Raw genomic sequence first — 144,179 nt, 5'->3', positions numbered from 1 at the left:
CTGCTTCTTAACCCAGATCCCAACCGCACCAATGTGTCAGAGGAAACACTGTACACCTGGCGACCGTGTCAACATGCATGCACCCGGCCCGCCACAGGAGTCGCTAAAGCACGTTGGGACAAGGAAATCTAAGCCTACCAAACCCTCTCCTAACCCGATCGATGCTGGGCCAATTGTGCGCCTCCTCATGGGTCTCCCAATCATGGCCAGCTGTGACACAGCCTGGGATCGAACCCGGGTCTCTAGTGATGCCTCAAGCACTGTGATGCAGTGCCTTAGACCGGAGGCCCCCTCAAATTGATTTGAACAAAAAATTGGTCCCCCCAAAAATGCAGCCGTTGAGTTTCAAAATCCCAGTGTGGCCCTCAAGCCAAAACGTTTGCCCACCACTGAACTATATCTTTGCGCATCAAAAATATGACGTTGCCTGCTTACGCACCGTAGGCATGCATTACACAGTGGATTGGCTGCTATGGCACCTTGGCAGTCTTGTAGCCAATGAGAAAAGGTTTCCAGGGATATGCAGTTGACCTGGGTGGGCCTAGAACCTTTCAAGGGTAATGCAAACTATTGCTACCTAGCTCAGAGAATGCAGCTATGAATAAGTATACCGACATAGAAGCTTTTAATAAAATACTGGTCGGACTCGGATCAGAAGAGCAATTTGGACAACGAGTATTTCGACTCAGTTGATGAAGATTTCTTTCTGGAAGGATTGGATCCACTTTTAGATCTGTATGTAAATTATTTTCAGGACTTTATATAGCTAATTTAGTATATATATTTCATTTTTTATAAGTTGTCTGCTTTTTGTGCTTTGGATTTAGTTTACATAGGCCTATGTGTCATGCCCTGACCTTAGAGAGCCAATTTAAATCAGGGTGTGATTTGGGGTGGGCATTCTATGTTGTCTATTTCTTTGTTTTTGGCCGAGTATGGTTCCCAATCAGAGGCAGCTATCATTGTCTCTGATTGGGGATCATACGTAGGCAGCCCTTTTTCCCACTTTCTGTTGTGGGATATTGTTTTTGTTAGTTGCTGGTTTAGTGCTACAATACTTTATGTGTCATTTATTCTTTCTTGTTGTTTTGGTGTTCATTTAATAAATTCAAAATGTAAGCCTACCTCGCTGCACCTTGGTCTCATTCCGACGTCAGCCGTAACACTATGTAACAAGTGGTTTGAACGTTATAGTAGTTATTGTCTCTGTTTGGTATTAGTCCACTGTTTGCTGTTCTAAGTTTCATCCTTTGGAGAGGCCACTGAACTCTCATGGCCTTTGGAGAGATCACTAAACACTCATGGCCTTTGGAGAGATCACTAAACACTCATGGCCTTTGTTAATTTGTGGTCCTCACCTCTGCCTCTGACTCCAAAGTGTAACTGTTTGCATTGTGTGTGTGCTTCACACCTTCTATGTGAGTCACTGTTCAGATAAAGTTTAGGCTTGGTGTTTTTACTTTACAGCAGTGTTGTTTTGTAAATTTAGCCAACTGTAATTCTGTGTGTGTTACAACAATATATCCCTTTATTTTATTCACCACGGAGTGGAGGATGCAAAGAATTTGGATGATGGCATTTGGGAGCCACTCGCTTGCTGGGGAGTCGTGGCTGAAATGGCTACTACCAGGTCCTCGACAAGACCGGGAAGTGGTATAAGACTTTTGTTTACCTCTTTGTGGACATTGCTACAGTACTGTAAATGTTTTCATTCCCCACAAGCAGGTGGCCAAAGCAAAAGGTCAAACCCTTCTCTCCCAGTTGGCCTTCTGAGAGCAGCTGGTGATGGAAATGGCTGGATTGGGGGCCCAAAGCAACCATCACAAGATCCCCCACTCAAGGTGAGTGCACATGCCAAAAGACAAAAGGAAGAACTGCAAGCATTGCACAAAACAAAGGGGGGTGGGGGATGCCAGATCTTCTGTCCAAAATGCCAGTTCGCCTTTTGATTCCTGGCAGAGAGGGACTGCTTCAAAGACTGTCATGACATGCACAAGCTACGGTGAAAGTGTAATCTAATCATCTACACCTGGGATGAATAGCAAAAACGAATGCCATTTGTAAAGATTTCAGGTTATTTCTATTTTTGCACCGTTTTTAGTGAAGAACACATGTGTAACCAAGTTTGTGTTTGATAAGACATTTGATGTATATCTGTTGCTTTTATATTGTTTTTGTAAACAGTTAATTTGTATGTGGGACCAATACATTGGATATGCCTAGGCTAAACGTTTGGGCACTTTGGAGAGGTTGAGCAGTGTTTGAGAGAGGTTGGTGTTGTAAAAATGTTGTTGTTTTTATAGTGGACAATAACTGTAAGGCACATCCAGTGTGCAAAAACAGTGCAATTACCACATTCTGACACATTGGAGAGGACACTTGAATGTACCCTGGATACCCCACAACATCACCACAATGTTTGAGTGAGGTTGATATGGTAGAAATTGTGTTTTTATACTGAACAAATAGCATTTAGGGATTGCAAATATGTAATAGCACTGCAATTATCTAATTTACAGACATATGCCACTTTAGCGACACTTGGAATCATCCCGTGACCACACCTGACACAACTTACTTAAACATCTGCCCATTTCTAGTTTTTAGGTCTATCAATCCCATTGTTTTCCTAATATTGTTCACATGTTGTGGAAGCCATCTGATGTGTTTCCCGCTCTGGGAATCAATAATTCACTTATAGCTTGTCAATGAAATATGTTATTTTGTTTGTGCTTGATCTTGTGTATTCTGAACTATGTAGTGCCTATCTATCTTCTGATCATTTCCTCATAATCTCCCAGGTGTCTTCTTTCCAAATATACCAGGTTTTGGCATGTCTGAATCATGTAATTACACACGAATAGCAGTTACTTTTGGGTATGTCTATTTAGGCGGAAATCTACATTTTGCCAATACTTTTAAGAGGCTAGGGTGTCAGGAAAGGTGGAGGTGATATGATCCTTAAACTAGCCTCTCAAAGCACTTCATGATTTATTGGGTCTGTGACATTCCGCCCAATCTCACCATACTCAGCGAAAAGCTGTTGAAGAGGGAGTGACAAGTGGAATACAATATACAAACAGCTTCTACCAAGTAATGATACCTTTTTTCCCCCGAGTGTTATCAGTACTACCAGGCCTTGATTACAGAAACAACAACACCCTAGCGAAGTCAAAAATAAGGAACTTCAACTCCCTTGAATTTGAGCGTGACTACATTCTTCCAGCCCTTGCCTTCAGCTTCCCTCATCTTCATTGTTTTTACAATGATTAGAAAAAGCTATCAATCCAATATTGTGATCTTTTGAAGACTTTGCACGTAAAGCCCTACCTTTCAATCGTTGTCACGTATCAGTATTGAAGATCCAGCAGTGGCAGCATCAACAGGTCTGGCTGGTAATGTGTTTGGCAGGTACAGCCCTTCCTTATTACATAGTTATTACATACACTTGTCCTGGACTCCTGGGTGAAACTTGCCAAGTATCCAACCAGACACGCCTGTTAGAGTTTCTGTCTATGTGGTTGTAACCCCCCGAAAATCTCTGTCTGCAAACTGCTATTACACTATACTACACTATAGTGTAAAACTATTAGCTAAAATGTAAACCCCTTGCCTGTTCACAGTGGCAATTACTATGATTTAAAAGGAACAACAGTAGAAAGGATCAGTGCTTGATTTGAAATCTATTTTGATCTATTTAAAACATGATTGAACATGTATCTTGCAATCATGAGTAATCTGTTATGACATAGTCATACACATAGGCGTATCTGATAAGTGAGCCTAAATAAAAAACATACATGGTCATATTACTATAGGGTTCATCCCTACACCAGAATATGAATGTACTGTACATTTTCCAATTGACAATAAGGGTCCGGTTTGGAAACGTGATGTTCATTATTTTCATGTGAATACGCTATCAATGCTGTAAAAATGTGTAAAAAAAAGTTATCCTTCTTCAACACTATTCATTTAGCTTTGGGAGCTTTCTGTATCCTCTGACGTGTATATCAATACAGCAAAGAAGGCAGTACCAAGAATAATGTATCTGTACACACTATCCTTCAGAAAGGACGGTGTCCCTATCGGATTTAAACGTTGCACTTTCCACAGTTATGCTTGAGTGGGATGATGAGAGATGATGGGAGGAGTATTACTTTACATGTATTTTTTTATGTGATATCAAATCGAAATAATGGAAATTGTTATAGGCTAGTCATTGTTGCTTACCAGCAGCAACATGCATATGAAATAATTATATAATCCATAAAACCTCTTTCTTTTCTTTACATTGTTAAGGCTTTTCTATCCTAGCATATTTTCTCTTGTGATGTTTTGGTATGTTACGATACGAATAATTATTTTGGATTATTTACTTTCCCTCTCTTTCCCCCTCCAGTGGACATGTTTTGAACTACAGCAGAGTTTTGTGACTTACTGAGCCTGGAGAGCTGGAGGCTGGCACACTGCTCTCCAGGCTCTTTCCTACCCCCGTTAATTTATTCATACTTGTCACTGATTGGCCAATACACTCTTTGGTGTACCCAGGTCTAAATCAAGAATGAAAATTAGCAGTACATCTCCGATTAAAAGTCAAACACAGTGCACATGTCAACAGTGGGCTTTAGATTGAATCCCAGTCAAAATTAGGGTTGGATTCAACCCATATCGCAGAAGTATTGCAGAAGATCCGTGTTAAATCTAAAGGTAATTTCCGATTGAGCTGACACATGCAGTGTTTACCATGAATACAGTCTCCGCAAACACGGGGACATTGCCTTTAAATTTCAATCGAGCTATAACGTGGTTCTTCTGCGATAATTCAGCGATACAGCTGGAATCCAGCCCTTAGTCTCAGAAATCCCAGACCTAGGGCAACAGCACTAGGGACTCGATTCAAACAGATCCGCTTTAGCCGATACCCGCATAGAGGATGATATGGCGGTTTCAGAGGTGTATCTGCATTAGAGCTGTCAAATCCACATGTTGCTCTTGGCATTAGCATATAGCCTACCGAAAGAGGATATTGATCTGATTTAATTGAATCTAGGCCTAGGTCTGGGTAACATGGTGGATTTTCTGGGTCACTTCGAAAGGGTAGAAACAAAATTTCAGGGGAGGGAGGGTGCTCTTCAGAAGGACAACTCTTCCAACAAATTAGGTAGGTTGGACTAAAAATGTGGGCAGGAATTGTGAAACATGACAGAGACGGGCACAATGCAGATGCAGATAGCTAGGCTAATTATAGCCACAGCCAGTCAGTGGTTGAAAGCTTGTAATGCTAACATTCTCTGCCACGGCTAATGACGTGAAATACTCTCATTGAAAATATCCTCAGGGAGTGCCATTTAGCTAGCTACCGATTTTGTGTCCATTGAGGATGTTTATGTCAGGGCACAAACGGGTAAGGGTCTGGACAGATTTCCTGCAAGTCCATTTCCGCCTTGACCAACCAACGCTTGTACAGTACCTGTGCAGATGTGCATGTCGGAACATTTTTAACATTGTGAGCAGTAACCCGTCTGCCTAGGGGGACTAAGATCCACGTTTAAGAGCAATATAATAAAAAATAATGACAGGTACTATATTACCATAAGGACCCATTCATTTGGAAAAAATATGCCTGAAAAACCTTGGAAACACTCCATTCAATCTCTTACAATGGTATCCCATGGTCTGCATTATATTTTTGAAAAGTCACTTTATGTAAAGGATAATCAAGAGGGGTTATTTGTTCTATGCATTATTTTCCAAAGAAGCATTGACCCATGAGTTGAGTAGCCCGCTTATACCATGGCTATAATTGAACAAATTTACAGCTAGAAACGTGTTCATTTGCTGCTAGAAATGTGTTCAACATCTACTGAAGTAGCTAGTAAGTTTACCTAGCTACAGTAGTTGCCTTGGTAACCAAACAAACATACTTGATACAGATGTCGGATCTGAATTTGATCACATCTTGGCCATGTATTGTTATAATCTCAACCGCAGAGCCTGGTTCCTCTCTAGGTTTCTTCCTAGGTTCCTGCCTTTCTAGGAAGTTTTTCCTAGCCACCGTGCTTCTACATCTGCATTGCTTGCTGTTTGGGGTTTTAGACTGAGTTTCTATATATCCCTTTGTGACATCGGCTGATGTAAAAAGGGTTTTATAAATACATTTGATTGATTGATTGATCACTCTTATACCCAAAAGGTTTGGTGAATCTATTACAGCCAAGGTAAGTGAAAAATCCTGCATTTTCAGTGGTCTGTCCCTTTAAAATGTAATGGCTGTCACAGACACTTGAACAGCTTTTGCTTCCACATGAACTTTGCTTGCTGACCAACCAAGTAGCAAGCTGTCTGGAGGAATTCTTTGTTGTGTCCCAAAGACACAGCTAGAGGGAGGAGTAAGGAGAGGACTGTCTGCAATGTTTTAGCACACAATTTCACCATAGTTTGAGAGAAGAGGGCCAGCCAGGCAGTTCAAGTGGAGAAGCATTGAGAAGGCAGTATTGTTGAGAGGAGCAGGTAAGATAATGACCAGGAGGACAAGATGACATCAGGCGTCCTCAGGAGGATCTGATATAGAGGGTTGACTGATCACCTGTAAAGAGAGAATCATTAGCACCAGACAGGACAAAAACCACAAACAAGAGAGTCCTTAGCCTCACAAGTACTAAGGGACATAATATCATTGCCATGGCAGCAGGGGCATGTTCGGTGAGTTGAAATTCTCAGAAAGTAACAGTCAGCGATGTCAAATCCTGAATGAACTTCTTCAACGTAGAATCTCGAGTTCTGTTTTCATAATGATGAAAATGATAATATGTAGTTGGTGATATACAAATGGATCTAAAAGCACTGTCTATCCAACCTCAGAATAAGCTATACTAGTGTGAATAACTCAAAATTCATTTTATATCCAGTTTGTAGACCGTTAATTATTTGTTTATGGATATAAATGTGTGATAAAACTATAATATACTGTAACCCATGTTGGAATATTTTATTTTGTATTTTGGTGCTTGATAAATGAGATTGCAATGCATCATGCCATATTGGGGTCCACCTTGTAAGGGTATTATAACAGTGCAGCCGTATACGCTCATATCTTGACAAGCGTCAAAATGGCATTTTCCATCTATGGAGAAAGTGTAAACATTAGTCTCATTTATAAGGAAAAACACAAAACATCCCTTACAAACTGTCATTAACAAATTGTAATGAAAAATATGATAATGCATGATGATGGTCCTGGGTAATTATATTGTTGGACCTTTGACCCCTTGGGATAATGCTATGTGGCTAAACAGATAAAAGGTACATGGAAGCCTAATGTGGAACAAATAACATACAATTTTAAAAAACACGTCTCATTGGTAGTCAGCTCCTGTTTACCACTCCATTGTTGAGTTCTGAAACAATTTAAACGTTTTCTTCATCTCTACATAATGCCTGGTATTGAAAGTGCTTTGAAGCGCTCGATTAGACCAAGCGTCTCTCGCCTGTTATGTGAAAGCAAAATTGAGTTCCTGACTTTGAGTGAATGTAACATGAATGGCAGGAAACACTTGTTACGGATAACATCTATTTGCCAACATTCCAGGAGAGACACCATTCTCCATTAAGTTCTTTTTTTTTTACATGATTGTGAGACCAAAATTGACCATTTAAGTCAGGTATATTTAGTGTCTGCTATGTCAATGACATTCACCACCCTTAAACTCCCTAAAAGAAAGTTAACTTCTTGAATTGTTCAAGAACCAACATAGTCATCATTTCCCTATTATTTCATAGAAGTGTGTAGTATCCCTGCATATCACTCTGTTGCTGCCAGTTACCTACATCACATAGGTTTCTGTAGGGGACAAACAGTGAATAGAAGACGGATGTTTGACTCTAGATTTACGGAAACACTTTTACAACCATAGCATGACTGAGTCTACCAGCTTCGTTGGCAGCACAAATGTTGCACATGAGAAGATAAGATTTCATTTGATAAAATGTGAAGACAAAAGAAAAATGAAATACCAATGCTAGATAGGGCTAAAAACATGCCGTAAGTATATATTTTTTTGTGCATCAGATTATCTATATTAAAGGGAAAGTTTGGAATTTTGGCAACAAAGCCATTTATCTACTCTCCAGAGTCAGATGAACTTGTGGATACCATTTTTATGTTTCTAGTCCAGTATGAAGGAAGTTACAGGTACTTTTGCGGGCAAATGCTAACAAGCGTTAGCACAATGATTGGAAGTCTACAGGAACTCCTAGCATGCTAGCTTGTCCTGTAGACTTCCAGTCATTGCACTAATGCGAGATAGCATTTGCTTCCAAAGCAACCTCTAACTTCCTTCATACTGGATGCAGATATGTACATACAAATGGTATCCACGAGGTCATCTGACTCTTGGGAGTAAAGGGCTTCATTGCCAAAATCCTGAACGATCCCTTTAAATATAGGCTACAAGAAAGTAGAACCTCAGTGCACAGGTAGGCCTATTTTACCATCATTAACTTTATTATTGGCCTATATAGGTTTTAAAGGCAGGTCAATCAGGACAATAAATTAGGTCTACCAAACTAAAACATCTAAAAATGTCATTATTCGAATAGATCGTTAGCTCACTGACTCTTATATCGTTTGACAAAAAGGTTGACTACCTGGCAGCCTACTGAGTTACTTATCGGAAATACAACATGAAAAGAAAATATCAAGACAATAACACATGGTTGATCAAGTGCATCCTCTCTTCAAAGAGAATGGACATTTTGTAACATTGAGTTTAATCAATAAGGACAATCACAGACAAAGGAATTAGATAAATTAGAAGATTGGCTGCAGGGACATTTGACCGGGGTGACACTGTTTATGCAAAAGTGGCACACTTTTCGGTATACCGCTAAGTAGACAATCAACATCAGTCTATCCCTACTCAAATTATGTTTATTTCAATGAATTAAGATTGTATCTTCATTTTCATGATGAAAATGTATTATTCAGTGGATGCTACAACCACGAAAACAAAACCAGACACATACTTCTACAAAGCGTGGTTTTCAGTGTTGGTGGGACACTTTAGTAAATGAACGACACTATGCGACACTATTTTATCATTAGAAATACATTTGTGTCATCATTGTAAATAAGAATTTTTCTTAACTGACTTGCCTAGTTGAAGGTTAAATAAAAAATAAAAAATAAAAATGTGTCCCACATCACCTCACACTTGTTATGAACTCATCAATAAGACATTGAAAATGCTTGTAGATAACACGCTCTCTGTTTTTACAATTTTGGGACAATAACCTTCTACTAGACTCTCTATGCCCTTGGAAAATGTATGTGGGGACATTCCAAGGTGAATATCTAACTAAAGGAGTCTGCACAGCGTTTACTGGAACACCTCTGCTGTCCCCCCCATATTCTGTCCTCTTTCATAAATTGAGCCTTGTTTCTAGCCTGCGTTTCTAACATGTCATTGTGGTTCCTTTCTTCCTTTCATACCCTTGTTATTTCCCTCTAATGCCTTCCATCATCATCCTATGCTGTTTATTTGCTATATAGCATCAAATAAAACATATTTCAATGTACCCTGAACAAAAATATAAACGCAACATGCAACAATTTCTAAGATATTACTGAGTTACAGATCATATAAGGAAATCAGTCAATAAAAATAAATAAATTAGGCTCTAATCTAATCACATGACTGGAAATATGGATATGCATCTGTTGGTCACAGATACCTTAAAAGAAAAGGTATGGGCGTGGATCAGAAAACCAGTCAGTATCTGGTGTGACCACCATTTGCCTCATGCAGCACGACACATCTCCTTCTCATAGAGTTGATCAGGCTGTTGATTGTAGCCTGTAGAATGTTGTCCCACTCCTCTTCAATGGCTTTGCGAAGTTGCTGGATGTTGGCGGTGTCAGGACCCGGTTACGAACCCGGGTCTCCGGAGTGAGAAACAGTCACTTAACCAACTGAGCCACGAATAGTCGGCAGAACCCAGAAGATGAGGCAGACACAGCAGTACTTGAGACGGTGTATTTAATGAAGTAAAAAGTGAAGTCCTTCAGGAAAACATGAAACTCCACAACCTCAAAAGGAATTCCACAAGAACAAAGGTAATCCTCCAAGACAAAAAGGTAAATCCACAAGGTGGTAGGTATAGCATAAAAAGCCTCAAAAGATACTCAAAAATAAATAAACAAGAACAAAAAACAGAATTCCACAAGAGAGTCCACCGGGATCAACAAGAGTTCACAGAATACTAGGGCTGGGTGCTAACATACAAACACAGAGCAAAGAACTGAGGAAAACCAAGGGTTTAAATACAACCAGGGGAAACGAGGCACAGGTGCAAATAATAATGGGGATCAAGGGAAAACAAAAGGTCAAAAAGCACAATGGGGGCATCTCGTGACCAAAAACCGGAACAACCCTGGCCAAATCCTGACAGAATCCCCCCCCCCCCTAGGAACGGCTCCTGACGTTCCTACCAGCTCTCTCGGGGTGGAGGGCCCTGAACTGACGAATGAGGTTAGGGTCCAGTATGTCTTTGGCAGGAACCCAGGAGCACTCCTCGGGACCGTAGCCTTCCCAGTCCACCAGATACTGCCAGGACCGCTGCACCCGGCGGGAATCCAGTATCCGATGGACGGTATAAGCCGGCTGGCCTCCAATGACACGAGGCGGAGGGGGAGGTCTGTCTGCCGGGACAAGGGGAGAAAAAACAACAGGTTTTAATAAGGAAATGTGAAACGTGGGATTAATCTTAAGGGATCTGGGTAAATGTAGGTGATAAGAAACTGGGTTAACTCTCCTGGCAACCTTAAAGGGACCGATGTATTTTTGGGACAGCTTGCGAGACTCCACCCGTAGTGGTAAGTCTCTTGTGGAGAGTCAGACTCTCTGGCCGGGGCGCAGGTTAGGCCCGGGACGGCGACGTCTGTTGGCTTGTTGTTGGTACCTATGTGAGGAACGCATAAGATTAAGACGGGTCTTCCTCCACATAAGCCGACAGCGTCTGACGAACATCAAGGCTGAAGGCACTCTGACTTCTGCCTCCTGGTCCGGGAACAATGGAGTGGCATAGCCAAACTGACACTCGTGCGGGGACATACCAGTGGAGGAGGAGCGCAAGGTGTTGTGCGCGTATTCGGCCCAAACAATGAAGGACGACCATGTGGACGGGTTGTTACGAGTCATACATCGGAGGGTGGTTTCCAGCTCTTGATTCATCCTCTCTGTTTGGCCGTTGGACTCCGGATGGTACCCTGAAGATAGACTGGCAGAAGCCCCCATGAGTTGGCAGAAGGCCTTCCAAAACCTTGAGGCGAACTGGGGACCTCTGTCAGAAACCATATCTTGAGGAATGCCGAAGACTCGGAACACATGATTAATTACCAACTCAGCCGTTTCCTTGGCAGAAGGTAACTTAGTCAGAGGGACGAACCTGGCCGCCTTTGAAAACCTGTCGATTATGACTAGGATAGTAGTATTGCCATGGGATGGAGGAAGGCCAGTAATAAAGTCCAACGAGATATGGGACCAGGGTCTGTGGGGAACAGGTAAAGGGTGAAGGAGTCCTTGAGGGCGGAGGTGAGAAGATTTGCCCTGGCAGCACACGGGGCAGGCATTGACGAAAGTGGCAACGTCTTCTCTTATGGTAGGCCACCAGAACTTACGCTGGATGAACTCCAAGGTGCCCCCACAGAAGGACCTGAGTCATGCCTTGGGGACAAACAATCGATTGGCAGGACCTCCTTTCGGGTCCAGTTCGATAGCTTGAGCTCGTCTCACGGTATCCTCAACTTGCCACGAGATCAGAGCCACGATCTTAGCAGCAGGAAGGACAGGCATGTCCGTGTCATCTCGAATGGCATGAGCGTAGACTCGGGACTGGGCATCCGGTTTGAGATTCTTCGACCCGGGCCGATAGGTGAGGATAAACTGGAATCGATTGAAGAAAAGAGACCATCTAGCTTGTCTAGAGTTCAACCGCTTCGCCTGCTGGATATACTCCAGATTTTTGTGGTCCGTAAGCACTTGAAACGGGTGAGAAGCCCCCTCGAGCCAGTGTCTCCATTCCTTCAATGCCATCTTAACCGCTAGAAGTTCACGATCCCCCACATCGTAGTTCCTCTCAGCCGGGGTAAGGCGGTGTGAGAAGAAAGCGCACGGATGAAGCTTCTTGTCTTCACCCCTCTGAGACAGGACAGCTCCAACACCAACCTCCGAGGCGTCTACCTCCACCACAAACGGTTCATCCGTAGTCGGTAGTATCAGGATGGGAGCAGAGAGGACGCGCTGCTTGAGTCCTTGGAAGGCCGTCTCTGCTTCTCTTCCCCACAAAAACCTTGCATTGCCACCCTTGGTTAAAGCTGAGAGAGGGGCTGCCACCAAGCTGAAGTTCTTGATGAACTTGCGGTAAAAGTTTGTGAAGCCCAGGAAACGCTGAACTTCCTTAACGGATTTGGGGGTGGGCCAATCCGCTACCGCCCCTACCTTCCTGGGGTCCATTTGGACTCGACCGGGTTCCACTACAAATCCCAGGAATTGTACTCGGGATGAATGGAATTCACATTTTTCCGGCTTAACGTACAGATGGCTGTCTAGGAGGCGTTTGAGTACTTGTCTGACATGCTTTGTGTGTTCTTGAAGAGAGCTCGAAAAGATGAGGATGTCATCCAAGTAAACAAACACAAATATGTTAAGCATATCCCTAAGCACATCGTTTATGAGCGCTTGGAACACCGCTGGGGCGTTGGTCAGGCCGAAGGGCATCACCAAGTATTCATAGTGACCAGTAGGCGTGTTGAAAGCGGTCTTCCACTCGTCACCAGGTCTGATCCGCACAAGATGGTATGCGTTCCGCAGGTCAAGCTTAGTGAAAAACAACTGCTTGGGCCTTGAAACACTCGTTTGAATTCCTCAGCAAAGGCAGAGTAGCTGGCACAGCAAGAACTATGGGCATCCCACACAGCAGTAGCCCAGGCCAGGGCTTTTTCCGACAGCAGGGTGATGATATATGCGATCTTAGACCGGTCGGTGGGGAACGATGATGGTTGCAGCTCGAAGGAGAGGGAACATTGGGTGAGAAACCCTTCACAAGCACTTGGATCACCTGAGAACCATTGGGGAGGTGGAAGACAAGGTTCAGCCAGGGGGTTAACTGCCATGGGTACGTGAATCTGAGGTACTGGGACAGGAAGTGTTGCCGGGGTAAGTCGATCAGATATCTGCTTTATGGAAGTCAGCATCTCCGACAGAAGATGAGAATGTCTAGCCATTAAGGCCTCTTGCTGAACCAGGGCGGCTTCGTGGCGTTGGACCTTCTCCTGGTGGTGGGACAGCATGGCAACAAGGTCCTGGGAACTGGCTGCCTCTGGGTTCATTTTTGGCTCTGTGTTTCTGTCAGGACCCGGTTACGAACCCGGGTCTCCAGAGTGAGAAACAGTCACTTAACCAACTGAGCCACGAATAGTCGGCAGAACCCAGAAGATGAGGCAGACACAGCAGTACTTGAGACGGTGTGTTTAATGAAGTAAAAAGTGAAGTCCTTCAGGAAAACATGAAACTCCACAACCTCAAAAGGAATTCCACAAGAAAAAAGGTAATCCTCCAAGACAAAAAGGTAAATCCACAAGGTGGTAGGTATAGCATAAAAAGCCTCAAAAGATAATCAAAAATAAATAAACAAGAACAAAAAACAGAATTCCACAAGAGAGTCCACCGGGATCAACAAGAGTTCACAGAATACTAGGGCTGGGTGCTAACATACAAACACAGAGCAAAGAACTGAGGAAAACTAAGGGTTTAAATACAATCAGGGGAAACGAGGCACAGGTGCAAATAATAATGGGGATCAAGGGGGAAAAAAAGGTCAAAAAGCACAATGGGGGCATCTAGTGACCAAAAACCGGAACAACCCTGGCCAAATCCTGACAGGCGGGAACTGGAACACCCTGTCGTACACGTCAATCCAGAGCATCCCAAACTTGCTCAATGGATGACAGGTCAGGTCAGTATGCAATCTATAGAAGAACTGGGACATTTTCAGCTTCCCGCAATTGTATACAGATCCTTGCGACATGGGACAATGCATTATCATGCGGTGATGGTCGCGGATGAATAGCATGACAATGGGCCTCAGGATCTCATCACGATATCTCTGTGTATTCAAATTGTCGACAAAATGCAATTGTGTTCGTTGTCCGTAGCTTATGCTTGTCCATACCATAACCCCACCGCCACCATGGGGCACCCTGTTCACATGGACATCAGCAAACTGTTCACCATCTGTCCCGATACAGTTGACACCGGGATTGACCTGTTAAGAGCACACTTCTCCAGCATGCCAATGGCCATCAAAGGTGAGCATTTTCCCACTGAAGTCGGTTGCAAATCCGAACTACAGTAAGGTCAATACCCTGTTGAGAACCACGAGCACCAGATGAGCATCCCTGAGATGTTTTCTGACAGTTTCCGCCCAAAATTCTTCGGTTGTGCAAACCCACAGTTTCATCAGCTGTCTGGTCTCAGACAATCCCGCAGGTGAAAAGGCCAGATGTGCAGGTCCTGGGCTGGCATGGTTCCACGTGGTGCGGTTGTGAGGCTAGTTGGACATACTGCCAAATTCTCTAAAACGACGTTTGTAGGTGGCTTATGGTACTGAAATTAACATTAAATTCTCTGGCAACAGCTCTGGTGGACATTCCTGCAGTCAAAATGCCAATTGCATGCTGCCTGAACTTGAGACATCTGTGGCATTGTGCTGTGTGACAGCACATTCTATTGTCCCCAGCACAAGGTGCACCTTTGTAATGATCATGATGTTTAATCAGCTTCTTGATGTGCCACACCTGTCACGTGGATGGATTATTTTGGCAGTGGAGAAATGCTCACTAACAGGGATATAAAAAAATTTGTTCAGTGTATTTTAGAATATCTAATCAATGAAAATACAATGACATTGATTAAAGACCCAGTGCAGTCAAAAACGTGATTTCCTCTGTTTTATATGTATTTCCACACTATGAGGTTGGAATAATACTGTACAATTGTGAAAATAATGATAATGCCCTTTTAGTGTAAAAGAAAATGCTGAAATTGCTGTCTGTTTTGGTCAGATGGAGTTTTGGCCTGCCTGGTCACATCACCAGGCAGTAGATTAGTTCCAAATCACTCTGCCAATAATAGCTAGTTTCACTTTTCCCTTCCCCACTCAGACCACTTCCAGACAGTCCTAGCAAAATTATTGCATGAGAAATTGCACAGCGAAGTACTAAACTGTTACCCAGAAAATTATTTGATATTGAGATTTAAAAAAAACAGCAGCAGTTTATTTTGTGCCTGTTGACATGAATGGTTTCTATATTATATATACTATATTTCAAAACCCTATTAATAACTATTCATTTTAACACCAAAAGCTAGATTGTTGAATTATATTTGACAGAATGACAGCCTTATTATTCAAGCTCATGGATTCATATGTATGGCGGCGTTTCAACCGTATACCCCATCTAAGAAACCTGACCACACTACAATGATGTGACACTAACCCCAAAAAATGTTCATGCAGAGAACACATTCAGCAACAACCCAATCACAATTGTTGTGATTGGGTTGCAAAATGACCCTAGTACAGCACTCTCAAACACAAATGTCCCACTACACTTGTCCCACTAATGCTGACATTCCACCTATGTGAATAACCCAAGGTCTAAATAATGAACTGTGGTTGAGTCACAGACTCTCTCCAACAGCTTTGTTTATGTGCCCTCACTGTTGGGAAAATGAATGTTGCTCAGAGGTGTGCCAGAGATTTACCACCGACTACAACGACCTAACCAGACAAATGACCTCTCTTTGTTCTCTCAATTGTGTTCATATGCTTTCCTTTGCTTTGTTTCTGTAAAGAATAATAATTGCGTAAAAATATCCATAATCAAACCAATAAAGAGCAGTGGACAGCAACACTTTCATTTGACGGGAGGGCTGTAGGTCCACATATGTGTTTCTTATCCTTAAACGACCTAATGTGACCAACGCATCTGATTCCATAAGCAACGATATTGTAAAATAGCGACACCTGTTTAAAAAAGTTAGTAAAAAGCATGTGGGAACCCTTTTTAATATCTGACATTGTTTTTTTTGTTTTTTTAATTCAAAGACTCGATGAAAACAAAATTCTATCTGACATTTTTGTCAGAAATGAGCTAGTCACATATAATTCATCTTTAGATGGTTCTTCGTATGACTGGAAAGTTGGATTTTCTTTTAAGTACATTTTTTGTGAAAAAAATATGAAAAACTAGAAAGTTCTGTGTGCATAAACTCATTTGAATTTAGCGCTAAGGTTCTATCTTCAATCCAATCACAAAGCCAGATAAAATACAGATGGACCAATCAGAACACGTCTTTGCCATCTCCTTCTAAGTATGGTCTAGCCAGCAGGAATGGCACTCAAGCAACAACAAAAAAGAACACTGTCAGAAATCTTAAAGCAGATTAAGTTGTCACATCGTTGTTCAGTAATGTAAGTAATTCGTCTGATTATCATAATACATTTCTTAATGTATTTGATGATGATGTTCTGACTTTATCTTGGTAAAATAGTGTAATTCTATAATGTATTAATTCAAATGTCTAATTCAGAAGCGTCACATAGAACCTTTCAGAGCCGTCAGGCTCTATCTGCAATTGCACCTCTATCTACAATTGCACCCCCTTAATAAAGCGAGTTTACAAATGTGTCAGGATTTTGATACTCTGCACTTCAGGTGGGCTACCTTTAAGGTGAGGATGACCTTAATGGGTTATGAAGGACGAATTCACTACAAAACCGTTCTGAGGTCTGGGAAAACTTTAATGCTCGATTTGTAAGAACTATGCATTGCACAGATAAAACCTTAAAGTCCAAAGGTCACAAAAAGGTCACCAAAAAAAACTACATTGTATGAATATTTATGATTATTTAGATCCAACAATAAGTGAGACAAATAGAGAAATGAAATTAACAAACCACAATTAATGTATTAAAGTAGTAGGCCTAGCCTAATAAATATTGAAATGTACTCTCCTATAAAGTCAACTATAGTCGATAGTGATAGTCATGTTCAAAAAAGTGATTTCAAATATTTTGAGTGAATCTTCAAACCTGTACTTAAGGTACTGACAAAGACACATTGAACTGGAAATCTCTGAAAGCAATTGATATTAGATATACAATTGTTTCAGACCATGACCAAACTGTGTGAATACGGGCTTACATATTAATCAATGTACTGTACTCACATAGATGAACCATACGGGCCAGCAAAAATTCCGGAATGTTTCAGGCTTGCTCAATTCACAATCCTTCATGCAGAAAGTCGACGTGATCCTTCACAAAAGTTGGACAAATATTAAGAACATTGCTTTAAAACTCATCTGTAATAGGTGTGCGAATATCCTAAGATATTCCCATATTTAAAATAAAGTACCATAATACTGTTTGCAATTATCTTCATGCGTAATACTTTGTTTAATGCCTCCTATGTTTTTTGCAACCTATTAGCATCATTTCGTCCATCAAGCGACATTAATTGTGGTTGAATGAAAACTCGTAAAGAAGAAAAAGGTCTTCAAGAGGCCTGTCAGATACTTGCTCCACTTGGGAGGACCTTTAACCTACTTAGCGGTAGGCCTGCACTGTTTCAAGTACTGCAACTGAAAGATATGCACCTGCTTTTACACACAAAATGGTGGCCAGTGTAAAAGGAGAGAGTTTGGCTGGATTGAGATATCCATCTAGTTCTCATCTTGTAACAATCAGAACAATTGGGAATTTGGTTGCAGTGCCTTGCAGTGATATGTGGTAATCATAGTTAAAACATTTGTTTATCAATCTGCAAGAGGAGGTTGGAAAATGTGTGTAAACCCAATGTCACACATAGTATATATTGTTCGAATTATATTCATGATATTGTGGTTGTAATCTAGAAGTAGTCTATAGACCTAGTCCTTATCGTAGCTATTATATAATAGGAGACATGTTTTTAATGCTGCGTTTCCGAATAACCTGTCAAGATTTTCACATTAAAATACCCACATGCATATTTAGCTAATATGTTCAGTAACAAATTGTATTAACAAAAGTTGGTGAAATATGAATCAGTCCGAGGACAAAGGGGAGATGTAATGTAATGTAATGGTAAGAACTATTTCCCATAGTAGGCCAATGCAGTTGCCCAAACGATTATTCGGACTATACTACAAACATAGGCATCCTTATTAGGCCTTTACAAATGTCTTCTTGGACATTTGGGGAGGGGGGCACTTTGTTTAGAAATATCTTAATAGTTATGGTTTTTGAGGACATTCCCGTAAGGAAAAGCTTTTCAGGAACATGCGCTTGGTTACCACAAAGAGGACTTATGCTCGCTCGACATGTTAATATGCTTCCTAATCAGCTTTTATAAAGTTACATCACTTGCATTTCTATTTCCTTCGCAAGTGATATTCCTATGCATAGTAATGTGCTTGTGAGATACCGATCTGTCAATTCGGTTTTACAACTGTCCATATGCGTTTATCTATTTAGATCCTTCTTCAAGTGTGACGTTATGAGGCAAGCAGGCAACTCCAGTCATCAACAATTACTTATTTGGTCATTGAGATAGGCCTAAAAAGAATACTGTAAATGTGTTGACTAAACAACTAAGATCGCAAGTATGGTGGACTTCTTCAGGTGATTTGGCCTAACAGATATGTGGCATGAATTCCATTTGGAATATTTGGCACCTTTGATATGTTTGTACAATTTGTACAATGTGCGCCATTACGCTCTAGTTGGAATGCAGTTTTGGCTGGCTGTTTAAAGAAAACATAGAATATACAGTTAAATGTTTATAATGAAGCAGAAAACATGAGCAAAAACATGAGCATAATAGCCGTGGGTAACCGTGCGTCCTAGACGCATGTACACGTAAACTGATCCTCGGATATTTTCCATTTTAGATATTTTCAGACCCTGAGTTCATGAGATTTTAAACATCATACATGGTAAAAGTGTAACGACATTTGACATCAGTCTACCAACATAGCACATTCACCAGTAGTGCCGTGTCTCGTCTATTGATTCCCAGCAGCGGTCACTTCGTTCCGCCGGTGTATCTTTGAGGTGGCGGGTCAGGACCCTGGCTCTTACACCGAGCGCTCTAGCCCTTCACGGATCTCTCCAAATCTCTCTCAGGTTATTGAACCAGCACGCAGTGATGGAGAAAGCACTTCAGTGACCACGCGCTCTGGTCCATCTGCTGTGCTGTTGTACCACAGACAGCGTCAGTTGGGGAGGGGCTGTTTTGAAATATAAAAGCATCGCCCATTTATGATTAAATAGTCGATTAAGGCTTTAGTGTTTATGTTTGACAAGATAACAATTCATTAATTAAACAAAATATCAATAAAATTGACATCAGTGCACCCAGCAGTGTGGAGAGAAATAGCTTGCAGCTAAATGTTAGCCTAGCCATCAGGCCCAACCGCATGTTTCTGAAGTCTGAGTTGAGGGGGCCATCCAGGTTATTATGATGACAATTCAATTCCAGATATTTAACACAGAAGCAAGATATGTGTTCATGAAATAACCGTTATGCGTTGTTTTATTAAATTCTTGTTTGTCATTAGACCCTTGTAATACAATAATTATAGCCTTGGGCCATAGTGTACGTCTACACAGCCACAATGATATCACATTACAGGCCCTAGTGGACATGCATCTGCATAAGGAGGAGGTGATCTATTGATTCAGCTATAGTTGGTTAATCCGGACACAATCTAATTACAAATAATACGAGATTGTTTGGTCATAAGACTACAGGCCGCCAACAACACTATTCCATATTCTATTTTGATGAGCCTATGGCTTAAAGAAACAATAAAATCCAGAATTGTCTAAATCATAATTGCCTGATATTGAATTAAACAATGACAATACAAAATTAAAGTTTTATTTAGTGCATATTTTTTTCAATATACAAAGCTTATTAATTGTGCTTTCTCTGAAGAAGTAGTTTTAACAATGTATAGGTTTAAGCAGAAAACAAAACAAAGCAATGTCATGGAATGAGCGCGCTGGGAATACGCAAAGAAAAACGCTTATAATCTTCGAGGCACAATACACAACTTCAAAATACTTTGACAACATTAAAATAGAGTTTGGTGCATAAGTAACTGATATATATATATAAGATTTGATATTTTAGTACTTTTTATTTCCTCCTTTTAAATTGGTGAATCACAGTCTATGGACAATTGCCTACATATAAAAATCAGAGGGCAAGCCTTTACTCGTAGGCTATCTGAAACATCAATAGGCTACATTTTTACTTATTTGAAGTTAGCAATCTTGGAGTTATTTATCATGGATTTAATATTTCAGTTTTAAATATGCCATAGTTCAACGCTAAATAGCAAATATGCTACAGACAATCACAGCAGACAAGCACAATAGGTCACATTTGCATAACTAGATTTGCACATAACCAGTACAAAAATACTGTCTGCATTTAAAAAAATAAAACATCTGTATCTACTTAATTGAATATATTGTAACAATAAACCCATTCAAATATAAATCTTACAAACCTTATGGAGGCCTATCATTTCCTTCACCGGATGATATGTCCAAATATCTTGTTCACTAGCTCTTCAAGTTGAAATGTACAAGATAAGTGTATAGCCTATGGATCGAGACTATTACTGTAAACTGTGGAGCCAACCGGCGCCAGATTTCAGTGCTTTTCCAATGTGGAGGGTCTCTGGACTCCGGTCGTGCTCTCTGGCTCAATAATCCAGAAGGTTGAGAGGTTTGTCTCATTTACATAACGTTAGAAGTGCTGTGACTGTGGCCTACCTTTCCCATATTCCCAAAAAGCCACCACGAGCCCCGGCGTAGCCAAAAGCATGGAGGTGACTCACAAAGCGTCTGTTTTTATGATGGCCTTTGCAGGTAAGACCACATACTGTGTGCCTTGCATACTTATGTGAATCATGTTGATTTGAATATTTACAAAATAAGGTGAATTTAATGTTATTTGAGGTTTAACAGAAATAGAAAGTAAACATGTGTAGCAGTGTGTTTTGAAGTTGAATTGCAAGAAACTTTTAAAACAATGGAATTGACCATATGCTGTCGGTATGATATTTACGTCGACGTGAGGGTAACTTCATGCATAATGCTACTGACTTTTGAGTGCCGTGAATTAGTTTGTCCCCTGTACTATGCCTCCTAATTGAACAAAATAATCCACCCACCCCGTTGCAATAAATGCGATGAGAAGAGTTTGTGAGAAATTGAAGGATGCATGAGCACGTAAATATTTACTGAATAAAAATGCATATAACAGTGATTTATTACAATTCATAATGAACATCTTAAAGAGAGATTGGTGTTGCGTCGCCAGTAATTGATGGCTGACCATGTCGCATCTTCATTTGCTCGATTATGGTACTTACTGACGTAATAGTAATACTAAATCAAAAGATGGTGTGAGTTTATACTTTTATTTTGCCACAATCCACACGATGATAACATTGGTGCTTTGGCTTACATGGGGATCATTGGTTTTAGTCACTTTTGGTCACCCTAAATGACACTTCGATCAGAATGTGAGAAAGTGAGACCCACCTGAGAGTTAACCCGCAATAATACATGAAGAATGACAAGAATTTATCACCAATAAAGAAAGCCTCATTAGTAAATAATGTAGACATCAATAGTGACTATGTTTAAGTATTTCAGCGTTGCTTGGAAACGGATAGGCCTAGCTTTATGAGCTCAATAACTATACAGGTAGATGTAGCTCCAGTTGTAACAAAAGACATATGCCAATATGTCAAAATCACCACAACAATCGTCACCAGCATCTTTAGCTTCTTCATCATAGCAATAATTTCCCATTGTCTCTTGAATCACTGATTTCAAAGTTTTAGTCATGATCAAACATTTTCTAAAAACTCCAACAAAGATCAAGCCACTGCAGTTGATGAAGTGTGAAATAAATATAGGAAACATGATTAACTATATCCTGTGTAGTAATAATAATAGGCTGATAATAATAATAATAATGATTATAATACAAATCTAAGGTGCTGCTTTGCCTTTAGCAAGCACACCAAATAATAATAATAATAACAATAATAATAGCCTACTAATACTACAGTTACATATGAGTAATTGTTTTTGTCGATTCAAAAGCCCTTTCTTGTTCGTCTTGTCTAATGTTCCTGCCTCTGGCGCCTATGAGTTTACACAAATATTAAGATGCCAGGTTAAGCAGTGGGCTTATGCTCCCATCGACAAAACATACCCAAGTGTCCACAATGCCCCAGCAGGTTGATTAAAGTTTAGGTAGGTGGTTGAGTGCCAGGAATAAGGATGTTGTTGCATTTCATCAGTTATCATCATGTGAATTCCCATGAAACATTACACAATTATTATAATATTTCATAAGAAAAGCATAAGCAGAAATACTTGTGATTTCAGAATGTAAGTCCAGTAATATATTTTTTATCAATACTTTATTTGATATCTGTCAACTTGAAATGCACAAAAACTGTATGATTAGTGTTTACTTTTTGGACTCTCCCGAGACATATTTTCATATGTTCATTCGGGTAAAGTAAAACAACTTTGTCAAACCTATTGTCTGAAAACAGATGGAAACAATATGTAGCCTATTCACGGCTAGATCTTCAATTATTTCTAATATTACATGTACATAATGTCAATATGCTGTTTGTAAATAACTGACAGCAGTATACTCACAAGTTAGGATCCCTATCCTAATTTTTCCCCCTCAGGATTGTGTTACTTTGAGATAATTTGAAAGTGCCCCTCTCTGGTGGAACAAAATGGTGCTTAAGACGCATAACTTAGCTGGTCATACAATTGAGGAGAACCATTGTACCTCTTTGGCGATGCTCGGTGGCGCTTATGTCTGGCCAAAGTGCTCTTGAAGTTTCCAGAAAGTATGGAGTTCCCTATTGATGCAGAAAATTACACGTCCCCTTTTATCATGCTCTCGGCTGTTGTGCAGAACTTTATTATGGTAAGACATGTGGACAAACAACAATGTCTCATCAAATACATATGTAGATATATTAGAACAATAAATAAACAGTTAACTTAGCATAATGTTCACCTTAATACGAAACTAACCACATTTCCTCAATTATCTTTCTAAAATGTCAATGACTATTGTTTGCTCGTTTAGGACGTTGCTCCGCCCCCTGTGTTTGTCGTAAACCTGGCTCCTGGCTACAATAAACCCGAGCTAAGAGCGCCCTGGGCTCGCCTCCTTCTCCAAGGCGATCAATCGGATCTCAGGCGTTCTACAAGCACTCTCTTACGTAGCCATCCAGAAGGAGAGAGCTTCAACAACACGGTTGATTTGCTCAACAAAATCTACCTGCTTTCTGAACCATGTCGTTGAGCCCAAAGCATACAACGCCTTTCTCAGTGACTGATATTTTGAGTCCTATCGAGGAGACCTACAAGAAGTTTAGTGGCATGGACGGCGCAGGGAACCTAACCTCTCCACTGGGAGCTTACCGACAGCCTCAGGTTTCCCAGACTGGCATGCAACAGCACTCCATGGGACACAACGCTACCGTGGCGACCACCTACCACATGCCACACACTGTCTCCCAGTTCTCGCACAGTGCCATGGGGGGATACTGCAATGGGAGCATTGGCAACATGGGAGACCTTCCGTCGTACCAGGAAACCATGAGAAATAGCGCAGCAGCAACAGGGTGGTATGGCGCGAACACGGATCCAAGATATTCAACGAGTAAGTCGTTTTTGTTTTATTTTGATTCGTTGTTGTTGTTTTGTGAATTGTTGTATGTCACTGTCAGAACTTCTCAAACAAACTTTTAACGAAATGCGGACAGGTTTGAATCAAGAACACTCACCATCATTGAGTAGTCTGACATTACATCATTTTTTTATATGGAAAAAAGTATGTTTTCATTTTATTAAAAAAAAGTGTATTATTATTATTATTATTATTATTATTATTATTATTATTATTATTGCATTTAAATTAACTTGATTGATAAAGCTGCATTGTAACCTACATTTGGACAATTACTCACCGGATACAGTCCATTGCCAAACTACTTCAGGCAAACAAAACGATACATTTTACATGGCTGAATATTGAATATGCGTATATGTATGTATATTTTTAAGTTTCTAGATTCATGGGACCTTCCACAGGTATGAACATGACTGGAATGGGGACCCTGACAGGCATGGGGGACGCCTCCAGGTCCATGCCACCCCTGCACGCAGCGCCCAGGAGGAAACGACGGGTACTATTCTCCCAGGCTCAGGTGTATGAGCTGGAGAGGAGATTCAAACAACAGAAATACCTCTCGGCACCAGAGCGGGAACACCTGGCCAGTATGATCCACCTGACGCCGACCCAGGTCAAGATCTGGTTCCAGAACCACAGGTACAAGATGAAGCGGCAGGCCAAGGACAAAGCCGCGCAGCAGCTGCAGCAGGAAAGCAACATGTGTCAGCAACAACAGTCTCCGAGGCGCGTGGCCGTGCCTGTTCTGGTGAAGGACGGTAAACCGTGTCAGAACGGCTCCAACACGCCAACTCCGAACCAGCAGCAGGTACAGCAGCAGCAGCAACAGCAACATAACGGCTCTGGGGTGCTCCCTGCTTCCAGTAATGCCATCAATCAACATCAAAACCAGCAGGTCCACTCCTTAGTTCAGGCCCAAGACCTGGAGGAGATATCACCTAGCCCCCCTTCACTCCACAGCCAGATCAACATGGCGCAGATAGACACTTCTGCTATAGACTACACCAATAACATGGTCAGCTCCAACCTCCTCTACGGCAGAACGTGGTAGGACCTGCTGTCCTTTTACATTTTTATATTTTAACCTGCGGATGAGCTTAAGAGAAAACGAGACATGTATCATGTTGATATACACATCTGTGCGAAAATTGAGCCCTTGGGTGGCTGAGATGACAACACGCTCAGTCGCATCAGCTGGTCAGGGCACATTTTCTTGACATTTCTAAGAGGGAGACTATTTTTGAACATTACACGAAATGGCTGCCCTTGAAACAGATTGTGTCGTTTCGGGACCTTTTATAATCAATGTGATGGAGTTCCTCATGATGTTAACGTAGATGGGGACTGGAGGGAAAAGGGAGAGATATAGGTGGGATCAGGTATGAACTCTCAAGGTACTAAACCACCCCTCATTTGCGGTGATAACCTTGGTATAATATGCTATTGATATTGTGAACTAATGTATTCATTTAGACTTAAAGAAAGTAGAAACTGTAGGCCTATATGAAGTTTCATTCCAAAACGCTATATATCAATTTTCAGAAATGTTGGTCAATTTTATTGTTTAAATAATTAAATTATGAAAGAGATTGTTGTGTTTTTTTCACTATCTAATCATTCAATGGGTTGTTCAATGAGAGACATGTATTTGATTAAAACCTAGAATTTGATGGTTTCATTTCAGAAAGACAAATAATGATGTTTTTTTTGCTAAATGCTATATATCCTCCTCAATCTCAGAGAAATACGTAGTACTGCTAGGCTTTACACATTCAAATGTGACAATTAACACATTTTTAAAATATAGAAATGTATAAATGATACATTTGTACCATCAATAGCCTATTTAATTAAAACAAATATAATTATTAAATACAGGAATATGAGATCTGTAAAACACTTTACATTTGAGTAATTTCGCAGATGCTCCTGAGTGACTTACAGTAAGTGCATCCATCTTAATTAAGATAGCGAGACAACAACATATCAGTCAAATATAGGCTATATGATACGAACATTCCATTCCAACTAAACAACGGATATATAGCGTTTTTCAATAATAATAATAATTCATACACATCTGAAATCAATGAATAAAAACATCGGAGAAAAGTTGTACACACACATAAATGTGCCCATAAGCAATCTGATAAGAAAACTAAAACACATGTGAAACATTTGTGGATTTAGCGTTTTGGAAATAAACTCTTCGTATTTGGCTAACACACGAGAACGCTTTTACCTGTATAATAATTGTTTTGAAGTCGACTTTTTTGTTTTCTTTATTATTTTGTAAGTTAAAACGAACAAATGCGTGATGGCTGCTGTATGTGTTTCAAACCAATTGAACATTAACAATAAATCACTTGAAGTGCGAGCTATTTCTGGCGAATTAATTTTTATAAGGATCTGGTGGAGTGCGTTTTCATTATTGTGTGATTGAGACCAAATTGAGTTGGAAAGCAAGGTCGATGGGGTAGCCAACATTGTTCACAGGAGATTTTGCAGAGGCATCGCAAATGTAGGCTGACCAATACACAAAAAATATTATAACCTATTGAAAATATTATCCATAAACAATAGTTTTAGGTAAACATAAAGCTACAGCAAGTTTGGCACAGTCTTATTATCGTTAGAATAAAAACCTGAAACATGTTCTATATGTTTTCAATACAGAACTTGTGTGATTCCAAAGCCATAAGAAGGTTAGTCAACACAGACTTGTTTTACAACTTCTTAGCCAATTTATGTCTAATAAAGCCATTTCTGCTCTACATGATTAATACAATCAAATGTAATGATATTATCATTATTATTATCATTCTTTTTTAAAGTATTACTGTTGTTGGTGTTGTGGCACGTGATTGAATGAAATGTAGATCAATTTGTGATAACCTTTCTACTTAATAATGCACATTTTGAAGTACGTGTTTCTCATCAAGCTTGCAGGCCTATTGCAGCAGCAGCATTTAGAGCGTATGCGCTGACATTCAATACATTTACGTAGCCATTTACGTAGCCAATTACGTAGCCCAATGTCGCCTAATAACGGATTCATGACAGTAAAGTAGGTGTAATGCAACACCAAAAACACTAGTGACATGATATGTCTCCAATCAAAGTAATCTATTTTATCCATGTGCGTCGCTACACTATTAAAACAGTATACCAAACTTACTGTGCACACCACATGTTGATGCTGCGATGCACTTTTCTTTGTTATGATAAGGCCTTCTATAGATTCCCAGTCGGTTTTAATGGTACAATGTTTTCTATTCTAAAGGTTAAAAAAAATGTAGCACACTGAGTTATCCAGCACTTCACTGCAATTCATTTTTTATTCAGTTTGACTCTTTAGTCTCCCTCCATAGGCTATATCCTAACTGTGTACTTTGTATTGCATAATGATACTGCAATATACTGTTCTGTACTCAGTTGATCCTGCACTGCATCCAAAATACTGCTGTTATTCTCCAACATCACTACTTATACAAACCTAACCTAATATTGTAACTATACAAAATAGCTCTGTTTCTAGCTACTTCTATAAAGTATGAGTTACCACTCTCGAATTTCACGTTTAATTCAAAAATATATACAGTAAACCATCACGTACTATTACCACAATACGAACCGTTCTATTTCTACAGTAGTTTTTTTCCCCCACTTTTAAACGGGATCTAAAACAATCTGAATATAAATAAAATAAATATACATTATACAAGTTATTGTAATATTATAATAATTTTGAGGGGCCCTTCTAAAACTAGCAGAGAAATCCAAACCCTCTTTGATAAGTCAATCTTTCATAAGGATGGCAGGAAGTTACTACCTCTTAAATATTTGTACTACACTCCCCAAAACATTTAAATCCCAAGTTGTTATCCGTCTCTCTCTGTAGTCTGTCTGGTCTACATCATGATTTGTACTGGACACCTGATAATAGGCCACTGCCGTCCATATCCATTGCCCATTTAAACACGTTTCAAAATTGCATCTCAATAACAGTCATGATGATACCCTTGGAGGAGGATGATGATGATGATGATGGCCTATTGCTGTCTCTGCATCCTCTCCCTGAAAAGCGCCAATATTATTACAGCTGCTCCCCATACAGCTGTATGGACACCCACTCCCTCAGATTACACACTCCTGTGTGGGGAATTATATAGGAAGAACTGAGACAATGTTCACTAAAGCCGTACAATTTGAATTCCATTCTTCAAACATGTTTTATAATATGTCATTTGCGAATGTTTGACATGAGGTTCAAAATTAAGACATATATTATCATGGTGCAATAAATGTTTTCCTGCACTCTATATTTTCTGTGTTGTGGGTTTGGTTGACTTATTCTCAGCAAAACTTTTCATGGGGGAACTAATGAACTGAAGCCATTATTTTCCTTGTGTTTTAGTTAGTTATGGTCATTAATAGTCTATGGTCGTCATTTCTGACATTGCTACGATTGTGTCTCACAAGTTATGGGGATGTGCACTGTCTTCTCTTTAGTTGAGAGTTGTATGCAATAACTGCTTGGATTGTGAACACTGACTCTGCGCCTCTGTCTCTATCTGTTGGTAAACCTTTTGGGTGACTTCAGTCTCTCCATCTATTCTAGGCCTGGTTGATCAGCCATCTATCCAGTTGGCAGGCTATTCATGTCCACAATTGTCAAAGGTTACATTAGGAACAGAAAAATAATAGCATTTAGTAGAATACATCACATACATACATACAAGGGTAAACACATCAAAATACATTCTGAGATATGGCAGTTGTGCTATGGAACTGGAAGGATTCTTTCATTTATTCAATGCCAAACATATAACCATAAAAGATGGAGAGTTTATTTTCAGTTCATGCACAGAATATTTCTGGTTCCATTCTTTCCAGTGAATTGCAGGTTACAAATGAATTCTTACCGTAGAGTAATTTGAATCTAGCAAGGGGCCTTGTCTGTGGTTTCTACCCCATTATTCTACTTAATATGTCAGAAGGTCTGATCGTGGAGAAACCTTTTCAAGTTCTATTGATGTGTTCTTCAATTGACCATGGTGACCTAGCAACCTAGTGGGCACTAATTGGCAGGGGATTATCGTAATTGGCCAGTACAGTTTACTTAGAAACAAAAATACAACCTTCATAATACATTTGTTTTGACAAAATGGTGGTCTGAGAAATGCACCTTGTACAGGCTACATATTTCACTATACATACACATACACAAATGCTTTTTCATCTGCAGCAGTTCCCAGGTTCTAGGTTTTTCTATGTCATAGAATATCTTGTATAGGACCTTCAATAAAAAATACAGGACAAATGTTAACCCGTCCCCCTTTGATTATGAGTCAGTACACATGATAAAGAACAAACTAAATAGACCACCATACAAGTTATTAACCTGTTACCTCACTCAGAGTTAACACTATCTTTAGAGGATCGTAGGTTCATAAACTGTCTGCAGGAATTCATACTTTGACAGCAATGGGTAAAAAACTATCCAATTGGACTGGGGGAAAAGCAAGGGTTGATAAAGATATGCTCATTCTCAATTGGCAAGTACCCAAGGATTCTAAAAGGTGATACAAGCATACCCCCCCCGCCATCCACCCTCCCACTCCAGGTCTCCTTTTTTGCCAAAGATAGTCCCCAAATCTTGCACCATGTGAAATGAGTAGGGGACGAACACCGCTTTTCAGTGCAGCGCCGAAAGGATGCTTTGAATTGGCAAGTTCTCAGGGAGATTTTAATTAGTGTAATGCCCTCCCATTCTGGCAAGGAGATACAATCTTTCTCTTTACTATGACAAACCTATCCCTGCCTCACTCAGAGTTGTTTGGTGTCCACAGAATGAGTCAATGCAATTCTATATTTATGCAGCTTGAGGAGAACCATCAGATGTCAGGATCAAAGGAGATTGTGCCCCAGGAAGCAGATACTTTTCCAATTCAAGTAATTTTCAACTGGACAAATATTTAGACAGAACAAAAACTATTTCAAGGAGGTCATAGGACTCAGAAAGCGATTCTCACTTTAACAGATTTCCATGAAATTAAATAAATGAAACCACATTTTAACATTGACTTTAGTTTGAAGATAACATGGACTGACTCTCTCTCTCTCTCTCTCTCTCTTCTCTCTCTCTCTCTCTCTCTCTCTCTCTCTCTCTCTCTCTCTCTCTCACACACACACAAACACACACACAAACGCAATAATATACTATTCCAGGGCTTAAACTGTCTAATTCCGTGGCTTGCTATGAATAACATTTTAGCAATATGTGACATTGCGAAGCCCAAGCAACCTTTTGAAGACCACTCTACTGCACTGCTAGAGGGAGAGATAGGAGAGAAAGAGCCCGGGGGAAGCACAGCATCCCTTATTAGAGAACCATGTCACATTCTCTCCAGTGCCTGCTTGCCTCGCCTTGCTGCCAGTAATCCTCCCTTCAAATTCTCTACGCATTTTATTCAGTTCGCTCATAAGTAGTTAAAGAAACTGTTTTCAGTCGCCACTAATAACTACTGACCTGGAGTGACACAGGCCCACAATGGGTTTGTCAGGCCTGAAACGCTGAACCAAAGAAGCTGATTAGTACCTCAAGTGGTTTGAAGCAAGAATCAATGGCAGGTCTGTCCCGACGCAGAGCTTCCAGCATGGCGCTGATAATGGTGGAACACCCTTAGTTATGCCTCATTAAGTCCCGCATTAAGTCCCCTTAATGGAAATGTGTTCAGCCTGTTCAAAATCTTTTACACATTTCAACAACCACTGTGGTGCTGTATGGTTGGCGATGCCCAAAAACATCAGTAAACTATAGGTAAGGCCAAGAAATGTAAGTCATATATGTAGAAATCATTGGCACTGAAAGACTTCAGTCCCCACTGTGACCCATACACTTGATATAACATATTATAAGGTATGGTATCGAGTTACACAAGTTACAAAATTGGTATTGCAACACAGTTCAACTTCTGAGATCCAATCTCAAGCTAATTGAGAATGAAACCATAAAACAATGAGAGCCATGTCAACGTGTAATTATGATTTAGGCACCAGACACACATGTTCAAGATATGAGAATTGTGTAGGAGCCGTGTGGCTTTATGGCAGGCATGAGAAGGAATACATATGTTGGATAGAAACCCAGAGAGCTACACATTGCCAAGGCTGAACTAAAACTCAGACTACAGAACACACACTCCGACCACTTGAAATCAGAATAGGGACCAGGGTATATGGAAAGTCTCCACTGACTGACTATAAAATGGCTTTACATGTATTCATCAACTCAATAAGTTCTTTCCGCACATCACCATCTTCACTACTTTGTATATCTGAATTCTTGTAAGACGTATGGCATACTTCAGTAGACTGTCCAGCCATTCTGAGGGTTGTCTTTATGTTAGTTATTATAATACATTTTCACATCATCCCTGAGACATCTCAAAGATTGGAATAAAGAAAATGATCATGAAACATGAAGAATGTGCTCGAAATATCAGAATAATAAAGAACATTGTAGAATAATAGTGAAGACATCACAACTATGAAATAACATATATGGAATCATGTAGTAACCAAAAAAGTGTTAACTTCTTGACGCAACCCATCCCGTTAGCGGAGCGGGATAATTTTCATCAACAACCGCTGAATTGCAGAGCGCGACATTCAAATAATATTACTAAAAATATTTATATTCATGAAATCACAAGTGCAATATAGCAAAACACAGCTTAGCTTTTTGTTAATCCATCTGTCATGTCAGATTTTGAAAATATGCTTTACAGCCAAAGCAATCCAAGTGTTTGTGTAAGTTTATCGATCACTAGACAAAACATTATGAACACCTAGCATCAAAGTAGCTTGGTCACGAAAATCAGACAATCAATTAAATTAATCGCTTACCTTTGATGATCTTCAGATGTTTTCACTCACGAGACACCCAGTTACACAATAAATGTTCCTTTTGATTCATAAAGATTATTTTTATATCCAAAATACCTCCGTTTGTTTGGCGCGTTATGTTCAGAAATCCACAGGCTCGAACGGTCACGACAACACAGACAAAAATTCCAAATAGTATCCGTAATGTCCACAATCCTCAGGTTGTTTTTAAAATATATAATCGATAATATATCAACCGCGACTGTCTCTTTTTCAGTAGGAGAGGGAGAGACAATGGCTGCCCCACTCTGTTGCGTAAGCAAAACTAATGCGAACACCCAGCTATCCACTGACGCAATGTTATCTTTCTCGCTCATTTTTCAAAATAAAATCCTGAAACTATGTCTAAAGACTGTTGACACATCGAGGAAGAGATAGGAATAGGAATCTGGTTGATATCCCTTTAAATGGAGTGAAGGCAGGCTACGGAACATGGAGCTTTCAAAATAGAAGCCACTTCCTGGTTTGATTTTCCTCACGTTTTTGCCTGCAGTATCCGTTCTGTTATTCTCACAGACAATATTTTGACAGTTTTGTAAACTTTAGAGAGTTTTCTATCCTAATCTGTCAATGATATGTATATTCTAGCATCTGGGCCTGAGAAATAGGCCATTTACTTTGGGAATGTTATTTTTCCAAACATAAAAATAGTGCCCCCTAGCTGAAAGAGGCTAAACAAATCTAAATACATTTTAGATTTTAGATTCTTCAAAGTAGCCACCCTTTGCCTTGATGACAGCTTTTCACACTCTTGGCATTCTCCCAACCAGCTTCATGAGAAGTGCTTTTTCAACCGTCTTGAAGGTGTTCCCACATATGCTGAGCACTTGTTGGCAGCTTTTCTTCACTCTGCGGTCCAACTCATCCCAAACCATCTCAATTGGGTTGAGGTTGGGTGATTGTGGAGGCCGGGTCATCTGATGCAGCACTCCATCACTCTCCTTCTTGGTCAAATTGCCCTTACACAGCCTGGAGGTGTGTTGGGTCATTGTCCTGTTGAAAAAAAAAATGATAGTCCCCCAGAGCGCAAACCAGACTGGATGGCATATCGCTGCAGAATGCTGTGGTAGCCATGCTGGTTAAGTGTGCCTTGAATATTTTATAAATCACAGACAGTGTCACCAGCAAAGCACCCCCACACCATCACATCTCCTCTTCCCTACTTAACGGTGGGAACCACACATGCGGAGATCATCCATTCACCTACTCTACAAATACACAGCGTTTGGAACCAAAAATCTCAAATTTGGACTTATCAGAACAAAGGACAGATTTCCACTGGTCGAATGTTCATTGCTTGTGTTTCTGGGGACAAGCAAGTCTCTTCTTATTATTGGTGTCTTTTAGTAGTGGCTTCTTTGCAGCAATTGAATGCCTGATTCACACAGTTTCCTCTGAACAGTTGATGTTGAGATGTGTCTGTTACTTGAACTCTGTGAAGCATTTATTTGGGCTGCAATCTGGGGTGCAGTAAACTCAAATGAACTTATCCTCTGCAGCAGAGATAACTCTGTGTCTTCTTTTCTTGTGGTGGTCCTCATCAGAGCCAGTTTCATCAGAGCACTTGATGGTTTTTGCAACTGCGCTTGAAAAAATTTAAAATGTTCTTGAATTGTTCCATATTAACTGACCTTCATGTCTTAAAGTAATGATGAACTGTCATTTGTCTTAGCTTATTTGAGCTGTTCTTGCCATAATAGGGACTTGGTCTTTTACCAAATAGGGCTATCTTCTGTATACCACCCCTACCTTGTCACAACACAACTGATTGGCTCAAATGCATTAAGAAGGAAGGAAATGACACAAATAAACTTTTAACAAGACACACCTGTTAATTGAAATGCCTTCCAGATGACTACCTCGTGAAACTGGTTGAGAGGATGCCAAGAGAGTGCAAAGCTGTCAAGGCAAAAGGTGACTACTTTGAAGAATCTGAAATATAAAATATAATTGTATTTGTTTAACACTTTTTTGGTTACTACATGATTCCATATGTGTTATTTCATCATTTTGGTGTATTCACTATTATTCTACATTGTAGAAAATAGTAAATATAAAGAAAAACCTTTGAATGAGTAGGTGTGTACAAACTTTGACTGGTACTGTATTTTTAAAGACCTTTTTGGAATTATAAGGAACATAAATAAATAAAAAATGGTCGACAGAATGCCTTTGAATGTTCAAGAGATGAGTACTGGATTTGATTATGTCCCCAAAAAATGTTTAAGCATAGAATGGGTAGCATTGTGAACTGGTGAAGTGCTCCAGGTCCCTCCATGGCCTCCACGAAGCTACACTTTTTTAACAAACAAACAGCTTCTTCCCAATCCACCGTTGCCACGGTAATGGCCAGCTGCGTGTCTGTGGCTTGTTTGTTTATAGGGGCAGGGTTGGAGAGCAGTTCAATGAAGGCTGGCAATGGGATGTAGGGAATGAGTTCATCCCTTAAAGTGTGTGTGTGTGTGTGTGTGTGTGTGTGTGTGTGTGTGTGTGTGTGTGTGTGTGTGTGTGTGTGTGTGTGTGTGTGTGTGTGTGTGTGTGTGTGTGTGTGTGTGTGTGTGTGTGTGTGTGTGTGTGTGTGCGCATGCTTTGGAGGGGATTTCAATCATTTGCATAGGTTATGTTTTGTATGACTGATGAACAGTCACCTCATAAATTATTGGCACCTTTCAGAACGATCTTCCTTACCGTGCGTGGGGACAAAATACACATACTTTCCCTCTGTAAACTTCTTAATTATTGCCTTAATATTGGTAAGTGGCATATTTCAGATTTTTAGCTATTGTTTTGTGCCCATTGCCTGATTTGTGAAGTTTAACAACCATTTGTCGCTTTTTGTTTGTGAGTTTTTTGCCTTTCTCCATGGGGATGGATGACAAATGGATTTGAAATGCGTGTTACCTCATTTTTATACCCCAGTGACAGGAAGCCATGGAAGGCCACAATACAGTTCCTTAACGTGATATGAACTTAATAAAAGTTCAATGTTCATGCAAATGTAATTTTGCTAGATTTTATTTATAAGAAACACATTTTGACACCTATCTTTTTGATAAAAATTAAATATATTACTTGTTAAACAAAATCTCTTTCTATGGAAGCTGTATTGCTATAAATAAATAAATAATCCCCCCCCCCAAATTGCATACAGTGTAGCTCACTCAGTACAATGTAGCTCAGTACAGTGTAGCTCAGTACAGTGTAGCTCAGTACTTGTGTATTATTGATTTTAATGTCGTTTCTGCACATTTTTTAACAAGGGTTCCAATAATTGTGGAGATGACTGTATTTATGGTTATAAAAACAACAACAACTATACATCTTAGTCTCACACACACACACACACACACACACACACACACACACACACACACACACACACACACACACACACACACACACACACACACACACACACACACACACACACACACACACACACACACACACACACACACACACAGTAGATGAGAAGACGAGAGCCAACACTCAATATAGAGGTCCGGTAAATTAAGTGAAGAAGCTAAGCGTTTCTGCAAATTTGACATTTGATAATCTCCTCTGCCAATAGCACATTAAAGTCTTAATACAGCATTCACAGGAGGCCAAGGAGCCAAAGAGGACCACCCACTTTCTTTTCAATTATCATTTTGCAGCAACCTGTCTCCTCTCCAGTATTCACCAGAAGACACTGCTCTCCAGAGGGAATGACAATTAGACACCCGTTGTCCCCCTAATAAACTTTCAGACTGTAGCTTACAATCCACTGTCTGAAGACCATGTGACCCCACAGACAAACAGGATTACACCCAAAATCCCCACGTTCCTTTTAAGGCCAACAAGGAAGATAGAAAGGACTATGTTTCATGGGCTGCCAATTAGGCTAGGATCCAGTGACCACATGGGACAAAAGGTATGTTTCAGACGGCATGCAAACATATTGATGCGTGAATGCTGCTGTTTATTTAGCCTGCTTTAACTAACTGGCCATACGAGAGGCAGAAAGGATACATTGACTTCACCCGGCGGGGGGTAGTAACATACCGAAAAGGAAACCGAACTCTGTTTTAACTCCCTTTCCACAATGCACCACATCCAATCAAATAATTCCCCAAGCCCCTTTTGTCCTGTTGTGGGTGGGTGGACAGGGACAGGGAGGGGGAGAGGCTGAGGCGCACCAGTACCCCTCTACCCCTGAAAATGTCCTGTCCGGCCGGCCAGGCGGCCACACTTCACAGTTAATTACCAGACAGATTCACTTGCCAGTCGTAATCAGCAAGACAGACAGTTAAAACTGCCCTAATCAGACGTAATACCCGCTTTGTGTCACTACACCCCCCTTCCCTCCCCTACCCTGCCCTCCTCCCATAGACTGCTTACCCTCTCTGTCTGTATTGATTAAGGAAGAGGGAGGGGGCATCATTTGGGTGTTTGTCCATCAATATTTGGAAATCTATGGCCAGTCTATAGAGGTGGTTCAGTAAAACTTCTGTGACAGACATGCTTGTTAAACTCTTTCTCTCATCTCTTAAAGTAGTTTCTACATTAACTGTGTCTATGATTTTCATCAATGACAATAAAAACTATAATGTAATGAAATGTAATAAATGTCATGTAATAATGTAATGTAATAATGTAATAAAATTGATTTATGGATCATAACCACTGTATGAGGCAACTGAAATGAGTATATTCCATGTTAATAGACCCCTCTCTCATGGGAACTGAAAGTAAACTTATCCAAGTCAAACCCTTTATCTCAATCGTTCAGTCATTTGGCATTTTCACAGTACTTGAGATAGGGGGAAGGATGTGGGATCTGTGGAAGTTGCATAGTCTCAAAAGCACCAATTTGTCAATTGAAAGCAATGTCTGTTTTATTTACCCAAAGCTTTTAGTTAAGTCTGCTTTATGGCTGTCAATGTGTCTTTTTAATTAAAGCCAGCCTAGTGTTAATTGCTCATGTACAAACACTCGGAAATGGTTGGGAATAAAAAGATCCAGCTTTGTGATGCACCAATTTGTCTGAAGTGATCATTCAGAGAAGAATATGTACTTTGTAACAAAAGCCCATTTTATGAGCCATCATGACAATCTGGAATGGATGAAAAAAAGATGCCAGAAATCTATTAAGGAATATTCAACATCGCTGAAATTCTACAGTGCCATTTTCGTCAATTTACTAAGTACTTACTAAAAGGTGAGAAAGCCTTGGGAGAATATTAGAAGTAGATCCACCATGTAGTAATAGAATCAGGACAAAAATACAGATATTTGCTGAACCATCTAATCCCATAAACCAGTAGCCTACTCTACATTCTGACCAACAATACGCTACCAAGGCTAATTCTCTCCCTCTGTGCCTAAACGAAGCGTCTGACATTTGCTTTCCGCAGTGGGAGAGACATTACGTAGGCAATTAGGTTGTCAGAATGTACAATGTGATTGAATTTTAATCCGAGTGCTGAACTGTAGAAATGGATGAGGTAATTACCATACTTTTCAGGACTGTAAGGCCATAAATTAAAATCTCCAACAACTTCTCAAGTGACAACTCATCTAATCAGAAGGACAACCATGGAGAGGCCTTGCTGTTTACTGATTGCTCTAATCAAAAATGCCTTCTTCAAACACAGCTAATTGATGAGTTTACCCACGGAAAGGGAAAGCAGACATGGAGGGGATACTGTCGTGATTTGAGGAACCCAAATATCCTTATTTGCATTGAGTGCCACCAGAATGCACTTGACTCCCACAAGTTATCAGCAAACCAGACAATTATTCATCAGCCACAAATTGGCACATCAAAGTCAAATCAGGGAATTAGCGGCAGGAACACCCTAACGCACCGGCTGAGAGAGGAAAGGTAGCCTTTGATTGACCGTATTGCCCTTCCTGAATCTTTGGTCCACACACAGCACAGCACTCAGCGCTCGGCCTGCTTCACAAGTGCTAAACTCACATAACGGACATTTCAATGGCGAATGGATGTTTTTCCAAGAACAATAAACCCTGGTCTTTCTATGAACTACAACATATAGGCATTATAGAGCATTAATTCAATCTTCATAAGACTTGTATAGATGCTTCACAAATCATCTATAAGTCACGCAATGTTAAGGGCAAAATAACAGCTCCCTTGGTAGGGTGCATTGTCAAATGTGACATATCGCATATACGCTTTGGATAAAAGCGTCTGCTAAATGGCATATATTATTATTATTATTACATTAAAGAAAGGAACATTATTTGAGGGTGAATACTATGGCACCCCTGATGGTAGTACAGAGCAGTAGATGACAGGTGCGTCGTCAAGAGGTCCCGCTCCAATGTTATTCTGGTAATAGCCTTCCACCCTGTTTTCCCAAAAATGTTTCATTTGTCCTCCAGTATAGAACCTTGAATACAACGTGTCCAAGCAGAAACAAAACCGCCTCACAGACCTACAAAACAAAAAGTCTTGCCCAAAGAACAGTAATGGAAAAATTAAGTTTATCATCAGGACTTGGGTCTTGAAATAACTGATTTCATAAAAAATGAATCCACACAGGCAGCACACTTTTACCCAGTAAAAGAGATTTGTTTGAACGGCATCAACCGCATTCATAGAGAAATAAACAGATGACTGTCAAAGCAGGGATTTAATGAATGCTGCTTGGCCTTCCGTCAGTCAATTGAAGAATGGGGCTTTTCAAAAGTTAACTGAAAAGCACACACATTGTTGCACTCATGTCTGTGGTTGACATTGATAAAAAGCGGAGATGTTTGCATATAGAGAGAGCTTATCAAACAATCTCATGGAAAACAATTAAGAATAATGCATTGTTTAGCTGACTGAACAAACTTTTTCTTTTATTTTTTACTTTTTACTTTATATTTCTGGTGAAGTTTTCATGTAAGTTCTTTTGGGCTTCCAACCTCAGCTGCTCACCGTCTTGACCCGTTTTTCTATCTGTACTGTTTTGTCTTTCAATTATTTTCTTTGGTGTGAATAAATAACACTTAAAGAACCTATGTTTTTTTCTCCCATTTTCTTTATCAAACAAGACCACAAAATAATGCATTGATCCAGATGGAGCGGACACTTATTAAAGAGCAAGGTATATGGCCATTTTAAAGTGTCTCCAAGCCTTCACTATAGACAGAGACAAACAGTTGAAGTCGGAAGTTGACATACACTTAGGTTGGAGTCATTAAAACTAATTTTTCAACCACTCCACAGATTTCTTGATAACAAACTATAGTTTTGGCAAGTCGGTTAGGACATCTACTTTGTGCATGACACAAGGATTTAAAAAAAAAAAAATTATAGACAGATTTTTAAACTTATAATTCACTGTATCACAATTCCAGTGGGTCAGAAGTTTACATACACTAAGTTGACTGTGCCTTTAAACAGCTTGGAAAATTCCAGAAAATAATGTCATGGCTTTAGAAGCTTCTGATAGGCTAATTGACATAATTTGAGGCAATTGGAAAGTGTACCTGTGGATGTATTTCAAGGCCTACCTTCAAACTCAGTGCCTCTTTGCTTGACATCATGGGAAAATCAAAATAAATCAGCCAAGACCTCAGAAAGATTATTGTAGACCTTCACAAGTCTGGTTCATCCATGGGAGCAATTTCAAAACGCCTGAAGGTACCATGTTCATCTGTACAAACAATAGTACGCAAGTATAAACACCATGGGACCACGCAGCCGTCATAACGCTCAGAAAGGAAACACGTTCTGTCTCCTAGAAATGAACGTACTTTGGTGCGAAAAGTGCAAATCAATCCCAGATCAACAGCAAAGGACCCTGTGAAGATGCTGGATGAAACAGGAACAAAATTATCTATATCCACAGTAAAACAAGTCCTATATCGACATAACCTGAAAGGCCGCTCAGCCAGGAAGAAGCCACTGCTCCAAAACCGCCATAAAAAAAGCAAGACTACGGTTTGCATCTGCACATGAGGACAAAGATCGTACCTTTTGGAGAAATGTCCTCTGGTCTGATGAAACAAAAATATAATTGTTTGGCCATAATGACCATTGTTATGTTTGGAGGAAAAAGGGGGAGGCTTACAAGCTGAAGAACATCATCCCAACCGTGAAGTACAGGGGTGGTAGCATCGTGTTGTGGGGGTGCTTTGCTGTAGGAGAGACTGGTGCACTTCACAAAATAGATGGCATCATGAGGTAGGAAAAGTATGTGGATATATTGAAGCAACATCTCAAGACATCAGTCAAGAAGTTAAAGCTTGTTCGCAAATGGGTCTCCCAAATGGACAATGACCCCACCCACGCATTCTTCCAAAGTTGTGGAAAAATGGCTTAAGGACAACATAGTCAAGGTATTGGAGTGGCCATCACAAAGCCCTGACCTCAAACCTATAGAACATTTGTGGGCAGAACTGAAAAGGCGTGTGCGAGCAAGGAGGCCTACAAACCTGACTCAGTTACACCAGCTCTGTCAGGAGGAATGGGCCAAAAGTCACCCAACTTATTGTGGGAAGCTTGTGGAAGGCTACCCGAAACGTATGACCCAAGTTAAACAATTTAAAGACAATGGTACCAAATACTCATTGAGTGTATGTAAACTTCTGACCCACTAGGAATGTGATGAAAGAAATAAAAGCTGAAATCAAACATTTTCTCTACTATTATTCTGACATTTCACGTTCTTAAAATAAAGTGGTGATCTTAACTGACCTAAGACAGGAATTGTGAAAACTGAGTGTAAATGTATTTGGCTAAGGTATATGTAAACTTCCGACTTCAACTGTAATATCACATCCACATAGCATCCACAGGTAGATAAAAACAGATAGATATCCGCAGATTAACAGACTCTCTATTGGCACGATACAGTCAACTTCCTGCACTCAGGCCAGTGGACGTCTGAGTGAGCAAGTGTGTGTATTGTGTAACTGGAGATGGATAGCTCTCATGTTTTGATGTCAGAAGAAAACACATCTATAAGGCTAATTGTCAAAATGCCTCTTCCGCTTGAGCACGAGGAGACATAAGTACACCTCTTTGGTTCTTCTGCTTTGATCATACAATAAGTCCAGACAAGTTTCCTGCCTCAGGAGCAGTGGCTCTCCATTGAATGCATGTTGCCTGACATGTCTCTCTTGATCACAAAGTTAGAGGGCAAAGAGCAATGGTATACAACATCACACAATATATCCCGCAATATAATATACAGCAATGGTATACATCATGTCTACTTTACTGCTTGCTACTCTCCTACCTGTCTGACTACCTCAACTTCATTCATGTGTACATAAAGAAGCAGTCCTGTACAATACCCATAAGCCCCTTTGTATTTAGACAGGAGGAACATAAATCCACTGTGGCCATCAGAGATTGCCCACCAAGAAGCCTGGCAACACAGGGGTTCTTCTGACCACCATTAGTGTCATGGGCTAATATCAATTTCAGCCCTGGCTGGAAAATAAACTCTGTCAGGCCGTGCGGGGCAGGTGCTTCAAGTTGTGCATTAGCATTTCAGAGCCATGTTAACGGCTGACCACTATTCCCCTAGAAGGGATCAGGGAACTCTCTGAGCTCTGAGGCAGCACAGCATATTAATAACAGTGAGCCCCTCAATCCCCCCACTGTGTCTTGGCTAATCTGCTTTCATCACCTTTGCTAACATCTCTATTATCAACAGATTTCTGCCACCAGAGAAAGGAATAACATGAATGCCACTTCTTGTGGCCCAGTTGGCCTGGTCATGGACTGGTGTATGTCAACATGTTTATTCCCCCCAGGGCCAGAGGTGGAGAAAGGGATTGGGGTGGAGACATTAGTAATGCAATTAAAGGTCACCATTACACACTGTGTTTATAATGCGTCTATGTAGCATAGGCTTAACCTACCCAGCAAACTGGGGACATTTCCAGAACATTCTGCTAATTTTCCCATTAAGTTCAAGTCAGGTTGTATCTAATATTGGGATGATAAACATCCCAAAAACATTAAAATAATATTTTGATAACAAAATGTTTTTTATGTTCATTTATGTTTAAAATAACATATCCTTGGAATGTTGTAACATTCACTAAAATGTTCCCAGCAAACCTAAATTGGTTCTGTGAAAGTTCCCAGACTATTTGTCAGGTTGCAGCAAATGTTCTCATTACACAAAACTGTCCAATCGTGCTGTTTGTATAAAACATTTGGCTGATGTTGCAAGAACGTTCCCAGAACACATTTCGCCTGATCTTTAAAGTTTCCACAAATGTTTTATTAGGCAGAAAACCCAATTAATCTCCATCGTTCATTGAAGTTCATCGTTAATTTATAACAAAACCTTTCGACATTGCCAATCATTTCATTTACTATTTCACCAGTAAAGTGAAAAAAAAACCTGAGTGAAATGACAGGATTGAACAGTGAACCATCATATTTTTGTATAAAAGATCCAATAATGAAAGAGAAGGATTGCAGACATTTGCTCAAGTTATCATGGGAGAGGTGGAACAACTATTGTTATCCAGTAGAAAGGAGGAAGGGAAGCGCTACTAAGGTACACAATAGTACATTTTGGTAGAAGAAGGAGCTCTTTGGTAAAAGGGATAAATTGGTCATCAAAAAGAAAGGAGGACCAAGGCACTCTTCATATAATTAATTTAAATACCTTTATTAGTATGGCATGTTCAATAGAAAACGTTTTTTTTAAACCAACGTGTTTCGGCAGCGTGGCCTTCGTCAGGGAGTACAAAAAAAGGAATACAATGTCCTCTTTTGAACAGCTTTTCCAATTAGCCCTAATTGGAAGAGGGAGTGGTTACACAATTGATTGGACACACCTAGTAAGCAATACTATACACATTAAAAGGTGAAATACCGTAGCTATGTTATCATAAAAATACAACTCCAAGCTAGAAGTATCAGAAGACTAAAAGGTAGTTCTAACCTTAAATATGACTGGGAGAAGTGTCAAGAATAAGAAAGTAATATATTCCATAGTACACTATTCCAATCTATAAATGACATGAGAGGTTTTACAGTTAATGAAATGCTTGACGTAATACTCCATTTTAGAAGCTGTGTCAACAAAATACTTATTCTGTGCAATATTACTGCAATGGTTGCAATGGTTACATTTAACAGAGCCCTTGGGTTTGTGGTCAAGACAAGTTTTTTGAGAGTCACCCGGAAGATAACTGTGGACTTTTTAATTTGTCATTTAGGGTAGGACATCTCTTAAAGCTTATGACTGGTGGCTCAGGAAAGACTTGGCGTAGTAGCGTATCACTTTGGATGATTCCCCAATTATTTTGAATGATTCCTCTGATGTTGTCTGCTTTAGTGCTGTATTTTGTAACAAAATACACTCTCTCTGATGTATCACGAGGCTCTCCCCTTCGCAACAAGTTCTCTCTGTCAAGTAATCCAGCCCTTATACCGGCATCTTTCAGGACCTGAACGCTGTAGCCCCGATTCAAGAAGCGATTCTCCAATTCAGCAGGTTTGACACTAGTCTAGTCTGTTTCCTGATCGCAAATTCTGCGGACTCTTTGGAAACGGCCTTATGGAATATTCTCTTTTAGCCTTCTGGGGTGGAAGCTGCCTGCCCTCAGAATGGTATTCCCATCTGTAGGCTTCCTAAAGATTGATGTGTGCAAACAACCTTTGTCATTTTTACTGATGTCAAGGTCCAAAAAATGAATGTTATCCTTGCTGTACTCCATAGTTAGTTTAATGTTAGGGTTAATGTTGTTAAGGTATTGGTGGAAGGAAATAAGTTCATCTTCTGAGCCGGACCAGAACAGGCAAACATCATCAATATAGTGTCCCCACCATATAATCCGGTCGAATAAATGGTTATTAGAAGGATCCAAAATGAAGTCATTTTCCTATTTACCCAAGTACAAACCAGCATAGGAAGGGCTGTAGCTCCCATGGCACACCCTTTAACCTGTTTAATACGGACCTGAAAGATAAAGATGTTATGATGAAGAGTCCATTCAGTCAGTGAGACAATGAATTCTGTAGTAGGCATCTCAGTCTCAGGCCGGTTACTCAAGAAATGGTGCATAGCTGCCAAACCCTGTTCATGTTCAATGGTGGTGTATAGAGACTCCACGTCCATGGTGACCAAAAAGGAAGCTGTACTTATATTGTTCAATCCCTTCATTTTGTTCAACACATCTGTGGTATCTTGAAGATAGGCTGGGAGTGACGTCAGAAAAGGCTTAATAAAGTAATCAATGTACTTAGAGATGGGTTCTGTCAGACTTTCATTACCACTAATGACTGGTCTGCTGGGGGGATTTTCAAGATTCTTGTGGACCTTTGGAAGAAGGTAAAGAGAAGCCATACGCGGACTGCCATTGAAAAGAAATTTGAACTCATTGTCTGAAATGTAGCCATTCTCCTTAGCTTCTGTGTGGATCCCTTGCAATTCAGTTTTAGGTCCTCTGTAGGGTTGAAGGTAAGAGATTGGTCGAATTCATCATTGTCTAATTGACGGTAGGCTTCTGTCACATATTTCTCTTTACTCCACACTACCGTAGCACCACTTTTGTCTGCTTTTTTAACCACAATCTGTTCATTTATGGACAATGATTCAACTGCATCCCGCTCTGTCTTAGAAAGATTACGTTGTGTTTGGTTGGAGTCAATTTTACCCTTAAACAGATTCCCCACATCAAAATTCACTTTCTTGGCAAATGGGGCGGCAGCGTAGCCTAGTGGTTAGAGCGTTGGACTAGTAACCGGAAGGTTGCGAGTTCAAACCCCCGAGCTTACAAGGTACAAATCTGTCGTTCTGCCCCTGAACAGGCAGTGTTCAGGAGCAGAACCCACTGTTCCCAGGCCGTCATTGAAAATAAGAATCTGTTCTTAACTGACTTGCCTGGTTAAATAAAGGTAAAATAAAAAAATGTATTTAGTGTGGCATTCTGGACGATGGGACAAAAAGTGGACTTGGGCTTAAAAGGTGTTTTAGAGGGAACAGAAACTGCCTGACCTGAGACACTGGCGTCTGTAGTTGGAGAGATGTTTTGCTTGTACCAGGCCTTCAGATGTAGATTCCTGTAGAAACGAAATAGGTCGATCTTTGTATTAAATTCGTATTAAAATTATTAAATTTGTATTAAATTAAATTGAATATGTGGGGGCAAAGAACAGTCCTTTAGACCCTTATGCAATCATCAGAAAGGGGTTCTCCAGAAAGGGGTTCTCCCCCTCCGTGTTGGCCTCTTCCGCGTCCTCTCCCTCTCTTGTTGAGGAACCTGCATGACTCCTCTTCCTGATCTAAAAAATCTTGGGAGGAGCTGGCCTCTGAGCGTCTGGGGTGATCCTCATCGTCACTGCTTGTAAAATTGAAAGAAACAGATCTAGGCTTCCTTCTCTGCAGATGTGATTCTGAATTCTTATGTGTTGGTTTTCTCCAGGCAAAGACCATGCCATCTCTATAGTCTACTTCATCTCTTCTAAATTTTCTTAGCTTGTCTTGTTTCAATATCAGAGTGAATGTGTCTACTTTTTCTTTCAAGATCTCATCACATTGTGCTTTTTTAGAATTGTCACTGTGTTCTGTGATTTTACTTTTTACTTCTTCAATTTCTGTTTGGACTACTTGTCTGTCCTTTTTAGATTATTATATTAGAAGTAGCATTAGGTCAAAAGAACACTTGTTGAGAATAGCCTTCCATGTATAGCCTTCCAGTATTCTCTGTGGCTGTCATCTCATCTAGCAATGAGGTAGTGATAATAATCCTTTGGCCCTCTTCATGGGAATAGGAAATCTTGTAGCCTCTTGGGTAAAATCCATAGTTTGAGTTGTAAAATGTCCTCAAAAAAACCACAGAAAGAAATGACTGTGGAGCTGTTTCCTCTAAGCACCACCCAAGTGCTATGTTTAACTAGTAGAAGAGGAGGAAGGGAAGCGCTACTAAGGTACACAATAGTACACAATAGTACATTTTGGTAGATGAAAGGTGCTCTTTGGTAAAAGGGGTAAATTGATCATCCGGAGGACCAAGGCACTCTTCATATAATTAATTTAAATACATTTATTATTAGTATGGCATGTTCAGTAGAAACAACATTTTTTTTTTTTTAAACCGACGCGTTTCGGCAGCATTGCCATTGTAAGGGAGTACAAGAAAAGGAATACAATGTCCTCTTTTGAACAGCTTTTGGACACACCTAGTAAGCAATACTATACACATTAAAAGGTGAAATACTGTAGCTATGTTATCATAAAAATACAACTCCAAGCTAGAAGTATCAGAAGACTAAAAGGTAGTTCTAACCTTAAATATGACTGGGAGAAGTGTCAAGAATAAGAAAGTAATATATTCCAAAGTACACTAGAACAACAAAACATGAACAACAACAGTTTAACCATTGCTGAGGGCAAATTAAGCAAAATGTCCACTGGATGACAGCAAATGGACCAATCACAACCCTACAGGAAGGGTGAGAAATCCATATCTTCATTTAAATTAATTATATGAAGAGTGCCTTGGTCCTCCTTTCTTTTTGATAACTATTGTTAAGCCACCAGGTATAGACCACCTTGATGGGAAACTATTGACAATGGTAGCAAGACTTTATTGCCATACCTATTTGCTATATCTTTGACCAAAGCCTAAAGGTGTGTGTTCCACAAGCATGGAAGGAAGCTATAGTTCCACTGCCTAAAAATAGTACCAGCTGCCCAATCATTTTGCTGCCTGTTCTTAGTAAAATGATGGAGAGAATTGTGTTTGACAAAATACAATGCTATTTTTCAGAGAACAAGTCATAGGAGCGGGGAGTGCGTCATTATAGCTTATTTATTATCAGAGCCTGTACCAAGACAAGAGATCACAATCATCTATTGATTAACAAAATATTGAATAACAATTTGTATTTTGCATAGAATTGTGGACTGTAGCATTTACTTTCAAATCGTTCAATAGACAATCAATATTGCAGAAAGCACAGACGAGGTTTGGCACTCGCTATAGACGGTATGCATTTTTAGTTTTAAAAGTCACTGCATAGATGAAACATTGTGCCCACACCTCTACAAACATGTGCTAAAATGTGCCATTGTGCTTTCTTTTAGAAACTGACATGGCCTAGTTCCAACATTTCCAAAACATACAGCAAATGAGGGTGTTTTTGTTACCATAAAAGGCCTTTTCTAGGCATGGGCTTTGTTTATAAACCATGCATAAATGTCTTACAAAATTCTGGCATACGTGGAGATTCTAGGATTTGCGTGCAGCAACAAATTATTTGGATTTATCAAACTGTCGCATACAACATATACACATGTTTTCATTGATGAATCAGAGCCATACGATGTTTGTGCGCTTGTGAAGGAGCGTCACAACCCTGCCTAGAAAACGCCCTCCTTCCACCTTTAATGGTAACAAAAACGCCCTAATTTGCTGTATGATTTGGAAATGTTGGAACTGGGCCATGTCCGTTTACATTTTTTTTTACAGAATAGCTAAATCTATCACATTTCTGTAAAGGACAGAATGTTTTAATCTTATGCAGTTACCTTTTCAACAACAAAAAAAGCATGCTGGTAGAATAGGCCTCTCGAGGTCTAAGGCATTGCATCGTAGTGCTTGAGCCATAACTACAGACCTGGGTTTGATCCCAGGCTTTGTCATAGCAGACCGGAAGACCCATGTGGCAGCGCACAATTGTCCCAGCGTTATCCGGGTTAGGGAGGGTTTGGCCCAGCTGGGATTTCCTTGTCCCATCGCGCTCTAGCGACTCCTTGTGGCGCGCCCGGGCGCCTGCAAGCTGACTTCAGTTGCCAGCTGGACAGTGTTTCCTCCGATACATTGGTACCGCTGGCTTCTGGGTTAAGTGAGCAGTGTGTCAAGAAGCAGTGTGGCTTGGTTGGGTTGTGTTTCGGGGTACTAATGGCTCTCGATGTTCGCCTCTCCTGAATCTGCAGGGGAGTTGCATTGATGGGACAAGACTGTAACTACCAATTGGGGAGAAAAAGGGGTAAAAGTACAACAAAAAGGCTGCATGCTGCTATGCTATCTCCTTACCAAAGGCATCTGTTTTATCATTAGCATACATTTTTATGTTTTTAATAGCCTACCATTATTATCATTCCTGTGCATGAAATACCTCTATTTCCCCCAAAAGATCAATATTTGTTTGTACTACAATTATCCAACCACTAGAAGTTGCCCGTGTGCATGCTCTCAGATTTGCATGGCGATAGGGAAACTTTCCTGTCAAGTTCAAATGTGATAAATTGTCACATTCGTCATATTGATGAGACCAAGGCGCAGCGTGATAAGCATACATTCTTCTTTTAATTAACGAAAAACACTAAACAAACTAACAAAACAACAAAACGAACGTGAACATAGACAATACAAAAACTAAACCAACCACCCTCGTCACACCCTGACCTAACCAAAATAATGAAGAAAACAAAGATAACTAAGATCAGGGCGTGACATAAATACTAACCTTTTTGGGGAAAAGTGGCGCGCACAAGGTTTAGAGTCTGTCTTGTGCCTAGGCACACATCTTTGATGAGGCTCCTGGTCTTTCACCTTCACATTCCTCTGATTATGACTGCATGCACCTGAAACCAGAAACAAATCAAATGTACCATGTTATGACAACAATACACAACCTTATGTACTGTACTCCATTTAAATATCTGAATGCTAAATCCTATCATGTTTCATAGTTAACTCACAGATTATGATGTCACAAATGTTCAGATTTTGAAATGATCGTTTCCCCTTCCGCCCCTTGTAGCTGTCACCCTGTGGGGAACTCAGAATCCGTTGCCCACTTTCCCCAGGAGACGTTATTTAGGAATACAAGCTATTTTAAAGGAAGCTTTATGAATATCTATCTAACTAAAAATGTATTTCATAAGACTAAGTACAGTGTTACAAGTACACAGCATTTGAAGAGGATGGGAACATTTTACAAAAAAACTCAGAATCTGTGTTCTGTGTCTTGATTCACCATACAACTGAAAATCCCCACAACACCACAGACATTCCATTCCCTAGTGACACAGAGGGTTCAGCACTGGCTGCAGAGCTGGAGAGTGCAGGTTCAAACCCCACATGTCTAGATGATCAAAATATGAATTGTAAAATATATGGTTGTGTTTGTGTGATTAAATACCGTTCAAATGTCCTATAAATTAAATGCTGTGTGTCTATATCACCTTGTAGTGGGCCTACAATATAATCCTCAAAAGCACAAGCATTTTGCTACACCTGCATTAACATTTGCTAGTCACGTGTATGTGGCCAATAAAATTGGATTAAATCTGGAGAGAAACGTAATGGGGATGTATTCCAATCTGCTTGATTAAGAAACTGGAATTTTGCACGCTGAGAATGTCGTGGTAGTATTAGGTAAGACTTAAATATAACGTTTTTTAAATGTTCTTGAAATATTCTGAGGACCTTCAAGATAAGGTAAAATGTATATTGTGTGAACATCAATGGAATATTATGTAAAACCTAAAAAATATATATATGCTGTGAACATCATAAAAACGGACTATTTGGAAATTGTGGAACATTGTGAAACATTGTGGGAATGTTCTGTGCAGGTACAATATGTGAATATCTATCACAAGATTATTATTGCAACAAGAACGTTCTTGTAACATCAGGTGAATGTTTTTTTGCACCCTAAAGGAAACGTAGAATCATCCGCAAAAAGGGGCAGTTCATCTTTTGTGATGTCCCCACAATGTTCCCACCAGCCTGTTCCCTCAACCTAATGAAACATTCCGGGAACCTTTCAAGAACAGACTAAATGCATTCTGGGAACGTTCTTGCAACATCAGACAAATGTTTTATACAAACATTGTAGAATCATCAGCACGACTGAACAGTTTTTGCGTAATGAGAACATTTGCCATAACCTAACAAATTTTCTGGGAACGTTTACAGAACCAATTTTGGTTTGCTGGGTAGAGACCCACAGAGAGACATAAAGAGAGATCATGACGCCCCACTAGGGTGGAGAAACAAGATGTTTAACTCCCTCAGATCATTTAGCAGTATTTGTACACTCAGGAAAGATGCAGAGCATCAGTGGTGTAGATGTGTGGGCAGGCGGGGAGATACATGTCTCCTGTGGCAGTGGGGACTGCACTACGAATAAATTCAGCCCTTCCTCCCCAGAGATTGCCTTCAATCACAGAGCATAAGGTGTCAATGCTTCGCCCTGCACAGTGCACAGAGCAGGGAATTACCTTCTGGAAAGAAGATTGCTGAGCTGAGCTGGGTCTTATAGGACATGGGAACAGGCTGAAGAGGATGGCCTGCTAATTAACCAACCCACAATCAGAGCGCACAATCTGGGCCTTCCTCACCACAATCTGGGCCTGCTTCCAACGGGCCATGTTCAACCCTAGGATACATGATGATGTTCAGGTAGCCAACAGGAGTGATAGAATAACGTCTTTCTGGCAACATAAAAAGCGGTCCACAAAGTAAGCCTGGGGACCGCAAAAGTCCTTTAAGCAATTACATGTACGTTATAACCCTTAAAACATATTAACAACAGAAATCTTGCATTGGACATTTGCCTGTTGTATTCCAATAATCTATTGAGAACCAGTCAGCACAAAGATATATGCACTGTTGCCGTCACATGGAGGGTTTAACAATAGATTGTTTTTCACCCGATTTCTGAATGTCTTTATTTGGGACAATATTCTATAAAATTGTGCATAAATCATTTCAGAGCCTACTGAAATGTACCCAGCAACTCAATGGCACATATCTATGGAACCACATAGCATCAAAGGCCATCATTTGCTATGTGGTTACTTATTACAACGCAGAATATTAAATTCGCAATTTACATACCAATTTTTATGCATCTAAAAGCAAAAACTCTTTATCAAAGCATTTTCCATTTGGAATAATAGGGGGTTTCCACTACTTTTTTTAATTGACAAAACAAAGACATGACTAGTGAATTAAAGCAATTGTCTATTGCCACTGAATCATAGCGTGTGTATAATTTTGCCGTAAATGGTTATTAACTGGTACAGAAACCATGTATTTGTATAATAGCCAGTAATCATTCCCCCTCAGAATGTGTTTTCTCCTGATATACAGGGTTAAAGAATGACTCTGTGGTCAGTTCCATTTAGCAGGTCAACAAAATTGATTTGCTGCATAAGGAATGTTTTTATTTTTTTTGCTGTGCTCTGGCTCAGCAATGGTATTCTGCTCACATAATCAAGGATATGCACTGCCTGTCTACCCAAGCTACTACTTGGTCCCACAGGGAAAACTGACTTGTAACAGGAAAACCTGCATGAATACTAATTAGCCTACTTGGCTTTAACAGCTTTGGCGAGCCCATCTCATAGGAATTTGCAGAATATGATGCTTTTCCATATTAATTACCCCATCTGAAAATAGGGACAGATTGAGGGTGAGGGAGAGAGAGTGAGAGAGTGAGAGAGCGAGAGAGAGAGCGAGAGGGCGAAAGAGAGAGTGGGGATCACGGGAATACCTATAAGCATGGACTCTGCTCCGTCTTAAATACAGTTAATTATAACGTGATTTTGAACATTTCAAGCCAGAATCTGGTGGCCTGGAGCTGTGGTTCAGGGACTAAATCCCAGAGCCCTTCCTGCCCAACTCTGCCCACTCTACACCAGGGCAATAGATGGCCTTCTAATGGTATTTATGATAGGAAGGGATGGAGAGAGAGAGAGAGAGAGAGAGAGAGAGAGAGAGAGAGAGAGAGAGAGAGAGAGAGAGAGAGAGAGAGAGAGAGAGAGAGAGAGAGAGAGAGAGAAAGAAAAGCCAATAGTGATAATGTAGGCCACAACAAAAGCACCACAGCAGTCTGCAGTCCACCCACAGCTTCAAGCAATGGGCAAGTCGGACTAGAACATACCACTGAGTTAAACCAAGTTCAATCAAAGAGTGCTCCTTTTAATCTAACATTATTTTTGGGATATACTGGTGTACAAAAAGTCCCATGTGGATGTGGTGTACAATTTTCCTTTTCAGTTGTACTGCTTTATGGCATTAGTCTTCTTTGTGTTCAGTGACATTTATGGAACCCATGACAACTCGCCATTTGACAATGAGGTATCCATTGGTTGTGCAAAAATATCATACTTTTATGAATCCCATTCAAATCCTCTCATACATCTTCCTTGGCCATGTTGACCGGAATTCATTTGGCCTTTTGTGTTTGAGAATCTCACCTGGGCTTTAGAGAGCGAGCTAAGCGGACCTCTGTGTCCGCCCGCCCGCCCGGCTCCCCTGCCTGTGCAGAAGGCCTTCCTCTGTAACCTACGCTCTCATTCACAGACATCATTCATGTGCAAATCACCCCGCCGCCCATTGTCCCTAGCTTGCTCTGTCAGATACTTGCTGAATCAAGGAATACTGTAATGGTGGGGCTCAAGATATTTTCGTTTAGTGGAAAGTGGTGGTTCTGTATGGCTCAGTTGGTACAGCATGGCTCTTGCAATGCCCGGATTGTGGTTTCGATTCCCAGAGCCTACCATACGTCAAAAATATGCAAATTATGACATATAAAGTGGGAATAAGGCTAAATCAGGGCTGCTCAGATGGATTTGTTTGTCACTTTAGCCAGGTACAAGACACACTCATGCACTCATATTGTATCGAGTCCCATTTGAATTCAAGAAGATTGATGCATCATGACAGATACATATTCAGCCATAGTGAATCAGGAGCATAGACCCCCAAGCAAAATTGACTCTGGTATAAAATCTAGGTGATGTAAACACAATCAACTTTATCTATAGGGGTTCAGGTTGATTAAATGACACTGCTTTGGTTTCAGCATCAGAGGCCAAAAACTCAAATCTTGGCTAAAGCAAAGATACTGTTTCACTAAATGTGTTGATCAGAAAAAAAAGGCTGTTTAACTCACCATAATGGTTCCTGATGTCTTTGAAACAGCCCAAGCTTGTTTAATCAAAAGCACAGCCTTTGTCTCCTCGACACACATACCCAGAGAAGCTGTCAACGAGACCACAGAATGAATGACTGTTTAATTGAGGCCTATTGAGACAGAGGATCAAATGACCTTGCTTTAAATTATTCATCTCTGATAAAAAAAAAATTAAAGTGGAGTAGGGGAGAATGGGAGAACGGAAGGTGCACACTCAACTTGTCCAGCGAGCGAGAATACATTACACAAAGACCCAGTATGCAAATAACATACTGCAACCATATTATTGTTGGTGAGGGTTTAACTTTGCCACTTGCTTTCATGTGAATCTTCTTCCTTTCAATGATGATTCTAAATTCCTCTCAAGACAAGAAAAACAATCAATTGAGACAAACACGCTTTTGAAGTTGTAACACTGCATCCAAACTGTGGTGTAAATGAGTGTGTAGAGTTGAGGAGCAGGCAAAAAAATGGGAATCATTTTCAACCCAGCAGGAATGTTTCATTCAATAATTATATATTTTTTAAACCCTCGAAAAACAACCTAGAAATGGCATCATATTGTTAGTCAAAGTGAGATTGAAACTCGTTACTCATGTTTTGTTGTTATGATCTACACTCCTAACAGTACCGTCAAGATTCTGCCTTCTCACATCATTGGTGTTCAACTATTTAACCAAAAAGCTGAATAGTTTTTTTTCGGGCAACAGTGATGCCTTTTATATTGACAAAGTCGTCTGTCTAGTAAACGACATAATGTGCCTGCAACAAACCCTTGTCTGGCTGAATACGCATACTTCAGTCCTCAGAGGACTGCAAATTATACATAAAACATGCAGTATTGTGAGATAAGTGAAGAACATTGGGTAACACTTTATTTGGATAGTCTATTTGTAGATCAGTAACATTTCAACTAACATTTCTTTTAAAATTTAAACTTAACTAGGTAAGGCAGTTAAGAACAAATTCTTATTTACAATGATGGACTACCCAAGACAAACAGACAAACCTGGGCAATTTGTGCGCTGCCCTATGGGACTCCCAATCCAGGCCGGTTGTGACAAAGCCTGGAATCGAACCAGGGTCTGCACTGAGATGCAAAACCTTAGACCGCTGAGCCACTCGCCACACTATCTACTACCCCTAATCCTAGTCCTAATCCTAACCTTAACCCTTATCCTAAGCTTAAACTTAACCCCTACCCTATCCCTATCCCTAACCTTAAACCTTACTCTAACCCTTATTCTACACCTAACTCTAACCTTAGGAAGCAGTTGCTTATCAACAAATAGCTTTGTTATTGATATTTTTTCAACTTGAAATTTGATGACTTTTCCTAGAATGACCCCAACATTAGAAAAAGTGAAACATCGCCTTTGTTCATATTTCATTTTTGACCCGGCGGTTATAAAATAATTTACACACCACACACGCACACACACGCACGCACGCACGCACGCACGCACGCACACACACACACACACACACACACACACACACACACACACACACACACACACACACACACACACACACACACACACACACACGATGAGACATTGAGATTGTGTGCTAGAGATTGAACTCAGACAAAACTAAAACTTTGTTGTGCATGTGCAGCATCTCCCCTCCAGGACCCCACACATGACTTCACAGACAAAATAAAAACAATTTCAGACAAAATAAACATTTCTTGAAAGCATTGTTTACTAATGGGGAATGCAGTCAGAAGCTATAAAGGTGCTGCAGGTGACAGTCCCCCCAGTTGTCTCTTTGCTGAAGCATTGAGTGCACGTTTCAGTGCCCAACAGGTCGTAGATCTGATTTTTTTTCAGATGTCCAGGAGGAACTAGAGAATAATGATTTAGAAGAGGAGGAGGCATCTGAAGAAGATGGGGAAGAATACGAAATCCCCAAAGCTGAAAGACATTTTTATCAAAGAACAGCAAAATAACATGGTCCTTGTCACCATGACAACCAGGGCAGGATGGCAGCACAAAATGTCATAAGGACGACCCCAGGGCCCACAAGACATGCAGTTGCCCATGCCCAGGACATCGCCTCAACATTCAACATGTTCATCACACCAGTTATCGAAAAAATCATCCTGGAGATGACAAATTTGGAGGGTTTCTGTAAATATGGAGAGAACTGGAAAAGGATGGATGAGATTGACCTGCGTGCCTACATGCTGCTAATCTTAGCGGGTGTGTATAGGTCCCGAGTCGAGTCGACGTGTAGTGTCTGGGATGCAGAGAGTGGAGAGCGATGTTCCGTGCCACGAAGCCACTGAAAGTCGTTCACTCGTTCTCAAGAATGCTACGATTTGATAACTGTGAGTCAAGACCTGCAGGATGTGTGAGAGACAAACTGGCGGCTATAAGAGAGGTCTGGGAGAAGTGGGTGGAGCCTCTCCCATACCTCTAAAACCCTGGGCCAGAAGTAACAGCGGATGAGCAACTGGTTCCATTCAGAGGAACATTTTTATTTTCATATCTGTAATGTAAGTGATATTCACTGTTCATTTTATGATGTATTGCTGTAATATCATTGAATTATGTGATAGTTTTCTGTGACACTGAAACTAATTACTGATAGTAATGTCTTTTGTCAAAAGGTCGCTGTCCTTTCCGGCAGTATATTCCCAGCAAGGACTGTAAAACAAATACTATGTGCTGCACATGAGAAATAGATCTGCAAAGTCCATGCATTCACACTTGCATACTGTCCTACATGTGCTAATTAGAGTTGATTGATTTATGTTCTTCACATTTTGTTTCGTATCTATTATCTTATTTTATTCGTATTTATTGTTGTTGTTTATACACCTTGTGGGTGGGGGCAATGGTTAAAAAAATGGGAGAAGACTAGTATTTTGTAGTTGAGTTCCGCATTGTACAGAATATAAGAATATATCACTATGTTGCCAAAAAGTTCAAGACTGTTATTGTTTACCTTCAATAAAATGCATTCAAAACTACTTTCTGTACATTTCTTCTACTTTCTTAGGCTATCCAAGATGGCGTAGCAGTAAGTCGTCCTGTGGTATCGTCTCTCTGTAAATATCTGTAAATATCGTCTCTTTTTCGTTTTAGATATTTTTCTTCGCATATCTTTAAAAACACTTTACTAAACCTAAGCTTCCAAATACTCTCCTGCAATCCGCCTCACCCAATGTAGCTACTTTTCCTAAAGTATTTATATTTACTTCGGAACCGGAACCCCTCAACTGAAGCTAGCCAGCTAACCACCAGCTATGCTAGCGGTCTTCAGCTAACCGGTCATCAGCTAACCTTTAGCTCGGAAAGCTCTCGCCAGTTCGAACAACGCGACGCAAACGGAACATTTTTTTCAGCTGGATCTTCACAACTAGCTATCGAGCTAAACCGCAACCCTGGTTGATTACTCCTGGCTAGCGTTTCCACCCACGTAGCTTGAAGCTAGCCCGGCCAGAGCTCCTGTGTTCCTAGCATACTCCTGGGCTTCTATACCCGGATCCACGACCGGTCTATCGATGTCACTGCATGAAGAGGAATAAACAGACTCACCCCATCGCGACGTCCTCCAAAGGCTAACTCTCTAGCCCTCGCTATCTCCTTGCTTGCTAATTTGGCATGCTAACTGCTAGCTTGTTTAGCCCAGGTCCGCTAACTACTACCTTGTTTACCCAGGCCTGCTAATCTGTTAGCTTGTTAGCACAGGCCTGCTAACCGTCTGCATCGCAGTGGCCCATATGTACTTTCTATCTCTTCCCGATTTTTAAAATGTGTTTATACCTTCCGGAAACCTGCCTCACCCAATGTGATACGGAATCGCTATTATTTTTAATTTAAACACACTCAAGAACCTCCAGAAGCTAACCAGCTAACTAGCTACAAGCTATTTAGTCATTGTTAGTTTTTTTTAACCTGGATAACACTCGCCAGTCCAGCCCCCCGGCCCCATCCACCTCTGCCCCTGGACTCTGATCACTTGGCTACATAGCTGATGCACGCTGGACTGTCCATTAATCACGGTACTCCATTCTGCTTGTTTGTTTTATCTGTCGGCCCCGTTGCCTAGTCAATGCCATTTTACCTGCTGTTGTTATGCTAGCTGATTAGCTGTTGTCTCACCCACTGTTTTAGCTAGCTTTCCCAATTCAACACCTGTGATTACTGTATGCCTCGCTGTATGTCTCTCTCAAATGTCAATATGCCTTGTATACTGTTGCTCAGGTTAGTTATCATTGTTTTAGTTCACAATGGAGCCCCTATTCCCACTCCTCATACCCCTGATACCTCCTTTGTCCCACCTCCCACATATGCGGTGACCTCACCCATTACAACCAGCATGTCCAGAGATAAAACCACTCTCATCATCACCCAGTGCCTGGGCTTACCTCCGCCGTACCCGCACCCCACCATACCCCTGTCTGCGCATTATGCCCTGAATATATTCTACCATGCCCAGAAACCTGCTCCTCTTATTCTCTGTCCCCAACGCTCTAGGCGACCAGTTTTGATAGCCTTTAGCCGCACCCTCATACTACTCCTTCTCTGTTTCGCGGGTGATGTGGAGGTAAACCCAGGCCCTGCATGTCCCCAGGCACCCTCATTTGTTGACTTCTGTGATCGAAAAAGCCTTGGTTTCATGCATGTCATCATCAGAAGCCTCCTCCCTAAGTTTGTTTTACTCACTGCTTTAGCACACTCTGCTAACCCTGGTCCTTCCGTGTCTGAATCCTGGCTCACGAAGGCCACCAAAAATTCAGAGATTTCCATACCCAACTATAACATCTTCCGTCAAGATAGAACTGCCAAAGGGGGAGGAGTTGCAGTCTACTGCAGAGATAGCCTGCAAAGTAATGTCATACTTTCCAGGTCCATACCCAAACAGTTCGAACTACTAATTCTGAAAATTACTCTCTCCAGAAATAAGTCTCTCACTGTTGCCGCCTGCTACCGACCCCCCTCAGCTCCCAGCTGTGCCCTGGACACCATTTGTGAATTGATTTCCCCCATCTAGCTTCAGAGTTTGTTCTGTTAGGTGACTTAAACTGGGATATGCTTAACACCCCGGCAGTCCTACAATCTAAGCTAGATGCCCTCAATCTCACACAAATCATCAAGGAACCCACTAGGTACAACCCTAACTCTGTAAGCAAGGGCACCCTCATAGACGTCATCCTGACCAACTGGCCCTCCAAATACACCTCTGCTGTCTTCAACCAGGATCTCAGCGACCACTGCCTCATTGCCTGTATCCGCTACGGTGCCGCAGTCAAACGACCACCCCTCATCACTGTCAAACGCTCCCTAAAACACTTCTGTGAGCAGGCCTTTCTAAACGACCTGGCCCGGGTATCCTGGAAGGACATTGACCTCATCCCGTCAGTTGAGGATGCCTGGTCATTCTTTAAGAGTAACTTCCTCACCATTTTAGATAAGCATGCTCCGTTCAAAAAATGCAGAACTAAGAACAGATACAGCCCTTGGTTCACTCCAGACCTGACTGCCCTCGACCAGCACAAAAACATCCTGTGGCGGACTGCAATAGCATCGAACAGTCCTCTCGATATGCAACTGTTCAGGGAAGTCAGGAACCAATACACGCAGTCAGTCAGGAAAGCTAAGGCCAGCTTCTTCAGGCAGAAGTTTGCATCCTGTAGCTCCAACTCCAAAAAGTTCTGGGACACTGTGAAGTCCATGGAGAACAAGAGCACCTCCTCCCAGCTGCCCACTGCACTGAGGCTAGGGAACACGGTCACCACCGACAAATCCATGATTATCGAAAACTTGAACAAGCATTTCTCAACGGCTGGCCATGCCTTCCGCCTGGCTACTCCTACCTCTGCCAACAGCTCCGGCCCCCCCGCATCTCCTCGCCAGGTTCTCCTTTACCCAAATCCAGATAACAGATGTTCTGAAAGAGCTGCAAAACCTGGACCCGTATAAATCAGCTGGGCTTGACAATCTGGACCCTCTATTTCTGAAACTATCCGCCGCCATTGTCGCAACCCCTATTACCAGCCTGTTCAGCTCTCTTTCATATCGTCTGAGATCCCCAAGGATTGGAAAGCTGCTGCAGTCATCCCCCTCTTCAAAGGGGGAGACACCCTGGACCCAAACTGTTACAGACCTATATCCATTCTGCCCTGCCTATCTAAGGTCTTCGAAAGCCAAGTCAACAAACAGGTCACTGACCATCTCGAATCCCACCGTACCTTCTCCGCTATGCAATCTGGTTTCCGAGCCGGTCACGGGTGCACCTCAGCCACACTCAAGGTACTAAACGACGTCATAACCGCCATCGACAAAAGACAGTACTGTGCAGCCGTCTTCATCGACCTTGCCAAGGCTTTCGACTCTGTCAATCACCAGATTCTTATCGGCAGACTCAGTAGCCTCGGTTTTTCGGATGACTGCCTTGCCTGGTTCACCAATTACTTTGCAGACAGAGTTCAGTGTGTCAAATCGGAGGGCATGCTGTCCGGTCCTCTGGCAGTCTCTATGGGGGTGCCACAGGGTTCAATTCTCGGGCCGACTCTTTTCTCTGTATATATCAATGATGTTGGTCTTGCTGCGGGCGATTCCCTGATCCACCTCTACGCAGACGACACCATTCTATATACTTTCGGCCCGTCATTGGACACTGTGCTATCTAACCTACAAACGAGCTTCAATGCCATTACAACACTCCTTCCGTGGCCTCCAACTGCTCTTAAACGCTAGTAAAACCAAATGCATGCTTTTCAACCAATCGCTGCCTGCACCCGCATACCCGACTAGCATCACCACACTGGATGGTTCCGACCTTGAATATGTGGACACCTATAAGTACCTAGGTGTCTGGCTAGACTGCAAACTCTCCTTCCAGACCCATATCAAACATCTCCAATCGAAAATCAAATCAAGAGTCGGCTTTCTATTCCGCAACAAAGCCTCCTTCACTCACGCTGCCAAGCTTACCCTAGTAAAACTGACTATACTACCGATCCTCGACTTCGGCGATGTCATCTACAAAATCGCTTCCAACACTCTACTCAGCAAACTGGATGCAGTTTATCACAGTGCCATCCGTTTTGTCACTAAAGCACCTTATACTACCCACCACTGCGACTTGTATGCTCTAGTTGGCTGGCCCTCGCTACATATTCGTCGCCAGACCCACTGGCTCCAGGTCATCTACAAGGCCATGCTAGGTAAAGCTCCGCCTTATCTCAGTTCACTGGTCACGATGGCAACACCCATCCGTAGCACGCGCTCCAGCAGGTGTATCTCACTGATCATCCCTAAAGCCAACACCTCATTCGGCCGCCTTTCATTCCAGTACTCTGCTGCCTGTGACTGGAACGAATTGCAAAAATCGCTGAAGTTGGAGACTTTTATCTCCCTCACCAACTTCAAACATCAGCTATCTGAGCAGCTAACCGATCGCTGCAGCTGTACATAACCTATTGGTAAATAGCCCACCCATTTTCACCTACCTCATCCCCACAGTTTTTATTTATTTACTTTTCTGCTCTTTTGCACACCAATATCTCTACCTGTACATGATCATCTGATCATTTATCACTCCAGTGTTGATCTGCAATATTGTAATTATTCGCCTACCTCCTCATGCCTTTTGCACACATTGTATATAGACTCCCCTTTTTTTCTACTGTGTTATTGACTTGTTAATTGTTTACTCCATGTGTAACTCTGTGTTGTCTGTTCACACTGCTATGCTTTATCTTGGCCAGGTCGCAGTTGCAAATGAGAAATTGTTCTCAACTAGCCTACCTGGTTAAATAAAGGTGAAATAAAAAATAAAATAAAAAATCTATTGCAAAAAAATTATGTTAACACCTATGTAGTACCGTCAGCAATAATAATAATAATAATAAACCTCTAATTCAGTAATGAAAATGATTAGCCTTTTTCTCAGAAGTGGCTTCCATCTGGCCACTCTCCCATAAAGCCCAGATTGGTGAAGTGCTGTAGAGACTGTTCTTGCATCTCAGCCAAGGAACTCTGTAGTTCTGTGTGGTTATTGGGTTCTTGGTCACCTCCTTGACCAACGTCCATCTTGCCCAGTTGTTCAGTTTGGTCAGACGGCCAGCTCTAGGCAGAGTCTGGGTAGTTCAATATTTTTCAATCTCCAATGATGGAGACCACTGTGCTCTTGGAATCGTTCAAAACTCTAGAAATGGATTGATACCCTTCCCCAGATATACACCTCATCACAATTCTATCTTGGAGATCTACGGACAGTTCCTTGGAATTCATGGTTTAGTTTCTGCTCTGACGTGCACTGTCAACTGTGGACCTTATATAGACAGATGAGTTTATTTCTAAATCGTGTCCAAACAACTGAATTGACCACATGTGAACTCCATTTAAGTTGTGACATCTCAAGGATGATCAGAGGAAAGTGGATGCACCTGAGCTTAAGTTATAAATGTCACAGCAAAGGAGGGTGAATACTTCCAGTTGAAGTCAGAAGTCTACATACACCTTAGTCAAATACATTTAAACTCAGTTTTTCACAATTCCTGACGTTTGATCACAGTAAAAACTCCCTGTTTAAGGTCAGTTAGGCTCACCACTTTATTTTAAGAATGTGAAATGTCAGAATTAATAGCAGAGAGAATGATTTATTTCAGGATTCACATTCACAGTGGGTCAGAAGTTTACATACACTCAATGAGTATTTGGTAGCATTGCCTTTAAATTGTTTAACTTGGGTCAAACGTTTAGGGTAGACTTCCACAAGCTTCCCACAATAAGTTATGTGAATTTTGGCCCATTCCGCCTGACAGAGCTGGTGTAACTGAGTCAGGTTTGTAGGCCTCCTTGCTCGCACACACTTTTCAGTTCTGCCCACAAATTTTCTATCAGATTGAGGTCAGAGCTTTGTAATGGCCACTCCAATACCTTGACTTTGCTGTCCTTAAGCCATTTTGCCACAACTTTTGAAATATGCTTGGGGTCATTGTCCATTTGGAAGACCCATTTGCGACCAAGCTTTAACTTCCTGACCGATGTCTTGAGATGTAGCTTCAATATATCCACATAATTTTCCTACCTCATGATGCCATCTATTTTGTGAAGTGCACCAGTCCCTCCTGCAGCAAAGAACCCCCACAACATGATGCTGCCACCCCTGTACTTCACAGTTGGGATGGTGTTCTTCGACTTGTAAGCCTCCCCCTTTTCCTCCAAACAGTTCTATTTTTGTTTCATCAGACCAGAGGACATTTCTCCAAAAAGTACGATCTTTGTCCCCATGTGCAGTTACAAACCGTAGTCTGGCTTTTTTATGGCAGTTTTGGAGCAGTGGCTTCTTTCTTCTTCCTTTCGCACCAAAGTACATTCATCTCTGGGAGACAAACTGCGTCTCCTTCCTGAGCAGTATGACAGCTGCGTGGACCCATGGTGTTTATACTTGCGTATTATTGTTTGTACAGATGAGCGTGGTACCTTCAGGCATTTGGAAATTGCTCCCAAGGATGAACCAGACTTGTGGAGGTCTACAATTATTTTCTGAGGTCTTGGCTGATTTCTTTTGATTTTCAAGCAAAGAGGCACTGCGTTTGAAGGTAGGCCTTGAAATACATCCACAGGTACAACTCCAATTTGACTGAAATTATGTCAATTAGCCTATCAGAAGCTTCTAAAGCCATGACATCATTTTCTGGAATTTTCCAAGCTGTTTAAAGGCACAGTCAAATTAGTGTATGTAAACTTCTGACCCACTGGAATTGTGATACAGTGAATTATAAGTGAAATAATCTGTCTGTAAACAATGATTGGAAAAATTACTTGTGTCATGCATAAAGTAGATGTCCTAACCAACTTGCCAAAATTATAGTTTGTTTACAAGTGGAGTGGTTGAAAAACGAGTTTTAATGACTCCATCGTAAGTGTATGTAAACTTCCGACTTCAACTGTATATGTAAAGTCCCTAAAGTCAAGCAGTGAATTTCAAACACAGATTTAACCACAAAGACCAGGGAGGTTTACCAATGTCTCACAAAGAAGGGCACTTATTGATGGATAGGTAAAAATAAAAAAGCTGACATTTTTGTGGTTGAAAAACAAGTCTTAATGACTCCAACCTAAGTGCATGTAAACTTCCGACTTCAACTGTATGTAAATGAGACATTTATGTATTTAATTTTGAATACATTTGCAAGAATTCCCAAAACCTGTTTTCACTTTATCATTATTGTCTATTGTGTGTGGGTGAGAGAAAAAAAAGTAATACATTTTGAATTCAGGCTGTAACACAACTAAATGTGGAATAATTTAAGGGGTATGAATACTTTCTGAAGGCACTGTAACAGACAAAACAACTATTTAATTCTGTGCTGAGGTGCAGATACAGGGCTTTCTGTCACGCCTGCTCCCGCACTTCCACCATGGCGCTCGAGGGCACCAGGCTCCCCAGCATTGCGCACTCCCGCCATCATCATTACGCACACCTGCCTTCCCCCGTCATGCGCATCAGCGATTATTGGACTCACCTGGACTCAATCACCTCTGCCATTACCTTCCCTATATCTGTCTGGTTCAGCGCTCTGTTCCCTGCTTCTGCATTGATTGTCGTCTGTCTTTGTGTTTCCCAGTTCTGACACTGTTCCTGTCCTGTTGCATGTCCTTTCCAAATTAAATGTTGACTCTCCGTACCTGCCTCCCTTCTCCAGCGTTGTCCCCTACAGCTTTCCCTGGTGGACAGAATACTATCAGTGGATTCAATACATATACATGTGTAGGTTACTGCCAAAATAAAGGAAACCGTTGAGTAAATGAGGGATACAAAGTATATTGAAAGTAGGTGCTTCCACACACGTGTGGTTCCTCAGTATATTAAGCAATTAACATCCCATCATGCTTTGGGTCATGTATAAAAATGCCCAGTTGCCCATTATTTTGGCTACCATGGCTAAAAGAAGAGATCTCAGTGACTTTGAAAGAAGGGTCTCAAAGGAGCATAAGGGGTTTAAAGGGTGTGTGTATGTGTGTGTGTCAGTCACCAGACCTCAGCTCAATTGAACACTTATGGGAGATTCTGGAGAGGCACCTGAGACAGCATTTTCCACCACAATCAACAAAACACCAAATGATGGAATCTTTCTCGGAATAATGGAGTCGCATCCCTCCAATAGAGTTCCAGACACTTGTAGAATCTATGCCAAAGCTCATTGAAACTGTTCTGACGGCTCGTGGCTGCCCGTCGTCCTATTAAGACACTTTATGTTGGTGTTTCTTTACCTTGTTTGGAGCCATGAAAAGGCTTTGTGGGAGCACTTTAGACTGGAGCATTTACCAAAGTGACAAACTAAAAGCATGTCCTTCATGTGTCCTTGAGATACTGTATGCAAGAAGTATACAGGTAAAATAAACAGTTGTCTTCCAGTGGAAAGGAATTCATCTTGCATGGTACAAAAAGGCATAGAGCTTCTTTATATTAGGCATTCTCTGCTCCAAGAGAGAACTCTTTGGAGATTTGATGGAGAGTGAATTTTTCATTTCTACAGCACTTTCGGATGCCTCAAAGACAGGACATTTTAAACAGGAACATAGGCCTGCCCTACAGGGTGTTGCCCATAGAATTGCAAGACACAACAATCTAGTCATTCCATTTCAAGGTTTTATTAGTTGTATGTAGAGGATACACATCAATAGAGGCTCCTCAGAGGCGGAAGGGGAGGACCATCCTCCTCAGTGAATTTCATAAAAAATAAAATAGTGAAACTTTAAAGTTATACTTTTTAGATAAAACTATAATAAATATATTCACGTCACCAAATAACTGATTAAAATACACGGTTTTGCAATGAAGGTTTACAGTAGCCTCAGAAGACCTCTGTAGGGTAGCACCACAGTGTAGCACCAGCTAGCTTCTGTCCTTCTCTGGGTCCATTGACTTCCTTACAAAACATAGGAGGCTCATGGTTCTTACCTACTTCCATAGACTTACACAGTAAATATGACAACTTTCGGAGGATGTCCTCCAACCTATCAGAGCTCTTGCAGCATGAACTGACATGTTGTCCACCCAATCAAATGATCAGTCAATGAATCTAGTATTGAAAGCATAAGCTACAGCTAGCTGGCACCACTAGTAGTTGAGTAGTTAACTCAAATAGAGAGAGAGAGACAACAGTTTAACAGTTTTGAACAAATTAAGTTATTTCAAAATTAATATGAAGCGAGAGAGAGAGAGAGAGAGAGAGAGAGACCTAGCTATATTTGGTTGTGGTTTTTTAAAACTTTCACTTAGCTAGCGAATGCAAGTGCCTAGTTTAGCCTAGCTGGTGTCGTGACATTGTATTAGTTAATGTGACAACTGTTGCTCATCGAATGATTAAAGGTTTCTAATTGCGTGATTAACTGAATCAAGCAATTATTAATTAATTAACCTGGGACACCATGGGAAAATTTGTTTTATTGAGTTTCTATTTCCCAAATGAACTCAAAGAATATCAGAATATTGATTTTACAACAGCCGCTAATTAATCAGTTACCTCTACAGTCTCGTTCTGAACGTCGCATAATCCGGGAATCTGCATGGACCCGGGTCTCACCAATGAGTTCGTACCACACCAATCTTAGTTGAGTATTTATTTACTAGAAAGCTCCAGTGATGATAAAAGATATACATACACAAAAACACATTCTAGGCTATGGATTAGAACGCCAACACACTATGGCGCGTGTTACCCAAAATGGGGATTTAAAAGAGAGAGAAAAAGAGAAAGTACACAAGAAAAATATACATTTGGGTGAATTTGTCAGCTATGCTTATTCTAACCCTAGCCTTGCCCCAAACTGCTGCTCTTATGGGTCAGAATATAATGATGTAATTACGTGGGGAAGGTCTCCGTGGATTCTCCGAGTGGACCGTTCGGACTGCTCAATGACGCACTTCTCCGGCGCAACTCTTTGGTTGTCCTCACGATGTCAGTGTCCTTTTGGCTTAGGAGTCTGTTCCCTCACCCTTGCTCTGGAAGGGCTCTTCTGAGGACAGACAGCTCTGTAGCTCAGAGCTCACAGCGTAGGAATGAAACAGTGTAGATACCACAATTCGATGGGGAGTGGAGGCTAGGTGGTTCGACTTGAATTCACCCGCTTAGACACAGCTACTCATCCGTAGCTTGGGTAGAAAAATATTTAGTTGTCTTCAAACTTGCGTTTGTTGACTTTTTAGACCTCGGCTGTAGCTTGGGTCACTTAGTCTCATCTGTAAATTCTTCACTCATAGGGTTTTTTACCCTCGGGTCAGAAGTGGGCATAACGGCAATTCTCTGGGCGTACCAATTCTCTGGGCGTACCAAGTTAACAGGCAAGGTCTAGATTTGAGTCAAATCCAATTTTAACTTAACATTTCATCTTTACCAAAGCATTCTCTTTGATTTGGACATTTTCCACACTACGTAGAATGTTTAAACATCAAACATATACTAGGTAAACTGTTGATGTTACAATGTTTTCGTAATAACGTCATCTATTAACCTTTAATAACAAAACAAAAATGACATACATTTTCATATTCAATCTATCGTCATGACCACCATTGTGGCTGACGGAAACCATTGTTCCAAAGTCCCTTTATTTCATGTTTAATGTTCTGAGGCTGGTTCTCCATATTGAGGGGACACAGGAATGTTGTGTGGCCTAAGATTTACCAGGGACGTGAGGGGCCATAAAACCCCCACATCTTCAGACCCCTAGATCTCTCCTCTTCTGTTGGGGTTGAGAGATAATCTGTAGGGTTGTGGTCTCCTGTAACCTGACCTGATCAGGACAGTCATGACACTGGCTATGGCTATCCAACACTGGAACTCTTCCAAGTCAAGGTAAGATTTAGATGTTATAAATGTATTGCCAGCGGGGCCCACCGGTGTAACTGCTAAACTGCTTTCTGACTGTACACTGCACTGCATGACTGTAGAGGGTTTACTAATGCGTTAGTTATAGTATGTTGACTATGAGAAACAGTGTCATAGGTCTACACTCTGAATAATAAAAAATTATGAATCCCGTATTGGTCTTTCACAGTAGGGCAAACACAAGCTGTACTGTGCAAGTAGGCTAATAGTAGGCCTACCATTGAAACAGATTAATGTAAAACAAAATGCACAGGTTTTCAGATTGATGCAAATAATCATGATATCATTCTGACAGCTACTTTGTAGCTACTATAGTTAACATTTAATTTGGGAAAGCCTTCCCATCTACCAGAAGATGGTTAAGCCTATCATTAGCATGGCTATATTTTTTCTATTCCTTAATTGTTTGAAACCTGGACGCTTTACTTAATATTATGAGGCATGTCTTACTTTACTTGAAAGTAGCCTATAGGCAAAATCCCACCATAGAAACGTGGAGGCAATATTTTTTTTAATAAAGACTCACTCATAGGCTTTCTCTTGTTCTATTGGTTTTCTTTCAACTTTATTTCATTGTCTAACAGCCGAATCATATTAGCAACCCATGATAGTTGCATATTTAAACCCCCCTCTTTCAAAATATATAATGGATAGTCCCAGCTCTGTCCATGAAACCGCTCACATGTGCGGCGCACATTTTCGAACAGTTTTGCTGCCAGAAAAGGCTCCGCTGATAGCCAGGGGTAGCAGTGGTAAGGTGTTGGGACTGCTGTTGGGACAGCTTTATGTAGGCCCTAACAGTTTATGGGCACCGTTTGTCACTGTTGTAGTCCAATTAATGTATTGTTTAGTTTTGTGTTGTGTCGTGTCGTGTAGTGAGTTTGCCCCACGATTGACATGCTAAAACCACCACTGCACACACACATGGTATACACCATCCAACAAAATACTTACTTGCAGGTTCCTTCACGACAATGCAACAAATTAAGAAATACAAAAAATAAAAGAATATGATCATAAAGTAAATGGCTCAGTAGAATAAAATAAAATTTTTAGCATAAGTATACAAGGCAGAATTTATTTAAGTGATAATGCCCGAGAAGCAGGTGTTTGGAGGATATATTGGCACGGGTGTTAGGCCGGAGACGAAGTCAAGAAAATGTGCTCTCTAGTCAGGACACTGTTGTTCAGAGAAGCTAGCCAACAACACAGCTAACACAATCACTTCAAACGGAAGCTGGAAAGACTGCAAACTAGCTGCATTGCGTTTAATTTGAGCTGTTTCTATTGACATTCCTTTCTATATATCCATAAAAATGATGCCAGCTGATGCATGATTTCGACTGGCTAAGAAAAGCTGTCTGCCTGTCTGTCTCGTCCCGACAAGTTCATTACTACAGCTGGAGATCTCATTTCAATATTGAAACAATGTTGCAAATGTCGGAGAGACAGACAGCAAGGTCTATACAAATCTCTGCAGTTGAAAACCAAACGCTAGTCTGAAAGAAACGGGAGATAATGTCTAGATGCTTTTTATAGTGAAGATCAAGTTTAGAAATTGCCTGGCTGGCCTGATGAGACAGTGGATTGCGCAGTGAGATGGAACAGACTAAATAGGCATTTCAACGTCATAGCTTTAGCCGGTGGTAACATGTTGAAGACACCGGTTGGTTTTAACCAATCAGCATCCAGGATTAGACCCACCTGTTGTATAATGTCCAATATTTACATGTGTTTTGGGGAAGGGAAATTTGGGGGAAAAGTGTATAAATTGTTCAGTAACCAGAGTCTGGTAGCGGCAGTTGTAGCATGAATGTATACAGTACGTGTGTGTGTGTGTGTGAGTATCTGAATCACAGAATCTCCCCTGACATGTCAGGGTGCTCTAGCAAACAAACAGCAGAGAACGGAGGACACCATCCAGCCTGGAACTGAGTAAGTAGTGTTTGGTCTGATGCCATTTTGAAAGCCAAGAAGAAAAATTAAAAATTAAAAATGTTAAAATAAAGTACATTACAATGATATATTTTACTTTATGGGGATTGAATGCTGATTTAAGGCTTGCAAGGACAGACCAGATGCAAATTCAATTAGCACTAAGGTGTGAAGTAAAAGGTGTCGAGGCCTTTGGGCCCAACAAGTGCCAGGAGCCTTTGAAGCATCCTCTGAAGCCCCCTCATGCTGTTCAAAGACCATTCACTGGCATTTTCTACAAGAACTCTGCCTCCAAAAATAAAAGCTTCTCCCAAGTGGGTATGACACTCCTGTTTCCTGCTGCACTGCTGCTTGGATTCCACCTGGCGATCTGTTCACCATCTGCCCTGGCCTGTCTCCCCCTGTCTGGTACAGGTACCCCCACCACACTCCCCCATCTCTCCCGAGCTTTCGCTCACCTCCAGCACACACGCACTGTTGGGGCGAGTGACTCTGAACTTACAATGGCTAGCCCCAAGTCGTTATATATTGAATTTCTTTCTTATGCATTTTGCTATTTTCCTCATGAATCCTGCATGCTTTGTTGACTACAAACTTTCTTAACCCAACCGTGGGACAGACTATGTTTGTTCCCACACTCGGGACTCTGACTCTCTATTGGTTACACAGACTTTTGCCCTCCCATCCTATCCTAACCACCTCTTGCCGGCTATATATTCATGTTACCTGATGAAATTGCTGTACAATTGTCACGATCGTTATAATGAGTGGACCAAAGCGCATCGTGATCTGGGTTCCACATCTTTTTATTACTAAGTGAAACTCACAGCAAAACAAAACAATAAATCTCAAACTAAACATGAAGCTAACAATAGTGCTAACAGGCAACTATCCATAGTCAAGATCCCACAAAACACAAAGGGGAAATGGCTGCCTAAATATGAGCCCAAATCAGAGACAACGATAAACAGCTGCCTCTGATTGGGAACCTGTTGGAGGAAATTATGGTTGAAATGACTAATTATGTATACATTCCAATCAGAACTGACTAGTCCAAATGCTATAATGTACTGTACATATGAATTTTCTCTCTTTGGGAGGGATTATTTAGGATATTTATTGATTAAAATGTTATGAAGGAGTTGAATTTGATCAATAATAGGTGCTTGAATATTCTGAACAAATAAAATGGGTTTCTACCGGGGGTATTAACCAAAATCGATAGGAAGGAAGCAGGCCCGAAATTGACCTGTGGTAAGGTGCGCTACCATCAAATAAACTAGAGCTTAATAAAGCCTGGTCTTGCAAGCCAGAAGGTTATTAAGGAGTGATATAGTACGCATTGGAGAATTAGGACGCTTGTTCCGTTCAAATAGGATGGCCAATATTTCAAAAGACATACCTAAATAAAGATAAATTAGGCTTGGTGAGAAGGCAGGGTAGTTCTAGTCAAACAGAATAATTGAACCTGTACAATGCTGAAAGAAATTCATATCAAAAGATAAGTGATTAGTCTAGAGTAGTGAGATATGAGACATTAACGTTGAAAGTCCCAAAAGGAATATCCTATGGGTGAAATGTGATGTCCGATCAAAAGTCTTCTATAGACGTGGTTCACAGGAGAGGTCAACTTAGTCTAGAGTAGTGAGATATGAGACATTGACGTTGAAAGTCCCAAAAGGAAGATCCTATGGGTGAAATGTGATGTCCGATCAAAAGTCTTCTATGGACGCGGTTCACAGGAAGGAAAATACATACTGATTATTTTTAAAGGAACACACATAGTCAGACAGAAAAATACTAAAAGTAACTAAGTAACGGTAAATTACAAATTTATAGAAATGCACGCACATAGAATTTAAAATTATATAGAAAGGCATAGATAAGTGATTAGATACCATAGCTACTAGTAACGGCAAGGATTTAGAATGGGTGGAAATACTTCAAAGAAAGCCCCGGAACTAACGGGAGACGAGCGTTATATGGAACAGAAAGACAAGAGAAACATATCGATTTCGGTCTAAGATGGAGAAAGAAATACGATTTTGATGGCCGTCTAAATGTAGAAAAGCTGGAATCCCTTATAAAACAGATACATAAGGAATGTGGTAATAATGTGAAAAAGCAGAATAAACAGGGGTTATACACAGCCGGAGTTTGGCTTTCTGAAGCAAAAAAGAGAATGGGACGCGCAGAAAAAAAGGTTAAATCTAACAAGACTCGAGAGGCACTACCCACCGCTCCCGCAGATGAAAAAGTTAACCAATTGGGTGGGCGTGAGGGTAACAAACTATATCTTCCTCGATTATACCAACAATACAGAGATAATCCAGTCGACGAAATAGTGGTTATAAGAATAAGGCTGCAGGAGCTACCTGTGAAATTACCACCCAAGTAAGTGGATCCCGCTGAAGCCAAGGGAGGTATAATGTAGTTAGAGAAGGGAATAAAGTCGAGAAAAATGGATAAGGTGAGTCAAAAGAAAAATACAAGATGTTTTAATTGTAACGAAATTGGACATTTCGCCCGGGAGTGTAACACTCCCCGCAAAAGTCGTCAACAGGTTGTAATTTAACTGTGGGGAAGTCAGAGGCGACAATCGAGTAAAGAAAGAGAAGGTTCAGATACAAAGGGAGCGAGATTAACGAGAATTCTAACTGAGGGAAAACTTTGGCCGTTTAAATTGGGGCTATTTTCTGTTGTCTAGACGTCGGAGGAACAAATACAGATAACTGTAAAATGGGTAAATTTGCGGAGAGTCTCAGTCAATTCCATTGCACTGGTAGTATAGTGGTGAGCACAGCAGTTTTACCAACGGCAATCCACGGTTCGGTTCCCAGCCGAGGCGGTTAACTAAAACTGATATTAGAGTGAAATTCACCCATTTGCATGTTTTGCCAGTGTTTGTCTAAATATAACTGAACGTTTATTATGTGTTATACCTTGAATACATTTTGTTAAAAAAGAAGGCATTAAAAATAATGGCGAGACAATTGAGGTAATACGCTATTTTGCCCAAAATGATCTGGGGGAATAATGTATTGAGATGGGAGTCGTATTTAAATAAATGTATCATAGAAGAGAAAGTCACCTAAAGTTAAATGTAGGGAATAACGGAGAGATACGATACAATTTCATGCTATCCGGACATTATAGCTATTTATGAATCGACTGACATATGATAAGTTTAGCACAAAACATGGTACGTTTAAATGTTAGAGTATGGTAAGTTGAGAAGTTGGGTTGGTTTTACTTTGATGATTAGAATTTAAAACTGAACGCAATCTGAATAGGGAATATATATTTTCTAAATGATAACAAAGAGACAATTACGATTTATGCCCATCGAAATGTTTTTATAAAATTAGCAAATTTAGAGATATTGGTTGGGGTGGTAAATTATAATTCAGGATTTGAACAGATGTGCTAAATTAGGTTTGGTTAATCGAACAAGAATTATTTACAATTCATTTAAAGTCGCTACGAATTGGGCTGAGGTTGAGCGCTTGATGATGACGTCACTAGCGAGGCACTTTTGTCGCCAGGGACTGGGGATAACGGAGAAAATTGTTTGTCTGTTAGTGGGTGTATTGGTGTTTCGAGTAACTTTTCAGAAGTTGATATAAATTACAAAATACATTTTTAACAGTAATTTGAGAGTTGCCAGGATAGTCAGGAAAGATGCTAAAAACTATCAGCTGATACCTAGGTAGGCGTCAAGGTTTGTGGCGTTTGTTTGGATTGAACCATGTTTGGGAGAGAGAGAGACTGGATGTATGAATCGTAAAACATTGTGGTAATGGATTCCATGGTTGTGATTCCAGGTTTGATTGTTTATGTAACACCAGTGAATTTGAGCACTTTTAATTGTGTGGAACCATGTTAGGGTATTTAAAGTTTGGAAAGCAACCTCTATAGAAAAACATAACTGCATATGTTTCGGGAAGTAAGCTAGGTTGAATTTGGTTATTCAAACTTTTCCCCTGATACGTAGACATGCGTGCTTAAGTAGGATTCTTCATTCCGGGACGGATGGAAGTTATCTAAAATAAGTCAATTAAAGGAGCCATGGGAGAATGCGAATGCATATTTATTAAATATTGGGGATTAAATTACGGATTTCTTACACTGAGAAATGTACGACTAAACACATACATTGACGTTGTTTAAAACTTATGATTAATGATTTTAGTTAAAGGGGAATCAGCATTAGGTTTAGTTTATAGTTCACCTTTGAGTTTCTGAATCGGAATTTGCATAGTGAATGCTAGTTAGGAGTGTTGTGTTCTTCTGGGAAAATTGATGTTTAAGGTGTCTCAATTTTAGATGTTTCCTGGGATTGACGCACACTCACATATGGAACATTATGAGTTTTAATTATACAAGTGAATTCTCTTTGAATTTTATGACCTATTGATCTTGTTGTGACTGTCTTCTGAGGTCTGATCAGCCTCAGGGGAGAGTCATTTGTATAATGAATGTGGTCATATTGAGTTACTAGTTTTAAGGTAAATTCATTATAATGGAGTTTTGGTTGAGGGGTTAGAATTATTGTTTGAACCGCAAATGAGAAAGTGGTCCAGGATTCTGTTTTAAAAAAATAGCTGTGAAGTTTTTGAATGGGCTATTAATGATTTGGTATTGTAACAGAGAAAAAGTCATATTTATCATTGAGAATAAATAGGGGAAGATAAAATAGATTAAGCCAATAGGGCAGGGAATTACATAGAAAAATAAGTTGCAGTTTTTTAGGGGTGATAAATTACTGTAGATAAGGTATTCCACACTTTGCAACACATATTAAATCCATGTTATTGTCAGATAGAATACTGAGGGTCCCCGAAGGAGAGGGCTTGTTAGTGTAGGAAGGATTTTTAATATGGTTAGCATTTATTAGACTTTGTTTGATTATTATAAGTTTTTAAATAGTATTACATTTAACAGGAATATAGGACATCTGTGATGATTTAGGATTATTGTTAGGATTAAGATAGATTGATTAAGGAAATGTAAGGACTTTAGAGAAAAGCCGCTCATAGACATGTTTTTTCTAAAATCAATGATTGTAGATAAAGTCAAACAATTAGAAGCTTAGTGGAATTTGAGAGATATGAGAGAAAAGGGTTATCGGAAATATATATATTTAAGAAAATATATAAGTAGCGCAGATAGTTCTTAAAAGTAGATAAGAAACTTGACAGGGAATTGGTACAGGATTGACATGAATGGACGCCCAGGGGAGAATTGGACATGTGGAAAATTAAAAGGGGCTCCTACATGATGATGTCAGACATAAGGAGAATTTACTAATCTTACCTAAGTCATTGTTTAAGAATAGGCAAGGTTGTTACCCGGGCAGAGCCAGGTAACAAAGGGGGGATGGGTAAATTGTGTTCTAGAATAGGATGTGACCTACGGGATAATTAACTGATAATTTTTTTTTGTTTTAGCTAATAAACAGAACAAATGAGAAACTGTTTGTTAACCAAACCTGTATGTCCAAGATTTTATGCACTACAGGTGAATTACAGGTGAAGTCACTCAATCCAGTCCCTGAGGCCTGTTGGGGGGACCATACCAAGGACTCCTGGTGACAGCTAGCAGAAAGAACTACCCAGATTCATATCACACTGCGGGAGGGTAAGACACAGGAACACTGTAGAACAATAACAGAGTTCGAGAGGAGAACTGGAATTAACACAATTCTGGGGGCCATCTCTCGAATTAAAAATACCTTACCTGTCCTTTCCTCACTGTTCTTGTTCATAGAAGTGAAAATGTGTCTGACTCTTGCTAATGATGTGTTTTCTGGAAGAGGGTGGGGCTTTATAGGTGAGCTGTCCATCCTAAACTGTATGGTTGGAGATCTTATTCCTACAACATGAACCCGAGAAGGCTAGAGGCTATATTGACATAATTAAACGAGAAATTAGTATTAACCAAGCATAAGAGATCACTTGATCTGGATAAACAGGAAGTGAGAGTAGGATAGGGAGGGATGTCTCAGTGGAGTTCTATGTAAACCAAGTGGTGTCTGACTCCTTGGCAGTACAGGACTAAGAGTAGCTATTATGGAAGACATATATGCAAGTCTCTGTAGTTCATGGAAACAAGTTATAGCTCACATCATGTGAGGAGGCTACATAAATCTACATACCCAGCATGGAAGGAGATGGAGTGTAGTGAAAGTAAGGGTTTCAGTTGATAACCTAGTGCATTCCAGGTAGAAAAAGTTAGAGCAGCTGGTTGCTCTATAGGCAGCAGAATATAAGCATTGTCCCTGACAAAGGAGATACTGACTGTGGAGTTGTCCAGAGCCAAGAGCCGGTGTGGATAGTTCAGAAATTGAATTATTCACCTAAAGGAACAGCCTGTATAGTAAAGCTATTCATGAAAGCAGGAAAACCAGATAACAACAGTGTGGATTTGCACTATTTATATCCACATGTTCCTCTGAAATCTAGGCTTCCTCCTTTCACAGTAACAAGAGGAGATTATTACTGTCTGGCCCGGTATAGTGCTTATGGGAAATATGTAGGGGAAGTCAGTACCTGCAAGGAGACAGAGAATATTACTACTGATGGGGTGATGAGTGATTTGGCAGACTGGTTGAGATCTGGGGATTTCAGTAAGATAAGGAGGCTCAGGGCTCACATCAGTTGAATGTGTGGGAGAATGACAGGATGGCGGAGTATTACTGGCTAATTGAACAGAGGTATGGGTACTGAAACATTTTGAGAATGCCTTTTACGCTCATTCAACACCATGAAATGGTGTTGACTAAACGGGAGAAAATAAGTACTCCGACTGGGTCTTTTGATGATAGGGTTTGTATTAATACATTGTGGATCCAAGGGTGGCAGATGAGATCAAAGCCATAAATTAGATCCTGGCAGGATTAGAGTCAAGTATTTTTTGGTGGTCCACTCTCAATGAGAATGTGGATTGGATCAATTATATCTATTAAAAATCCACAGCGCTTCACCAATTATTTTAGAGACGTAATGAATGACTTGGCAGAATAGAATAGTCTTGGATGTTTGCTGGCTGAAGAGGGTGGGGTGTATAGGTAGTTTGACTCCAGGATATACAGTTAGGATGGATCAGTGACCAAGGCCTTGTCTGGTTTACACACCCTAGTTCACGAGTTGGAAATAAACTCAGGGGTGGATCTGACTAAATTGGGTTGACAGTGTGGTTGAAAGATGGAAAAATGTTATGATTACTGTGTTATGGGCTACCTTCACCTGTGTGACTGTGTTAGTTTTGTACGGACGTGGTTGATTGCGTGTATGTATGAAAGTTATTATTTCCAGGACTCTGGAGTAATCTATGACAATAGATGGTGCGGTGTGGGACGATTCCAGGTTCTGACCCGTGTAGGACTGAATGCCTGACTACAGGACAAGTGGACAAATCTGGATCTTTCATCATTGGGGAATTTATGTTTGATGAGACTAGTGTTGGGGAGGGGAATTAGATTGTACTTTGTTTCAATATTAGACTGTTTTTTTAATAAAGATTGTAACAAAAATCCTGTTAAGAAGAGTTATAATTCTGATGTAGGTTTAAGGGTTAAATTAAGGTTAAGGTTAGATTTGATTAATGATGGGTGAAGAGTCGGATAAACATTTATAATAATGTTGGTTCATATTTTTATTTTTTATGTTTGATAAAATTAGATGTAGATTTGAATGTATAATATTTGATCAAAGGGAGGATTGTTAGAGGAAATTATAGTTGAAATGACTAATTATGTATACATTTACAATCAGAACTGACTAGTCCAAATGCTATAATGTACTGTACATATGAATTTTCTCTCTTGCTCCCTTTCCCAATTGTATATAATGTAGTCAGGAGTTTAGTAACAATGAAGGTCTGTTCCTTAGTTCATTCATTTGTACAATCTCCAGGTGGCAGGAACGGACTATCTCCAGACTGTCTAGAATGCTGATTTATACTGACTGACCTTGACTTCAGGCGTGGAGCGAAGGCTCGAGAGCTATAGGGCCTCTACTGGTGAAATAGATAGAATGTTTAGAAAACGCTGACGTCATTTTCAGTTTATAACCTGTGGAAATATGTGTATGTGGCAGTACTCTCTTGCAATAAACGCTGTTACCTGGCTTTTAAGACTGGTCTCGATCTACTTCATGCATAATTCATGAATTTACAACTCATTAATGAACTAGAGAGAGTGCGAATTTGATTTTGGCTATAAAACATATAGGAATTTAGAATTCCTCTAACAGAACCATACCAGGCCAACATAGATGTATAAATCACCTAGATAACCCAGCCTAGTCACACCCCGACCTAACCAACATAGAGAATAGAAAAATCAGGAAAATGAGAAATAAGTGCACTCAGGCTATCCGGAAGGCCAAAGGTTCCCTTAAGGAGCAGTTCTCTCTCTGTGGGTCTAACCCCAAGACATTCTGGAAGACCTGGAGAATAAACTCTCCCTCACAGCTGCCCATGTCCCTTAATGTGGATGATGTGGTTGTCACTGACAAGAAGCACATGAATGAGCTCTTTAATCACCACTTCATTAAGTCAGGATTCCTATTTGACCCAGCCATGCCTCCTTGCCCGTCCAACATTTCCTCAACTCCCACCCATTCTGTGACTATCCCCAATGCTTCTCCCTCTTTTTTCCCCTGCCACGCTACAAAGTTTCTCCCTGCAGGCAGTCACTGAGTATGAGGTGCCAAAGGAGCTCCTTAAACTTGACCCCAAAAAAGCATCTGGGTCAGATGGTTTAGATCCTTTCTTCTTTAAGGTGAGAGCCCCTATTATCGCCAAGCCTATCTCTGATCTTTTTAACCTGTCTCTCCTCTCTGGGGAGGTTCCCATTGCTTGGAAGGCAGCTACGGTTCGTCCTTTATTTAAATGGGAAGATCAAGCTGATCCTAACTGTTATAGGCCTATTTCTATTTTGCCCTGTTTCTCAAAAGTGTTGGAAAAACTTGTCAATAATCAACTGACTGGCTTTCTTGATGTCTATAGTATTCTCTCGGGTATGCAATCTGGTTTCCGCTCAGGTTATGGATGTGTCACTGCAACCTTAAAGGTCCTAAATGTTGTGCTGGTATTTTTATTGACTTGGCCAAAGCTTTTGATACGGTAGACCAGTGGTTCCCAAACTTGTACCCCTTCACACATTCAACCTCCAACTGCGTACCCCCTCTAGCACCAATGTCAGCGCACTCTCAAATGTTTTTTTTTTTGTCATCATTGTAAGCCTGCCACACACACACTATACAATACATTTATTAAACATAAGAATGAGTATGAGTTTTTGTCACAACCTGGCTCGTGGGAAGTGACAAAGAGCTTTTATAGGACCAGGGCACAAATAATAATATAATAATAATCAATAATTCCGCTCTTTATTTAGCCATCTTACATATGAAATCTTGTTTGTTCATCACAAATTGTGAATAACTCACTACAGGTTAATGAGAAGGGTGTGCTTGAAAGGATGCACGTAACTCTGCAATGTTGGGTTGTATTGGAGAGAGTTTCAGTCTGACATCGTTTGCCACACACAGTCGGTGCCTGTATTTCGTTTTCATGCTAGTGAGGGCCGAGAATCCACTCTCACATTGGTACGTGGTTGCAATGGGCATCAGTGTCTTACCAGCGCGATTTGCCAAGGCAAGAAACTCTGAGTGCAGCCCAATCCAGAAATCTGGCAGTGGCTTCTGATTCAATTACATTTTCACAGAACTGCTTGTTGCAATTTTGATGAAGCTCTTGTTCAGATATCGGTAACTGAACTGTAGGCAGGGCATGAAAGGGATAATGAATCCAGTACCTGAGTAATTGAGCACCCAGCTCACTCAGGTGCTTCGCATATCACATTTGACATTTTCCATAAGCTTGAGGTCATTTGCACACAAAAAAATCATATGATGGAAAGACCTGTGTGTTGTCCTTGTTAATGCAGACAGAAAAGATCTCCAACTTCTTAGTCCTAGCCTCAATTTTGTCCCGCACATTGAATATAGTTGCGGAGAGTCTCCGAGAGTATTAATGTAATCCTCGATTCAGATCATTCAGGCGAGAAAAAACATCACCCAGATAGGCCAGTCGTGGGTCAGACAAGTGAAAATGATGGTCAGTAAAGAAAACTTTCTCGTCTCTCAACGTTAAAAAAACGTGTCTATACTTTGCCCTTTGATAACCAGCGCACCATGTTGCAGCGTATGTTGTAAAAGCGTTACATGGTCGCTGCCCAAATCATTGCATAATGCAGAAAATACACAAGAGTTCAAGGGCCCTGCTTTAACAAAGTTAACCATTTTCACTGTAGTGTCCAAAACGTCTTTCCAGTTGTCAGGCATTCCCTTGGCAGCAAGAGCCTCTCGGGGGATGCTGCAGTGTACCCAAGTGGCGTCGGTAGCGACTGCTTGCACGCGCCTTACAACTCCACTACGTCTCCCTGTCATGGCTTTTGCGCCATCAGTACAGATACACACAACTACTGTGCCTCTCTTAGAGTGCAGGGTATAAAGTCAGAACATCTGCTGTCTCAGCCACTGCCTGTCACCAAGAGAGTACCCCAAGGCTCGATCCTAGGCCCCACGCTCTTCTCAATTTACAGGCAGTAGGAAGCTCTCTCATCCCTTTATATGCAGATGATAGTCTTATACTCAGCTGGCCCCTCCCGGATTTTGTGTTAAATGCTCTACAATAAAGATTTCTTAGTGTCCCACAAGCTTTCTCTACCCGTAAACTTGTTCTAAACACCTCCAAAACAATGGTCATGTGGTTTGGTAAGAAGAACGCCCCTCTCCCCACAGGTGTGATTACTACCTCAGAGGGTTGAGCTTGAGGTAGTCACCTCATACAAGTACTTGGGATTATGGCTAGATTGCGCATTGTCCTTCTCTCAGCACATATCAAAGCTGCAGGCTAAAGTTAAATCTAGACTTGGTTTCCTCTATCGTAATCGCTCCTCTTTCACCCAAGCTGCCAAACTAACCCTGATTCAGATGACCATCCTACCCATGCTAGATTACGGAGAATTTGTAGATCGGCAGGTAAGGGTGCTCTCGAGCGGCTAGATTTTCTTTACCATTCGGGCCATCAGATTTGCTACCAATGATCCTTATAGGACACATCACTGCACTCTATACTCCTCTGTGAACTGGTCATCTCTGTATACCGGTCGCAAAACCCACTGGTTGATGCTTATTTATAAAACCCTCTTGGCCTCACTCCCCCCTATCTGAGATATCTACTGAAGCTCTCATCCTCCAAATACAGCACCCGTTCTACCAGTCACATTCTGTTAAAGGTCCCCAAAGCACACACATCCCTGGGTCACTTCTCTTTTCAGCTGACTGCAGCTAGCGACTAGAAAGAGCTGCAACAAACACTCAAACTGGACAGTTTTATCTCAATCTCTTCATTCAAAGACTCAGGCATGGACACGCTTACTGACAGTTGTGGCTGCTTAGTGTGATGTATTGTTGTCTCTACCTTCTTGCCCTTTGTGCTGTTGTCTGTGCCCAATAATGTTTGTACCATGTTGTGTTGCTGCCTTGCTATGTTGTTGTCTTAGGTCTCTCTTTATGTAGTGTTGTGTTGTCGCTCTTGTCGTGATGTGTTTTGTCCTATATTTAAATTTTATCTATTTTTTAATCCCCTGTCCCCGCAGTAGGCCTTTTGATAGGCCGTCATTGTAAATAAGAATTTTCTCTTAACTGACTTGCCTAGTTAAATAAAGTTTAATTAAATAATTTTAAAAAAAATGATTTGCAGCCTGCTACCAATGTGTCTATCAGGAAAAGTTATCTTCCAAGCTATTTATTGTGTTGTTTTTCCACCGAGTAAACAAAACATTAAGAACACCTGCTCTTTCCATGACAGACTGACCAGGTAAAAGCTATGATCCCTTATTGATGTCACTTGTTATATCCACTTCAATCAGTGTAGATGAAGAGGAGACAGGTTAAAGAAGGATTTTTAAACCTTGAAACATGAGATTGTGTATGTGGGCCATTCAGAGGGTGAATGGGCAAGACAAAAGATTGAAGTGCCTTTGAACAGGGTATGGTAGGTTATGGTAGGTGCCAGGCACACCGGTTGTAACAAGAACTGCAACACTGCTGGATTTATCACGCTCAACCGTTTCCTGTGTGTATCAAGAAAGGTCCACAACCTAAAGGACATCAAGCCAACTTGACACAACTGTGGGAAGCATTGGAGTCAACCAGGACCAGTGGTTGACTCCATTGTGGAACGCTTGACACCTTGTAGTCCATCCCCCGATGATTTGAGGCTGTTCTGAGGGCAAAAAGGTGTGTGTGTGTGGGGGGTACAACTTAATAGGAAGGTGTTCCTAATGTTTGGTATACTCTGTGTATTTTGTACAATATACCTCCTCTCACAGAGTTATCTGCTGCACCAAGTATCTGTTGACCTGCTCCTTAACACGGATATTATGTTAGGGAGCCTTTTAGCAAACTCCAAATGATCCCGACACATTCCCTTTCTGCGTGAGGTGCAGGGCTGGCTGAAGCCATTACTGGTAATGAGTGTGGAGTCCTACTTTAGAAGGTTCAGGCATATAAAGTCACCTAAAAGCTGACTAATGGAATCCTACCGATGTACTGAACGCCAGGGGCTTTTACAATATTACAACATAACATGGCTTTACACATGTTCAATATTCTATAGACATGATACAGATTAACTTTCATGTACGATTCAGAAAGGCGACCTCTCACAAGAGATTATTTACAGAACTGGAAAACAGGCTGAGGGCCAGTGGAGATGCTGCATGGTTCAGGTGAATTTATTTCCTAGGCATTTTAACTAGTGTAATGAATAGTCACTGTCAATGACATGCACTGCTACTTGAAGGGTGAAAAGGAAAAGGGTGGATGGGAGGAGGGAGGTTGATGGGTTTAACAAACTGCATGCTTTTTCCCACAAAATTAATTATGTCTTTTGAGTACTGTATGTCTACTCGACACGTAATTTGATCACAAAGCATTATAAAAAAAATAGAACATGAAAACATGATTGTACTTCCTCTGAGCAATAAAAAATGAGTGAGTTTGAAATGTCATAGCAAATGAAAAGGCCCGTGGGAAATGAAAAAGGAAAAAGAATACAGGTCTGATATAATCATTCTATATAAGTAAAACTTGTTTCAAAAACATACATTGTGATCATTGTGGATCTGTTAACACGACGGTACATCTTGTCCTGGGCGATGGGCCACTTCAACAGGTCCGAAGGTCGTTTTGTAACATCCAGAGTGGCCATTGTTCTTTGTCATTTCACAGGTGACTCACGTCATTACACTCAAGCATGCTAGATGCAGACCACTCGGAGATGCTAGCAGCATTCAAAATGCATGATTTCCAGCCTAGTGCAAACAAATCGCTTCAAAAGACCCGTTTAATCTATTTCAAGCTGTTATTATGAGTTGTAAGAGTCATTCAGATAAAGAGACTGAAGCAGGGTTAACATCGGTGCATTTGAAAACTCTTCACATACTTTAACCATAGTAAGAGGTATCAGGTTTAGCATTATACCTTTTTTATGATACAGTATGCATACAGTTTACAACGTAGAGAGAGTTTAGTCGGGTAACAAATGGAAGAAAAATAAACAGTATGCAGATGTTCTCTAAAGCGCTTTCTCTCAGCAGCTTCTGTTAAGAATCCCTTTTCTCAGGTAGTCAGTCCTAAAAATCCTCAGAGTTGTCATTGTTCGTATTGTATTGAGGGCGCAGAGCTGCTTCTATCTCGGAGTTGCTGTCGTCTGACTCTCCCCAAAAAGCTACAAAATAAATAACAGACCCAACATTTGACGCCTGAAACTGAATCATGAAATTCATAAAAGCAGAGATGGGGTGGGGGTGGGGGGTATATTCAAATGCAAATAGGAACCGATAGTCATTGTGAAATGCATACTAATTACAAATGTAACATGGCTATTACAGAGAGCAAGATCTTGAATAATTGTCCATGTGCCCTTTTCACACCCATTTATGATCCATACTAAGATGGATGATTCTGACATTAGCATAACATAACATCTCACGTGGTTCACAATATTGCTAACTTATTGTTAACAACTAACTAGCCTGCTTGGAGATATGACAAAGATAGACAGCATTATTTAGGCTTTGGCTTCATAATGCATTCTAAACTCACCTTTAGACTGTACAGCAGAGTAGGTTTTCATTTTTGTCGTTTCTCTCCTGAAAATACAAAGAAAACAGTCAATAGCCCTGTGTTTTGTTGATAGAGCATCATTTCAAGAAGCAATAGTTAATTGTGACGGTGGTCTTTCACATTGAGAGCACTTAAGATTTCAAATGTGCATGGCAGTTGTGTCCAATAAGGAAAACCTCACCAGTTGTGTCAAAAGACAAACAAACCTTTTATAATCTCATACAAGAAACAATGGTTCAGAATTCACACAAGTCAAGCACATAACAGGTAAATAGCCTTAAAGGATAAAAAAAATGATAGTTGCCACACAGCCAGTGAAATCCTAGAAAAACCATCAATACAGCTCAGTACATGTCCCATCAATCAAACGCACAACTCACACCAACAAATACGTTGTTTCATGTACCAGTGCCCTTACCAAAATGTGTATCTAACACACACGTTACAAGGATGCCTATCCAAACATCGAGGAGCCAGACTTCCAAGCCTCAGCCCGTTTTAAAGGAAAGGAAAACCAAAGGGAACTTCCTTGACTCCTGTTCTAATCGTGCTGAAGGACTTCCACAAGCCCCCACTTTATTCAGAAGTGGTCCAAAGACAGGGTTGCTGGGTTCCCATAGCATCAGTGATGTCGCTATGTAAATGTAGGACCCCTGAAAAGGCTTTGATGTGCCTTGATGCATATGCAGTAGGCCGTTCCACTTTTAAAGGCCTCTTCAATTTACATCATCACAGGGCCTATTCACAACCACCACAATACATCCCAATCATCTTTCGGGTTATCGTATATCCATATGGTCAGTTGTTTATATTTTTATGTCCTACGGTGAAAGTCTTTTCTTTGAGATGTAACAAAAATAGGGCAGTTTGCGCTCTCACACACACACACACACACACACACACACACACACACACACACACACACACACACACACACACAGGTTGTGTTGATTCATCTGCATCCATGTCTCCCTCAATTGAAACGCATGACCCCTTTGATTGCCATCCTCACAATTACCCCCTTCTCCCCAAGCACAGCCTTGGCAGAGCCAAATGTGACTGCTGTACATCGAGTATATGAACTCAATTATGTTATAGGTATATATATATATATTTTTGAAATCCTCCCAACTCCCCATTTCTAACAGTGAGAAGATTGCTTTCCAATACAATGCATTCAATTATGTAGCCGGCATAACTATTACGGTGTGACCATCACATTCACATACAAATAAGCTTCCTGGCAGATATTTGGATGATGTCTACCTCTTACCTCTTGCCTCAAGGCAAGAGAAAAATAGTATAACTCTGAAAACCTTTGGCACTCCGAGCAGGCAAATCAAAATAGAGCCAGTCAAAAAACCAAGGTCAAGAAAGTAGATGTGTGGGACGAGGCAAGGACGCAATCACAAATGATTAGCCTGTCTGCATCTTAAAAGGGCACCTTGCATACAGTATGTCCTTCTGAAACCAAGAGCAAGGCTTTTGTTGGCGGCCTTAAGCCTTTTAGATTACACCTTTTTTGTTCAAAAAGGTACAGATTCAGATATGATTCAATTAGATATTCTTTATGCAAGAAAAATGGCAAAATGTAACATTCATTTATTCAGACTAGACATTGACTTTTTCCACACTCTTTTTTACAGCCTGAATTTAAAATGGATTCAATTGAGATTGTTTATCACTGGCCCACACACAATACCCCATAATGTCAAAGTGGAATTGTATTTTTAGACATTTTTACAAATGAATTCAAAATGAAAAGCTGAAATGTCCTGAGTCAATATGTATTCCTCCCCTTTGTTATGGCAAGCCTAAATAAGTTCAGGAGTACAAATTTGCTGAACAAGTCACATAATAAGTTGCATGGACTCACCCTGACCTTAGAGATCCTTTTAATTCTCTATTTGGTTAGGTCAGGGGGTGACGAGGGTGGGAAATCTATGTTTTCTATTTCTTTGTTGGCCTGGTATGGTTCCCAATCAGAGGCAGCTGTCTATCGTTGTCTCTGATTGGGGATCATATTTAGGCAGCCTTTTCCACCTGTTGTTTGTGGGATCTTGTTTTTGTGTAGCTGCCTGTGAGCAGCCCAGAACGACACATTTCGTTTTCGGTGAGTTTCATATTTATTAAACATGGGGAACTCCAAGTAAGCTGCGCCTTGGTCCATTCATTCAGACGAGCGTGACACTGTGTGCAGTAATAGTGTTTAACATAATTTGTGAATGACTACCTCATCTCTGTACCCCACGCACACGATTACAGTTGAAGTCAGAAGTTTACATACAACTTAGCCAAATACATTTAAACTCTGTTTTTCACATTTCCTGGCATTCAATCCTAATAAAATACCCTGTCTTAGTTAGGATCACCACTTGATTATCACCACTTGATTATACGTAAGAATGTGAAATTTCAGAATGGTAGAGAATTATTTATTTCAGCTTTTATTTCTTCCATCACATTTCCAGTGGGTCAGAAGTTTACATACACTCAATTAGTATTTGGTAGCATTGCCTTTAAAATAGTTTAACTTGGGTCAAACTTTTCGGGTAGCCTTCCACAAGCTTCCCACTAAGTTGGTTGCATTTTGGCCCATTCCTCCTAGTCAGAGCTGGTGTAACTGAGTCAGGTTTGTAGGCCTCCTTGCTCACACATACTTTTTCAGTTCTGCCCACAAAATTTCTATAGGATTGAGGTCAGGGCTTTGTGATGGCCACTCCAATACCTTGACTTTGTTGTCCTTAAGCCATTTTGCCACAACTTCAGAAGTATGCTTGGAGTCATTGTCCATTTGGAAGACCCATTTGCGACCAAGCTTTAACTTCCTGACTGATGACGCTTCAATATATCCACATAATTTTCCTACCTCATGATGCCATCTATTTTGTGAAGTGCACTAGTCCCTCCTGTAGCAAAGCACCCCCACAACAGGATGCTGCCACCCTCGTGCTTCACGGTTGGGATGGTGTTCTTCGACTTGCAAGCCTCCCCCTTTTACCTCCAAACATAACGATGGTCATTATGGCCAAACAATTCTATTTTTGTTTCATCAGACCAGAGGACATTTCTCAAAAAAGTACGATATTTGTCCCAATGTGCAGTTGCTAACCGTAGTCTGGCTTTTGTATGGCAGTTTTGGAGCAGTGGCTTCTTCCTTGCTGAGCGGCCTTTCAGGTTATGTTGATTATAGGACTGGTTTTACTGTGGATATAGATACTTTTGTACCTGTTTCCTCCAGCATATTCACAAGGTCCTTTGCTGTTGTTCTGGGATTGATTTGCACTTTTCACACCAAAGTACATTCATCTCTAGGAGACACAATGCGTCTCCTTCCTGAGTGGTATGATGGCTACATGGTCCCATGGTGTTTATACTTGCGTACTATTGTTTGTACAGGTGAACGTGTACCTTCAGGCATTTGGAAATTGCTCCCAAGGATGAACCAGACTTGTGGAGGTCTGCAAATAATTTTTCTGAGGTCTTGGCTGATTTCTTTAAATTTTCCCATGATGTCAAGAAAAAAGAGGCACTGAGTTTGAAGGTAGGCCTTGAAATACATCCACAGGTACACCTCCAATTGACTCAAATGATGTCAATTAGCCTATCAGAAGCTTCTAAAGCCATGACATTTTCTGGAATTGTCCATGCTGTTTAAAAGGCACAGTCAACTTAGTGTATGTAAACTTCTGACCCACTGGAATTGTGATACAGTGAATTATAAGTGAAATAATCTGTCTGTAAACAATTGTTGGAAAAATTACTTGTGTCATGCACAAAGTAGATGTCCGAACTGACTTGCCAAAACTAGTTTGTTAACAAGAAATTTGTGGAGTGGTTGAAAAACAAGTTTTAATGACTCCAACTTAAGTGTATGTCAACTTCCGACTTCAACTGTATCTGTAAGGTCCCTAAAGTCAAGCAGTGAATTTCAAACACAGATTCAACCACTTGACCAGGCAGGTTTACCAATGTCTCGCAAAGAAGGGCACCTATTGATGGATGGGTAAAAATAAAAAAGCTGACATTTTTATATCCCTTTGAGCATGGTGAAATGATTAAATACACTTTGGATGGTGTATCAACGCACCCAGTCACTACAAAGATACCGACGTCCTACCGGATTCAGTTGCTTTAAAACAGTTTGTTTAATGGCTGTGATAAGAGAACTGAGGATGGATCAACAACATTATATAGTTACTCCACAATACTAACCTTATGGACATAATGAAAAAGAAGCATTTACTGAAAAAAATATTCAAAAACATGCATCCTGTTTGCAACAAGGCACTAAAGTAATACTGCAAGAAATGTGACAAAGCAATTAACTTGGGGCAAATCCAATACAACACATTACTGAGTACCACTCTCCATATTTTCAAGCTTAGTGGTGGCTGCATCATGTTATGGGTATGCTTGTAATCATTAAAGACTGGGGAGTTTTTCAGGATTAAAAAATATGCATAATGGAGCTAAGCACAGGCAAAATCCTAGAGGAAAACCTGGTTCAGTCTGCTTTCCACCAGACACTGGGAGATCAACTCACCTTTAAGCAGGACAATAATTAATACTTTCTGAAGGCACTGTAAGTCAACTTTAATGAGTTGTACTTACCTACAAAATACAAAAATACTTCAGCTATAAAATGACTCACAGCCCTGATCCAATTTGTCAAAGTTACAGTGGAAGCTGTTTGCAACCTTGCAGTGGACATTTAAATATGAACACATTTTAGACTTCATTCCATGTTCAAAATAACTTTGTAAGATTGTTTTCTTAGCAGCCATTATACCCAGCATAAAAATCTGTATTTTTTTTTACATCATGTTCAAATCACCTTTAAGTAGGAGCAATTCTCACGAGAATGTCAACATCCACAAGTATAGATTAAGTGTCAGACACTCCTGGAACATTTTTTGCTTCAAATTGAGAGAATGTTTGATTTAAGGAATACCAGACAGATAAAACTGTAATTACACAAAACGCACACGCAAACAATCAATAGTTACATGGTCAAGTCATAATTTTGGGAAGTGCAACCTTGTAGTTCTGACTACACAGTTTAGCCATAAGAGCATTCATGAAGTCTTAGTGCAAGGTGAGCTTCAAATGAAATGTTTTTAAAAACAGTCTGTACTTTTCAGAAAATTGGCACTTGAAGTGAATGTGGAACAGCAAAGAGTGTCTCGTCGTGATGTGTTTAGCCCTGTATTTTTATTTTAATCCCAGCCCCCATCCCTGCAGGAGGCCTTTTGCCTTTTTGTAGGCCATCATTGTAAATAAGAATTTGTTCTTAACTGACTTGCCTTGTTAAATAAGAGAAAGTCTGGTTTGTTACTTCCCATTTAGCCTGCTGCTACACTAACATAACTTGTCCAACATAACACAGTCCCTCTTATTTTGGATAGGGACGTATTTTACAAAATTACACATCAGCTGTTACGGCATTGCATCCTAGGCTATGACATCTGAAAACACAGATATAATCAATATGTATGTATATATTCACATTCCTTTTTTAAAATCTCAAGCCATTTACAGCAACATGTTACTTCTTCTCCCCGCCACTGTAATGACGGTAATAAATACATGTTTCCGGGGAATAAATTGGACTATTCTTTTATAACTTCCGCAGGCAGCATGGGAATGATCCGTCAGCTGCTCCACTTCAGACAGGGACCAGACTGATTTTCAAGACTGGGCCATTACCATAGAGAGCCCAGGATGCCAATGACCCCTTCAAATCTAATATTACATTTCCATAAACATTTATGCCAGTTCATATTGTGCTGAGTTTCCCTTAATTGAGGCAATGATCTGAATATGTAAGACAGACCGGGCTGGCCACTGTTTTGCACTCTGGTAGACAGAGGTGAACGTAATGTGAAAAATGCTGCAAATTATAGCTACCATTAAAATGCCTCCTTTTTGGAGAGTCTCCTTCCTGGTTGATGTGATTGTTACATATTACTGTTTACCTTATGTTATATCTACATTACAATAAGGTTTGTGAGCAGGACTGGCATCCTTCATTCACAACTTCATGATTTTTTTCTCTAACATTTGATTATTGTCTATCATTAGGTTATAGGCCTTGTAGAATTAAGAATTGTATGATACATTTGATACAAATGATAAAGGAAATATCAATATAACCAATCATGTCATAGCCCTTATAAAATAATTACACAATTACAAATCCGTATTATCCCACTGCATGTGAAAAAGCAGACTTTATTTTTCCCCAATTAGACATACTTATTGCTAGTGTCTAAGTAAAGGAGACCTAGACCTATGACTGCCTCCTTCGCTTCTCATATGCTATCTTTTCAAACTGCACTATATAATGATTGTTTTTGTAATGAGTTCATTGGAATGAAGGTAATTTGATGATGTTCTTCCATAATGGAAAAAGCTATACAGGGTGGTGGATTCTGTCTGGAAAAATAATGCTTACCTTGCATTTCATATACTGTTAGCACAGCCTGGTAGAGAATGCTGCCTCTATTTACACTGTCTTTTTTAAGCTCCTAACACCCACACAGAAATGCTAATAGCACAGGCACTCTAGCACAGCGTTTGTCTAAAGGTAAAGGGAAAAAAAGGAGACCCATCACCCCATCACTCCCATCAACTCCTACTCCCTTCCCAGCTATGACCCACAGCTAAATTGTTTAGATGTTGAATAAAGCAGAGGATTATAGTAGGATGGAGCACTCAGGGGATTCACCGATTCCACTCTGTGCTCTCTAATGTATGAGTGCTCTCTGCTGGCCATAAAGGAAAACTGCAGCACTGGAAATAGTGCCACAGATTCACACTCGGGTACATTCATTGATAGTAGGTGGCTCCTTCATTGGAATCAGAGCTGCTTGACAGGACAGAACACATTGACTGACAGAAATAAAATTGAATATTTTTATTCAATTCAATTCTAGACCAGTGAAATTAGTCACAAATGATATACTGAACAAAAAAATAAAATAGAACGTGCTAAAATGTCAAAGGTTTTACTAGAAATCGGTCAATTTTAATAAAATTAATTTCAAATTGTATTAGTCACATGCGCCGAATACAACAGGTTACAACTCCTTACTTACGAGCCCCTAAACAACAATGCAGTTAAACTAAATAAAAAAACAAATAAGAAATAAAAGTAATTAATGAGCAGTAGTAAAATAACAATAGCGAGACTATATACAGGCGGGAACCAGTACAGAATCAATGTGCGGGGGTACCGGTTAGTCGAGGTAATATGTACATGAAGGTAGAGTTATTAAAGTGACTATGCATAGATGATAACAACAGAGTAGCAGCAGTGTGTGTGTGTGTGTGTGTGGGGAGGGGGGCAATGCAAATAGTCTGGGTAGCCATTTGATTAGATGTTCAAGAGTCTCATGGCTTGGGGGTAGAAGCTGTTTAGAAGCCTCTTGGACCTAGACTTGGCACTCCGGTACCGCTTGCCATGTGGTAGCAGAGAGAACAGTCTATGATTTGGTTGGTCGGAGTCTTCGACAATTTTTAGGGCCTTCATCTGACACCGCCGGTATAGCGGTCCTGGATGACAGGAAGCTTTGCCCCTTGATGTATTGGGTGGTACGCACTACCCTCTGTAGTGCCTTGCGGTCGGAGGCCGAGCAGTTGCCATACCAGGCAGTGATGCAACCAGTCAGGATGCTCTCGATGGTGCAGCTGTAGAATCTTTTTGAAGATCTGAGGACCCATGCCAAATCTTTTCAGTCTCCTGAGGGGGAATAGGTTTAGTCATGGCCTCTTTACAACTATCTGGTGTGCTTGGACCACGTTAGTTTGTGGTGATGTGGACACCAAGGAACTTGAAGTTCTCAACCTGCTCCACTACAACCCTGTCGATGAGAATGTGAGTGTGCTTGGTCCTCTTTTTCCTGTAGTCCACAATAATGTCCTTTGTCTTGATCACGTTGAGAGAGAGGTTATTGTCCTGGCACCACACGGTCAGGTCTCTGACCTCCTCCCTATAGGCTGTTTCGTCGTTGTCGGTGATCCGGCCTACCACTGTTGTGTCAATGGAAAACTTCATGGTGTTGTAGCTGTGCCTGGCCGTGCAGTCATAAGTGAACAGGGAGTACAGGAGGGGATTGAGCACGCACCCCTGAGGGGCCCCTGTGTTGAGGATCAGCGTGGCGGATGTGTTGTTACCTACCCTTACCACCCGGGGGCGGCCCGTCAGGAAGTCCAGGATCCAGTTGCAAAGGGAGGTGTTTAGTCACAGGGTCCTTAGCTTATTGATGAGCTTCGGGGGGCACTATGGTATTGAACGCTGAGCTGCAGTCAATGTATAGCATTCTCACATAGGTGTTCCTTTTGTCCATGTGGGAAAGGGCAGTGTGAGGAGCAATGGAGATGGCATCATCTGTGGATCTGTTGGGACTGTATGCAAATTGGAGTGGGTCTAGGGTTTCTGGGATGATGGTGTTGATGTGAGCCATGACCAGCCTTTCAAAGCACTTCATGGCTACAGACGTGAGTGCTATGGGTCGGTAGTCGTTTAGGCAGGTTACCTTAGTTCCTGTGCCCAAGGACACTATGGTGGTCTGCTTAAAACATGTTGGTATTAGACTCGGATAGGGAGAGGTTGAAAATGTTGGTTGGTCAGCGCATGCTCCAGTACACGTCCTGGTAATCCACCTGGCCCTGCGGCCTTGTGAATGTTGACCTGTTTAAAAGGTCTTACTCACATTGTCAATGGAGCGCGTGATCACACAGTCTTCCGGAACAGCTGTTGCTCGCATGCATGTTTTAGTGTTATTTGCCGAAGCGAGCATAAAAAGTTGTTTAGCTAGTCTGACTCGTGTCATTGGGCAGCTCTCGGCTGTGCTTCCCTTTGTAGTCTGTAATGGTTTGTAGGCCCTGCCACACCCGACATGCGTCAGAGCCGGTGTAGTACGATTCAATCTTAGTCCTGTATTGACACTTTGCCTGTTTGATGGTTCGTCGGAGGGCATAGCAGGATTTCTTATCAGCTTCCGGGTCAGAGTCCTTGAAAGCGGCAGCTCTAGCCTTTAGCTCAGTGCGGATGTTGCCTGTAATTCATGGGTTCTGGTTGGGGAATGTACGCACAGTCACTGTTGGGATGAAGTCATCGATGCACTTATTGATGAAGTCAATGACTGATGTGGTGTACTCCTCAATGCCATCGGAGGAATAACAGAACATATTCCAGTCTGTGCTAGCAAAACAGTCCTGTAGCTTAGCATCTGCTTCATCTGATCACTTTTTTATTGATCAAGTCACTGGTGCTTCCTGCTTTAATTTTTGCTTGTAAGCAGGAATCAGGAGAATAGAATTATGGTCAGATTTGCCAAATGGATGGCGAGGGAGAGCTTTCTATGCACTCTATGTGTGGAGTAAAGGTGGTCCAGAGTTGTTTTCCCCCTGGTTGCACAATTAACATGCTGACAGAAATTTGGTAAGACCGATTTCAGTTTCCCTGCATTAAAGTCCCCAGCCACTACGAGCGCCGCCTGGGGTGAGCATTTTCTTGTTGCTTATGGCGGAATACAGCTCATTCAATGCTGTCTTAGTGCCAGCCTCTGACGGTGGTGGTATGTAAAACAGCTACGAAAAATACAGATAAACTCTCTAGGTAGATAGCTTATCATGAGATACTCTACCTCAGGCAAGCAAAACCTTGAGACTTCCTTAGATATAGTGCACCAGCTGTTATTTACAAAAATACATAGTCCGCCACCCCTTATCTTACCAGACGCCGCCGTTCTATCCTGGCAATACAGTGTATAACCAGCCAGCTGTATGTTGATAATGTCGTCGGTGAGCCATGGCTCCGTGAAGCATAAGATATTACAGTATTGAATATCCCGTTGGTAGTTCAATCTTCCGCATAGGTCATCGATTTTATTTTCCAAAGATTGCACCTTTGCTAGCAAAATGGAAGGCAGTGGTTTTTTTTCCAATTACCTTCGAATTCCTGGAGAATTCCCCCCTTTTCTCCACCTTCTCTTCACACAAGTGACGGGGATCTGGGCATGTTCCCGGGAAAGCAGTATGTCATTCACCTCGGGCTCGTCGGACTAGTTAAAGTAACAAAAGGATTCTGCCAGTTCGTGGTGAGTTAATCACAGTCCTAATGTCCAGAAGTTATTTTCAGTCATAAGAGATGGTAGCAGCAACATTATGTACAAAATAAGTTAGAAAATAAAAAGTTACAAGCAACACAAAGGAGAAGAGAAAAAAACACGTAAAAATGTCAGTCTTCTTCTCCAGTTGCCCTTCGGCCCTAATCTATGGATTTCACATGACTGGGCAAGGGCAGAGCCATGGGAGGGCATAGGCCCACCCACTTTGGAGCCAGGCCCAGGCAATCAAAATGAGTTTTTCCACACTAAAAGGCTTTATTACAGACAGCACTCCCCTCAGATGATCCCACAGGTGAAGAAATTCAATGTGGAAGTCCTGGGCTGGCATGGTTACATGTGGTCTGCAGTTGTGAGGCCAGTTGGACATTAAGCCAAATTCTCTAAAACAACGCTTATGGTAGAGAAATGAACATCCAATTCTCTGGCAACAGCTCTGGTGGACATTCCTGCAGTCAGCACCCCAATTGCACGCTCTTTCAAAACTTGAGACATCTGTGGCATTGTGTTGTGTGACAAAACTGCACATTTAGAGTGGCCTTTTATTGTCCCCAACACATGTTGTACCTGTGTAATGATTAATCAGCTTCTTGATATGCCACACCTGTCAGGTGGATGGAATATCTTGGCAAATGAGAAATGCACAATATCAGGGATGTAAACAAATTTGTGCAAAACATTTGAGAGAAATGTTTTTTTGTGCATATGGAACAATTCTGGGATATTTTATTTCAGCGCATGAAACATGGGACAAAGAATTTACATGTAGCATTATATGTTTGTTCAGTATACAAATTGTTTTAACTACCTAAGTTAGACAACCTACTTATTGGAATGTGACACATTTTCTAATTCCATTTTCTACTTACTTTTATCATGAATAGAAATGAAAACACTTTACATTGTGTGATTAAAAGCCCAGTGCAGTCAAAAAGTTGATTTTCCTGTGTTGTATATACAAAATATTATGCTCTTTCCATGACATAGCTTAGACCGGGTTTCACCTTGTTAGTCTATGATCCCTTATTTATGAAACTCGTTAAATTCACTTCAAATCAGCGTAGATGAAGGGGAGCAGACAGGTTAAAGAAGGATTTTTAATCCTTGATACAATTTAGACATGGAGTGTGCATGTGTGCCATTCATAGTGCATTCGGAAAGTATTCAGACCCCTTGACTTTTTCCACATTTTGTTACGTTACGGCCTTATTCTAAAATTGGTTAAATAGTCCACCCCCCTATCAATCTACACACAATACCCCATAATGACAAAGCAAAAAGAGGTTTTTAGAAATGTTTAAAAATATATTTTTAAAAAATGAAATATCACATTTATATAAATATTCAGACCCTTTACGCAGTACTTTGTTGAAGCACCTTTGGGAGCGATTGAAGCCTCGAGTCTTATTGAGTATGACACTACAAGCTTGGCACACCTGTATTGGGAAATTTCTTCCATTGTTCTCTGCAGATCCTCTCAAGCAGGTTTTCATCAAGGATCTCTCTGTACTTTGCTCGGTTCATCTTTCCCTCTATCCTGACTAGTCTCCCAGTTCCTGCCAGTGAAAAATATCTCCACACCATGATGCTGCCATCACCATGATTCACCGCAGGGATGGTGCCACGTTTCCTCCAGACGTGACGTTTGGCATTCAGGCCAAAGAGTTCAATCTTGGTTTCATCAGACCAGAGAATCTTGCTTCTCATGGTCTGAGAATCTTTAAGCGCCTTTAGGCAAACTCCAAGCAGGCTGTCATGTGCCTTCCGTCTGGCCACTCTATCATAAAGGCCTGATTGGTGGAGTGCTGCAGAGATGGTTGTCCTTTTGGAAGGTTCGCTCATCTCCACAGAGGAACTCTGGAGCTTTGTCAGAGCAACCAGTGGGTATTTGTTCACCTCCCTGACCAAGGTCCTTCTCCCCCGTTTGCTCAGTTTGGCCAGGCTGCCAGCTCTAGGAAGAGTCTTGGTGGTTCCAAACATCTTCCATTTAAGAATGATGGAGGCCACTGTGTTCTTGGGGACCTTCAATGCTTTAGAAATGTTTTGGTACTCTTCCCCAGATCTGTGCCGCGACACAATCCTGTCTCGGAGCTCTACAAACAATTGAGGACAAAAGGGTGGGGGCGGGAGGGGTTGTTTAAAAAGACCACCTGAAATTCAGCCTGTTTTTAAATTAGTCGATAGACAAATATGAGAGAGTGCTAAACCGCTCTGCGAATAACAGCTCATTTTCAGTTTTCGACTCCCCACTCAAACCACTCCGACAGCCCTAGTAAAATTCTTGCTTGAAAAATTGCTATTTGCTCAGAAGCTAATTTGTTCTTTTTTTAATTTTTATAAACCATTTTTATTGAAGACAATCACAGTATGGTACTTAATTGCTACCCGTAAAAACGTCTGCTTTAACCTATCAGACAGATGTATACACTATATGAATACTGTTAGATATGGTGAGATTGACTGTGGGAGGAGGAGAGGAACTCAATGCAGGAGAGTGACCTTGTCCGACTGTATCAACCCAATGCTGTCTGTGCCCGTTTCTCTTGCCCAGTGGGCTATATGGAGTTACACCCATATTGCTTACACAATTACAATGCTTTCAAATCTACAAATGAAGGGCCGTCACGTGTCTAGGGGTAGGAGCAAGCATTTGTTTTTAGACTGGGCATGTGTCTGCCTTTGCCATGAATTCACAATGGGAAAAAAATGGTCATCATATTATTTCTCTGCCGAAAGTCTCTGAACATATTTCTGTCAGCTGCGCTCTAAATCAGGCTCTGTTAGTTTGTCTGCATGTTCGTTGGTCTCTCTACCTGGCACCTTCTGGTGCCTGATCTCGGTTTTTCCTCCCGCTCGCTCGCTCCCTCTTCCTCTCCCTCCCTGCCAGTGTTCTGTGAGAGATGCCACACACATCGCTTCTTCCTGCCTCTCCTCCAGAGGGCTAATTTCTGATTATGACACTTTGTGTCTGTCTGAGTGATTGGAAAGGGGGGTGAATGCCTGAGCACATCCTGTTGTCCAAGGGAACGCTCCACACTAATTGTCAAGTCAAGGTTTTTGTCAAGCAGGAATAAGGCATCACAACCACATCACTCACTGATTACTGAAGAGGGAGAGATCACCTATGTTTTCTTTTTCAGTGTGAGAATCTTTTCTTAGATCAAGGCCAGGCCCAAAAAAACAACAAAAAAATAGGGAAGAAAGTGAAGAAAATATAAAAACAAGAAAGGAAAAGGAACATCTGAAATGCCTACAGTAAAACAAAGAAAAACATCACAATGAATCTTGCACAACAGGAAGCAGTGGCATGCACCCCCAGACAAAGGGGAACAAGTAGTCTTTACATGGAGTGCAGCTGCTTATTAAGTCTCACTCCTTGCATTATTCCTTTCATCCCCACTCAACCACAAAGTGATTTTGCTTTACCACTCACAATGGCAGCAAAAGATTTCTAATGGATGAATCCTTAATAAACAGTTGTTGCAGCTCAGTCTGCTTGGCCGTGACTTATAATACAATAAACAGCACATTCTATACTCTGAAAAACACTGTGGAGGAGAGAGAAAAATACTGAATATGAAAGACCTTGATTCTCTCCAATGCCATAATAGTGAAATGAGCACATATAAATGTGTTAAGAGTATTTCTTTGCATCTTGTATCGAATGCGCGTATTTAATCTGTAAAGCTTATTAAAGGCAGAGTCATTGCCATGCAAAGAGGCACCCAGCGCTTTTCTCTTGCTTTTCAGCGGAGTGTAGTGTTTGGCCAATAGGACTGCCCCCCGCCTCTCATTCTGCATTCATAACATGCAACATTTGCACAATGCATCTCTCAAAGGCTCCTGAATAGAGGACCGTAATACTCATGTAAACAACTGCAAACCAATTACTTAATGAATCAGGCCCACACATAATGAGGAGCCATACAAAGGCCTATAAATGCATTTTTTTTGCACCAAAGCCTCTGCTTTAAACTACAATCCCTCAGCTGTAGTCTAGGCTTAACTGGGAAATCATAATTATTGTCTAAGACAACAGAGAGGAAGCCATTTTTTGAGTCCAGCCACAGAGTCTTTTGATGTCACTCATCAGCTCACTGACAAAATAAAGCTAATCATATTTTTTTTTTTAAAGGATGAAGTAGAGGGGAAGAGAGGAATACATACGGACAGGGTGAGAGAGGAATAGAGAAAGGGGGAAAGCGATGGGGAGAGAGACATTGAGATAGGGAAAGACGTGGCAGAGCATGCTGCAGTGTTATGCTTCTGTTCAAGTGCAGGGTTTCCAGACCACTTGTAGAAGCAATAAAGCGCAAGAAGTGACTGTGGTAAGTGGAATGCTTAAAACGGAAGCATCCGGGGGTGGGGAATCACAGAGGAGCAGGAAAGAGGTGCAATGGTGACCGCTCTTAGCTGTCGCTCTACAACAGATCACTCCTCCCCTGACCAGAATAGGTGTCAAGCATGCAAAACTAGTCATTAGTCTCATTTCAATAATTTATGCACAGGACCAACACGGCCACAGTGGCCAATCAGAGTGGTGTGATTCTCTCCATTTCCTCGACATTTACATGTGTTTTATCGCCTTCCCATGCTCCTTAATGACAGTGGAGACAGAGCGATCAGAGGGTCTGGAGTCTGAAATTGGCTCATGTTTATTAAAGAGGTATAGTCATTGGGCTGACACTGGCAGACAGTAGCGCCTCAATAGAACTGGGCCATTATGCCCTTCCCTCTGCTAATAGGTAGACTGAGAGACCCGCTGGCCTGGCCAGGGAGACGCACACTTTGGGCCCTTGTGTCAGCGTGGTGCCCAGTAATCACATGAAATCAGAGAAGATTATTCCTCATAACGTTTACCCAGCCATTACCTTCCCAAATGGGCTCCCGGTGAAGAGCTGCTCTGAGGACCTACAATTGCAGATTTTGATGAAGTCGTGTTGATATTCAAATGTGTGAAAAACATGCAGCTATTCAGACGTTCTTTTCCTACCACTCAACACTTTGATTTGAGCAGCCTAAATGCAATTCAGGATGTGGGGAAGCTCTGGAAATGAAGGGATGTGTCATCTTAAAACTCCTCCTTGTAAGTCTTCTTTTCAAAACAGTTGTTTCTGATTTTCTATTTGTTGAAACACAGTTCGTACACATAGTGCAAACCATTTGGGGTCAGATTGGATTTTCCAAACTAGTTTAGTTGGCAACGGTCTGGTTTTATAGCTAGCCTCCTCAAACAAAAACCCAATAAATAGTGAGAGCAGGCTTTAGGCTTGATAACAGTCTGGCCTTTTGTTTTCATGCACAAGTTAATGGGTGGCGCCCCCTTGATCTAATGGAAATTAACAGGGAATTATGAGAGCTACATGCAGATGTACATCATTACCTTTGGTGTCTGGTGGCCTATTTCCATAAAGGGTGTGAAGAAGAACAATGTCCTTACCATGGGTAAGGGTCTTGATGAGAGGAGCGCTCAACCCTCCCAGTATTCTCTTCATAGCCATCATTTATTCCTTCAAGAGCAAACAAGACAGATCAACCATTTTGACGTGCATCTAATTACACGATAATCTATGTTGTGTATTGACATGTAGGTAAATAGACAGAGAGGAAAAGTACAGAAGACTGACAAAATAAAACCTGTACACAGGGTGGTATTCTTTATACAACACTTGTGCCAATTCTTTATAGAACATAGAACAGTGAGACATATGGTCAGTGTTGACTGATGATTAGGCCACGGTGGCTCGCTGGAGGGGTGGGGTGGTGCAGGCGCTGTCTCCCCTTACCTGACAGATCCTCCTCGTCTCCAGAGCTCTGCTGCCTCGCCTGCGTGGCAGACTGTTTAAGCAGCTGATATGCTTTTGTCTCTGTTCCAAAAACACAAAATGTCAGAGTTAAATATTGACTCAAGGCCCAGGTTTCCAACTTTCAGAGGCTGTGTGTTTGATGAGACAACACGCTCCGATGGCTGGCTCTTTGGGCCTTCTGATGAACAGTGGGTCAAAACACAGCGCAGGGCAGGCTAAGCTGTGTATTTAAGCAGTGTGCATACACACGCCAAGGGGAGTAACCGTTTCCACGACACCATAACCACCCTTATCTCTGTATCAGGTTGGCAGGCACCCCAACTCGGAAGAGAGAGATTTTCTTTCAATAAAACACTAACTACTTCCATATACAGTGGGATTAGGTCTGATATTTGAGAACTACACAGGCTTTACAATCTATAGAGCAGCTAGCTGTATGTCATAAATGACCAATTGTCTCAAGTTGATAACACTAACACACTACGGTAAATCGAAACATAAAAGCGTTATATCTGGTCGTTTTAATCCAAGTTCAGGCCAGGGGTCGAGTTTACGCATCCAAGCGTGCTATCCATAGGCAAGAATCCTTTGAACTCTGTGGGCCACAAATGTATGTTTGGCCTTCCAGAAATGATGAAACAATGGAACATTTTTATGCCAAATATATCTAAGTATCTGTCCATTGTAGTTGTCTTGTCTGTCAAATCGTTTGCTCGGACTAACAAGTGCATGTCACTTTGAGCATTTACAGCCACACATTATTAACTCATTACCTCTGGTTGCCCAGCAGTGGCTCTAGCCATGAAACGGGACTGGAAATGTTTCTTTTCAAAACAATATTTTTCTTTTAATTAGTTGTGAGTTGAAACTGGACTAGTTCTGTGGTCCTGCGTCCTTGGGGGTGTTCCACACATGAAACGCCCAGTAGGAAATCCCATAGCCTAGTGTAATAAGAAATAATTTTGAATTTCTGAGATTCTGGCTGTGGACTAGTACACAGGCCGCTTTCAGATCCCATCTTTTCAAGTCTGCTGCTGCACAGCATTGTTTATAAGATAATGAGAACCAATGACAGATCTTTGGCTACACCCCGGTGTCCTGACAATTAAACAGCTGCATTATGCGGGGCGCGAATTATCAATTTGGCCTCGGATCTGCTCTGGCCGGCTGAAAACACGCACTGTTTCTCCAATATAATTAGAGGAACTGCACAGCTCTTCAGGTGGGACTTTGACCCCAGATTCACCTTGATCATCCTACCACAGCCATCCGTTTAAAAAGAGCCCATTATCGGCTGCTGTGGGAGGAAAACAAACGGCACACAAGAACTCTGAATGCAGGGCTCGGTACTGCCTTTTTACCTTTAATAGGAATACTTTCCACGGGGCTCTCGTCTTGGCTGTCCTCTTCACCACTTTGTAGTCCTGTAAAAGAAAGGGAGGCCCACACAGAGCTCAGAGACAGGGGGAGGCTAGGCTGGGACTCTGGGTTTCCCTTTGTCTGAATAGAAGGCCCTATGAAGACTGAGGCTGCCAGGGATTCAGAAAGAGGCCTATGGTGAAAGTGTTGCGATTCTTTGTCATATGGGGGAAGTTTCCTTTCAGTGCAGCGATTGCTCATACTTAACAGAAATGGCACCATTCTACAAACGCTCACATCCCAACCTCTCTGTCTCACTGGGCAATTACCGACTTTCCTCAGTTTGAAATGTTGTGTAAACTTAAGTTGCAGTATGTGCAAATTACTTCTGATTATAATTTTTTCAGTCTAAAAACATTTGCATCATTGGACAGGGTCATAATCACAACTTCCCTCGTTAGTTTTAGTCTTGAGGCTGGCTATACAGTTTCATTATCATAACCAAGTGATGCATCACTACAAAGGAGTAGCACATTAGCTAACAACTGCCCATACCGAAATGGTGAAAGAGAGGGATAATGACCTTGCATCCCTGAGGCGCCGTGCTCCTGAGAAGGTCTGGCTGGTTGGACCTCCGCAACGCTGTCGTTGAGGAACGAGGGAAGGCCACAAGATGAAGACTCACTCTCCACCGAGGGGCACTCCTCACTGGACCGGCACAGAAGTGTCCTCAGCAGCACTTTGGCCTGCAACCATGGCAAATTAAAACCACATAACTGCTCCCACATTGTGAAGGGAGTGTCAAATTGAACTCCTAACGACTAAACAAGTAATCTACCCAGGCCTGGCTGTGGTACAGAGTACTGCACACATCCTGACTGTGACAAAGAAAATAACTAGAAATTCTCTCTGGTTTAAGCAAAAGAGATTATCCTCTCTCTCTTTCTACTCTCCCTCCCTCACAAACACTCCTCTCATCCATGAGATTAGACAAGTGCCTAAAGAACGCAATCATCCTCGCGTTAACGTGAAATGCGTTAAGTTATCTCCACTTGGCGGAGAGGATTGAGACAAACTGCTCTCTTCCTTCCTCTCAACTTATCTCCCGGGAGACGAGGACACACACAATTAAGAAGAGCTGCTCCATGTGAGGAGGAGGAGGGAGATGGACACGGTGATTCCATTCACCGTATCAAACCAGCCATCATCATCATCATCATCTGAGCGATAGGCCCTCTCTTGTCTTCAAAGCCTGCCTCTCGGCTCAGACGGCCCTTCACAACTTTTAATGAGCGTTAATATGAAGGGGAAGATCAGGACGATTTAGAAACAGACAAACCTGTACAATATTAGTTGTGATCGGCAGGTCATCGGGAGACTGATAGCGTGTACAGGCTTTCATATCCTGAGGAGAACAAACACCCAATCTGATCTTTTCTTCCTACTCAACACTCACAATCCAAAATGTCCTGATCCCTCCTCGTGATATTTCTCTTTTTAAATATATTCCAAATGCACCACGTAGTGGAGAGAGCTCTCACAAACCACTGCAATTGAAATATCAATGAATGCAACGGTTGGCCCTTCAATATTCAAAGGGTCTCTGAGTGTGCATGCGAGATGCATGCTCCCGTTGGTCACAGAGTGGTGAAGGCTGTGTGGCAAGACGTGAATGGAAATTCTGTTTGGGCTCGTGTGTGAGAATGAAGGAGAATAATCTGTTGTGTGGGTTTGTGAGAGGGAGAGAGGGGAGGGGGGGGAGAGAGAGAGAGGGCGAGAGAGAGAGGGGGCGAGAGAGAGAGGGGGTGAGAGAGAGGGGGCGAGAGAGAGGATTGGGGGCGAGAGAGAGAGAGAGAGAGGGGGGCGAGAGAGAGAGAGAGAGAGGGGGCGAGAGAGAGAGAGAGCGAGAGAGAGAGAGAGAGAGAGGGGGGCGAGAGAGAGAGACGAGAGAGCGAGACGAGAGAGAGAGACGAGAGAGAGAGACATGAGAGAGAGAGAGCAGAGAGAGAGACCAGAGAGAGAGACCAGAGAGAGAGACCAGAGAGAGAGACCAGAGAGAGAGAGGTTTACACTCAGGCTCTTCTTGATGCGCTTGGACATGGTGATCAGGATTGCGGCACCTCTTCTCTTTGTCAGTCATATTTTTAAGAGCCTCTACAGCCTCGCAAGAACCAGAGCTAAAATGTTAGCAGCCTTTTCAGGAGATTGGACACAAATAAGATTGTTATTTTTTTTAACGGATTTATATTGAAATAAATAAATAAATATTCCCCACTCAATCAAATGTTAAGAGATTAATCTGTACAGACCTACTCATTGATTTGTGATACAGTTACAGTTGAAGTCAGAAGTTTACATACAGTGGGGCAAAAAAGTATTTAGTCAGCCACCAATTGTGCAAGTTCTCCCACTTAAAAAGATGAGAGGCCTGTAATTTTCATTATAGGTACACTTCAACTATGACAGACAAAATGAGAAAAAAAATTATCCAGAAAATCACATTGTTGGATTTTTAATGAATTTATTAGCAAATTATGGTGGAAAATAAGTATTGCCTTTAAACAACTTGGAAAATTCCAGAATATGATGTCATGGCTTTAGAAGCTTCTGATAGGCTAATTGACATCATTTCAGTCAATTGGAGGTGTACCTGTGGATGTATTTCAAGCCCGACCTTCAAACTCAGTGCCTCTTTACTTGACCTCATGGGAAATCAAAATAAATCAGCCAAGACCTCAGAAAATTAATTGTAGACCTCCACAAGTCTGGTTCATCCTTGGGAGCAATTTCCAAACGCCTGAAGGTACCACGTTCATCTGTACAAACAATAGTACGCAAGTATAAACACCATGGGACCACGCAGCCGTCATACCACTGAGGAAGAAGACGCGTTCTGTCTCCTAGAGATGAATGTACTTTGGTGTGAAAAGTGCAAATTAATCCCGGAACAACAGCGAAGGACCTTGTGAAGATGCTGGAGGAAACAGATACAAAAGTATCTATATCCACAGTAAAAACCAGTCCTATAATCGACATAACCTGAAAGGCCTCTCAGCAAGGAAGAAGCCACTGCTCCAAAACCGCCATACAAATGTCAGACTACGGTTAGCAACTGCACATTGGGACAAAGATCGTACTTTCTGGAGAAATGTCCTCTGGTCTGATGAAACAAAAAATAGAATTGTTTGGCCATAAATGACCATCGTTATGTTTGGAGGAAAAGGGGGAGGCTTGCAAGCCGAAGAACACCATCCCAACCGTGAAGCACGGGGTTGGCACCATCCTGTTGTGGGGTTGCTTTGCTGTAGGTGGGACTGCTGCGCTTCACAAAAGAGATGGCATCATGAAGTAGGAAAATTACGTGGCTATATTGAAGCAACATCTTAACATCTTCTCAAGGGTAGGGGGCAGCATTTGGAATTTTGGATGAAAAGAATGCCCAAATTAAACTGCCTTCTACTCAGGCCCAGAAGATAGGATATGCATATAATTAGTAGATTTGGATAGAAAACACTCTAAAAAGTTTCCAAAACTGTTAAAATAATGTCTGTGTATAACAGAACTGATTTGGCAGGCGAAATCCTGAGAAAAATCCATTCAGGAAGTAGGAATTTGTTTGATGCCATTACAGTATCCATTGACTTAGGACTCAAATTGCAGTTCCTATGCCTTCCACTAGATGTCAACAGTCTTTAGAAATTGTTTCAGTCTTGTCTGAAAAATGAGGGAGTAAGAGCAGTCTGAATGAGTGGACCCTGCCGTGTCACAGAACTTTTTCATGCGCGTGACCAGAGAGTACCTTTCTTGTTCACCTTTTATATTGACGAAGTTATTGTCCGGTTGAAATATTATTGATTATTTAGGCTAAAAACAACCTGAGGATTGAATATAATCATCGTTTGACATGTTTCTATGAACTTTACGGATACAATTTTGCTTTTTTTGTCTGCCTGTTGTGACTGCGTTTGAGCCTGTGGATTACTGAAGAAAACCTCAATTTTCTTTGCGTGTTTTCGGATATAAAGAGACTTTATCGAACAAAAGGAACAATAAATGAATGTCTTCTGAGTGCAAACATGTGAAGATCATCAAAAGTAAGTGATTCATTTTCTCTCTATTTCTGACTTGTGTAACTCTTCTACTTGGCTGGTTACTGTTTAATGATTTGTCTGCTGGGCTATGTTCTCAAATAATTGTAAGGTATGCTTTCGTGGTAAAGCATTTTTGAAATCTGACACAGTGGTTGGATTGACAAGAAGTTCATCTATAAACCAATGTAAAATAGTTGTATCTTTTCTGAATTTTAATAATGAGTATTTCTGTATTTGAATTTGGCGCTCTGCAATCTCACTCGATGTTGGCCTGGTGGGACGCTAGCGTCCCACATACTCTAGCGAAGACATCAGTCAGGAAGTTAAAGCTTGGTCGCAAATGGGCCTTCCAAATGGACAATGACCCCAAGCATACTTCCAAAGTTGTGGCAGAATGACTTAAGGACAACAAAGTCAAGGTATTGGAGTAGAGTTCGACCAATTTTATGATTTTTCAACGCCGATACCGATTATTGGAGGACCAAAAAAGCCGATGCCAATTTTTATTTAATTATTTGTAATAATGACAATTACAACAATACTGAATGCACACTTATTTTAACTTAATATGATACATAAATAAAAATCAATTTAGCCTCAAATAAATAATGAAACATGTTCAATTTGGTTTAAATAATGCAAAAACAAAAGTGTTGGAGAAGAAAGTGAAAGTGCAATATGTGTCATGTAAGAAAGCTAACGTTTAAGTTCCTTGCTCAGAACATATGAAAGCTGGTGGTTCCTTTTAACATGAGTATTCAATATTCCCAGGTAAGAAGTTTTAGGTTTTAGTTAATATAGGACTATTTCTCTCTAACATTTGTATTTCATATACCTTTGACGATTGGATGTTCTTATAGGCACGTTAGTATTGCCAGTGTAACAGTATAGCTTCCGTCCCTCTCCTCGCCCCTACCTGGCCTTGAACCAGGAACACATCGACAACAGCTACCCTCGAAGCAGCGTTACCTATGCAGAGCAAGGGGAATAACTACTCCAACTCTCAGAGCGAGTGACTTTTGAAACGCTATTAGCGAGCACCCCGCTAACTAGCTAGCCATTTCACATCGGTTACAGCAGCCTAATCTCGGGAGTTGATGGGCTTGAAATTTTAAACAGCGCAATGCTTGAAGCACAGCAAAGAGCTGGAAAAACCCACGAAAGTGCTGTTTGAATGAATGCTTAACAGCCTGCTAGTGCCTACCATCGCTCAGTCAGACGGCATTATCAAATCATAGACTTAATTAATACATAATAACACACAGAAATACGAGCCTTAGGTCATTAAGTCGCTCTGGATAAGAGCGTCTGCTAAACGACTTAAATGTAAATGTAAATTAATATGGTCGAACCCGGAAACTATCATCGAAAAAACAAGACGTGTATTCTTTCAGTGAAATACAGAACCGTTCTGTATTCTATCTAACGGGTGGCATCCATAAGTCTAAATATTGCTGTTACATTGCACAACCTTCAATGTTATGTCATAATTACGTAGAATTCTGGCAAATTAGGCGGCCCAAACTGTTGCATATAACCTGACTCTGCATGCAATGAACGCAAGAGAAGTGACACAATTTCACCAGGTTAATATTGCCTGCTAACCTGGATTTATTTTAGCTAAATATGCAGGTTTAAAAATATATACTTCTGTGTATTGATTTTAAGAAAGGCATTGATGTTTATGGTTAAGTACACATTGGAGCAAGGACAGTCCTTTTTCGCGAATACGCACCGCATCGATTATATGCGACGCAGGACACGCTAGATAAACTAGTAATATCATCAACCATGTGTAGTTAACTAGTGATTATGATTTTTATAAGATAAGTTTAATGCTAGCTAGCAACTTACCTTGGCTTACTGCATTCGCGTAACAGGCAGGCTCCTCGTGGAGTGCAATGAGAAGCAGGTGGTTAGAGCGTTGGACTAGTTAACAATAAGGTTGCAAGATTGAATCCCCGAGCTGACAAGGTATTAGTATCGGCCAAATCGATGTCCAAAAATACCGATTTCCGATTGTTATGAAAACTCGAAATCGGCCTTAATTAATCGGCCGACCTCTATATTAGAGTGGCCATCACAAAGCCCAGACCTCAATCCTATAGAAAATGTGTGGGCAGAACTGAAAAAGCGTGTGCGAGCAAGGAGGCCTACAAACCTGACTCAGTTACACCAGTTCTGTCAGGAGGAATGAGCCAAAATTCAGCCAACTTATTATGGGAAGCTTGTGGAAGGCTACTCAAAACGTTTGACCCAAGTTAAAAAATTTAAAGGCAATGCTACCAAATACTAATCGAGTGTATGTAAACTTCTGACCCACTGGGAATGTGATGAAAGAAATAAAACATTCGCTCTACTAATATTCTGACATTTCACATTCTTAAAATAAAGTGGTGATCCTAACGGACCTAAGATAGGGAATTTTTACGAGGATTAAATGTCAGAAATTGTGAAAAACTGATTTTAAATGTATTTGACCAAGGTGTATGTAAACTTTCCGACTTCAACTGTACATGTGTCAAATTAACAATGACAACCCTGAGCACACAAACAAAGAAAGCAACAGAGGATTCAGGAAGGAAGATGAGTAGCAATGATGGTACCTTACTCTTATCTCAATCTTTCATCCTCTGTGGGCCTGGTGAATAGTCTCATTTCATGGCCGGTTTAATTGGGCATGCTCTGCTGCAAGGTCAATGAGTAGGGAATTTCAAAGACTCCCGCCTCTGTTGTGAAGAAGGTCTAATGGCTGCCTCATTCACGTGGGCCTGGGCCACAGCAATACTTCAGCTAATAACAAATTAAAGGCCTGTGTTTTTCAGGACAATAAGCCACAGGATGAAAGGAGTCTGGGCAGAGCCTGTTATTTGCGATTAGCACATGGGTCAGAGTTTCCTTTGGCCAAGGTCACCCTGTGTAGCAATCTGACGAACGGGAAGCACTACATTTCACACACACACAAAGTGTGAGTCTGTCTGTACAGATGTTTTATCCGAGTCTCCTGAGTGGCGCAGCAATCGAAGGCACTCTGCATCGCAGTGCTAGAAGCGGAACTACAGACCCGGGTCACAACCGGACGTGAACGGGTGTCCCATTGGGCGGCGCACAATTGGCCCAGCGTTGTCTGGGTTAGGGGAGGGTTTGGCTGGGGCCTTTACTTAGCTCATCGCGCTCTAGCAACTCCTTGTGGCGGGCCTGGAGCCTGCAGGCTGACCTCGATCGTCAGGCGAATGGTGTTTCCTCCGACACATTGGTGCAGCTGGCTTCAAAGTGAAGCAGGTGGGTGTTAAGAAGCGCGGTTTGGCGGGTCATGTTTCAGAGAACTTATGACTCAACCTTCACCTCCCGAGCCCTTTGGAGTTTGCAGTGATGAGACAAGATCGAAAATAGAAAAAGGGCTTAAAAAAAATCAAAATAATAATAAAATAAAGAAATAAGTATATCCTTGTAATGCATGACATGTTCTTCCTGAGCATGACAGAGTATGTACTGTAAGAAAAGGTACTGTACCCTGAAGTGTATTGTGAGATGCATACCGTGGCACTATAGGAGGCGTTGTATGGCAGCAGCAGTGGAGTGAACAGCTGGACGAGGCGCTCGGGGGTGAGGACATGGTAGTCCTTCAGCAGAAGGGCGTGCTTGAACCAGCGATCCCACAGAGGAGCAGCATCAGGGGGGAGACGGGAGCTGTAGCATGGAGGACACGCTATACCGTGAGCGAGGATCACAGGCTTGTATCTTACCACAGTAAGATACAACATACTTTATTACAGTGAGAGAATGCATTTATACATACTGTCCATCTATATAGTATAAACACTCCAAATATAAACAATTATGGAGTTGGGTCATTCATGCATGTAATGGTGAGAAAGAAAAACTCAATGGAAAGAAACACACAAGGTGTGCCTAAAGAAAAGGTAGCGTAGTTTGACATCTTGATATATTGACCAAAGTTGGCTTATTTTATATTTGTGAATTGAAGTTAACCTAATGACACATAAGTTGGCTACATACTGAGAAAAGGTCAAGCGACCACAGTAGGGTATAAAAGATACTGTATCTCAAGACACTTTCTTTTTGCCTGAATACAATAAGGTATTCAGGCATAGCAGAGCTTGGAGCTATGGTTCAAAATGGAGCTCCTCATTATCAAAAGAAACCAGTCACAGATAGGGCATTTCATTTGCTCATGACATTCACACACACACACAGAGTTACTGCTTGAGGTAACACCAATGACCTTTACATTTGTGGAGGATGGAGATGTGTTCACGGACATTCAATTCAAATCTCAACCTGTTCTAAATATGTGCTTCCCCTCTCCTCTGAACTCCAATCAAACCTTCAAGAAAAATGCACAGGAACTAATCTGCTCTTTGTCTGAAAAGTGGAATTCATCTTTGAATCGGTTCACTTTTCATTTGGACGGTGAGATTGTCTATTGGACTCGGTCACTTTTAGAGCACTGATATCTCTGCTCAATGACTCCATTATAGCTCACATTTATTACAGGAGCAGAGTTGAAAATGTTCCCGTCTTGACTCACTCAGACTTGATGGAATATTTAGCAAATATAATACTAAGGGACCCTGAAGCAGCAACACAAGACCAATTGAAGCATTTTTCTACCTGGGTTTTTACAGCACATACATGCAGTCTTAAATAATTATCAAGTAATTATCCAAAAATAATATCAAAAGCAATTCATAATTTTCTCTAGAAAAACAAAAGGACGCAAAGGAGAAAATAAACACTCTGTACATGAAGGCTCAATTTCAAAGGGTCGTAACATTACTGACCAGCATGAACCTGAAGATCATTTTAACTGCCTCACCTAACACACACTTCTATATACGATTGAAAAGGAATGCATCAAATTATACATTTTCAAAACAGTGACATCAACAAACAAAAAAAAAAGACTTATCTGGTGCTGAGTTCAAAGAAGCCTTACCTTATTTTCCTGGGCTCAGTGGTGGACCAGTTGGAGCTAACTAGCTCTTCGGGTAACAGGCAACCCATTGACATGGTCCATGACAACCTCTGAAGCTGGTGAAGGACGACTGCTCCACATGCATCAAGGTCCTCTCCATTCAAGCCTGCCCTGGCGTTACAAAGGCTGACGAATATATAGAGCGGAGTGAGCCATCGCCATGGAACCCGGGGTTCAGCCTAGCAGCCCACAGGTCAGGAGTATAGAGCACAGCAGCTGTTCTCAGTACACCCCATGTTAGGGATGAGCCCCAACACACACAAGCCCCAAACACATGGCAAAGGCCACAGCAAGAGACAAACGCACACAATCCACCGTCTGACAACCAGGTGACAGTAGTTCTGATCATTCTGGCAAAAAGGCAAGAAGTTGGGAATGTTATTTCCTTCCCTGCTATTCTATTGCAAACACTTATTGATAATAAAACATTTGTATCTTTATCCTCTTGTACAAAAATGTAATATATTTAGAAATGTGTTCACTTTTGTTTCAAATGACACATAGCCAGTGCATTTCAATGACTCCCAAATGCCAAGAGGACCATAATTCAGCAGCAAAGTGTGGTTACTATGACAATCCTGTGTCTTTGAAAAACCCTTAGAAACCAAGATGTGCTGCAAGAGCATTGTTGGTGCCAAGTGATGACACTTAATTTAAAGTGAGAGCCCTTGGCGGCAGGTTGATACATTTTCCCCAGATCCATGAACACTGGTTGATAATGAAAATAATTGCAGCCAAACTCAAGGCAAAGACCAAAATCGTTTCTAAATACGGAAAGAGCTTACCTGATCACTTTATTGCGTTTGCTATCGCCAAGTGACGAGACACAGTACACACTTCTTTCTCCTCTGTGGAATCGTTGTTCGATGCTCTCCAGTAGATGGAAGAATCCCTCCATGGACAGTCTGAAAGAACATGTATATCAAATGAAGACACAGAAACAAAAAGTCTGACTGGATTTGAACCATACGTGTTTACAGATTTTTCCTCTCTCTGTGTGTGTTTAAGGGGTCAAGGCACTATGGTAGCATTTGTATTGACTGACATGTTAACCAATGTCAGAGATGGGCCTTCAACCATTCAATTCGATGTCAATTGATGCGGAGTGAATACCAGGCAGGAAAATAAAGTGCCTCAGCACTGGGTACACAGCTAATAAACTGAGGGATTAGGAGCATAGAACAAAACTGTTATTGTGTCTCATTTCAATATAAACAGGTGCCTGGAAATTATTATAGAAAAACATTAATTTGATCCATATTCGGACAGCTAACATAGCTCAACCTCCCAACAAGAAAAAACCCAAGATGATTTCTTTTGGTGAGAGATTTACACTTTAATCTGGCCATGTGAGGCTGTAAAATGAGAAATGGGTGCCTAATGCATGTGGATTGGGAGAATCCATCTCTTTCTTGAGCATTAAGCTCTGGGTGGCCCTCATTGAATTCCCCAGAAACCCCAACCGAGATCCTGAGCCCCCCAACATAAAAGGGGCAAAAAGAATGTATGACAATCTATAATGGGCTCCGGGGTTAGAGGTCAGCAAACAATTGCTCCTTCCCTTTTGCAGGTTGTTTCCTGGTAACATCCTGATTAAGCTGGCAGCTTGAATTATATCCATGACATGTAGTGCACCATCCATCTGCGCTAAGTCCTCTTCAATGCAGCTGAAGTAGCATGGGTAAAAGCTCTGCCTTTTTTCCTCCCGTCAGCGTGGGCCTTGAAATTGTCATCAACTTACTCTACATTTTATTTGTCAGTGCTCTTCAAAAAGGGACCTTTTAACTAAAAAAAGGGAATTAGTTGTGTGCACCAAACCTCTCCGTATTGTTGTGAGGGCTTCATCGCGAGGTCTCATACCACACGTTTGGTGTTGCTGTGTGTGTCTGAGTCTCGACATCATCAGGAGTGTATTATTAGTAAGGATGGGGGGAGGGGTCAGCCTCTGGCGAGTGATATAACACTGACACTGTGTACAGTAGAGATTTCACCATGATTTCCTAAAATGTAATGGTCTCAACATGAGTGATTGGTGTCAGATTACATTTCTTTCACACACAAAGAAAAGGCAAAATGCTGGAAAATACTAATAGTTGTATCAAGTGGAGAGACCTGGTTAAACAAATAACACTGTACAATAATTCTCACTATTAAACGGTTGTATGTGAGAGTACACAATAACCAGTCAATTCAGACAGCCTTTGTCCGTTTGGAACCATTTCTAAGTAATGCCCTTGATTAAGGGGGTTCGTACTCAGACACTTCATATAGCTACAGAATCTCCACATGATTTTTAGAAAAGAAAAAAAACATCTCACAGCTGACATAGCCATGACGTTGTTGTCTTAACAACAACATAATACAAGTCATTCCCAGTCACCACAAGAAACATTACACAGCATCTTCTAATTATGTACATATTTCCACATACATTTTAATCACTTATTTGTTAATATTAAGATAATTTTACTGCACTAAAGAGAGCTTACAGGTAAGCATTTCACTAGCAGTGTATCAGTGTTTTTTTTTTTTTACTTGTCATGTTTTGTGTGGACCCAAGAAAGAATAGCTGCTGCTTCTGCAAAAGCTAATGGGGATCCTAAATAAATAAACACTGCATCCCTGTGAAAGACTCCAGCCATTACGATGAGCACTAAAGAAAACCCAAGAGGTTTTCTGTTCTCTACTCCCTCACCCAGGTCACACCAGGGGAAATATAATGGAATAATGGAATGAATTGCCAACGCTTGTTTTCCTGCCTGGGAGCTGAATGGGAAAAGCGATATAAACTCTAACCTTGACGTTGAGTGAGGCCGCGTGGCACTGGAGACAGGCTGCTCTGAGCTTCACATCAAAGCTTTGTCCCCCCCCTCATACACAGGGCTCCATGTTAACAATGGAGAGCTCAGATTCTCCCCTCCCCATCGCCGCCACAACCAACCACTCTACAGCTTCTCTAAAGGGCACAGTGGAACATTTAAATAGAGTACACAACATCTAAACAAAAACATTCATTGTTCAGGTTCTACAATAATTTGTCTGTTTTATTTTCATTCCATGTCAAACTTCAACCCTGATACCAAGCAAACAATACATTTTTGTTGTTGTAGCAGATCAAATGTTAAAATAGTTTGGACTGTAAAAAAGAAATGCTGTATTTTGGTGGCCTTGGAAAACATTTGTACAATACACATGTACAACTGGAAGATGAGGCCTATGCATTGAGGAATATACACCCATGCATTGCAAAATCTAAATCACAGACAAGCTACAGTTATTTATAAGAAATACCTTTGAGTTTCACCCCCAAACAGTTACTTGTCTACCAACACATATACTGAGAATTATCTTAACACACAGAGGAAAGATGCGTATTATAGCTACGTCTATAGCCTGCCATCAGACTTTTTTCAGAGGACAGGAAAGATCTGGATTAATGGACAGAAATTGTCACTCCGTTCACTGTGCAAGCCATCACAAGCCATCCTTAAAATCAGAGGACACCAAGCGCTGGATTTCTTAGTGTGAGTGCCTGTCCACATGCCCACCCTCCAGAACACTCTATGGAGCCACAAATGTCCTCCTCCACTGAGACTTCCTGAGGTCTCCCAAGCAGAAAATTGCTCTGTTACAGCATTATCTTGGATTAAGGCAATAATGTTTGTCACGGGTCCTAAACCCTCCCTATAAGGTGCACTGGGGCTAAAGCGGCTGCTGCTGAGAAGAAGTGAGTGCGGTGGGTCGTGTGGAGCGGGACTCCCACCATCCTCTCTGGCGGCTACAGATGTGGCGCAAGTCAACTGTCTTGAGCAGAATCCCCAGTGCAGCTTAGCTATCCTGCAGCCCAGTTCAGCTTGGCCACTCTGGAACATGCTCATGTAAAGCTGTAGCTTCACTGCTTTAGCCTGCCCCTCTGTTTAATTTACTCAACAATAAAACTGAATTAAACAGATAGGCTGGGAGGAAAATGTAGAAAAATGTTTACAAAATTAAAAAGAACTGTTTGTTATGATGGCTGACATAAGGGTTTAATTGAATGTCCTCAAATGAATAGACAGCTCTTTCCAGTGCAGTGCAACACTTCACTGAGACCGAAATGTAAAGTACATAAGGAACTCCTACCTTTTCAATGGGATTTCTGGAGACGTGGATTCGCTACGTGATTCTGGTCTGTTCCTAGGCTCTGGAGTGTCCAGTGATTGACTGTGAACACTGGCGCTGCGGAGCTCCCTCTCGCTGGGTGGAATAGCACTCCTCTGTGGTGGGCTGTCTGTCCTCCTGGTGTGGCTGGCTATATGGACTACACCCTCTGGCACCTTTGGTAGCTCAGCCAGGTCAGACTCAGTCAGGGAGGTGGACAGGTCACTACCAATGCTGGTCACTGACAGCTCCATACTGGAACTGGATCTACTAAGGGTTTCACTCTTCTCTAAAAACACATAAACAACAGACTATTTGAATCAGTGTGTATATGTAGCATTATAAGTCAAAATATATGCATTTCAGCAATTCCTTAAAAGGAACACGTTTCAATCAGATTGCTAAGGAATAAAATACTAGCTAGTACAGTGAAACAACGTACAACATACAGTCTGGATATCTTCTGGCATTTAATATCTTTCAGTAATAAGATCACCAACCTGGCACATCTTGAGATTCTTTTCCCAAGTCAGTTTGAGGCAGTGATCTTTGCAGAACTCTCTCCACATCTTCTTTTATGCTCTCCTGATGACCAGACCCTCTACCCAGAGTGTATTCTGCAGGTGAATTCCTGTCCCACATATGGCTGATAGTGCTGGGCGATGGGCTATTCTTCTCAGGCCTCGTCAAGGTCACCCGAGGTGAAGTCAGTTGTTCATCACCTCCAAAAGGCACGCCGGCGCTGGCTGTTAAGGTACGAACAGATGGAACCACTGCCGCCGTCCTTTCATGTTTGTCACACAAATTACAGCCGTCGGGGGAATCGTTTGAGCCTGAAATGTCAACTGATAAAGACGCTCCGCTGTCGGCAACGACCTCTCTGGAAACTTTGGAGTCATTCGAAAGGCCACTTTGCAGGCATTCCGAGGCATGTGATGGATGATTTGGCGAATGACGCTCCGCTTGTCGTAAGTGTATACTTGCGGTGGCATCTTCAGCCGCGGAACTTCTGGAGGTCTGGCGACCCATGAAGATTACAGATGGTTGGCGTAAACCCCTGGCCTGTGGTGAGGGGGACACACCCTGAGGATGGCAATTCAACAAATCTCCCTGAAAAACAGGAAACAATTTTAAAAAAGGTAACCCATTCAAGGTTACTCAATGTCACATAGCAAAATGTTTATCAAAAGCAATGCATTTTGGAGATCATATCTAGGGATGCAGGTGTATTGTGTAACTCCAGTTAAATTGACTGCTAATTCATATCATTATGCTCAAATCATATCCCCAAGAGCAACATTTTTTCTTGTCACAGTCCACATTCCAATTTGAGCAATGAAAATTCGAAAGACAACGGTACTTCAATTAATATAGAATCATAATAACACGACGTACCATACCATGGCAAAATAGCGTGAAACGGTTTCTCCTAAAAATGCAACACTTGCAAATTAGGTTAAGGGGTTTTTCTTCAAAAACAAACAGCTGAGTGTTTTAAAAGTATCACTTTTTCTGTTAAAAACGCTGTTTATTTGGGTCAAGGTCATATTTATTTCCAAAACCCTCTTTCAGAAGAATGTTACACGATCAATGTTTTAACTTCTAATCGTATAAGCAATCCTCTGTACAAGTTGTGATTCATGTCTGCTGTGGCACCAAGGGGGTCGGAGAGAAAGCTAAAAAAAAACCTTCCTCCAAACATAATAACAAAAAGTATGGCTTCTGTTTCTTTTCTGATAAGAGTCTTAAATACCAAACAGTTAGCTGCTTAATAACATTCACTGTAAACCATGCAGCTCTGCCCAGCAGATCCACAAAGTAGGTAAAAAATAGGAAAAGTTAATTTCTTGGCTGAGTGATTCCATCGGTAGCTGCAGGGCAAAGTAGAAAGTGTTTCACTAAAGTAGCAATTGATTCTTCTATCAATCTGCGGCACGCGCGTGCTCTTCCAAGGAATGTATTAAATATGAAAATCATATCCCGTTATCATCTGTCTCCAGCTTTCAGCCCGGTAAGCTTCCCTTAATGAATGCTGTAGCCTGAGGGACATGCACACTGCCAGCAATGGCTTGTATGCATAATGGAGTGACGGTACCATTTTGCTCATTACAATATCGCCAAGCTGAGGGGGGGTTGTGCACACAGTCACAAGTGACTGCTCTAGACAGCATGCTCCAAGTTATTATGAGATGTCTTAGACATTTCATCTAAAAGAGCTTTAACTGCGTTAAGTGAAGGAAGAAGCAGCTATAGGCTTGAACTACATCGTTTGTACAGATGCACCAGCTAGGATTAGACACCTGCATTATTACAGACACAGTTAAAATGTATACTGCTCTACAGATTTGCTCTGAATAATGTCTACTTTTCTTTGTTGTTCCAAAGCTGAAAACACAGTTTGATAGAGCTAAGATTTGCATTATCCCACAACAACAAAAAAGAGAGATTTGCCATAAGAAGAGAATACTGTGTGAGTCAAATATTTTGGGCCAAATCTTCTGGAACTCTAAAATATAAGAATTGCATAATACATGGTACGCATTTCCCAAAGACTATTTTAGACTGTATAACTTTTAAATCATATAAATGACCCTTATATAAAATGAATTACACAAAACATAGGGCACCCTGCATTAACAAACAGCAGACTACTACTACAGCCAGAATGAAACATACAGGTAGCTTAGTTGCAAGTCATGTATGTTCTTTGAAAAATGTGTTAATTTATTCTAATCAAAGGTTAGGCTTACATCTATCTTCTAATTTACTTTTTTTTGTAATTTCAAGAGAATCTTTATTATTATGATTACCTTGTCTATTTTAAGATTTGGCTCTTCTTTCTTCTGCCTTGCAGCCATAAATCTGGAAATTCTATTCAAGCATTCAACCTGAGAAATACAGGAAAAAAATACAGTCAGTAGAGCACAATTCATTTAGCAAATGTCCCTTTTCAAAGTGATCAATAATTCTATATCTATCGTACTGTTTTTCAATGCATCAACAAACAAAAAAGGGATACATCGTTGGACATTGTCCTTATCAGAAAGATCTACATAATGAACATGTCATTATCTTGGTAATTGTATACATAGGATGTTTCTTCAGTGTGATAAAACCGTGTTAAACATGTTCTGCAAACACATTTAAAAACATAGACAAGAGGAGCGGGTGAAATCCAAAGTGTCCAAACATGAGAGTTAGTCACCACGGGTATTCCCCAGTGAGTGTCCTTCATGGTGCCTGCAACACTCTTAATCATCTGAGTAGCCAGACTGACTGCCCTAATCCCAACTCCAATTCAACAGTCTAATGGTGCAGTTAAGGGCACTAGGATTAACTCCAACATCCCAGGCCTTTTCTTCAAAACAATACAAATTACACACAAAAAAAAGCTACTTTTGTTTATCAAAATTACTAAATACACTTGTTATCTATTTGCACTGATTCGACAGCGACTGATATCAACAATGAAGTCACGAGTGATTATGATTACGGTCAGCATCATTTGTATGTATGTGTGTGGTCGTACTGGAGAAATAGGCTGAAATATCTAAACAAGAAAACAAATAGTGACTTAGTATACAAAATATCTACAATTGAATGTTAAAGGTACCTTTTCACAGTTGTTTGACTGCTTGACAATGAAGCCATAGCACACTTGTAACAGGAAGATGAATGAAACAATGTGACAACAGAAAATTATTTATAAAAATCAACTACAAACATTTATGAATCATAAAGCATAAAAAAATAAACAAAGCAACTGCTTGAGGGGGAAAAAATAAACCTCTGGAGCACTTCACTGTCTCAATATTGGGCAATTAATTTAGCGAGTCATAATTAACCAATTTTGTTAATTTGATATTAAGCTGTAGAGCACTGTTGTTGAGTTAAGCGATAATCTGACTCGTTCATTGTTTTCTCTTGCTCATTTGCCTGCAGTGATAAACTGCAGTATTCGAGTGTTTACTATTGTTACATCAAGCAAATGAGTGTAAATATCCCTACAGTGTACGGCAATTAGAGCATGATACTAAGGCAATTGACAATAAGAACGTCATTGAAGTGCATGCATCATATTTTTCAAATTCTAAAACATTTTTGTGTTGTGAAATGGCCTTGTAAATCATGATCCCACACTCACATTAACTATTCTTCAGTACATAAGGGACAATAGAGCATGAGCGTCAACCATAGGTTTACTGTACAGTGATCTTTATTGAATCATGTAAAAAGATTTCAATAAAAGGTGCTCTCCATCTCAATCATGTAAACCGTGGTACAGTTTGCAGAGAATCATAAACCTTTTAAATTCGCAATGACTAATAACAACTCTGCAGCTGTGGCTACACACTGAACAGATGAGACACTGGCACTGCAGTGTCCCAGTCTTACCTTGTGTTCATCCAGAGGGTTACGGTCAGGACAGTGCTCCTTCATGCTCCTTTCAATGCCCTCCACATCTCTCAGGAGCTCCAGGTTTCTAATTTTTGCCTGTTTCTCCCTCTCACAGATTTCCTTGAGATAACCACGGAGTGTGGCACACTTTACCTGAGGACTTAAGGCAATAAAGAGATGTATTTATTTAAGGACACTCATGCAAATAAAAGCCAGATGTGCAGTACTATTCCTCCACACATTATTCTAAAGAAATGGTTACTACGGCAGTGTTTCCCCTATATTAATTTAGCTGCGGCACCCTGACACTCTCCCCCCGATTATAATATTATTATTTTTAAGATGGAATGTGCCACTATTTTAAGAGGGAAAAGTGCCACTATCTGCCACCGCCACCTATCGTTTTTTCTTACGATGCAGACGTCGCCCGGCGTGACAAAAACATTTGCAGTACATAATCTGCTGTTCTATCGAGCATACAATGATGTCTTAGGAAAAAAAAACAGTGTTCTTTGTTTGCAGTAACTTCTTTGTTGTTGTAATTTCACAAACGGACGTGGCAGTTTCACCATTAAGGACTCCAGCTTTAAATATTTATGCCAAGACATACCTTTAAGATCAGAGTGACAAGTTACAATGTACAGTATATTTGTAGCATTTGATGCATTCAGAGTATTTTGGGGGATTTCAATTAGGTAAATGCAGATGAGCAACCCCATGCTTCAGCCCTTTTATTTAAATTTGCCCTCTAGTCTCTTTTTCCCCTCTTATCACCTAGCACCACTATTTTTATTTTACCTTTATTTAACTAGGCAAGTCAGTTAAGAACAAATTCTTATTTTCAATGACGGCCTAGGAACGAACAGTGGGTTAACTGCCTTGTTCAGGGGCAGAACGACAGATTTTTACCTTGTCAGCTCTGGGATTCGATCTTGCAACCTTTCGGTTACTAGTCCAACGCTCTAACCACTAGGCTACCTGTCACCCCAATGTGGCATCAATTGGGCTACAGGTTATAATGTTTTTAAAAGGGAAAATTATATTTCAGATGGTGTCAACATACTTACATTGTCATTCATTTTGGAGTAGAATGTCCTTTTAAAAAGTCACCAGTCGTTCCACCCCCAAAAAATATTCCCCTGCTACCTTTGCCACTGCTGCTGAAAAATATCCTAGGGGAAACCCTGTACTATGAGTAGGCCTATCTCTATGTTCTGTTTTCACTAGCATTCCTCATTAGTAGCTGAACAGTTTAGAACGTCAGTATACAAAAAAAAACGTTGCATTGTATAGGCCTAATTCATACCCGAGTGACAACCAGTGAAATAACTAGCATACTAGTATAGCCTAATAACAGTGGTACTACTAGTCTAACTGTCTGTACTTACATAACCACTACAATGTCATGCCTACACAGGTTATTGCACATCGTTACCCTGGAATAAACCGAGTGCTGTGCCCACATAAAGGAAATACAACCATTTAGGATGAAAAATAATAACTGGATAGCTAATGAGTGAACTGTTATTATGATTAAGGGTTTGATAAACAATGCACATAAAGCTAAACTGCTAGCTAACGAGCTACATTGTTAATTGCTGGGACCCACTTACCCTCTCTTGTCAGATCTGCAGTAAGCAAACAACTCCCTCTCCAACGCAAGTCTCCTCTTTTCCCTACATGAATAGATTAAACAGATGTTGGCTACATAGTTTTCCCCCCATCTTGCATCATACGAATAAAAACTATTTTTGGCAACAAACAAAGACGTGTCCCCATAACATACTCGCTTCAGCAGCCCCATGAACGCCCACAATAGTGGTGTTCTGTGAGAAAGAAAAGGTCCAGATGCTCGTGCACGGAGCTAAACGTACATTAACCGTCAACATTTTCATAGTTAGCTAGCTACAGTAACGTTACAGTAGCTAGCTAATTATTAAACTACTGATTAGTCGCCTGATCTAACGTTGCTGCAGTTCTGGTAAGAATTACATGTTTTACCAGTTCGTATGAAACCGGTAATGCATACAGTGACATGAGTAACAGTAGCTATTTAACGCTAAGCTAGCCCTATATAGCTAGCTAACGTCGTTAGTTTGCTGTTGGTGTAACCCCCCTACTAAGTTGGTTAGCTAACGTTAGCTAGCATAACGAAAATATGCAATGGTTATTGTTAAACTTATACATTGAGGTTACTTACACGTCTTTTTCAAGACATAGTTGCTTGCTAGCGCGTCAATCCGCTGACCGGTAAAATAGACCAACAGCTAGCTAGTTAGCCGTTGCTAATGGTTAGTTAGCTAGCCACTTTATCCAGTGACACATGGCGTGAAAAGCAGCAGCAGTGTCGGGAGAGTGCACAACTCAAACTCGTGGTGTCAAAGGGGCCTGGCACCAAAAGGAAAACGGGTTAAAATCTTACCTTTCGTGCATGCTTTGTTGAATGGATCCAATTCTTTCATAGTATTGGTCCTCACAGAACGCCATGACAACAACGTTCCTTGCCCTTTGCGCCCCGTTTTGTACAAGCAGCGAAAACGTAGCTACTGAAAAAGTGTTTATGCTGGTTGCCATGAGCACCACTTCCCAGATATCCCCTCTTGTAAACAACATGAGCGGAAAAGCAGCGAAGTGATGTGATTTGCGCTGGTCTAGAATCAGCTTACAGACTGTACCAATGACTGTATATGAACGGTACACTCATGCAAATGAAAATGCATATTTGGAATCTAAATAATTATTGCATACATACAGGGAGAACGGGCAATATTTCCCTATAATCAAATCAAATTGTATTGGTCACATGCGCCGAATACTTACGAGACCCTAACCAACAATGCAGTTTTAAACAAATCTGGAGAAAAAGAGATAAAAGTAACAAGTAATTAAAGAGCAGCAGTGAAATAACAATAGTGAAACTATATACAGGGGGGTACCGATACAGAGTAAATGTGTGGGGGCACCGATTATTTGAGGTAGTATGTACAGTTGAAGTCGGAAGTTTAGACAAATACATTACGTTTTTCACAATTCCTGACATTTAATCCTAGTAAAAAAATCCCTGTTTTAGGTCAGTTAGGATCACCACTTTATTTTAAGAATGTGAAATGTCAGAATAATAGTAGACAGAGTTTATCTCAGCTTTTATTTATTTCATCACATTCCCAGTGTGTCAGAAGTTTACATACACTCAATTAGTATTTGGTAGCATTGCCTTTAAAATGTTTAACTTGGGTCAAATGTTTTGAGTAGCCTTTGACAAGCTTCCCACAATACGTTGGGTGAATTTTGGCCCATTCCTCCTGACAGAGCTGGTGTAACTGAGTCAGGTTTATAGGCCACCTTGCTCGCACACGCTTTTTCAGTTCTGCCCACAAATGTTCTATAGAATTGAAGTCAGGGCTTTGTGATGGCCACTCCAATACCTTGACTTTGTTGTCCTTAAGCCATTTTGCCACAACTTTGGAAGTATACTTGGAGTCATCGGGCTGGCAGGGTAGCATAGTGGTTAGAGCTTTGGACTAGTAACTGGAAGGTTTCAAGTTCAAATCCCCGAGCTGACAAGGTACAAATCTGTCGTTCTGCCCCTGAACAGGCAGTTAACCCACTGTTCCTAGGCCGTCATTGAAAATAAGAATTTGTTCTTAACTGACTTGCCTAGTAAAATAAAGCAACAAAAAAAAGAATTGTCCATTTGAAAGACCCATTTGCAACCAAGCTTTAACCTCCTGACTGAAGTCTTGAGATGCTGCTTTGATAAATCCACATAATTTTCCTTCCTGATGCTGCCACCCCCGTGCTTCACGGTTGGGATGGTGTTCTTCGGATTGCAAATCCCCCTTTTCCTCCAAACATAACAATGGTCATTATGGCCAAACAGTTCCATATTTGTTTAATCAGACCGGAGGACATTTCTCCAAAAGGTATGATCTTTGTCCCCATGTGCAGTTGCAAACCATAGTCTGGCTTTTGTATGGCGGTTTTGGAGCAGTGGCTTCTCATGTTATGTCGATATAGGACTCGTTTTTACTGTGAATATAGATATTTTTGCACCTGTTTCCTCCAGCATCTTCACAAGGTCCTTTGCTGTTGTTCAGGGATTCATTTGCACTTTTCGCACTAAAGTATGTTCATCTCTAGGAGACAGAACGCGTCTCCTTCCTGAGCGGTATGGCAGCTGCATGGTCCCATGGTGTTTATACTTGCGTACTATTGTTTGTACAGATGAACGTGGTACCTTCAGGCATTTGGAAATTGCTCCCAAGGATGAACCAGACTTGTGAAGGTCTACAATTATATTTCTGAGGCCTTGGCTGATTTCTTTTGATTTTCCCATGATGTCAAGTAAAGAGGCACTGGGTTTGAAGGTAGGCCTTGAAATACATATGCAGGTACACCTCCAATTGACTCAAATGATGTCAATTAGCCTATCAGAAGCTTCTAAAGCCATGACATCATTTTCTGGAATTTTCCAAGCTGTTTAAAGGCACAGTGTGAACTTCTGACCCACTGGAATTGTGATACAGTGAATTATAAGTGAAATAATCTGTTTGTAAACAATTGTTGGTAAAATCACTTGTGTCATGCACAAAGTAGATGTCCTAACCGACTTGCCAAAACTATAGTTTGTTAACAAGAAATTTGTGGAGTGGTTGAAACACTTATGTTGAGTCATTAAAACTAGTTTATGTAAACTTCTGATTACTTGTCATCCACAACACGGCCAGGTCTCTGACTTCCTCCCTATAGGCTGTCTCATTGTTGTCGGTGATCAGGCCTACCACTGTTGTGTCATCGGCAAATTTAATGATGGTGTTGGAGTTGTGCCTGGCCGTGCAGTCGTGAGTGAACAGGGAGTACAGGAGGGGACTGAGCACGCACCACTGAGGGGCCCCTGTGTTGAGGATCAGCGTGGTGGATCCTCCACCTAGGGGCGGCCCGTCAGGAAGTCCAGGATCCAGTTGCAGAGGGAGGTGTTTATTCCCAGGGTCCTTAGCTTATTGATGAGCTTTGAGGGCACTATGGTATTGAACGCTGAGCTGTAGTCAATGAACAGCTTCTCACATAGGTGTTCCTTTTGTCCATTTGGGAAAGGGCAGTGTGAAGTGCAATGGAGATCGCATCATCTGTGGATCTGTTGGGGCGGTATGCAAATTGGAGTGGGGTCTAGGGTTTCTGGGATGATGGTGTTGATGTGAGCCATGACCAGCCTTTCAAAGCACTTCATGCCTACAGATGTGAGTACTACGGCTTGGTAGTCATTTAGGCAGGTTACAATAGTGTTATTGGGCACAGGGACTGTGGTGGTCTGCTTAAAACATGTTGGTATTACAGACTCGGACAGGGAGAGGTTGAAAATGTCAGTGAAGACACTTGCCAGTTGGTCAGCGCATGCTCACAGTACACATCCTGGTAATCCGTCTGGCTGTGAGGGCTTGTGAATGTTGACCTGTTTAAAGGTCTTACTCACATCGTCTGTGGAGAGCCTGATCACACAGTCTTTCGGAACAGTTGGTGCTCCCATGCGTGTTTCAGTGTTATTTGCCTCGAAGCAAGCATAAAAGTAGTTTAGCCCGTCTGGTAGACTCGTGTCACTGGGAAGCTCTCGGCTGTGCTTCCCTTTGTAGTCTGTAATGGTTTGTAGGCCCTGCCACATCCGACGAGCGTCAGAGCAGGTGTAGTATATTTGCACGGTCAAATTCAATTACTACAGTTCATTTTTACATGTTTTGTTTGAGTTGCTTTTGAAACCAAAAGACAAATTAAAAACAGTATTGGTATTGTTGAATTCGATTTTCATAATAGCAAGCTAGGACTGATGGTTTGGTTGGCTAAACTAGCAAGTCTGTTTTGGTTACCACGGCAACTACTGCATATAGTAAACTTGCTAGCTACATGTTTAGTGGATATTGAATATATTTCTACCGGCAAATGTGTTAAATTATTGCCATAGTATAAAATGAATAATCAACTCCGGGCTCTACGTGTTCTGTGGAAAATAATGCAACTCCGTGGAAGGTCAGTTCCAATCCACTAGCGCGTCGTGGAACACACCTTCCACGTCGTTCATTATTTTCCACAGAACACATAGCCTCCCGTTGATGATCGCTGACCTAATCTAATGCCATTATGACTCGTGTAAAATAATAAATGAGAGAGAGATCGAGGCATTTTTACACGTTTTTTTTTACTGCTGATGTAGTGATTTGCATTGGTCAGCAAGATTGGATATTTGGATTGACACATTATGCAAGCCAAGTTTTCTACAATGCATTATTCTACTCATGTTCTTTACTATAATTTCAGTAATTTTCTGTGATAATCTTCCCTTTTAAATACGAAGTGATGTACAGTGTAGCCTGGCTTGACATAGCAGGCCTTGAGTGGACAGAAGATGCGGCTGTAGACAGAAGATGCGGACAGAGTGGACACAAAAAAAGTGGACAGAGAAGTGGTCAGAAGATGCAGCTGCTTCAGCAAGCATGGTAAACCCCATACATCTCTTATCCCGAATCCCAATCAATTTTAGAGAGACTCAAAGAAACTAAAATGACTAGGGAAAGCTTTCTTAGCTGTGGGCTCTTCGGCCTACAGAACGTGCCTCCAAAATTACCAACAGCCTGATGTAGGTTTTTGTTAAAGGTCTGTGTTCTGCTAAATAGCTAAATAGAAGCCAAAACGAATGCATGAGTGATGCACATGTATGCCATTATTACTGAACAGATAAACTGGCTCTGTTCTCTGTCCATGGTCCTGATGCAGCAGGCTTCCTCTTTTCTCCAGTAGCCAGCCACAGCATCCCCACGGATCATGCTTTGCATTTCAGAAGTTCATTTTTGACAGCTCTCTAATGTCATGCCACGTTCTGACTGATGCTACAATAGCGGCACATCGGTTTTGTGTCTCGCTACAGACGCGTCACCCACATCCGAGGTGCTGTTATTGTCAGCCCCTCCAAATGCAGCCCCTAATCAAGCAATTTCCCCAATTCCAGCCACATCAAATTGCTATTTAGCTGTTGAACTGGGGAGTTTTGCTGTCCTTTTCATATGTTAATCACCCCTATTCAACATCTCTCCGTGAGGCTATTTGTTGTGGAATAAATCCCCTTGTTTGCCTCCTGCATGTATAATTGATATTGTTGCTGGGCTCTTTGTTTGTGCTGCACAGAGCTGAAAAGCACTACTTTGGAGGTGATGAAGTGAGTGAGACTCGCAATCACTCTTCTTTCTACTGGGGCCCAGCCGAGGTTGGTGAAAGTGATCAGTCCTCCTATTAGATTAGAATATTACAACACTGTATCATATGATGGGCTGCATTAGATGTTTCTGTTCATTTTACAGTTATAGCTATAACTTCCCATCTGCATATGAGCAACCTTGAAACACAATCTGTAGTAGAAGCCCCAATTTTGACAATTACAGTCAGTTAGCATGTACTTGTCGAATACCAACCACAACCTGTCTATGGGTTATCCATCATAGCAAATACATTCCAATGTTTCTTTCTTTCTTGACTTATCCCTTCCACTGACACACACATTCAGTCTCCGCTTTACGCAGGTTAACTTTCTTATCTGACTCTTGAACCTTGAGTTACATGGCAGTCTCAAGAGATAACTAAGCCTACATATTCCACTTTCACGGCCCCGAACACATACCATACATCAAAACATACACTGCCTTCAATCCTATTTCAGTTTTACTAAGAAATGATTCAACATAAAACCATAAATGTCTGTTTTCCCTGGGAGAGTATGTATGGAATATAAACAGCACAATAGGCCTATCCACCAACAGCAGTAGTCATATACATATTGGGGAAAAGCCAGCATGTTATGTTTTATCAGTTGATGCTTAATGGTAAAATGGGGCTTTATTATTTGAGTTATAATATATGCATGGGAAAATAGAAATGTGTCCTTTTCCAATTGTATTCCCATATAGAATTATTGGCCCTTTTCGTCCTCCTCCTCCTCTTGTAGAATAGATACAGTATGTAGGGTAATTGATATGCCTTAACAGAGGTCTTGATTTGCATGAGAATTAACGGCAGTAAATTAAATTGATATTCTGTGCACATCTCAAATTATTCCTTCAGACCTTTGTTTCCCTGCTTGGCAGAGCCCGGGTTCAGCTGCTAACCAGACAGAAACATCTGGGTGGTTAGTAATTTGATAAACAGCTTATAGAAACACTCCCCAAATGATCTTCTCTGAAGACTCAGATTTTTTCTTGTGTCAAACTTGGAACAGTTGGCTAAGGCTTGGCTTTCTGTAATGCACATGTTGGGTTTATCTGTTTTGTGGCTATTCTTCCATATCCTAGGTCTTCATGGCTTTTGCTCACTCTTTTCACTACCATTTAGATTTTGGATCAGTGTTTGGGGTTAATTCAAACCCCCAGTCAATCTGACGGTGAGAGTTAAGTAAAATATTTTACAGGTTGGCTATTGTGGCCAACATATAAAGGATCTACAACTGCATTTAATATTCATTCAAAACATTGAAGACATTGTGATGAACAATAAATACAAGAAAAAGCTACATATTCTCCTGGTAATAATAGCCATGGAAGGAATAGCATTTAATACTCAATAGGAATAAACCTCCCATTTCTAATGTGTATAAGGGTAGGCCATTGTTTGACTGGAGCTCAGATGAGTCCCACTGAAATTGCAAATAAGGTGATTTTTTCCCCCCCACAGAATTTATTCTAGATCAGAATATAAAAGCTGTCAAGTTCTACGTATGGGCTAATTCAATGGTCACTTGTTTCTATAATTGGCTTATGCCATCAGAAAATGAGATTTGACAAGCTTTTATCATTGTTTCAACAATTGGGCACTTGAAGTTGGCATAGCTATATTTTGATTTTCACACAGTCATATTAAAGCTGAAATGTGGCTAGCTAATGATATGAGTTATGTGTCCACCTTCAACAAATAATAAAACAGAAAATAGGTTTGTTTATTATTGCCAATCGTCACATAGGCGTCAAATTCGGTCTATTTGACACAACATGTGATTGTGGATCCAAACAAAGCAGCAACATGTTGATGTGTGTGTGGTATGTACATTTATGTGTGTTTGTTCATGTTCGTGGGTGAGACAGTCAATTATGAGTTAAGTGCGGTCAAGAGGATAAAAAGGTGCAAAAAAAATCCCCTTTTTAATTGTATGGCCAGCAAAGTTAATAAAGTATGGAGTGGGGATCGATGCAACAGAGTTTCTCTGAAAGCTTTTCTTCACGGGTGAAGATTAAGAGGCAATTGGACACAGAGAGTCTCAGAAACGAACGTCAAGATGCTGTATCATCGCTGCCAGTGACTATAATTGTCCTACTAATCCAGAAGATGTCTCCAGTAAGTATTAGTCCTCCCACACATACTCTGAATGGGTGTGGATTGAAGCTAATTTGAAAATAAAGCATTCTGTAGGATGGCCATCTCATCAGGCTAACTAGGAAGGACAGTGCACTCTAACTAGGAAGGACAGTGCACGCTAACTAGGAAGGACAGTGCACGCTAACTAGGAAGGACAGTGCATGCTAACTAGGAAGGACAGTGCACGCTAACTAGGAAGGACAGTGCATGCTAACGAGGAAGGACAGTGCATGCTAACTAGGAAGGACAGTGCATGCTAACTAGGAAGGACAGTGCATGCTAACTAGGAAAGACAGTGCACGCTAACTAGGAAGGACAGTGCATGCTAACTAGGAAGGACAGTGCACGCTAACTAGGAAGGACAGTGCATGCTAACTAGGAAAGACAGTGCACGCTAACTAGGAAGGACAGTGCATGCTAACTAGGAAAGACAGTGCATGCTAACTAGGAAGGACACTGCATGCTAACTAGGAAGGACAGTGCATGCTAACTAGGAAGGACAGTGCATGCTAACTAGGAAGGACAGTGCACGCTAACTAGGAAGGACAGTGCATGCTAACTAGGAAGGACAGTGCACGCTAACTAGGAAGGACAGTGCACGCTAACTAGGAAAGACAGTGCACGCTAACTAGGAAAGACAGTGCACGCTAACTAGGAAAGACAGTGCACGCTAACTAGGAAGGACAGTGCATGCTAACTAGGAAAGACAGTGCATGCTAACTAGGAAGGACAGTGCACGCTAACTAGGAAGGACAGTGCACGCTAACTAGGAAGGACAGTGCACACTAACTAGGAAGGACAGTGCATGCTAACTAGGAAGGACAGTGCATGCTAACTAGGAAGGACAGTGCATGCTAACTAGGAAGGACACTGTATGCTAACTAGGAAGGACACTGTATGCTAACTGGGAAGGACAGTGCATGCTAACTAGGAAGGACAGTGCATGCTAACTAGGCAGGACAGTGCATACTAACTAGGCAGGACAGTGCATTCTCCAGTGAATATAAACCAGTTTCATTGTGCCAAATTGATCTGAATTGAAAGTACTCTGTTAAAAGCAAGAGATGTCACCAGAGATGTAACCTACCTTTGAAAAGAGTGTGAAAGGTGTCCATTATTAATGCAAATAGCGTAAATCATTATTAAAGGAAGGCCATTTACAGATTACTATACACACTTTTATCTCATTGTTCAATGGACAACTTGAGGGATTACATTGACCATGATGTTGCATTTGTTGGTGATTTGAATAAGCATCAGCAAAGTCTAGAGCGCTGTCTGAGAGGACAATGGATACAGTGTTGGTAAAAACAAAGCCTTGTGGATGAGGACGGTACTCTCTTGTTTGTTTGTTGCTCGGTTATGTAGATCTTGTGATGTCACAGGTTGGTGAGTGGATTCATTCTCCAGTCTCTTTCTCTGGAGCCTTGGCAACGGCTTTGAGAGAGAGGAAGCAGAGTATTGTCATACACTCAGACATGAGGCAGTAAGTCGGGTGTTTGAGTGACAGACAGCGGTATCAGTGTCAGTGTGGAGGGCAGTGGATGAGGCCAGCAGTGTGTGTGGCAGGCTGGCTGGCTGTGTGGTTGATGAGAACCATGTTGTCAGGGTCGTGTGTGACATCCAGGGCCTGTCTGAGGTTAGAAGTCTATGTCAACTCGTTTAAGCTGCAGCATGTGGAAATGCACCTCCATGTTTACCAGCTCTCTTGTCTGTAGCTGACAGGTAAACCATCTGTCATGTGGTGGGTCAGAGATCTGGAGTGATCCCATTACAGATGCTGTGCTGGTGCTGGGCTCACTGCAGTATTCTTACTCTGTCTCTCTGGCATCGCCGTGGGAAGATGTTTTGGGGTGGGGGTGCTGAAATGTTCTCTCGTCCGGGGAGGTATGACAATAGCAAATAATGATACGATATTAGTAATAGAGTGATGGTGATATAACCATGGCGATAATACGGTTTTGTCAATACTGAAATAAAGCACCATATCCCTTGACGTTGACTGCTCATTATCTGGAAACCTCTACCCACATTGAAAGAGATGTTTGGCCCCCTCCAGCAGAGAGGCCCAGGTTACATGTCACATCCACGTCAGTGCATTAGTGAGCGTTTATTTGTTGTGTGAGGGAGCCCTCGCTCGAATCCACTTTCAAGGTCACACTCGATTGACACTGCCACTGGATGTTGTGCTTATGTGGGTTTAGTCTCAGAGGTCAAATTATCCTTTAAGTTGGAATGAAATTGGGAATAGTGGAGGCAAGGATCAGCCCTGAGCCCAGGCCCTGGCTCTCCTCAGTATTAAGCCATCATAGTGATGTAAGCTCATATAATGAACCCTTTCACCGCTACCACTGCACCAATATCCCTACAACACAGCATGCATATTGATTGCAGATTGTGAGTGTGTGAACGTATCAGCGTGTGTGATTGTCTGCGTGAAAGTGCGTGTGAAAGTGTGTGTGTGTGGGTGAATGTGTGTGTGTGTGGTTTGTCTTTTTCCTGCGAGGAGCAGGGGAATCGTGTTACTCTCCGACTGATTAGAAAGCTCATGCATAGGAAATCACGACCGAGATGCTGGTCCCCATCTGCCCACAGTGCAGGTGAAAACAATTTACACATCGGCGGGCTAATGGATACATTCATAGGGAGCAGAGAGAGAGGGAGTAGAGGGTAGAGGGAGAGAGGGGCACAGTAATGGGCCTGGGCCAATGCAGGTCAGTGGCCCTGGTCAGACAGCCAAGTCAGATAGCAGCGTATCAGATGACACATAATCGCCGGGTCATGGACTAATGAGTGTGGTTGCGCCCTGGCCCCCGTTGTAAATACACTTGTAAACAATTCTGTGAGTGAAACATGGCAATAATATGTTGATTCAGCAGGTAATGAGGTGCTCCCAGAATCAATACCCCCGTCACCCTCTCCCAGCCGGGCCAGTGGAGAGCAGCTAGCCAGGTTGCTGTGTGCCTCTGCGGATGACCTTTCCGCTGCAGTAAGGACACGGTGCGGTCTGAAGAGGACTATTCTCATATTGCAGGAGGTGCTGAGTGCCAGAACTTTCATTCGCAGCAAGCAAATGAACAGGCAGCCCCTGCATGCTAATGAGCGGCAGGCTATTTTCCACCTTTTTTATCTGCACATTATGCTCTTGACTTTGGAGAAGGTGGGAATTAGGTTGGACCTCAGTGTCAGACTGCCTGATGGTTCTGCTCAGGAAAACTGGTAATTGAAGCCGATGGCTGCCGCGGAGGAGGTCTGAATTTGGAAATAAACAGTTTCAAGCACTGCGCGTCATTTCTAGAGAGATGACAGGGGGAATAGAAATGAGCTGTCTGGATCTAATGTGGTTTCACAGCAGGGGAAAAAGGGTCCATCTTTTAGATAACAATTCCACTCATTAGGACTTCAATGTAGCCATAATGACAGCAGCCCCGAGTTGTTAAAATCAGAGAGGGCAATTAGGAAAAGTCAAAGAACCCAAATAAATGCAGATGTGTCGAAAGGAATTCTGTATGTTGTTGTTATTTGACATTGTGAGATACATCTAATTGCTTTGAAGGGGAAGTAAAAAAATAAATAATGAAAGGGCCTCCTACTGAGTAGTTCTTATCGGCGTGGCAACTTTGTCGTTATTGCTTCTTTATTAGCATAATGGGAAGTAGACCAATTATTTCTCCTCTCATTGGCAAAGTGACTAATTTGTGTTTGTTTCTCAGCTTATTAAGTGTGAGGCTTTAAACATCTTCATCTCAGTGTGTATGTTTGTGTGTGTGTTGATGCCTGCCAGCATGATACTATACTTACGGTTTACACCTGTTATGAAACATTGCACAGATTTCAGGATCATAATTAATGTTTTTAATTGGTGCAATTATCAAAGTATAGCCATAATTACTGGAGCTGAAGCGACAACTGACTGCCTCTGCAGCATATGGCAGTTCTGCTGAAATAAACAGAGGCTATGAGAAGGGGGACTTTTGAAAGGACATTTTTCTGCTGTATATTCCACCGCAATTTCTGGAGATGTGGCCTCTTCACCTTGTTCCCACTTGGCTACAATCTTCAGAACCCCCCGTGGTGATCACCAAACTTCTCTGTCATTCAGACGCTGGAGCCTGGCGGTAAGCTGTGTGTGTCCACTGCATCGCCCTCCCCTTAGGAGACGCTGCATCGCCCTCTTTCAATTTCCAAAGGATTATCAACAACAATGCATTTCCTCAGCAGATGTGCAAACTTTCTCTCTCCCCTTCTCCCACCCTCCTTTCTCCCCCTCTCTCCCCCCCAAACCCCCCAAATGTTTACTTGGCTGACATTTTGAGAAGCATTCCATGAGCTGAATGATGTTTCTCTATTTATAACTAGTTGCAACATGGCGGCCATGGTCACTTCCTCTGTGTCTTACAGTATAATAAACAACTTGTTTATACATCCACAAATGACTTGGTCGGTTAATCCCTGTTGCTTTTTAATGTGGCATTATTGTTGCATGTCAAAAACACAACCTTCCCGAATGTGGAATTGATGCGGCGCAGCAACCTTGATGTGGCGAGAGAGACCGCGGGGGTTTCGTAGCTCAGATAGACTTCATGCTCATGAATAAAACAGAGGGTTTAGGGCTTCCTGTGTGGCTAATTCACAGCTCTGAGGTTTCAATCTGTTTTTATGGTGCTTGGGTGGAACAATTTCGCTTCCCAGCTCCAGGGCTACAGCAGGTAGAGGATTCTCGGCTGCTCATACAAGTCATTTGTCATAATCAATCATTGTGCTTTTGTGAAGTCGACACAAGCTGCAGAGACATGATACTTTCTGCTTTGTTTGCGATTGTAAGGAAGAAAATAGTTTATAACGTCATCGAAATGGAGCTTGTGTAAATATTGTGGGCCGACGTGGTTTTGTCACTCATTTTCAGTGGTGACATTACATTTTAGGGCCTGCTATTGTTTGTTTACAAAAACTTGTTTAAATGCATCCCGGTAAAGGAGATCAATCAATTGGAGACTTATTACATAATTATTGCTAATCAGCAAGACCTTGTCTTGCACCTTATACCTACACCGAGCTCTAACCAGGAGACATAAGATTAAGAAACCTGTTTCAAGCACCATCCTTCAACTTGGTCAAGTAGAGCCCTATAGCTAAAACTCCAGATACTCTCAGACCCTAGTTTCTCTGTTTCTGTCACTCAGGGCAATTAGTCATGAGCAACGCGGTTCTTTTCCTTGTAAGTCTTGTTTGCAGACTCATTACTGGGCCCTGCTGGTGTCTCCTGCACTGAGAGGAAGTCAAACAAAGCACCACTCACACCCAGCGGCTGTGCAACAGAAGCAGGGCCCGGACCCACCACCAAACGCTGAGAAGTGAAGGGCTGCGAAAACAAACCGCTACGGAACACCCTTCACTTCTACTCCCGTCGCAGTCACAACCCGCCACCTCCTCTCTCTCACCACCACTCTGAAGTGCTGGGAAAACACACCAAGGTGGTCCCCTGTACGACTCACCATTTTACAGAACAGCACCTCCCCACCTGGTCCATCCTCTACTTACCTTTTCTACTCAGTTTAACCTGCCAAACCCTTTAATAGAAGGGTAGGACACATAGGCCTGGATTACTGTACACCGGTGTCTTCCCAATCTCTCTTCCCTCTCCATCTCTGACACAGACAGACAGAGGGGACCAGCCAATTAAAAGCAGACAGTGTTGCTGTGGCCAGGTATAGCGTACAGTGGAGCTGAGCTAGGGGCCACAACACCACAGCAGCTCGAGCTCCGGTTCATCTCAACCAATTAGAGTGAGCATCAAAGCCGGGGCGGCCATGAAAGGGTGGGTTCAGAGGAGACATTGTTGTGTGCGTGGTCAGCAATCAGCATGGCCCCCCGCTGTGAGACGGGTTCTGTTTACGCCATTTAAACATCGTACACAGTCACGTGACGTGGCTCCCTACAGTGGAGGCCTCGTTTCGGATGTCCTTCTCATAACGCAGGACTGAACTGAAGCGTGGATGTCCAGAAGGAAAACAACGTATTATGATGTGCTCTATGTTTTCTGGGACAGTTTGGGGGTAATATGCTTTACAACTTCCATGGTTTGACTCAGAGAATATTGCAGTGTGAAATTCAAATGAGGTGGAAGAATCTCATATATGAAATGATAGCCTATATGGCATTGGGAAGAGTATATATTGTTTACGACATTGTTCATTCCCACCTGACTGATAAATTACCACTGAAAGTGCTGAATAATATGGTGTAGGCAAGCTGCCTGCAGAAAAACATACTGCATAGAACACATTGTGTCCATGCTGTATGTGTACCGTATACTGCGTGTGTCACAGTTTATTTTCAGTGAAGATATTGGTTCTCACTTCAACTGGTTGTCCAATCCTCTCCTCTTACAAAATTAACCAATTTCCCCTCTCCTCCAATGACTCGCCTGCTATCCATATCCTCATGTCAGTTTCGAGTGTCTGAGAGGGTAAGAAAGAGAGAGAAAGAGATAGTGAGACAGAGAGAGGCAAATAAATAGTAAGTAAGAGAGAGAGAGCAAAAGAGAGAGAGAGAGAGAGAGAGACGTGCTTGACCTGCTGAATGGGCAGGTGCCTGCCGTCTCTGTGGGTCAGTGGGAGGAGCAGTGATAGGATCTGAGGGGAGCCAGAGGAGCCGGGATGGCCCCTGTGTTTCTCCCTAAAGCCTTGAATAAGCCTGCAGTCAGCAGAGACTGGATCCCCAGGATTAGGACGAGGGCAGGGCTGGAGTGCTGCCACTCTCCCTCTCAGCGGCTGAGCAGGAACTCCTCATTATACCTGAGGTGCAAACCATCACTCATGGTGCTTGGCCCCCTCAAACTGACTGTCCCATCACTGTCTGCCACCAGGACTGGAAGGACTGCAATCTGTTATGGTTGATATATGATAAATTGGGGGTGTTGTGGTTTACATTCCTTGATCCGAAGTAAATTGGACTGACAGACCAATCTCTCTAAAACTGAAGTCAATAACAGAAGTAAAATTTTACAGGGCAGTAGGTAGCCTAGCTAGGTAGCCTAGCGGTCAGAGCGTTGGGCCAGTAACCGAAAGGTCGCTGGTTTGAATACCCGAGCTGACAAGGTGAAAAATCAGTCGTTGTGCCCTTGAGCAAGGCACTTTTCCCTACATTTCTCCAGGGGTGCCGTACTACTATGGCTGACCCTGTAAAACAACACATTTTACTGCACCTATCCCGTTTAAGTGACACTAAAACATCTATTTCTTTAATCTATTCTGTAGCGATTCCTTCAGGTCTTGAATTTGACAGACGAATGACACCGCCTGGGACGTGTGTGAGTGGAGGCTACATGCGTGTACGTCTGCATATGTTAGCATGTCCATGTCTGAGAGGAATTTATATTCTACTGCAGCTAATGCATCCCTCACAGCGCACTGACCAAGCTAATAGCCAATCATATTGATGGGCCTTTGCTAATTTATACATTTAATTTTATATTTCCTTAGCTAAACATAATTAGTGATTACTGTCCAGTGTTTGAAAAGCAATAGTTCTTAGTAAATTAGAGAATGATTATTGCATGGCAAATCTACTTCATTCTAAATATGGTAATTAATGGTCTATGCAGTGGGAGCATTGGTTAAAAGCACTAGTAACCTCACGCAAGCTTCAAATGTACCACACTCTAAATTGCTTGACATGGGTTTCTTTTGAAGGCTATATTTAATTGAATGCCATACAGTAGCCAGTTTTGAGGCTAATGGAATTTACATTATATGTAAGGGATCTGGTGAGGAGTCACTTAACCATCCATTATGCTGTGTTTTTGAGCCACACTATTTTCTTACTCGCCACATTTAAATGGCCACGATTAAATCAGGCTTGTAATATAATTAGTAACTGATAAAAGTAGAAATGTAAAATGTAGCCTCGACATTATCATATAGGAAATTGGGAGGGTTGAACATTGACAGAGTGATTATGAAGTTGCTGATACACTGAGGATAAAACCACATGGATCACGATGGGTTATTTAATTTACTGGGGTGATTTAAAATAACTGACAACACCATCCCACAATATTGCTCACTATTAGTTTTGATAGAATAAAGCATGAAAAGATATGTTGTATGAAAATAATAGAAACGCTTGAAGGGTGAGCATCATCATCTCCGAGCAAGGCATCCCTGCAGAGCCACCTAGTGTCAGTAGCTACTGGAAGTTACTGCACTGCACACTGCGTGCAGCATCACCAATCATTACCTCCACACTGAACACTGAACACTGAGGGGACACACACAGACGGCTGCACTCTGGACTCACAAAGATTCCCTCTTTATACATGGAATTACAACCTTCTTTTTTTTTACAAACAAACCAGACAGTGTTGCAGCTATTGGTATATTACCCACATCACTGTTCTACAAGCACCAAACACGTTTAACGACCGTGATGGTATTTGATTGTCTATTGAATATAGCTCAGTACTGTTTGTGATAACAATGATACTCCAAGACAAAAACAATGGTTGTCATATGTCACTGTGACCACTGACCAATAACTTCATGCTGTGGACCAGTGTTTCAAAACTTGGGTAAGGGTGCCCCCACATGGCCACTGGTATATTGAGTCCCTGACGTTCTCAGAGGCAGGCAGCATTTCTGTCTGGGAGACTGGAGTCATACCCATTGTGTTCTTGGAACACTCTTGACATCCAACTACTATCAGGATTATGATAAAGAATTAACTGTAATTGTAGGTTTGAATTATATTATTTTCCGAGTAATATTAAATCATTTTGGGAATTACAATAATTTAATCAGTGGCAGTCTAGTGGTTAGAGTGTTGGCCCAGTAACTGGAAGGTTGCTAAGATCGAATCCCCGAGCTGACAAGGTAAAAATCTGTTTTTCTTCCACTGAACAAGACATTTAACCCACTGTTCCTAGGCATTGTAAATAAGAATTTGTTCTTAACTGACTTGCCTAGCTAAATATAGGTTAAATCAGAACATGATCATTGGTCTATGTCTCAGGTCTTGAAGAATGTCACTAACTTCTCATATTGACCTCTAAACGTTAATTATATAGTTTAATCAGTGGTATTAGAACTCAGATGATACAATATGTAAGTATGTCTATGTAAATTATCACAATGTTTATGTATTTTCTAATATATTTCTAATATATACTCCCATCTCAGACACACACCCACATACAAGACAAACCAGAGATAGTGCCTAAACACTCATAGACTGCAGCAACAGTTGTTTTAGTCAGACTCTGTAGCTTTAGGAGAAAGACCCAGGCTGAGGCTCTGTAATTTGTAGTCTGGTCTGAGCCTATTTCATTGTGTGTCGTTAGGTGCTGCTGTTCAACAGTATGGAAGTCTATTAGGTGAGGCAGAAATTGTAATGATGGACACTGAATTCTGGGAATCAGCTGCTCAATATAGGCCCCTTAATTGCTTAGCAACAGTGTTTCAGGCCTCTCATTTGAGATCAAGAGTTTACTGGACTGGAGACTCCGCTTTGGAGAAATAGAGCTTGTGCCATTAGATAAGACACGCTAGAAATGGGCTCTATATCTGCTTCCTCTGTGCCCTCCTCTTCCCCCCCCCGTCTCTATCTCTCTCTCCCTCATGCTCTCTCTCTCCAGACCCACTGAACCACCCCTCCTCCCTCCCTCCTTCTCTCCCCGAACCCTTCCCCACCAGGATGATTATGTTACCTTTCACATGGCTGATGTATTCAGTTCACTAGATTATTTTCTGTCATCTCAGTTAATTGAATTCTGTCCATCACATTTGGATGTTGTTGCATTTGCATAAAGGCTAGAGTGGTGAAGAGTGTCAAACTTCAATTTAGACAATGTCACTCAAAATAAGTATACCGGGCTCTCTCTGGAGGTGGGTATTTCCGGATTTTGCCAGATTTTAAATATATGTATTCTTGGGATGTGGGGCTCTCATATACATGTAAATATAAATATGAAAATAACCGGATGGCTCTCTCATATTGGGTCCATGACTATGTGTGTGTGTGTGTGTGTGTGTGTGTGTGTGTGTGTGTGTGTGTGTGTGCGCGTGCGCGTGCATGAGCGTACATATATTGCGTGCGTGTATGTGTATGTAGAGTGTGCGTGCGTGTATGTGTATGTAGAGTGTGCGTGCGTGGGCTGTTAGTGTGTGTGTGTATGGTCATGGGGTCTGTTTTGGTTGCCCTCATGGCCGGTGTGTGACACAGACAGTGTGTGGGCTTCACTACTCCCTATTGAAGCTGATGTCTCTCAATAGGTGCTTCCTCCTACTCCCATACTCACTGTCAAGTACTTCTAACCTCCAAACTACAAGTGCCGTATGAAAACAGTGCACAGGGCCATGGTGGGAGGGGAAGTCGAAGGACCTACCACAATCCCATGTGTTAAAACACACACACACACACACACACACACACACACACACACACACACACACACACACACACACACACACACACACACACACACACACACACACACACACACACACACACACACACACACTCCTCCATTGAGTTTTAAAGCAGTCTCTCCTCGGCGGGCAATCTGTTAAATCGCTGCGACTGACAGAGGGAGACGAGGCATAATAACATGTCACACAATGAAACATAGGAGAGAGAGGGGGGCAACTGTTCCTCCCTGTCAGCCAAGAAGACCTGGGCCAATTCAGATTTAATAAGTGTACCGGAATATCCAATTATGTTTGCTTTTGAAAATTGATTCATATGTCTTTAGTGGCAATTTTCATATTAGCCTCTTTCAAATAAACATCTATTAGGTTTATGTATCCCATCCTGTTTGGCACTGCAGCACAGCCCCAGCTAAAATAAGTCTGTGTCAGTTAGTCAATAAAGAGGAGCCCGAGACGACGGACAGATTAGAGTGCTTATCTCTTTTCATCAACTCTGAATGCGGACTGAATTGAAGGTCAATATCTGACGATTCTCCAGAGCTGAGCAGGTGTCTGAGAGTATGGATTTGCTGCGCTCACAGCGCCACTGGCCCTCTTTGTGGGCTCGCCAAGGCCATACTTTACATGGTGTTCCAGTCTCTTTCTCAACCCTCCTCTCCTCCATCCTTCCCTCTCTTTCTCCTCCTCCACTCCCATGTTCTCTCCATTCTGAGACGACAGACATGTCATCCTTCCAGACAGTAGCCTCATGGTGTGAATTATCTGTGGAGGCTTAGGAAATGATGTTGTCTATTGAGAGGCCCAGAAAGGTATTCTGTTTGTATTACTCACAATAAAATGAAAGACAACAGCGAGCTGGTATCGACTGAAAGCCTGCCATCATTTCACGTGAGTGCTCTGAGGCTCCGAGACGAGATGGGAGAAAAATTCCTAGTCTGGTTCTAAATTAAAGAGAACAAATATGAGGACATAAGTACAGAAGCCAAGAATCCCTCTTTCAATGGGCCATCTGTTTACAGACATTCTCAAGGTTGTTTATTATTGATTATATCTCTTTCTCCAAAACCCACGCCTCAGATAAAGAGCTGCAACAGAGTTTCAAACTTATCAGGCTGAATATGTGTGTGCGTTTGTTTGTTTCTTTATCCAATTTCTTTTTTTAATAGAACCAAATGTAAAGGTTGTGTCTGTGGAATGGGAGTGGACCAGAGGCAGCAGCTAATGGCCTGTAGAAGACAAACGGGCTGGGAACAGGGCAGCTGTCTTCTCCTCCAGGCAGACTGACACACTGTTTGTGTTTCAGCTTAGAGCCCAGTTCAAACTCCAAAACCACACCAAACAGTGGATAAAACAACATTCCCTCTCGAGTGGTGCCACACGCGAGCCAGACGAGCGTGGCCAGGGTGTGTGTGTGTGTGTGTGTGTGTGTGTGTGTGTGTAGGGCAGAGGCTGGGTGTGGATAGCCATGGGCTGAAGGCAGCGAGGTGCTCGTATGGAGGGCCTTGTCCAGTCTGTCAGAGGGCCCTCTCGGCTACTCTCCTCTCACACAATGCCTGTGTGAAGGGGCTCACTCAAACAGGAGTCTGGATGCTGCTAAGCTTTTAGGCTGGAGCAGCAGTCTGCTGCAGCCCTTCCAGGTGTAGAGCTATCTCAGACCACTCCTCAGGCCAGCCGGCCTTACTCCTACCCCCAGGGAAGGCCACATCCGACTTTATCTGATCACACAGGCCGGTGTCCGTCAATATGTATCGATGTAGCTACAGAAACAGGCTCTCGTAGGAAGTTAAAAAAGGTCACAAAATCTATAAAGTGTTTATATATGCTGGCTATCAAAATTCTGTTCAAATGAAATGAAATATTTAGTAGTATTTGGTAGTATTTACTAATGAAGAAGAAGTGATCTTGACCGCTGTCACAATAAAATGATTGAAACAGTCACACAGCTTCTTTCCTGAATTTCGAAATCTACAACCGGCTGGGTGAAAAATGTTGATATATTTTCGCTGAATAAATGAAAAAAAAAAAAAAGATATTGCCCGCTGAGTATATATCTTTGAATGGAGCACTTTATTTGTGTACGCATCTGTAACGTTATTGTGTCCATTTTTATTCATGCCCGTGAAGTTGTGAGCTCACCCGAAGCTTTTATTTACGTGGTAGTCATTCTCCTGCGCTACAGGAGTGCCTGGCGAGCTGCAGATAGATCCTTTCAGAACCTTACAATGGCCTGCTTCAGCAGCTTTTTGTTGCCGTAACGACCTCTTTCTTCTTAACATTCCAAATGGCTTTGGTTCAAACCTGAAGGCCTTGATGGACAAGGTTCTATGGAATCAATCAACTGCTTCCCGCAGAAGATTTGAACATACTTTAATGTTGGGCTTGTCTAGTTGTCCTTTTGATATATAAACCTCGCGCGACAAACGTCTAAGATCCAAGTTTCTATTCTATTTTCTCTCTTTGTGCAAAGTGGATTTTTAGAGAGGCCTCAATGTGGGTGAAAATATAGCAGAGACACAGGGGCTATGCTGAAAGCTATTGTCATCTGTGGTCATCTTGTTGGGGGCAGTATGTACGTATTTATAATTCTTGTAATAATTTAAATATACCCATATTAATATTTTCTATATTACTTATGCTAGTCAAGACATGTAATTCCAGAAAATAAAAATATATTGTATTTTCCCAAGGCATTATATAAGCAAGGCAAACATTTCATTCTTATGTTAGTGGTTTTGAAAAATAATCAAAAGGACTGAGATCTGCACTAAAGAAATGAGATGCAACAATGATGCCAAAATATTTGTTCATGAATATTCAATTGTTTATTAACGAATGTATGAAAAGATGACAAATACACCTGCGATTTATTTTGTCCCGTTTGTGGCAGTGACTGTTGTGAGAGAAACAAGACAGCTACTCCACAATACTGCACGCTAGATGTGCAAAGCATCTCTACGACCTCTCCCTCCTTTCGTAAAACAGCAACATCTGCGTTTGAGTTTTTATAGCCAACAGCATATGTCCCGTCTTTAGTGACAAAGCTGACCACAGCTCTCACGCTGTTCCCTTTCCCTAGTCCAAACACACACCTTTAGATACCTGTCAGCCTTTATTGTACTGTCTTCTGTCACCGCAGATAAGGCAAGTTAAAGTTTAATGAAATGAGGCCCGCCTTTCATAATTTGTCACAGGCTGTGAGGTAGAAGCCCCGTGCTATGTAAACATGGAGTCCAGTGTTAACAGTCATTAGTTCTAAATGACGGCACATGGACGGTGCAGCAGAAATGTCATGCTGCAGCCATTTTTCTGTTGCTCCCACAGGACCCACAGACACTGTACTGTAGACACCAAGCGAGATGGGGGTGGACATGGACAACATCTAAAAGCACGTGATGTTCTTTAACAGTTTTGTGGCAAATCACAATTATTGTACAGCGAGATAAAATGAATCAAAATGCAGGGAGCCCCTCTCACTTTACTTCCTTGGTGTTATATTAGTATGCAGTATTCAGGATTAGCTTGCTTGCTAAGATTTGGTGGTGAAGAAATAGACCATCCATCACTGAATGAGGTGTGATGATAACTGTGAGAGCTGGGTTCTGCAGTCAATGACAGTCAATGACCCACCTGTCCCTTTGGGGAGGGGAGAGGTTGGATACAGCAGCCTATACTGCTTCAGCCCGAGGGGAGAGGATGACATTCACACTCTCTCAGTCACAAGGGCCACAGCACTACTTATACACACTGTGTCATAACCAGCCTGTCATCGGGCTGGGCTATGACTGGCTATAGTGCCTGCAGCTGCAGTGGTCAAGAAGCTCCACTAAACATCTACTGAACCCTCCATACTGTTTGACTGATGGGTCCTACCACCAACTCCCCTCGGCTCAGTGTAGCAGGGGATAAGAGGAGATCCGTATCTCTGACCATCCTTACTGGAGCAGTGTCTCAAGGAAGAACAACACAGTAGCCTGCTAGGAACTCTTGGCTTTGTGTGTGAGGGAGTAGCATCCTGTATTGTTTTGGTGCAACCCTCCCCATGGTTTTGATAGGGGATTCCATCAAGAGCAACTCACCATGCTATCAGAAATTCAAGTAGACAGAGATTGTGATGAATCAGACGTGTTCTATAGATCACTTAACAAACGCTGCATATGGTTTCATGACAAGATATTAGGGAAGGGTCCATCTCTCTTCAGTGGTTTGTTCTGCGCTAGTCTAAACTCTGGGAAGCAGCTCATTCTAGCACTTCAATTTGTAGCTTCATTTTAGCACAGTCTGCAGTCTAGCTGAGAACACCAGTCTGCAGTCTAGCTGAGAACACCAGTCTGCAGTCTAGCTGAGAACACCAGTCTGCAGTCTAGCTGAGAACACCAGTCTGCAGTCTAGCTGAGAACACCAGTCTGCAGTCTAGCTGAGAACACCAGTCTGCAGTCTAGCTGAGAACACCAGTCTGCAGTCTAGCTGAGAACACCAGTCTGCAGTCTAGCTGAGAACACCAGTCTGCAGTCGAGCTGAGAACACCAGTCTGCAGTCTAGCTGAGAACACCAGTTTGCAGTCTAGCTGAGAACACCAGTCTGCAGTCTAGCTGAGAACACCAGTCTGCAGTCTAGCTGAGAACACCAGTCTGCGGTCGAGCTGAGAACACCAGTCTGCGGTCTAGCTGAGAACACCAGTCTGCGGTCTAGCTGAGAACACCAGTCTGCGGTCTAGCTGAGAACACCAGTCTGCAGTCTAGCTGAGAACACCAGTCTGCAGTCTAGCTGAGAACACCAGTCTGCGGTCTAGCTGAGAACACCAGTCTGCAGTCTAGCTGAGAACACCAGTCTGCACACCCAGCAGATACACACACATTGCAGCCATTGATGTCTTAATACTGAGAGGATCTAAATTTGCTGATCCTCTGACACTTATCCTTTAGGTAAACTCAAGCCCTTCTGTCTCTGTGTCCCTGTGGCCCCCTTGCCAACAAACACAACACTGGCAGCTTTTTGAACACCCGCTTCACTGCCAGTGAAGGTCTGAGCTAACTTCCTACAATTCTACACATTTTGCCATGAGGCAAAGAGAAAAATATGCAGTTTTATAGGTAATCTCATGCTATTATACACATTTTGCAATGAGGCTGAGAGAATTTAGCATTGTTGTGTAGCACGCCGGTGTTCAGCGCTGAAAAGACACTCAGAGATGCCTCTGTCTTTTCACTGTGGTAGAACAGATTGATATTGTGAATAATAGCCATTTTCAGCTATACAGGAACAGAAAACAGAACTCACAGACAGACACTGTAGACACACACAAGCACATACACACACACTGTCCAAAAACAGACACACTGACAAAGACACGCACATACACCCTGCCTGTGTGTGTGGTGTGTGTGTGTTTGCGTGTGGCTGCGGCTGTCTGGACTGGCCCTGGCTGGCTGTAATCAGTAGCTCTGTGACAGGAGGGGAGGGAGGCTGGCGGGAGGGACAGAGGGACAAGAGTGATAACAGATTGGCGACTCTGATAAACTCTCCTCTAATGGCTCTGCCTGTCCTTCTCCCTTTTTTCCACCAGCACCTATTTAGTGGAGTCTTTCACCGGCGGGGGATTAGCAACCGGGATAAGGGGAGGTAAACACTAGCAGCTTCTCTGAGCAGGAAACGGAGAGAGAGAGCGAGAGGTACAGGAAGATAGAGAGAGGGAGAGGAGAGGGAGAGAGATGAGGAGAAAAGAGGAGAGAAAGGAAGGGAGACAGAGAAAATTCAAGGAGTGGCACTTACAATACCCATCCATCCTTTTTTAGTCTATTCCCCTTCTCTTCAAATGTTCATTTTGCTTTCTGGCCTCTCACCAGTGCAATAACCGCTATGTTCCTATACTCTAGTAGTGATGATGGGTTCATATACTCTCTTTACTACATGGTAGTGATGATGGGTTCCTATACTCTCTTTACTACATAGTAGTGATGATGGGTTCCTATACTCTCTTTACTACATGGTAGTGATGATGGGTTCCTATACTCTCTTTACTACATGGTAGTGATGATGGGTTTCTATACTCTCTTTACTACATAGTAGTGATGATGGGTTCCTATACTCTCTTTACTACATAGTAGTGATGATGGGTTCCTATACTCTCTTTACTACATAGTAGTGATGATGGGTTTCTATACTCTCTTTACTACATAGTAGTGATGATGGGTTCCTATACTCTCTTTACTACATAGTAGTGATGATGGGTTCCTATACTCTCTTTACTACATAGTAGTGATGATGGGTTCCTATACTCTCTTTACTACATAGTAGTGATGATGGGTTTCTATACTCTCTTTACTACATAGTAGTGATGATGGGTTCCTATACTCTCTTTACTACATAGTAGTGATGATGGGTTCCTATACTCTCTTTACTACATAGTAGTGATGATGGGTTCATATACTCTCTTTACTACATAGTAGTGATGATGGGTTCCTATACTCTCTTTACTACATGGTAGTGATGATGGGTTCCTATACTCTCTTTACTACATGGTAGTGATGATGGGTTTCTATACTCTCTTTACTACATGGTAGTGATGATGGGTTCCTATACTCTCTTTACTACATAGTAGTGATGATGGGTTCCTATACTCTCTTTACTACATGGTAGTGATGATGGGTTTCTATACTCTCTTTACTACATAGTAGTGATGATGGGTTCCTATACTCTCTTTACTACATAGTAGTG

At 41.4% G+C, this 144,179-nt stretch overlaps 2 protein-coding genes and 2 long non-coding RNA genes across 6 annotated transcripts; 2 read left to right on the top strand and 2 right to left on the bottom strand.

Annotated features, from left to right (window-relative positions):
* Window positions 1-23,257: 23,257 nt before the first annotated feature.
* Window positions 23,258-28,188, top strand: LOC118369261 (homeobox protein Nkx-2.4-like). Of its 2 annotated transcripts, none has more exons than XM_035753716.2 (2): window positions 23,258-23,836; window positions 24,268-28,188. In XM_035753716.2, the coding sequence occupies exons 1-2, from the start codon at window positions 23,467-23,469 to the stop codon at window positions 24,915-24,917; spliced, it is 1,020 nt and encodes a 339-aa protein (XP_035609609.1). In that variant the 5' UTR covers window positions 23,258-23,466; the 3' UTR covers window positions 24,918-28,188. The 2 variants fall into 2 exon arrangements, with proteins under 2 accessions (XP_035609609.1, XP_035609608.1); XM_035753715.2 differs by having other exon boundaries at window positions 23,300-23,836; window positions 24,241-28,188.
* Window positions 28,189-46,618: 18,430 nt separating this feature from the next.
* LOC118369260 (uncharacterized) lies at window positions 46,619-52,843 on the bottom strand. The gene is made up of 3 exons (XR_004822533.2): window positions 52,707-52,843; window positions 48,261-48,378; window positions 46,619-47,721 (listed from the first exon to the last, which is right to left on the bottom strand). It is a non-coding gene; the product is annotated as an uncharacterized LOC118369260 (long non-coding RNA).
* A 28,475-nt stretch (window positions 52,844-81,318) lies between these two features.
* Window positions 81,319-120,275, bottom strand: kiz (kizuna centrosomal protein). Of its 2 annotated transcripts, none has more exons than XM_035752500.2 (15): window positions 120,077-120,275; window positions 119,268-119,330; window positions 117,652-117,814; window positions 116,067-116,144; window positions 113,757-114,366; window positions 113,239-113,545; window positions 109,902-110,021; window positions 109,078-109,242; window positions 107,657-107,807; window positions 100,610-100,772; window positions 100,029-100,091; window positions 98,647-98,727; window positions 98,301-98,370; window positions 82,707-82,753; window positions 81,319-82,329 (listed from the first exon to the last, which is right to left on the bottom strand). In XM_035752500.2, exons 1-15 carry the CDS (start codon window positions 120,265-120,267, stop codon window positions 82,235-82,237), a joined length of 2,367 nt encoding a protein of 788 aa, XP_035608393.1. In that variant the 5' UTR covers window positions 120,268-120,275; the 3' UTR covers window positions 81,319-82,234. The 2 variants fall into 2 exon arrangements, with proteins under 2 accessions (XP_035608393.1, XP_035608394.1); XM_035752501.2 differs by lacking the exon at window positions 120,077-120,275 and adding an exon at window positions 119,855-119,944.
* On the top strand, window positions 83,456-90,060 carry LOC127915955 (uncharacterized). The gene is made up of 3 exons (XR_008093128.1): window positions 83,456-84,840; window positions 86,127-86,271; window positions 88,363-90,060. It is a non-coding gene; the product is annotated as an uncharacterized LOC127915955 (long non-coding RNA).
* Window positions 120,276-144,179: the final 23,904 nt, after the last annotated feature.

The sequence above is a fragment of the Oncorhynchus keta genome, chromosome 35 (assembly GCF_023373465.1).
Source record: "Oncorhynchus keta strain PuntledgeMale-10-30-2019 chromosome 35, Oket_V2, whole genome shotgun sequence".
Classification (NCBI taxonomy): Eukaryota; Metazoa; Chordata; class Actinopteri; order Salmoniformes; family Salmonidae; genus Oncorhynchus; species Oncorhynchus keta.
The sequence above is the reverse complement of the archived record's forward strand: the minus strand, read 5'-3'. Positions and strand labels throughout refer to the sequence as shown.

What these genes read in the sequence shown, in the direction of transcription:
- LOC118369261 (XM_035753715.2), top strand. Translation starts at nt 23,467, where the DNA reads ATGTCGTTGAGCCCAAAGCATACAACGCCTTTCTCAGTGACTGATATT. An exon ending in GGATCCAAGATATTCAACGA is followed by an intron (nt 23,837 to 24,240) that starts GTAAGTCGTTTT and finishes TATATTTTTAAG; the next exon opens with TTTCTAGATTCATGGGACCT.
- kiz (XM_035752500.2), bottom strand. Translation starts at nt 120,267, where the DNA reads ATGTTGTTTACAAGAGGGGATATCTGGGAAGTGGTGCTCATGGCAACC. An exon ending in GGAAAGTATTCCTATTAAAG is followed by an intron (nt 98,728 to 100,028) that starts GTAAAAAGGCAG and finishes TTTTTGGAACAG; the next exon opens with AGACAAAAGCATATCAGCTG. An exon ending in CTCTGCTGTACAGTCTAAAG is followed by an intron (nt 82,330 to 82,706) that starts GTGAGTTTAGAA and finishes TTTATTTTGTAG; the next exon opens with CTTTTTGGGGAGAGTCAGAC.